Source organism: Thermobia domestica, chromosome 10 (assembly GCF_964235325.1).
Source record: "Thermobia domestica chromosome 10, izTheDome1.hap1.1, whole genome shotgun sequence".
In the NCBI taxonomy this organism is placed as follows: Eukaryota; Metazoa; Arthropoda; class Insecta; order Zygentoma; family Lepismatidae; genus Thermobia; species Thermobia domestica.
The window spans coordinates 96,308,493-96,430,388 of NC_137463.1; the positions used below are offsets into that span (position 1 = coordinate 96,308,493).

Here is a 121,896-nt window from a genome sequence, read left to right on the forward strand (position 1 = left end):
AAAAAAGCTTTCTTATTTAAAGGAAAACAATATTGTTTCCGTTACCTAGTGATAAAACTAAAATCTGCTACAAGTCTATTTCAGTTCGTTATAAACAATATTTTCAACCTGTCCACAAAATATTTCATCTCTTGTTATTTGGACAACCTTCTTTGTTTTTCTCCCTCTATAAAACAACACTTCAAGCATTTAAAATTTATTCTATATACGTTAAACAAGTTAAACTTTTCTTTAAATTTTCGTAAATGTAAATTCTTGTTTCCCAAACTGTTATTCCTAAAACATATCATATCTGGCCAAAAAGTTAAAGTCAACTCCAAGCTAAATAAAACTATTAAAAATTTTCCTGTGCCAAAAACTCGTAAGCAGTTACGTCAATTTTTGAATATAGCCAATTGGCGTCGCAAATTCATTAGCAATTACGCTAAATTAACCAAAGATTTAGTGCATCTTCTACGCAAGGAAGTAAAATTTCAGTTCGGCCCAAGGCAACTGAAAGCTTTTAAACTGTTAAAGCAAGAGTTAATTTCTCCTCCTACCTTAGCATTACCTAACATAAGTAAAACTTTTCACATCTTTTCAAATTCCTCTGCCATAGGTATTGGAAAATATATTGGTCAGTTCAAAGGTAACAAATTTAAAGTTATTTCTTATGCTAATAGGCGTATTAAGCCCACTAAAATGTCATTGTCTATTTTCCAAACAAAATTATTAGCAGTAGTATTTCTGTGTAAGAAATTCGCAAATTATATTCTTGGTAAAGAAACTGTTGTCCATACAAACAACAAGGCCATAACACATCTTAAAACTATACGTAATTTAAATGCTAAAACCACTAAATTGTTACTAAAACTTCAGGATTATAACTTGCAGTTTAAACACCTGTCTTCTGGTAAAAACTATATTGCTAACGTCATTTCACGTAATCCTCCTGAGGAGGATGAGTCTGGTAGTGCTATGTACATGGTAAATATTGTGTTTAAAAATTTAACTCAATCTTCTTTCTTACAGCTAATGTCTAAAGAACAACAAAATAATGCTTTTGTTAGTAAATGTTTAACTAAATTAAAAAAAAGTAATTCAAATTATTGTAAACATTTAAACTTAATGTATGTTAAGCAATCTAATGTTTGAAAATTAATTATTCCTAAAAGTTTAGTTCATGTAGTAATAAACAAAATTCATAAAAAAGCCCATTTTGGTTCCAAAAAATGTTACTTGCATTGTAGAAAACTTTTCTATTGGCCGAATATGAAGCGTAACATAGCTAAATTTATAAATAATTGTGAAATTTGTGCAACAACTAAATCATGTTCACAGGCCAAAATACATCAAATTTGTCATGTGGAGGCTGACCGCCCACATTATAAATTAAGTGTAAATCTTATAGGGCGTTTACCAAAGAGTAACTCTTATTCTTATATATTATCTGTCTTAAATGTCTATAGTAAATTTCTTGTATTGTATCCAGTAAAAAATGCTAATGCTAAAGAAATCACTTCCATTTTCACTAAAAAGTATTTTTACCATTATCCTATTCCCCAGGAACTCATTACGAACAGGAAAGCACAATTTATTTGTTGCCTGTGGCGTCGTTTCTGTCGCAAAAATGGTATTCAACATTTGTTGTTAAGCCCGTATAATCCAAAATCTAATCCTGTAAAAAGATATCATTCAAAAGTTTCTCGTTTGTTAAAAGTATTTATTAACAAAAACCATACTCAATAAAGTCAAAAATTATCAAAAATTCAGTCATTATTAAATAATTCTATATCTCTTACTACTAGTTACGCTCCTTCAAAGCTTTTTCTTAATTTCTCAACTCTAAATAATTTCAAGAAGAAATTAAATTGGCCTTCAAAGTTTGGTAAAGTAAACTATAAGTTTAAACATCAATCAGTATTGTTAAATACAAAAAAAAAGTCTCAAAAAAAATAATTCTAAAGTAAAAACTAAAGGTGTCAAAATTAAAATTGGTAATCTTGTTTTCATAAAAAATCAAAAGCATAGTTCTATAATAAATAAAACCATTATCAAGTTTTTCTTAAAGTATTTGGGTCCATTTTTGGTCATAAATGTAAAAAATAACGCAGTAAGTTTGGTTAATTTAAACAATGAATGAATTGGTACTTATAATTTAAATAATGTTAAGTTATTCAACTGTTCTCTAAAAAAGCGCCAGGAATTGTTGGTAAATACGTACTTATAAAAAAAAAACTATTTGGTCAAAGTTTTTTTTTTCTTCAACCAGGGCGAGGTTGTAACGCCCCATTGTAAATGATTCTACAATTGTATTACTAGTACAAGTTATTACTTACCTCTTGTAATCCTTTTGTATTTGGCAACCCTGCCGAAGCATCAGGTTCGCGGGTTCGCGCAAGGAATTCTGGGTACTAAAAGTTGAACACGAAGACATCATGGCATGATTAATTTGGTGCGCGTTAATAAACCATGTCAAATCTCTAATGTACAGCCACCATCGTTACGTTTAACAGGGTGTGTGCTTCACTTTATGCTACAAGAAACTCTTTCACAGGTTTTGGCAAGTGTGCCACTATTTAGCATAATATGAAATTCCAAATGTAGTTGGGATACACTTATTAGTCCAGGCTGCCACGTAAACCATCTTTGTAAAGGTGTATGTTTTAAGTTGGCTCTGTTCAGTTACTTCTGCATATTCAAATATCTAGTAAATAACATTCTCAGAGCGAACTGCTCATCATGTTTTCCAGTGAGCCATATTTTTACTTGCAGTCAAAAATGATGTATCTAATGTATAACTAAATTCCTCGCAGCGGAGCCCCCCCAACTCATTCGCAATGTCCGTAAAGCGTATCAAAAGTAAGTACTTTCCTCATCTGTCCTATTTAAAAATATCCGTGCCTTTACGTAATATGGAAGCATTAGGAACTCATGGTAAATTTGTCAGTAAAAATATAACATTCCGGAAGTGGAATCCAGAACATTGTCATTATTGTGAGTTATTTAAGTGGCAAGTACGGAAGCAGGTTTATCGCTTGTTCATGCTAATTTTGTTTGTGCTGTTTAGCCATTTAATCGTACGTAACCTGGTAACTTATGTGATCCAGTTCTCCCGAGTGACGATTTAAAAAGTCAAGAATTCAGTGTTCTCCCAAGAAGTTGGAATGAAACTTTGTACATAGGCTTACAGTTGGAAGTGTCTATCCATAAGAGTTAATATCTACACGTTTAAGTGTCATATATATACACTATTTGTGTCTCTTACAAAGCATTCAATTAATATGTTTTCAATACAATGTTATAATAGTGCTATTTATCAATCAAATCTCCATTAATAATTATAGTAAATACTTTATCTTCATTGTCTGTTAAACTGTCCAGTAAACGTCATGAATTTTCAGCATCAGGATCGGTGTGTTTATCTTGGCAACGGTGCCCCCCCATCTCTCGCCTGCCCAAACCGGGTTGTGTGCAAAACAAAAAATTCTTCTCATGTCCTATCTTCTAAACGTTATGGCTTAATAAAAGTTCTCCACAACAGTAATCAGTTATTCTGTCTCAGTTTCTGTGCATCGTATGCGTTTTAAATAGCAGTTAGTGTGTATTTCTTTTGTATCCAGTTAAAAATGTGTTCCGTTAATAGTGCAAGTGCATTTATAAAAGTTATAGCAGTCTCTGCTTGTTTATACTTATTAAAAGGGTAAGTACCCTGCGTTGTAAGTGCCCGCCTTCGTAGCAGGCTAAACATAATTCTGCTTTGTACAGAATTATCTTTTCTATTGCTAATTCATTGAAATCGTAATTGCATAGCACCCGTATGTAAATTTGCTGATGCCCGTTTTAAAAATGTAATTTCGACAATTGTCTGTTTGCACTTATCAATGCTAAAGTAAGCTATAAAAACACCACTACCTATATAATTGTCTAGTTAACTGCTGTGTATTAAGTTTATCACTGTCAAAAGCAGGAGTGTGCTTTCAGTATTTAAAAGACACCTGGCCGTCTAGCACAAGTTAATTCAATATGTTGTCCTTTTGTTTCTCCACTTAAAGCTAGTGTAACTTTTACTTTTGTCAACCTATATGGATCACGTTACCGTCGCTTCCTTGTAAGTTCTGTCCAAATACGCCACTACTTGACAATTACATGGTTTTGTTAGTCAAAGCATTACGTCTATATAATTATAATGTTCACTTATACTTAGCATCCTAATCAGCGCTGGCGTTCAGCAATGCATTGTTCGTTTTACTTATAATGTCTAATATTTACATTTGTCTAATTTGTCTACCCTTTTACTTACATACATGTCCTCAGTCATTTAAAACAAATCACTGGTCTTATGTTTACATACAATGTAGCAAAAACCTATCTAGCATGATGTTTCTTTAGGGTTCCTTACTGCTATAATAATTACTAATAAGTACATCATATTATACTTCTAAGTATTACATAATTAGTGTAAACCCAACTAGTCGTGGTAAGTAAATCTACGTTTGCTCAAGCCATTTATTCTATTATCTGTTGGTGTCATATTACTCGTTATGCAGTTTTATAAAAATATATATGTATATGTTCCAATATTTTGTTTTATATAAGTGTTAAATCCCATATCATTATTTTCAATTACAGTATAGCAATATAATGGGTGTGAATTTATTCAGTTAAGTAACTAAGCAAGTCACTAAGTATAACATTGCAGGGTTATCTCAAAAAGCAGTCACAATGGTAACTTCATTATAATTTTGGTGTAATAATTGGTAAGGTCCATTATTCTTAATCTGTAAATGTTTTTAAGTCAAATAAAATGTTGCAACACCCCACCATAAGTGTTGTGTTTTGCAAAATTAACTCTGCAGTCTTGTATTTCAGCTTTAACATTCTCATAAAATTCAAATAAGTAAAAAAATCACAGCACAAAAAAAGGGCTGTGTTCTGTGCACTCGTAAAGTGTACAGGAGGCAATCTCGCACAGGTTAAATTCGTTTGCCGTTGTACTAAAAGTTTTTTTTTCTTTCTTGTTTGTCTTTTATTAACGCATTAATTTAGCGCAATCTTCTACAGTATTAGCATCTGTTACTATTCCTTTCCTGTGTTCAAAATAAATCACAGGTGGCAACCCCTATCATATTCTTATCATCTCAGTGCTCCGGTACTGAGCAATCAAACTTAGCTGCAGCCTGCCAGGGATTGGGCCCTCTGGGGCGCTACACGCGTCGCGACGCCTGAAATTATCAAGTGGCGGTGTGGCAGAGTGTGGAGCATTCACGACTCTCGTGTAAAGGGTCCAGCGTTCGATTCCCGCTCGAGTCAACCTGTTTTTGCTTTTTACCAATAAAGTAGTCATTTATAACTACAAGTAAAATATTAATTCACTATATGTTCATATATTCTAAACGATAGGAATTTCCAAATCAGTTGTAAAACTTTTCAACGTTTTATGTGAACTAGATACAAAATATAACCTATTTCATAAATATATTGATATCACTAGCTGTATTACGGTTATCACAGTCGTTGTGTCCGAAGTTTCGTGTCTATATCTGTGGACAGTGTGCGAATTGCAAGGGGGTTGAGGGGGAAATCCGCTAGGGAATACTGGATGAATGCTATAGCCAAATGGGATTTCCGAATTATCCTCCTTGCAATTCGCACTCTGTCTACAGATATAGACACGAATCGTCAAGAAAATTTTTCATTTAACGACTTTACGAAACAGGTTATATTTGTATCTAGTTCACATGAAACATTGAAAAGTTTTACAACTGATTTAAAAATTCCTATTGTTTCATGCATTATAAACATATGGTGAATTAATATTTTACTTGTAGTTATAAATGACTACTTTATTGGTAAAAGGAAAAACAAGTTGACTCGAGCGGGAATCGAACTCGCGATTCTTTACGCGTGAATCGTGAATGCTCCACACTCGGCCACGTCGTCACTTTGGAATTTTAGGCGTCGTATCATGTATACGGCGAGTCGAAACTTTAAGACGCATTTTTAGGCTATTTCTGGTTATTCCGCTCTCCCAGTTTGTAATATTAACACTTTAAATATGCACTACTACCTCGCGAAAGTTCATTTAACAAAGTCTGCTTTTCCCTTGTAAGATATAGTCATCTCAGGTAAGTAAATAGAAACAAATGCCAAAAAAGAAAATAGAGACCCTAAAAGTAAAATGTAGACATATTCACCACTGTTCAGAGGATGCTATATACAATGCACTAAGCAGAGTGTGTCGGTGGGTCGTAGTGAGTCTGTAGGTTATGGTGGATCGCTAGTTTATGTTGAGTCAGGGTGGATGGTGGATTGCAGTGGGTCACATCCTGTTGTCCCACGACCCACTAACCGACTTACACATCTTGACCACATGTCTCACTTGGCACAAGATCCACTTCAATTCTGGTGAGAATTTTCCAATTCAGCATGGGAGAGACAATATAGGCTTTGTTAAATCCGAGACGAGACCCGACACGAGACGTGACATGTCCTTGTCTGGACTCATCGCGTTTTAAATGTCTCGAAAACATTCCATAGCCCTCTCTTGTTCGATTATCAATTCTAACTTCTAAACTTCGTTACATTTCGAAGTCGCATGGCTTCCAATTTTACTTCTATTATTATGAGGTTTACGAAAGAAAATTAGACAAAAAGAGACTAGATAACAATTTGTCTCGTTTCGGAAACACGAGATGACACTGGGATAGCCACGAGACGAGACACAGGCTTCGTTTCGCATCGCTTAAATTAGACAATTTAACATGAGGAGAAGAAAGAGGCAATCATGTTGTGTCTAGTGCATCATAATAATTTCTTTTCTAAAGTTCTGTTTTCATTTCATTATCAAATTATTTCTCGATGTCCGACATCGGATCATGTTTCATTGACCGTCACGGTTCCGGAACCTTAGGTGACAATGCTTGCAATTATCACTTCGATGTTTTATAGTTGTTTGTATTCCGCATCTCATTATGTAAGTGTCTATTTGTCAACTCGTTGATTTGAATAGAAGCACCTCACTCTCAGTTCCGGGAACATCTCTCTCTTTCCGCTTCAGAGGTGGTGATAGACAAAAGGGCAAAATTGCATAGAAATTTTACGGCATTTCTGGCAAGATGGTCTCTGCAATAGGCACATTTCTGAAGAAATTTGCCTATCGTAGAGACTCACATGTGCGAAATTCGGGAAAATTTGCAGTTTTTGAGATTACCACCCTCTGATACATACCCCAGATTAAATATACCTGCTTCCTCGTTTTCATTGTTTTACTTCTCTAATAAATTTCACCGAAATTTTAAACTCTTTTTCACTTAACGTATTAAACGGATAGTACGTTCTCTTTCACCACATCTCATGTGCTCTATGCATTATTTTTAAAAACCTAAGAAAAATATATACTCCTTGGAGCAATTCGAACCGCCGTCCTTTGGATTTGCCTTAACCACTACACCAAGATCGTTGCTTTGTAAACGTTTAGTTGTTGGAATATATGTTCGCATTTGTATTTTATGTTCCCACTTCGACAATTTCTACCTTCTTGTTCCCCGCTTTCTCTGTATTGATTTAACTCTCATATTCTAGATGGTTAGAACGCAGGAATGTAGTGGCTAAGACGCTAGATTGAAAATACAAAGGACGTAAGTTCGAATCCACAACAAGTAGAATGATTTTTTAATAATGCTTACAGCACGTGAGAGGTGGTAATAGAGAGCGTATTACCCGTTTGAGATGTTAAGTGAAAACTTGGTAAAAATTCCACTGACATTTACTAGAGAAGTGATACAATGAAAATGAGGAAGCAAGTATATCTAATCAAGGGTATGAATCAGAGGGCGGTAATCGATAAAACGAAATTTTTCCGAATTTCACACATGTGAGTCTCTACAATAGGCAAACTTCTTCAGAAATGTGCCTATTACAGAGACCATCATATTCCACCGATTGCGCTAGCCGAAGTTAGTTTAACAATAACAAATCCTGTAGTGTTTTTTCCTTAAAACGATAAATTAAAAAGTGCATACTACAGATGAACGAAGTGTTTTGGATGTCCTAGTAATTTCCTTGCCCTTTCTTAATTAACATGCGTAAATCGTCTCTATCATGATACAAGTGTTTGAGTCCACTTTCTTAAGGATTGCTCATTTAGTATGAGAAGTCACTCTTTGATTCTTCACGATTGCTTTGAAAATAAAATAACTTGAAAAGGATTTGAAAAAATGAAATGAAATCTTTAAGTTTTACGTCCCATGGTTATGCCGGTTAGGCTAAAGAAGACGGTGATGATGAGTGATGAATGAAATAGTGGAATGAAGAAAGTGAGAGGAAACTGGAGAACCCCGAGAAAACCCACGCACACGGTGTTTGTCCACCACAAAGTTCACTTGCCGGGGGCTGGAATCGAACCCCCCGAATCCGAATCGAATCCGAAAAAAAGGATTTGAAGCTATATTGATTAGCTGTATGACTCACAAGTCCAGCACTTCACCCCTGCATTATCTTCTCATTCAACATCATAAGCTAAATATTGCTAAGTTCAACCCTGATGTTTGGAAGGAACCGGTAATGTTCCTGTAATGATATTTCCACCAAAGTGCATGCCGAAGTTAATTTATTCGATGATCTGGAGAAATTTAGTGCCCATTAATAAACTAAATAACATACAATGGAGTAAAATTAACAGAAATGATATCGTATTATACAGTAATTTCGTGGTGCAAGTTCAATAGTATAATAATAATAATAATAATAATAATAATAATAATAATAATAATAATAATAATAATTTTCCATCGGTCCTGAGCGGAAAGTGAAAATTAAATCAATCACATGTGTAGTCAAAGTCAAGGTAAGGAGAAAAGCCTAAACTGAATAAGACATTGAAGCGGGTCACAAGCTGGGAATAAGAATAGTGCATGGTGTAAAGTAAATAAAGGACGACACCGACAGAGAAATCCAGAAACAGCAGGTAAACGGAGAAAAAGAGTAGAAATTATTGAAGTGGAAACATAAAATACAAATACGAATAGGGATGAGCACGAGTCGAGCCAAAATTTGACTCGACTCGAGTTCAATTCGAGTCGAGTCAAAGGTAATTTTCTTGAGTTGAGTTCCGAGCCTGTTTTCGAGTCGTGTTTGATAATGGCTCGCTCGCTCGTTCAGCTCGTTTTGAAATAATGGCCTGATTAGACTGGAAAGCGAAAGCCATGAGAAATGTAAACAGTAATGTGGAATACTTTTAGTATACTTAAGATATAGGTACATCGATGGTTTCATCTTAAAATTTTGGTAGAGGTACATTGGTCCACCCTTAAATTTTGGAAATTGTCCAATTTAAACTTCGATATAATAATATAGGACTTTAATATGTATTGCTTCTTATAAACTTCGGTGATCAATCTTGTTCCCTTTTACGGTTAAAAAATTGATAAAAATTAGTACGACCATGTGCTCGGTTATTGACCCCATTTGATAAAGTCTTATCCCTTATATGATTATATGGACGTGTACAGAGGTCTATTTTCTTTCTTAAGATATAGGTACATTGAAAATTTATGAGGGGTACATTGACTCACCCCTTAAAATTTGGAAATTGACCAATTTGGTAGACTAGTATAGTGCCTTAATAAAAACCATTATAAATCTCGTTCCCTTTCATGGGTAAAATATTGTCAAAAATGTAAATGAACCCTTTGATAAGGATGGATGTGTACAGGAGTCATTTCCTTTATATTTTATGTTCCCTTTTAAATTTTTTTGGGGTACATAGAACCATTCCTTAAATTTGGGAATTACCAAATAACAAAATTCGGTAAACGTTTTCTAGGACCCTTTGAAAAATGTTGGTGTCCCTCTTATGGCCAAATATTCAAATTTCGAAGGTAATTGACCTATTTCATCTTCTTTGATACGGCTTTATCATTGAATGAGTACAGGATTTATTACCTTTTTCATAAGACACAGGTGTAATTGTTTACCAATCTTAAATTTTGGGAGGGGTACATTTCTTATTGTTAAACCAATAATTGGTAGTTGTTCTTACAATTGGGTGGTATCTCATTCTTTGGGTAAATCATTGTCAAATATTAGTATGATCACGTGGTCAGTTATTGACCTATGATGGGATTAGGAGTCCAGGACATTGGTACACTGAAACTTTGTAGGATAATTTGAGAATTGTCAAAATGAAATTACGTCATTAGTTTTGATTATTCCCGCCTATGGACCAAATATAAACGTAAGCAATATGATGTACCACTTATTGACCTTGATGAGGTAGTTTACAGGGATTCATTTCCTTTGTTGTGGTACTTTTTGATTTTTTGTACACACTTCTAGAAAACAGTTGGTTTTGCTAAAGTAAACAATTGACGGACATTATTGACCTTATTGAACATATAATGATATGCTTAATTTTAAGACAGGGATATCAAGACAGATATTCTTTAAATTCGGGTATTGTAATAAACAGAATTTTTACACAAGACACGAAATTTGAAACAATACTTTGAACTTTAGTCAGCTCATAGTCTAAGATCATTGGTGGTGGTTGATTTGTCCTTGAGCTTTAGAAATCTGATAGCTAACCTTATTGAATCTCCTGACTCATAGTCTAAAGACAATACATGCTAACTGAAATTTAGTAACAAGGTGATGTAATCTGACACTGGCAAAGTTATTGTTGATGTAATTTGATTGTATGATCACTATCTTTCGTGCAATCTGATTGGTCGATCACTATCTTTCACGCAATCTGATTGGTTGATGATTTTCAATTCTTTGATGCATTTAGTTTTGTTTTGTTTAACATTTATCGATTACTGTTTAAAAATCTTGCTTTGAACATTTTCGTTCAACATTTTGCACTCACTGATAAATATGATCAAAACCGTTCATTTGTTAATCGGATAGTTAAAACCCGGATAAAGTTTGACGGTTAACCGTGAAACGTAAAATTATTTGTTTGAAATTTCGTTTGAAAATTTTTTTGAAATTTTTTTTTCGTTTCAAAATTTTGTTTGAAAATTTTTTTGAAATTTTTTCGTTTCCAAATTTTGTTTTAAAAATTTTTTCGAATTTTTTGTTAAAAATTTTTTGTTTGAAGTTTTTTGTTTGAAAATTTTTGTTTCGAAATTTTTGTTTGTAAACTTTTTGTTTGGAAAATTTTGGTTTCAAATTTTTAAGTTTGTGCACTCATTCATAAAGAACCGGAACTGTTTAGAACAAAAACATCTGACAAACTGGTCAATTTCCAAATTTTAAGGGGTGAGTCAGTGCACCCTCCTAAATTTTCAATGTGCCTATATCTTAAGAAAGAAAATATACCTTTGTACACTCCATATAATCATATAAGGTAATAAGACTTTATCAAATGGGGTCAATAACCGAGCACATGGTCGTACTAATTTTTATCAATTTTTTAACCGTAAAAGGAATAAGATGGATCACCGAAGTTTATAAGAAGCAATACATATTAAAGTCCTATATTATTATATCAAAGTTTAAATTGGACAATTTCCAGAATTTAATGGTTGGCCAATGTACCTCTACCAAAATTTTAAGATGGAACCATTGATGTACCTATATCTTAAGAAATAATATAGACCCTGTACATGCCCACATAATCACGTAAGGTAATAAACGTCATCAAAGGGGTCAATAACCTCCGAAATTTGACTTTTGGTAGTTCTTTACCCATGAAAAGGAACGAGGTAAACCGTCCAAATTTATAGTGGTACATATTGAGGTCCTGTACTATGATACGAAATGCTTATATTGAACAATTTCCAAAATTGAGGGGTAAGCCAAGGTACACCTCCCAAATTTTTTAAAGGTGTGCATCAATATACCCATGTCTTATGATAGGAAATTACTCCCTATACATGACCATATAATCATATAAGGTAATAGGACCTCATCAAAGGGGGATAATTTAAGTCAAAACCAACCACGTGGTACAACATATTGCTTGTGTTTATATTTTGGCATTTTTTTACCCATGAAAGGGAACGAGGTGGACCATCCGAATTTATTATGATACATATTGAGGTCCTGTAACATAATACCAAATGCTTAAATTGGAGAATTTCCAAAATTTAACGGGTGGGCCAAGGTACGTCTCCTATAAATTTAAAGGGGTGCATCAATATACCCATTTCTTATGATAGGAAATGAACCCGTGTATACTGCCATACAACCATACAAGATAATAGAGCCTCATCAAAGGGGATAAATTGGGCCAAAAACCAAACACGTGGTTGTATTAAAATTTTTCAATTTTGTACCCCTAAAAGGAAACGAGGTGGACCACCCAAATTTATAGTGATCTATATTAGGGTCCTATACTATAATATTAAATGTTTAGATTGAGCAATTTCCAAAATTTAAGGGGTGGGCCAAGGTACACCACCCCAAAATTTAAAGAATTGCATCAATATACCCATGTCTTATGATAGGGATGGACCAATATACATGACCATACAACGACATAAGGTAATAGGACCTCATCAAAGGGGATGAATTGGGCCTAAAGCCAAACACGTGGTTATACTAAAATTTGGCAATTTTGTACCCCTAAAAGGGAACGAGGTGGACCACCCAAATTTATAGTTATATATATCAGGGTCCTATACTATAATACCAAATGTTCAAAATGGGCAATTTCCAAAATGAAAGGGGTGGGCCTAGGTACCCCTCCCAAAAATTTAAAGGCGTGCACCAATGTACCCGTATCATATGATAGGGAATTGACCCCTATACATGACCATATAACCATATGAGGTAATAGAACCTCATCCAAGGGGATAAATTAGGTCAAAAACCAAACACGTGGTACAACGTATTGCTTACGTTTACATTTTGACAATTTTGTACCCCTAAAAAGGAACGAGGTGGACCATCCAGATTTATCGTGATACATATTAGTGTCCTATACTATGATACCAAATGTTTAAATCGGGCAATTTCCAAAATTTAGGCGGTGGGCCAATGTACCCCTCCCAAAAATTTAAAGGGATGCATCAATATACCCATGTCTTTGAAAGGAAATGGACCCCTGTATACGCCCATATAACTATATAAGGTAATTAAACCGCATCAAAGGGAATAAATTAGGTCAAAAACCCCGAAATTTGATTTTTTTTTGGTAATTTGTTACCCATGAAAGGGAACGAGGTGGACACCCAATACTAATAGAGGTACATACTATGGTCCTAGGCTACCATACCCAATTTTTAGATTTGGTAATTTCCAAAATTTTAGGGGGGTGGTCCTAAGTACCCCTGCCAAAATTTAGGGGGTGGGCCAAGGTACCCTACCAAAATTTAGAGGGGGTGGTCCTAAGTACCCCTAGGTCATTAACCTCGGGCCAAGGTCATTGACCTTTGACCTATGACGTCACAAAATTTTTGCTGACTTGGTTCGATATAGAGGAACCACTACTACTGATTTTCATCTGTTAATATTGATCCTAGATATTTGAAGCTATCCACTTCATCAAAAGTAATATTTAATATTTTAACGCATCTATAATTTGCCGTATTACGATCCCGATACACTTCCATGTATTTAGTTTTCTCTGCATTTACTTGTAAACCCATTTCCCTGCAAGCGTTTAATAAGACATCTGCATTTCTTTGTATTGTCCTCCTATCATCCCCTATTAAATTTACATTATCAGCATACGCCATCACCTGGTGAACAGCGTTGAACTGCAGGCCCTGGTTGCTATCTTTGATTTTTTCTATAGCGTATTCCAGGAAAAAGTTGAATAATAATGGCGACAGCGTATCTCCTTGTTCCAGGTAATTCTCGACGTGAAAGCTCATGGACAAAAATTTTCCTACGCGGACTTTACTTTGGGACTCATTCAAACATACCTTAATTAATCTAATTAGGCTTTTCGGTATTCCAAATTCTGTAAGGATGTTGTACAATGTTTCTCTCCTAATCGAGTCGTATACCTTTCTAAAACCAATAAATAGTTGATGTACCGGGGTATTGTATTTCCACTTCTTCTCAAGTATTTGGCGAATGGTAAATACTTGGTCGATGGTGGATCAATCCGCATTGATAATCTCCAATAATTTCATCTGCGTATAGGGTAAATCTTGCTAATAGAATGTTTGACAGGATGGTAATAGTTAAGAACAGCTACTTCTCATCTCCCGTGCACGAGGATACTTTTTACTGTTACACTACCTACAGAAATGATTTTATATCATGTAGAAGTGGTAATACAACACATAAGAAACGCAGATCACGGTGTATTCTCACTCCATGTTGGAGTGTGGATACAACATGATCTGGGTTTGTTGTGTGTTCTATTACCACTTGTACATGATATAGAATCATTTCTGTAGGTAGTGCAAAAGTAAGAAGTATACACGTGCACGGGACATGCGATATGTTTTCAAATCCCCTCACAGTTATACCCCCACACATAGTCATACACTAAGTACAAGGGCACATTATTATTCTTCCCATTCGATATAAAAACAGATATTCCTAGAAAAAACACCTTCAGTACAGGGGCAAATACGTCAATGTTGGCAGACCCATGTACAAGTTCCATTCGCCGACACCCGGATGTTTCAATAAATGTGCTCCGACAACAAAGACCCTTACCAAGGAACCCAGGAGCCGAGACAAAAATACGTGCCCTCTACGACTATTGGGACGATCTAAGCCATTGACACATGAGAAGAACCAAGGACTTTTTCTTCGATCTGACAAGTGGATGTGTCACAGTTTTCAACGGACTACCCAAGGAACGTCCACAAAACAACCAATTTAACAGTAAGTCCAAAGAAATATTCTTTCTCTTACCATTATTGCACGCACTTTGTTCTCTTCGCCTGTTCTAATATATTCGTTTTCACACTATTTGCATTGCGAGTTAGAGTCTCAGGACACATAAAAAAAGATCTAATAATATAAAGAACACAAAACACAATTGCACAACTCAGACACAATTGCACAAGTCACATACCAGGTGCAAACTTGGTCCGTCTCTATCTTTCTCTGCCTTGTTAACTCCGCGCAGACGCAGTTGCATGCACTCAGTGACGTGGCATCGAACATCTGAAAAGCACTACTCGTCAAAGTAAATAAACAAACTTCAAAACGCAACGAGAGCGGAATACAGACACGTCTTCTTTTGTTGTTCAATCACTCATTAACTAATTAGAGCTCAATGTATTACCTACTTCTTAACATGCTAGTTAGTCAATGAATAATTACTAAAAGTATGGCGTTTCTCGTTTTTTCGTAAACGGGAAGTGCTGCTGCTTAGCCATAAGCATTATTATTATTATTATTATTATTATTATTATTATTATTATTATTATTATTATTATTCGCCTACTTTTGAAAGGTGGCGAGGTAAAATTACTGCATCATGTTATTATCTCTGTAATTTTTCCTGGATTGTATATTTCGATTATTAGTAGGCACTTAATTGTCTCTAGGTCGTCGAATAAATGAATTTTGCTGTGCACTTTTGTCTAAATAACCTTAGAGGAAGAAGCCAGTTCATTCCAAAGATCAGGTCTGTAGTTAGTAATATTTGGGTTACAGTCTTAGATGGACTGGTAGTTTAGGGGAAACGCAATGAACTTACGAGTACTACAATTATTCAACATTGTTCAAATCCTGTTCATACCGAATTCGTCTTTTTACCAAGTCATCGTGAAGAATCGACTTTTTATACTAGATGAGCAATCCATAAGAATGTGGAAGCAAACACCTTTATCATGATAGAGACGATTTACGAATGTTGGTTGCGAAAGGGGAAGGAAATTAACAGAACATTCGAAACACTTCATTGACCTGCAGTATACACTTTTTGTGTTATCGTTCTCACAAACAAACACTACACCATTTATTAAACACCACTTAGGTTTGAGTAAAGCGATCGATGGAGTCGTGTGTGCTCTCCCCGCTGCTCTAGTGGTTAGCATGTATGTATGCCTTTGGTTAACGAGTTCCCGGGTTCGATTCCCGGTGGGAGAGCCTTTGGAATTTTAACTGTCCTCGACATTTCTGTGTTCATGTCCCTATCATTCTAGGTTGCTTGAAAAGCGAATAAACTAGTAAAAAGCAAGTAAAATTATGTAAAAAGTAGTAATAAGTAGTTAAGCAAGTTAATAAGGCACTTTCGGTAAATCAGTTAACTTAAAAAAAGAAAGAATATTGGAATAGAGGTATCGTCCAAGACTTCCAATTTGAAAATCGCGGTTCGATTCCCTGTCAGGTTTTATCAATTCTTTGCATAAATAATAGTTGCAAACAGATTAATTCAATTTTCCAATAAAGACACAGTAGTACATATTAACAAATGTACACATTTTTATTGGAAAGAGCATACTTTACACTACTTCTCCACATAATCATCAAGCAAATCGAGGCATTTGTCATACCACGTGACGAGTTTTTGTTTTCCAGCGTCATAGTCCTCCGCCGCCAGCGTATTGAGATACGTATTCACGCCTCGTTTAAGTTCTTCATTGCTGTCAAATCTTTTTTCCGCCAGAAAGTCTTTAAGCTTCGTAAAGAGATGAAAATACGAAGGGGCCAAGTCCGGGGTATACGGTGGATGGTCGAAGGCTTTCCACTTGAATTGCTGCAGAAGTTGTTGTGCTTTTGCAGCTGCATGGGGCCTGGCATTGTCATGAATGAGAATGACGCCTGTAGACAACAGACCTCGCCGTCGATTTTGTATTGTCCGCCGTAATTTCTTTAATGTTTCACAATACGCATTAGCGTTCATTGTGTCTCCACGGGCCATAAAATCAATGAGCAGTACAACTCGTCGATCCCATAATATGGTTGCCATGAGTTTCCTGGTGGACGGAACTGTCTTGAATTTTTTTGGTTTAGTTGGCGAATGAGCGTGATGCCACTCCATGGACTGTCGTTTACTCTCAGGTGATGCATAACAAACCCATGTTTCGTCCCCTGTAATTATGTGATTCAGGAAAGAGTCTCATTCATCGGAATAACGTCCCAGAAACGTCAATGCTGCAGCCATACGCTTGGTTTTGTGCTCATCTGTGAGCATGCGAGGGACCCACCTTGCACAGATTTTTGAATAATGCAGATGGTCTTTGACAATTTCATGAACAATTGTTCGGGACACATTAGGAAAATGTTCACAGAGTTAATCAATTGTGACGCGCCGATCGTTCCTCACGTTCGTCTACTGACCTCAGCAGTCCGTCTGTAATGACAGATCGTCTCCCTGAACGCTCCTTCTTGTGTACTCCCCCTCCCCAGCTTGAAGTTGCGACACCAGCGCCGAACAGACGACTCGTCCATCACATTGTCTCCATACATCTCCTTTAATTGGCGATGAATTTCACAAGGTCGAACGTTTCGTGCATTAAGAATTTAATCACAGCCCTCACTTCACAACTGGCGGAGTTCTCAATTCGTTTAATCATTATAGACAAGCACAGACATAACACAGGCACTGCTAGCTTCACGCAACCTCACACAGAGCAAGCAGACAAGCCACTGACGCGGTCTGACCTTGCCCAGTGGCTTCCTGAGTCGTCAGCGCTTCATGCGGCGCAAACGGGTACCACTTTCCGGATGGCCCTCGTACTTTACACTTTCGGGTACTGATTACCTCGAAACCGTGGTAACCAAAATTAGCCCCTGATAGGGAAGTTATATTTAAAAATAACAATCTCAGCAAAATGCAGAAGTTATTTAGTCTGAGAGAAAAAAGTAAAGAAATCTTCAATAGTTCTATTAGTCTTGTAGCTCTGTGTGTATGACAATAGTACTAATAGAAATAAGGACAATGAACTATGATTATTTTGTTGTACGTTCCATTTTAATATCAGGAATTTCATCTTTCGGTTTGCTTAGTTGTGAAAAATTATAGAGTATATTGCTATACTATGTGAAGTATGTGTCTTGTCGCTGAGAAACAGAACAATCAGAACCAGAAGTGAAAGTTAAATTGCAGTAATGGTTATCTAGTAATAGTTTTCTATTAAGGGGCAGTATAACTACTTTTATTTTAAGAATATTTTTTGGCTTCCATTTTTTCTCAGGTTCGCTCTTTCCACGTCAACCTTGGGTACGAAAATGGAAGAACATGTTTAGATTTGATTGTTGATTCCAGTATATTTAAAGCATCATTTCTCATATCTACGCCTGTGCGATATGTCGATATATGCCGTTATTGACATATATCAACATTCGATATCGCAAATATATCGGCATCGATATATCAACATCCTAAATTTTCGATATCGATATTCAAGGGGGGAGAGGCGAGGTAAAGGCCCCTAAGATTCAGATGGATGAAGAAATAGAACTTAATTTTTACAATATATCTTCTAACGACAATTTCTGTATTACCACAAACTGGAATGTAAATAAATCCACTTGCAAATTTGCAATATTATATACTGTAATTTCTTAGCCACCGAAATTTTTCTGTTTCGAAAAAAAACAAACTAAAAAGTACCTGCCAAATCAAGTGCTTCTAACTCTGAGCTAGAATTTACCATAAGAGAGTTGTTTTTGTTCCTCTTTCTGAGATTTCCATACCTTTGACCTTTGAGACCGCTTATTGACAAGAAGTGCACCCAGGATCGCTATAGGCAGAGTCAGAGATTTTGAAAAGGAAACGAGTTTTTAATAATAATAATAATAATAATGATAATAATAATAATAATAATAATAATAATAATAATAATAATTATTATTATTATTATTATTATTATTATTATTATTATTATTATTATTATTATTATTATTATTATTATTATTGTGACAATTCAGTTTACAACTAGGGTCCCATCTCTTTATCTTGCATGGGAGGCCCGCAACTCTGCTACGCCACTGGTATCTTTTATTCTGTGTTTGTCTCTCTTTCCGTTCCGTATGGATGTTTGTTTTTGTGTTCTTAGGCTTTTATATTGAACCTTTACACTATGTAACATTTTTTTACGATTTTTTTTGGGGGGGGGGAGAAAGAAGAGAAAATGCTTTCCTCTAATATCTATTTCTTTCCATTCATCTTGTCTGAACTGCTTACGTAAGATCATTTTGTAACTTTTTATGTCATCCATTGCTCTCACGATAATAAGATCGTCATCCTTAACAATTTATTTTATTCTCTTATTTCCAGTTTGCCACACTGATATATATGTAACAAAATTGAGGTTTGGACCATCGCCTTTCTAATTCTGAACAACCCGAACGCCAGTGTTTTCGGGTTGCCTACAATTGCAGGAAAGGGGGAATTACAGGTGGTAATGCACTTTTGGAGCCGTCCATATATATACAAGAAGTACCTCTTTAACAAAAACATTAAGGCGCCTGCAACACGTCCTACAGTGTATTCAGTAGTGAAATAATCAAAATAGCATGAATATTAACTGGAGTAAAAGGAAATATTAAGTTTTCACAAGAAAACGGCTGATACTTTCAATACAGCTTCAAATTCTAGACCACAATCTTGATCACATGCCACAGTTAACATACTTGGATCTACTATTGGACGCTCACCTTGAATGGTTGCTACAACTGGCATTCCTTTAGGATAAAATACAGGCTTAGATCCAAATACTTCATAGTGTTAGCAATAATAATAATTTGGGCACGGACATTGAACCTGTTTTAGCAATCTCCCAACAGTGTGTCACGGCGATAATACATGATAATTCTTCTTACTCCTAATAGTACTAGACTAAATACGTTCTTACTACCTCTCTAAGTTTTTACCTACCGAACTATTTTCAGTCAATCTCAATTGATACCGATCCACACCCTCTTTAAGGCAACAGGCATAATTTCCTTTTCGGTACAAGTATTTCATCTCACCAAACATTACCTCTTGCAGGGACTGGGCATTGCCGTTTCCATGATGATCCAAAAACTTGAATTTTTATACGGTTAAAACCAGAACAGAGCCTTGCCTTATCATAAGTAACTCCTTTGAATTTACCGAGCACATGTGTCAATAAACACATGTTGTACCTAGGGTCCTAATATGTCTGTTACACTATCCAATATCTCACCACATTACAATATGCGGAACTGGAAATTACGAACCGAACCCCGCATTGCGAATTATATATGACTCAAAATCACCCACAGGGGATGCTTGTTTACGCGTATGCCTCTCAACAGAAGAAGGACGAAGCAGCGTTTACAGGAGCTGGAATTTATTTATCTCTTCTCAATTTGTTATCCAACGACTACTAGAGCAACTGATGATCTTCCTATCAGTACCCTGGGGTATTCATACCAGCTTACGACACGCACCAGTCAGTAATTACCAATGTTCTGGTCAGGCATATTCTGTGACAGCCTTAGTGCATTACCGAGCCTACAAGATACTATTTTTTTAACAATTGACCTGGATTCACAGTAATATAAAACATCAACTTAAAACTCTTCGGGATGAAGGTCAACATGTTAACTTGTTACATCCCTTAATATTTTGAAATAACTGACAATACTGCCACAGACACCCCCGCCAAGTAGGAAATGAAACATAACAGGATAATAAGTATTTTTATCCCTACTGCCACAGTACAGGCGAATCTCCGGAAACAGCGTCAACGAGAGTGGTATTGCTATCAGAAGCAAACACGTCATAACAAAGGTAAATACTATTGGTCTCTTTATCTTCAACCTACGACTCGAAAATGGTTCATTCGAGCAAGTTGGACCTACAGGCATGTATGTTTACTTTTTTAATTATATGTCGGTACTGCACAAACACCGTATGTACCTATCCACAATGTTATCGACCTACACCACTTTGTCACTGTGGTGCAGAAGAGAGCCACTTATTTAATCTATTATACCAGTATCAGTTAAAGACCGCATACCGACCAATACTTTTCTCAATGATTCATCATTTTCAACATACCAGCTCCGTTGCAGTTCCTTTTCTCCTTGGGACCGCGGTGTCTCAGTGGTAGAACGTTCACCTCTGGTGCATGAGAACCTGGGTTTGATCCCAGCCCGCGCCAAGTGAGCTTTGTGGTGGACAAACACCGTGTGCATGGGTTTTCTGGGGTTCTCCCATTTCCTCCCACTTTCTTCATTCCACCATTTCATTCATTTCTCTTAATCACCGTCTCCTTTAGCCTAGCCGGCATATCCATGGGACGTAAAACTTAAAGATTTCATTTCATTTCTTTTCTCCTTCCCCAAAACGTCCGCACCCTCATAAACCATCTTCCGCAATATATCATAGTGAATAAAGTAAATCTGTAGATATGAAATGAAGGCCACACAGTATGTGCGTGTAGCCTCTTCCTCTCATTCCGTTTATGTTACTACTTTCATCTGATTCCTCTCTCATACGCTCGCCAATTATTACTGATCACCTAGACAGGGGCGTCGGAACTGGAGGGCAAGGGCGCAGCTGCCCCTTGAAATTTTCATAGAGGGCAAGATACTCGTTTTGTCCCTCCACGTATTATCTTACCTATGTCATTCACGCGTCTATTTTAAAAACAATAGTTCAAAATCAGTTTGCCCCCACAGCTAAATTATAATTCCGACGCCACTGCACCCAGACATAGAAACCATTAACACGTGGAGACTGTAATTTTAATTTTTAAAAATCCTACCTCTGGTGTGTGGGGTTCTTGATTTGATCTCCGGCCAAGTAAATTGGTGGTGGACAACATCGTGTCCGTGAGTTTTCTCGGGCTACTCCCGTTTTCCTCTCATATACTCCTTTCACCAATTCTTCCATTATCATTCTCTTGAATTGATCACCTGTCTCCCTTAGCCTAAAGGACATAATTGTGGGACGTTAAACTGAATTATTTCATTTCCTTTTCAAAAATCCTCCTTGTGAGGTTTACATAAAGTAGACATGTTTACCATTGTCTACCTATAGGCATGTATGTCGGGTGGTTTTGGCGTGAGCGCTTGACATCGGGGTCGGATAAAATTTCTCAAGTTCCAGTTTTGTGTATTTTATTTCGTTTAATACAAGTGTTGCTCTTTGGTTTGTTTTACTTGGTTTCGATTTTACTAGTGCATGGACATCCCTGGCATCGTTATTTTTATACAATGGTTTTAATCTATAACTAGATTCTACTATTGCATGGACATCCCTGGCATCGATGTTTTTCTTCAAAGGTTTATTTCAGGGGCGGATCTAGGGGAGAGATCGCGGCGATCTCCCCCCAGAAGAGGCAATTTTCTTATTATATATATATATATATATATAAATAGAACCCATCCCAAAGTTTTTGGAGTCCTTAAAAGTAACAGCATGACAACCTACCGCCCCCCCAGAAGTCGGTCCTGGATCCGCCCCTGGTTTATTTTATAACAATTTTCGATTTCCAAGGAGAATTCGGATTTCCACCAGCTCCATTTTGGTTACAATGTGCCATGACGAAGTTTTTACAAGTCCAAACACTTTAAATGTTTAATACAATTTACTCATTTTCTACTAATTTTCAGTGTAATAGGGAACACGGATCCTATGGCTGCCTCGTACTAAATATATTTAAATAATTGGATTTATTGTAAATTAATGGAAAGCAATTCTCATTGCATTATCTCCACTATATATTTTTAATATTTTAATATATATCAATAATGCGCTTTTATTAATTTATTATACACTTAATAAGCTTCATAACCACTAAACGGTTTTATTTTCTGGTTTTTTATTTATTTTAGAAGAAGAAGAAGTAGAAGAAAAAGAAGAAGTAGTTAGATTATTTTATTGAAAATTGTATTTCTCTGTTCTTTTGTTTATAAATGTAAGAAGGGCTTCAATTTTCAGTCAGTTGCAATTTCTTTGTGGAGTTTTGATGAATTCACTTAAATAATGAAGTAATTTAGGTTTCGTTTTTGTTTAAAGTTTACATGCCTCAGCAGGATGAATCTCGAGCTACTAGGTAAGCTAATATTGTTTGTTTATTTTGTTTGTTAATTATTAACATTAGGTATCGTGTTAGATAATTCATTGCTCATCTGCAGTAATTGTAATCGTGCATGTCAAGTTTTGGCACACCAGTCGGAGTAATTGTTGAAAAATTATACTACTTTCACTAATTTCTTTCTTATTTTGTCTAAAAGATTTGGGAAGGTTCTAAAACACAAGTCCCCTCATATAGGTTAGTAGCTAGGTTGGTTTCTTTGTGTACCGAATTTTAGTATTTAATTCACATAGTATTGCCGAATGAGCGTTAGCAAGTGAAGGGGGGTAGAGCCCCGTACGTTTTCTGTCTTTATTACAGCTCAGTGGGAAGGGAAACCTGTGTTCTAGAACCTTGCCAAAGGTTTACGATGGGCGACACAAAAAATATCTCACTTGCCATAAATAGGGTTCAAGGAGAGCCCCTGAAATAATTGTTCAAAAGTCATAATTGTTTTACAGATTTTTCTTTTATTGTTTCCCAAAATATTTGCGCTTGGTGACATGACAATACTCCATTTAGCGTAGATTAAGATCAAGGGAACCACCAAAAATAATTGTCAAAAAACTCAAAGTAATCTTTCCTAAATAAGTACTTAAAAGCACGAGTGCTAACCAACAGCGTCAGGACAGGACAAAGCTGGTGGGCCCGCGCGGGTGGCGTCCGTAGGACGCAGATTGTGCGTGGGTTTTCTCGCGTACAATCGTTCTCTCCCACATTCTTATTCCACCAATATTAGAATTATCACGCCTTAATTATCGTCTCTCTTAGCCTAAGGAGGACATGAACGTTGGACGTTAAGCTGAAAGATTTCATTTCATTTCGTAGGTAGCAGGTGCGTCATCGATGATAAGCAAACTCAAAAATGACTTTTCACGCGAAAAGCACTCTAAATTTCCCTGGCTGACTGCCGAAACGTTTGTGTACTTACCTTATACGTTCTCACTTCCTCTCTTGGTGAATGTCTTTCAACCAGCATGGTGGCGAGCGACCGGGAAAACCTGGGAAACTCAGGGAATCATGAAGTTCGAAATTCTGCTAAGAGTCAGGAAAATTTAGTCTAAAATCTAATGTTTTTGCAATGTAAAAGAAAAGCCTAAGAAGAGTCCTCCCTCTGTGTATCGCTAATGTATATTTAATAACGCTTCTACCAGGTAATCTACTTGATAGAACTAGAGATATGCTTATAATGCAAAGAGGGATGGGGAGCTAGAGGATTTTTCGATTTCTATCGAACTGTCCACCTGATAGATCCGGTTTTATCAATGTCATTTCGAATTCCACCGAGGTCCATGCTAATGAACGCTTTCGGAAACATCCTCCGTCACGTCGCGTAGCACCCTTCCGCTATTCTCACTCGATTATGCTGTTACTCTACGTATCCGAATTGCAACTGATATTCTTTTGTTTTTATTGCTGTTTCTGACAGCAGGGGGCAGGTGTGTCGCGGTCCGCGCCTAAAAGATTCCTCCATTTTACATGTTCGCTCAAATCATTACTTTTGAAGTACTTTCAAAACATTTTTAAAGGTACCGATAAAAATTCTCTCTCTATGGGCCAGTCCTACCACCTCTTGTTATCTCTCCACAACCTGATATAGTTACTCGATGCAACCACTGATCACAGTACTAGTGTGTAGCTGGTATGTAAAGTGAGAGTTACTGCCGCGAAATCTTTCTAACCTGTTAGGCGGATAAAGTTATCCACACATTGTAGGACTGGCCCTATAAATAGCCCATTCCTTAAGGATATTTGGAATCAAACCAGTAATTATATCTGTTAACTAGTCATCTTACTCCCACCATTTACTAATTACATTCGTTTTACATTGCTTCTCATTTTAAATAAAAACAATAATGAATATATCAAACCGTTCCTGCTCAATTATGTCACTCCAAACGTAATAATCTTCTGCCACCAACAGAAGTAAAGATAGAAATTGCCACTAAGAATGCAATTAGGAAAGTGCATGACACTGTCAAAGACATAGATATATTAAGGTTTGGAGAAAATTGCAGATCGGCCCTGATAAAATTTATTTCAAAAATGCTGGAAAGGTCCCCATTGAAGTATAAATTAACAAGAGCGATTTCCTCTTTCGACTCCACAGTTGTACTTAACATGAACATTGTTAAGAAAAGGATGGAGCTGTTATTAACTATTCTGTTGGAGTGCAACTGGATATCATGTTCCAAGGCAGACAGAAGTTTAAGGGAATATGAGAAACTTTGTCGTAGTGATAATGTGTTGAGAAAACAGAGAATATTCCAAGAATGAACGTTTGGATCAATTTTGGAGTAAGATTTGTGACTATAAATGAAAACGCTAATCTGCTTAAGGTATTGAAACTAGTTTTGACTTTATCGCATGGCAATGCCAATGTAGAGCGTGAATTTTTCTGTGAATGCGGAATGCATTGTTGAGAACATTAGGGAAGAACTTCTAGTTGCCAGGAGGTGTGTCTACGACACTATATCCTCTATTGGTGGTCTCAAGAACTTCCATGTTTAAAAGCGACTTATTCATTCTACTAGAAATGCAAATGATAGATATAAGGAGGCTCAGGAGAAGAAAGAAAAAGAACTTAGATGAATCAGCTTTGCGGACCCAGAAGAAAAGGCAAGCTGCTTTGGAAGTGAAGCAGTTAGAGGAGAAGAGGACGAAAATTTTGCAGCTAGCCCAAAGAGAAGCAGATCTTCTTAATGAGGAAATTGAGAAGTTGAAAAAGCAGTAAGCCAAAAGCAGAAAAACACGGGTACTTGTTACGTATGTGCAGAAACTTAAATTGCAAATAGTGTATTTGAAAGTACTAAATAGTGGGTGCGTGTATATATATATATTTAGTGTCTTTCTGTGAACATGTGAACAACTTCGTTCTTTTGAAGAACTTCTAGTTGCCATTTGAGGAATTTTAGTTCCCGTCATTTATAAATAGGTAGGTATGAGCTTTGAAAACCTTACTTATTTAGGTCGATATTTCAGTTACGTATATTCTTTAATTTTAGTTGCTAATAGTTTTATGAAAATAATGTTTAGTTATAGTTCCGTCGGTCAGGAAAATATTGACAAAGTCAGGGAATTTCAAAAATGCATATCGCTCGCCACCCTGACCAGTCTTTGGCTAATACGTTGTTGAGAATCTTGGTTATGATATGTTCTCCTTAGGCTACGGGCCCTTGTTTGAACATACATAGAGCTAGATATATGGAAGAAACTTTTTGTCTGTTGTATTTTTTAAGACTTTCCTCTATGGTTTGGCATCCCTTTGTTTCCAATACAGTTGCCTTTCCCAACATGTGGAAAAACTGCGTACTCTTTTAGTGTGACTTGGTACTAAAAGATAATATTATTTAATTCGATCATTCAATTTTGTGTGAACATTGCACTCTTAACATCAGAAATGTGCAATTTGTTTCACATTTGTTTTTCCACAATATTTGATGTTGTGTCCCGATCCTCTCCCTAACCAGCCAACAATCATTGCATTGTTTTCCGACGATGCTTGTGCTGGGTCAGGTTTGTGTCCAAATACGAGTTTGTGACGCCATACAATAATTTATAATGGGTGACACTGCACTGCAACGAGATTTGACGTATGTTCATATGTCAGTTTCTACTTGAATGCTGTCTATGTCATTCTGTCGCCTGCAGAAATTTGTTCCTCATGTCTTTTCAAGCAGAGTATTTTGTTTTACGTGCAGTTCTTCCAAAATGTAGTGTGCCAAAACTTGATCAGCACCTTTCAAATAACAAGAAATAAATAGGTGCAGGTGCAGAATAGACTGTCAAAGAAAAAAAAAAAAAAAAAAGTCATGGCAGGAGCACACAAGAGAACCCGTGCAGGGGTGCGTTCGTAGGGAATAGGCGTGTCAGCGACGTATGGTATATATGTACATAAATGAGGATAGTGCAAAAAACATTTTATATCGCATAAAATCATTTAGGTTAGAGCATTTGTAATGGTTTCACAGTAGTAACTGTACTTGAAATTATAAAATGCAGGTTTTCTGCACAATGCAAGAATAATATGTCAGTGGAAAATAGTACTTTAACAGTCGTATCGGTTTCTCATCCTCATTAGTAGGATGTACCGATACCACTTTCCACCGATACCGATACTTTTGGACACATTTCTTATATATTATCAAGACTTTTCAGAATAATGAAATGATCAACATTGTAATAGGGTATATTAGATATAAGGCCAAAATTTGACATACAAAGAAAAAAGCAGAATTTCATATTAGATTCCAAACAAAAAATATATTTCCTCTAAATTTAATCCAGCTCATATAAAATGAACTAAAAAGCAGCAAATACTTATATAGTGTAAATTTAATTCTAAGATTTAGTAATTGATTTAAGAGTGATAATGTACTTTGGTAGTTACATTGGATTTACTAGTTTCTATTATATACATATAATGGAAACGGATACTACCGGTACACATTTTTATTGTTTACAAGATTATGAGTGCTGAACCAGATGTTGCTGTGTATACCATAAAAAAATAAGAGTTATTTAAGCGAAGTCGAAAACGATAAATCTATTTAATAACCAGAATTAATTGTTTTTAACCAGTAAGTAGGAGAAAATAATGACAAAGTGAGCGTCTTATGGGTTTCTTCCATAGCATTTTCTTCTGAATCGAAACTTCTGTCTTGTTTGGAATTCAAATTACGGGTCTGCTATCCTGAACATGGGCGCCCGAAGGAGGAAAAGAGAGTGGGACCCCCCTGGCTCACAAAAATGTACACGTAATATAGCAGACCACGTATATTAAATAACAGACGTAATATAGCAACCATGAAATTGCCCCGCACCCTAGAAAATTTTCTTCGGGCTCCCATGATCCTGACTGAGGACCTTTGGCTTTTCTTCACCACTGTTTTGATATCGAGGGTCTAAAATTATCAGTTGAGTACGAGTAGTGCAAATCAAAAGTGTACACATGCATAAAGAAATCGATTGTATAATTGATAATAATTTAGATCAACTTTAAATCTAAAAGAAATCGATGAAATATAAGTGTCACTGTTAATATTAAACAAATTAAAAATACTTCGGTAAATGTCGGTGTCCATTTGCCGATACCGATACTCCCAAAAGTGGCCGATATCACCGATATCGATATATCGGTACATCCCTACTTATTAGAGTCGTTGATATTGTTTGACACTTGTAAACATAAAATACTGTTCTGCTTTCCTATGTTATGCATTATTGCTCCGACAGTGGAAATTAATATCCTAAACAATCCTCTTTCATTTACGCTCACCCATTTTGACCGTAAGATTACAAAATCGGACGGAATATTTTGCTCCAGTAGTAGATAATATGTAGATTCACAATAGCCCAGCATAAAAGTAGAAATTTTTGGGAAAGTTATTCCTTTACAGAGGAAGAGTAATATTTTAAGACATGCAGATCACGTGTAAAACCAGTGTTGGAAATTAGTATTTAAAAACATTTTTTTTTTCTAATTATCTCTTTCAAACACAGTGTAAATTGAGATGGAGTTGTTCCCGTTAGGTACAGGTGAAGTTGAGAAGACCATCACAGGTGTGTTTTTTTAAGGCTGAGTTTACATCAGCGTCTCCAGTTGGTCTCTTAGGAAAAATATTTGTCCCCGCGTAGCGTAGTCGCTGACACTCTTGTCTTGGGTGCGAGAGGTTCCGGGTTAGATTCCCAGTGGGGCTACCTGGTCGAATAGTGTAACACCTATTTCAGGCCAGCCACTCTGAGTAAAGTTCTTCCTGGGTTTTCCTTATTCACACCAGACCAATAGTGAGATGGTACCTAACATACAGGTCCTAAACTCCTTCCCCATTACTCTCTTCTATCCCTGGATAGTGTGCTCACTGAAAGGCATTATCCCTCATACATGACGGGCTTAAGGCCGTAAATGTTGGTAATGCTCGGAAAACTATAAGTAAATAGATCTTAAGAAAAAGACACTTCTTTCGGGGATATTTCTGTAGTTTGCATGATTTTGACGGAAGATTGCAAATGTAGTTCCATGACTTGTTGATATTTGGAGTTTACAGCTTTAGATTGTTAAATATAGTTAAATAATTAGAATATGGTGCAGATTGAGAGTTTCGACTCAAGAAGATATTAGTTCATATACCCTTTTAAACAAATAGACTGCTAGTACCTTCAACAATCGTATATTTTATAGGCTGTGTCGGAATCATCAGCACAGATTATCTTAAAGTAATCATAATCATTGTAATTTTATTTATTTATTTATTTATTTTATTTTTATTTTTATTTTATTTATTTATTTATTTATTTATTTATTTATTTATTTTTTTTTTGAGTTTAACATCCCATGATTATGTTTCGTATCTAAACGAGACGGTAACGATGAGTTAAATGATAATGGATAAATGACGAAAGTGAAAGGAGATGTGAAGATCTGAGAAAACCCACGCACACCATGTCCAGGAGCTCATCATCATCATCTTGTTTAGCCCCGGTTCATATTCATGGGACGTTAAACTCAACAAAATATATATTATTAGTCTAAAAAGCACGCATCACTCTGTGCAAGGTGGTCGCTACAAACAAGATTTGTATTTAACCCATTTCGAGTAAGGGTGCAGCTGATCAGCCCATGCTGCAGAAGTACATCCATACGGAGCAAGCGCGAAAGTTTCGTAAGTTTCTGACACTCAAGGTTAGACGAGAAACACACGTGTTGCAACAATTTACGCTTAATCCAGAAGTTGGGTATCGTTAACCGTATATATATCGATACATATATATATATATATATATATATATATATATATATATATATATATATATATATATATATATATAGTTATATATATATAGTTATATATTGACTTAAAGTGCACTTAGGGGTTATATATAACCTACGAAAATGTATATATATCATTGGAATAGAGATTCATGTTTCCGTTTGAAGATTTGGAATAGACTGAATTAGAATTGATGATTGTCACTGGAGTTTTATGTATAAAATATGAGTAGCCTACTTCGCCAGAATTTACGTTAGAACATGCCGTTAAAGAACGATCGAAATATAGACGAGAAGTTTAAGAATATAAATTGACTTCTATAGAAACACATAGGTTAGCATTTTTATTATAGAATCTATGAGGAGTTATATACGTTCAATTAGTCGAACAAAGTCGTATGAACCTTCGACTTTGAATGTTAGAAAATGAAGAAAGTACGCATTCTTCTAATCAAAGAAGATATATGAAAATTACTCAATCATAAATATCACTATTGATGCCTAACCTAAACTATATCATATCTAAACGCAAGTATGTTAACTTAAACACAGATATAATCCACCACACTTTGTTAAGAGTAACTCTAACAGTAGCCTTTATCCTATTATATGTCTTGGAAATCCTGATTGGATGATTATATTCATGGTATGATTTCGATAGCTAGTTAACTATTGAAGATCTTCGACTTCATAAATATATTTTTCTTATTTTATTTAACTTAGTCATTTTTTCCACAAAAAACACTAAAATCAGTAATAAATTCTTATAAATACAAATGGTAATTACATACAGTAATTCACCATTTAGCGGTGCCACTATGAAAATAATCTACAATGTTACTACTTACTCACGTTTCAACTGTTGAAAATGTTTCACTTCACTCCTCATTACTTCAGTTGTATTCTTCTGCCTCTTCGTCTTTAACCCGTGAACAAATTGCCTCAACCTACACAAACTTCCCTGTGTAAAATCTGAAAAGTTGTATTTTCTATATAATTTAAAGTCACAGAGCTTTTGCGTTTTCGAATGAAGATGTTTATAAGTAAATCCCAGTTCTTCAAGTTGCCTTTGTCTAAATTTAACGTTGGGTGTTTTGTTCTAATGCAATATGATTCGAACAAAGTATTTCTATCTGAGATGACATTTTCTTAATAGCTCGGACCCCCTTTAAGTTGCTTTTAGTTATACCTAGATGTTTTGGTAAGCTTGAAGCCACAGAATCGTGAACTTCTGCATCTCTTACATGTTCTAGATGGGGTTGCATTGAATAATTATTTCCCGTCGTCTACATTAATCTATACAGTACGATCTTTCAGTAACTGACATTTCCTTCCTGGCGTTTCATACGTAGTTCAGGCCCGAAACTAATGATGTACTAGCTTGGATCGAATAAAATGTCCTCTTTGACATCTAGTGAAACTTAATTCAGCAACACAACTGGGATGGACTAACGCCACAAACTGTACATACCCAACAAACAGTCTAGAGTGCCCAGATAAGGGACAGTGTGTTGCTGAACGAGGTCGTATAAAAGTGCATCGTGAAGAACACAGATTTTTTCTATATGAATTCAAACTGGGACATTGTGCACAGCAAGCCGCAACAAACGTTAACAGTGCATTTGGGTCAGGATTAGCGAATCAATTCAATATTCAGTGTTCATAGCATTCCAAAATGGATACCGACAAATATGTTTGGATTGGATTCTCAGAAAGCTGTGATGGTGGACCCTCGGAAATGTGTTCGTATCACTGCAGACGAGTTAGGCATATACCATACCGAAATCCTAAAAGCTACAATCATTGTGTTAATACTATTAGTTTATGGTTTATTGTGCAATATGTGTAATACGAGTTGTAAGATCAAGACACACAAGATGATATATCGCTTGACATATAGGGAGAATTTGCTTGGGATGTGCAGGGTTCACATTGACCATGAAAGTCAGCAATATTAAAACGAGGGAAATTCTTCAAAATATGCCGATAATTAGTAAAATTGGTATATTTCACGACAGAGCCAGGGATTTTGTTCTTTGTTCCTGCATTAATCAGTCTCTATAATGCCAACTGAATTATCAACAGTATGTTAGCTTGTACTTACTATTACTACTATTATCTTTCGTAGTAATAATTTCATGTAATGTTTAGAGTTGCAGTACAAGAAAGTAGTTCATTTCACTTGTAGCTAATTATCGCCAAGAGTTCTGCTTATACTAGAGATAGGTTTTCCATTTGCTTATTGTATTCAAATGCAGGGAGTTTGACTCATAATAAATACTTACAGTAAGAAGGTAAGGTTAGGCTGAATAAAAAAAAAGAATGTAAGACAGTTATGGGGATGGTATAATGCGATTAAGAGAATTGATTTTTTTTTTTTTTTTTTTAACCTAACATCAATGATAATGTTCACGGCGTCGCCGGTCAGGAAATATCTATTGAATCATAGGAATTTAGGAAAATCAACAGAATTTCAGTGTAAACCATGGTATTGTAGTGTATAGAACTTTAGGTAGAAATCCTTTGGTTACGAGATCTCGATAGGCACAGAAGAAGATGGGGCGATAATATAAGAATAGGTTTTCCACTAATAAACTTTATGTAAGCTATAGAATTACACAGACAGAGCACGGAGTATGTCATTTTACTCTTTTTACTAAGATTAAATTTACTCCGGAACTTTTATAGAAAACTGAGATAAACTCTCATTTTGTTGCATTGTCAGTATTATTACAACCGTCATTCCATTTATACTTCATGCTACTTTTTTTGTAAATATGTACATTAACGATTCATTATTTTAATCTTATATATATTTATTTTCTTTCAGAATCCTTTGGACAGAACTACCCCGAGGTGAGTATAGCATATTATATGTAATTAATATTTCAGCACCGTTTCATTAAGTCCATTTTTAGTAAATTTATATAAATTGTGTATAAATTGTATAAAGATTGTGTTTGTGTTTTGTAGATCAAAGTAGGGTTTGCACAAGTGAGCCCAGCCCGAATGAAACCGTTGAGATTTTTCGGGTTTGACCCACCTGAACAAACCCGCCTGGGTTTTTGAGCTTTTTGTTAGTATATTATTGGTACAACTAAGGTGATCACATTGAAAATGATTTTAATCAGATTCTGGACTTTACTTGGGCGAATTAGATGCTCTCACGTAAAGGTATACAACAATGTTCAACATAAGACCTTTATAAAGTTCTGAATGCACTGAATAAATAAAGAAAACTTACTTTAGCTTAATATAATTGTAGAACAAATTAATGAATGAATTTTGCTTATAGCCTATTGAAAGTAAAATATGCAATTTTGTATTTTAGAAAATACTTTATGTCAATAGTGTGCTCGGCGACCCCGAGGGACGTTATCCTTCATATATTTGACGGGTTTAAGGCCATAGATGCGGTACTATCAGTAAATATGTAAATATATTAGTGAAACTATTAGTATTATTTCTTAACTTTGATGGTAACACAAGTATTCTTCAGTAACATTTGGTTTTCGAGCAACAACAGTTTAGCTTTGTCATTTCAACTCTTCAATAAACATTCTGTAGAATTAACACCAGCAATAGCGTAAAAATTCTTGTCAAATTTAAGAAGTTTGATACACGGAGTTCCTAAGACTACGTAACACTTACTATTTCAAGTGCTAAATTCAAACTTCCGTACTAGGCGAAGTTTCAATGTACAGCAAAGAAAGCTGCATTTTCGGGAAAAACCCGTCGTGAAAGAAGTGCTCGGGAAATTCCCGTGATTGAACACACAAAGCATCGGAAGTGAATACTTCAACAATCATACTACAGTAGACTCACGAGTATCCGGCTCGCGGCTATCCGGCCTCCGTACTATCCATCTTTTTTAAGTGTACTACAGTGAAGATTTTAAAATGGGTGCTACACGAAAAAAAGTTGTAGTGACTATGGAGGAGAAATTACGCGGTATATAGCGTCTGGACTCTGGTGTAACAGCAAGAAATATAGCTTCGGAGCTAGGAGTTGGGAAAAGTACAGTGGGGAACTGAAAAAAAAAAAAAAAAAAAAAGTCAAGCAGAAATTAAAAAATGGTGTATTGCACAAGCTAGTGGAAGTGGAATAAAAGTAACAAGAACCCATGCTAAAAGGTAAGCGTAAGCATAGAATTCCGGCCTATCGGGCTTTTTTGTATCCGGCCTGCCCTTCCGCCATATTAAGCCGGATACTCAAAAGTGTGCTCTATTTGTTTGACGCTGGAAGATATTTAATTTCATTTAAGACACTTTGAAACATTTACTTTATAAAATATGATTTGAATTATATCTTTGTTAAATGTTCTAAATTAATTTTCGGAAAAGAACCATCTTACAACAAGTGCTCGGGATATTGCCTAATTGAACGCACAAAGTATCGGAAGTGAACTTTAACAATAAAACCGTTTAATTTACGCTAGAAAATATTTATTTCATATAAGACATTTTGAAACATTTATTTTATAAAACATGAATTATATCTTTGTTTTAAATTAATATATTTGGTGTTCATATTTGACGAACATCACTGAGACTCCTGGGATGACTCGATCTACATTTGTTCGTTTGTCTGCCTGTACTACACACACTACAGGGTACAACTTTCGGTCTTTTAAGTTTAAATTTTCAGAATACACAAGCACGAGACACACTATTTTTCCTGTATAGATTTTGGCGGCATACCAACTTTTTTTTTTTTTTTTTTTTTTTTTTTTTTAATAATAATAATTCAAAAAAGCATGTATCCACTCTACAAAGCGTAATTTTCGGTCTTTTAAGTTAAATTTTCCAAGTAGATGCACGAGATACTCTTAATTTGTTGTATAGATTTTCTGTGTGATCCAATGTAAAATTTCAAAATTGTGGCCATTTTTTCAAAACAGCAGTAAGTAGAAAATTGTTGCAAGTTGTGACAATGACAATCTTCAAATATAAATCACATTTTTGAAATTTAACCCCCCCCCAAAAAAAAAAAAAGCTGAAATATTTCGAAAAAAAAATAAGCCCGAAAATACCGTGTTGGCCCAGTTTTTTTTTTTTTTTAAAAAGAAAACTAGTTTTTTTTTCAAACCCCTAAGGAGCATTGCATTAATCATAGTTTTCGAATTTGAAACACAAAATATTAAATTTAAAGGTCATTAAATGTAATGTATATGGAGAGAATAAAACTTCTCAAATTTTTCAATATTAAAAATAATAATAATAATAAAATAAAAAATGGTTCAAAATTTCCGCAAGTTTTACAATACTAGTTACAATATTCATCATTTCTGTCTTAACAGGAACGTAAGTGCTTCAACTTTATTACAGATACGTGGAAAAATACAAGTTCATCTTTAAGAAAGTGAAATGGCTCTCCACCTTGTAACATATTTTTTCAAGAGGCCACATTTAACACAAATTTTTGGAAGTGATTATTGAACTTACTTATTTCTCGTTAAGGAAAGAGTTTTTACAGAAGGAAATTACCTACCTACATGTTACCTGTTTGGCAGCGCAGTTGAAGACATTGAAAGAGATGCCAGAGAGCGTCGAAACTGTTTGAGAACGTCTTGTTTCTCGTCTTTTTATCTCTTAAGTTATTCAATATGTAAACTATAGCGATGATTATCAAATACTGTACTACTAATTACATTGGCCATAGCTTTGTGGAATCATGAAATCTATCTATATTCAAGTTGGCAGTCCCAGAGAAGCTTGAATTATCAAACTGTGACGTCATAAATATGAGGCATTCCGGGTAGTAAGACGGACATTTCTTCATTTACCCAAAGTCTGTGGGGTAGCATCTACACTTGCATGTAGGTAGATTTTGTGAAGTTTGCCCCGCTTTCCCATATTATTCTGCCTAGATGCAAGTGTCATTGCTCCCACATATATTTTTGGGTAAATAAAAAAAAATACCCAGTGTTGCGCTCAACTCATATGCTGCAGACAGATTTCTTAGTAGTAATAATAATAATAATATGAAACTGCGGATTCTTAGTACTTCGAAGTACTAGCTGACAAGTAGTAGTGGTAGCCAAGGTAATAAAAAAGAGAAATAACAGGCATTTTGTTTTCTCCTTCCACTCCCATTGCATCCTTATCAAGTTAGTTTTTTCATATTCATACATACTTCAGAAGTAGATTAGCTGGTTTGACGTATGCATGTAAACGAAGTCAGATTAACTAATAATTTCACTCTGTTCTTGATTCATATAGTCTGTTGTAGTTCTGAATATGGCCAGATTTTTTTTTTTTAACTCCTAATCATATTCTCATGGACAAAAGATGTATCTTAATATAAATTTAGACCAAACATGCTAAATAAATATAAGTAACATGATAATAAATGATTACATGTTGACCTATAAAAGTTAGTTGACATAACTCATTTAATTTTGAGTAACCTGTTTTTGTTCTTTATCTTTTTTTCAATGTATATTAGGAATTTGATGGAGCATTGGACTGCATTTCACTTGCTGTCACATGTTCATTTAACAAACGAGGAACTTTGTTAGCAGTTGGATGTAACGATGGAAGGATTGTTATTTGGGATTTTCTTACACGCGGAATAGCAAAAATCATTAGTGCACACGTCCACCCAGTGTGTTCGTTAAGGTACGTAACGTTAAGCAGTTTCTTATTTTGTGGTCATCGTTAGAACACACAAATTTTCTTTATTATTGTATTACTGTGCAATCAGCAGATTTCGCTTATATATATATATTTATCCATTATGAAGACTGATTAATTCCAAAAAGCCTAAATCCATTGTTAAATATTAGAGTAAACTATATTAATATTATCGATATTACGCACGGAAAGGCTAAGATTTGAAATTAAATCTTTTTCTGTAACAACAAAACACGTCGACATATTTTAAACTAAACTCTCTAGTTGGTCATATTGTGCACGATTATCTTTGTAATGTGTGTTTAGCATATCGTCAGCAGTTCTATTATTTCTAGCTTTCTAGAACAGATTCCTTACCTCTTCATTCAAATACTATTTCTTCATTCATTCCGGTACTGTTAACAATAACCATGTTCATCTGAGTAGATCTCTACCAGAGATGGCCAAATCCGGATTTTTCGGATTTGGCCATCCGCGTCTTCGATGGTGTTTCTGGTTCGATTCCCTTTGAGGAAGCATTAAAATTTCAATAGATTGCAGTGGTTCGGATTCATCTTAATCTGTAGGTTTGCGCCTCATACATCGACCTCGGTGCTGGAAAGGAACGCTAGAGTTGAAAAAAAAAAAAAAAAAAAAAAAAAACCTGTTCGTTAGTCTTTATTTTGTTCTTGAAGTGTTTGGCGAAAATGCGAAAATGTAGATGCTCTTTAGTATCTTGATTGTTGAGATTATGTTCACACTGGTAAGTAATTTATATATGCATTAGTAACGAGTGCAACTCAGCATTTAAAATTGTATAATCAAGTTTAAAAATTGCTGTTAAAAATTTATTTCGAATGTTAATTTCATGTGTTTTGATGTTGATCATATATTGGATAGGAAGAACCCCAGAGTTTAATCTGTGCAGCTTTCCGCAACACGCGAAAGAATTCCATGGTCAGTTAAATTATTAGATGTTATCCAAGAGTACTTGTAGAATTTCACAAGAAAACAAGTAACAAATAGAATGAACTTGGTTTTACAGAATTTTAAAATGCTAATATATGCAACTTTAAAAGTGTATTGCGTTAATCTACTTGGTCAAAGATTGTGTATGAAAGTTTAAAGTTTCTCGATTGTCTTGCGAATTTTGAAGATGACTTAAGATGCCTGGTTCTTTAACTTTCCTTACTTATTTTTAACGATTATAATTGGTTATGAGGTTTGGAAATTTCCTCTTAAATTTTGTTTGAGCTGATTTTTCAACTACCTGCGTACTTGTGTTAGTTTTGTGTGGAATCAATGATAGTTAATGTAGACTGTTCTCTATAGAGGAAAGTAACACAAATTTATTTTGTAATCTCAATGTAGTTGGTCAAGAAATGGTTACAAACTCCTAAGTGCATCCACTGATAACAATGTATGTATTTGGGACATATTGTCTGGGGAGTGTGAGCAGAAATACAGGTTTCCTTCGCCTATTCTGAAGGTAAGTTTATTTTATTTTATTTATTTGATTTCAAGTCGACGTCCACCACGTAAAACTTTTCAAAAATGCATCTCCTATTGTGTAAAACATTCATTTACGAATGTACTGGTACATTAGAAATTTAGATTAATTAAAACACGGAAACCTTATTTTGAATCAACCAATGAATTTCTTTTCTTATTGCCATCCATCTATCGGAATGTTTATCTTACCGTCGAAGGGACGCTCATCGTTTTTAAAAATACATGGTTTTCTGAGCATAATTTATGTTTGTGTTTGAGTAAACTATGAACTGTGTATTTTCATTATAGTATGGGAAACTAATTTACACTAAAAGTGAAATTGCACTTTAAAAGATTGATATAACAACCATATTCCTTCATTTAGGTTCAGTTTCATCCACGAAATGACAAACTTTTTCTCGTATGTCCTATGAGACATTCTGCTGTGCTTGTTGATACGGATGGCCAACACAGAGTGGTACCTTTGGATGATGATGTAAGTTAATTGTTTATTTTACAGTATGAATAATAGTAAACAAACCATCATTCTGACTGTGTATATTTGTTATTGTTATTATTATTTATGGTAGTCGATATTGTCGCATTTTGGGAGCAAAGTGCGTATTTAAATATTAAGTTAAAATGTCTTGTTTACTTCTATCAAAAATTTTGTTCCATATAATATAGTAGTAATAATAGCAAAAATAATAGCAAATGCATAATTTATTGGCAAAAGAGTACTTCCGGAAACATTTGCATGCTAGATCTCCCAATTCTTAATAGCCAAAACTTACTTAACATTTTAGTAGTATTTATAGAACAGCACTTGAAGAAACAGAAATACATACTAACGGAGAAGTAATTTGGTTTCTATATTATTTGGTATTATATGGTATTTGGTTTCAACTTACTTGAGAGAAACTTAAGATTTTTTTTTTTATTTCTACAAGCAAATGTAGTGAGTAATCCTCTCATATCACTTGGATTGAAGACCTTTCGGTATATCCTACCTGCGGAAAATGCTTACCTTGCCTTCTTAGAGTATAACAGATGTTTGAACCTTTTGATTTTGGTTTGTATTGATGTACAAGACAAGGTATCAGCTTAATGTGAAAATTGAGTTCCCGCCAAATCAATAAGATACAATATGATTGAAGGGAAGAAATTGACGATTGTGCTGATAAGTAAGATAAGGAGATAAGTCACACTTTTACCTTTACTCTTGTAGTATGGCTCATCACCTTGCATTCTTAGCTCAGGAAGGTTCTACAACGTGTCAAGTCGGTTACTTTTTCAAGAGGTAGTCCATGGGAACTCTCTCCTGCCCCAGCACCATATCTCCGTTCTTGTGCTGAGTGTGGCTTACCAGTATCTTCGGAGCACTACCTTTTACTTGCCACGTATTTAGTTTTCCTACTTCTTGAGGGGGCTGGATATCCTGAAATCACTGCTTTATCCAGTTTTACTAATTTCGTTGAAAAGAAAATAAAACTCAACACAATCAGACAATTTTATTTTGAAGAAAATTTCACGCTGAATTTGGTTTTCACACGATTGCTACATTATCTTAGCAGAGCCAAAAGAATACATCGTTCGTATTACAGGCAGGAGGGAGAAAATCGCGAAAACATGTGTTCACCTATTAAGCTTTTGTTTATTTGTTTGTTTGCTAACGTAGCCAGTATTCAAGTATAGTATGTTTTGTTGTATTGCCACAATCACTAATTAATTTTCATTCTTTGTACTCGTGAAGAACTTACACAGGAAACACTAATTGGTAATTTCTGTTTCAGTCTGATTTGAACATCGTGGCTTCATTTGATAGAAGAGGCCAATATATCTACACAGGAAATGCCAAAGGTAAAGTGCTGGTGTTATCAACACCTGATTTGTCTGTGAAAGCGTCTTTCAAAGTAACTCAGGGAACGACAAGTGCGACAGCAGTGAAAAGTATTGAATTCGCTCGTCGAGGCGAGTAAGTATTATATAACCTTATACATTTTGCTTAATTCCCTTTTCCATTATTAATGAGTTCTAATACTAAAAGCAGGAACTTTAATTTACCACAAATTCAATCAGAAGAAGGAAGGTGAAAAGTATATTTGATATGCGATGATTAGAAATTTTAATTCTGTGATATAAATAACAAAATTATATTGAACTTATTTTTACGACCGATTTGAACTTATTTTTACATACCGAGTCTTCTATAGGTGCGAATTCAATAATACAGAAAGAGTGAAAAAGTGCATGACTGGACCGAGACTCGAATCCGGGATCTTCGGCGTACCATTGCGATAACGCTAATTACTACGCTACCCAGTCTGCTCCCCGAACAGCCATACACTCCCACTCTTCGGTGCTCTTCCACTCAGACCACGTGTTACTGATTGGTCACCACAACCTAGCTATTGTGCTTGAACAAATCTTAATTGTGTCTATGATAGTGCAACAGTTATCGGTATTCTGAACGTGGACACTGGATTTGTTCAAGCACAACAGCTAGGTTGTGGTGCAAGCCACGTGGTCTGAGTGGAAGAACACCGAAGAGTGGGAGAGAGTATGGCTGTTTGGGGAGCGGACTGGGTAGCGTAGCGGTTAACGTTATTGCTTGCCATGGTGCGCCGAAGATCCCGGATTCGAGTCTCGGTCCAGTCATGCACTTTTTCGAGTGTATTCCGCAATTTTAATAGTTTGATTTTACTGATTTCTTCTTCAAATCTATTGAAATATCTCTTACTTCGTGGAAATTAAATTTTGTTATATACACTATAGTTTTAATTATTAATTTATGATGAAGTTTAACTTAAGTAGTTTGTGTTACATGAGTTCAAATGAACTTATATTTTTTCTCTCTCTCTCTTTAATTATATCTTGAACCAAGTTTTTGTGTGCCTTTTTATTGCCAATACAAAATGTTTGAAATATTATAAAACAAGGTTCTTTCAGACAAAACATGTAAAAAAGAAAAAAGAATGTAACCGGAATGCAAGGGGGCACAAAAACTGCTGTAGGGATTGTATAGTGTGCTACCCTCTGCTAGCACCTTCTCTAAAAAGATACATAACAAAGGCTGGATTTGTTTATTTAGCAATTTGCAGTGAAATGACAGAAAAGAAAAACAGGCGGTTAGAATTTGCGATTCAGATTATCATAAAATAATATTCATTTGTTTCCTGCGTACTATAGAAGTAACAAGATTTCATGATACGCAGTTTCTGGTGTAATGTTGACATCTTTTCAGCTATAGAGAAATTTACTAGTAATCTAATAGATTTTTAAAAAATTACAAATAAAATTGCAGATATCAACGAAGAAACATTGTGATAGTGTTGCTAGCCCAACTGAAGTTATACAAGGGCTAAGCCACCATTGGAGGAGCATGTGAGATGACGAAATGATAATAAGACAAAGCTGTTCATTGGACGTCTCCCTCCTCCCCTCCCAATAGACAAAATCTTTCGTTCAATCATTGTGGAGTAGCACGCTTGAAAACATATTGAGTACAATCGAAGCGCGAGCCACGTAGGAAGTATATAATGTAATTGGATTTTTCCAGGCAGAAAGGCATAATACACTCGCAATGCTTCGTCGAATGAATAAGAATTACGGCGAGAACTTTATATATGATGGCTGTGTACACGACTGCTGCAGAGAGTTTAAAAAAATTGAGTTACCGATGTGCAGAGAATGCGCCCAAGAATGGAAAATTATGGCAGCAGGCGACCTTGCTGAACGCGTGAATGATGTGATTCGTGAAAGGCATTAACATTTCTGATCTGTCCACTGAGTTCCCTGAAGCTTCAAGATCAGCCCCTAGAGAAATCGAATTCCACTTGGCAGACTCTTCGATTGCACTCGATACGTTTTAAAAATCGTTACTCCACAGCGATTAAACGGCAGAGTCTGTCTATCGGTCTGTGTGTAGGAAGGGTGGGGGAATGAGCGACCTCCAGTAAACAGTTTTGTCTTGTCTACGTTCTGTTATCTCACGTAGTTCTCTTCTGAACCCTCGTATATTTTCAAATGGCACTACATCATGTTATTACATACTTCAAATCTATATGTTAAACAAAAACTTACAATATCGCATTTGTTATTCAGTGTTACAAATACGGAACGCTGCAATTTCACAGGCATCTGAATTATGGAGGCTATAATAATAATAATAATAATAATAATAATAATAATAATAATAATAATAATAATAATAATAATAATAATAATAATAATAATAATAATGCAAGTGAGACGGACGGAGTAATGCAGTTCCAAAGTACCTTAGTGCCCAATACTGTGATCACGATATGGCACATTTCGAATAAATAGGAACTAAGTTACAAGGGATTAAAAATGTGACTTTTTATAAGGGATTTCATTTTGAAGAAGTATATAGAGAAGTATCACATCCAATCACGTAGATCGTTTTTAATAGACATTAAGATTATAATACCGTTTGCAGCCATTTGATACCTCAAGCCGTTTCTGAGGTATGAACATACTGGTAAAGTTTGCGATACTGCTTAAAATTGCATATTTGAGGAAACTTTTTGAAACAGTTGTTACTTTCCTTTGCTTCGATAATTTTACAACAATAGTTTTTTTGTACTTGTAAATACAACAGATTCTCAGAATTAAATATAATTTTTCAAATGACCAATATTTACCATATCTCTGGAACGGTTTGAGATAGCAAATTGCTGTAAACGACATTATAATCTTTACATCTATTGAGGATCATGGGTGGACTTGGATGTGATATTTACCTTAAGCAGTTTTTTTCGAAAGAAAGCCTTTTGAAAAAATAGCTTGTAATTTCGTTCGTATTTATTCGAAATATATCATATCAAGATCATAGTATTTCACTCCTAAGGTACTTTTGGGTGTGCATTCTACCCCACCCCGTCCATTTCTCTCTCTCACTCTCGTTATTACTTGCAGAACTCTCCAAAATCTGTTTTATTTTTCGATGTTTGTGATACTGTAGCCTCTTTAGTATGTAATACTAAACAAAAAAATCTGGTATTATGAATTTTCGTATAGCATGTAAATTTAAAATATGTAATAACCTGACGTAGTGCCGTTTGAAGAAATATACATTTACGTTGGGTTGGTAACACTTAATTTGGTGGGTTTGCACAGTAGTTCAAATAATGTGCCTCTGTTGATATTTTCTTGATACGAAACTTCAGATTTTGTATGTATTAGTTTAGAAGTTTCAAGGGCGTATCAAAATAAGTGGTCCTATAAATAAATACATACATATACAATATAAATAAATAAATACAAACTGGTCATTCCATGTAAACTGTAACAGTTACTATATTTGCCATCACTACCATAGAATTGACGGATTCCTCAAGCAATGATAGGAATGGCGAAAGAAGCCTTTAGGAGAAAGAAAGGTCTATTTTGTGAGTCCTTGAATAAAGAGTAGAGAAAAATACTCATAAAATGCTTCGTGTGGAGTATTACTGTATGGGTTAGAAACACAGACATTACGCAAAAGTGATGAAAAACGACTGGAAGCTTTCGAAATGTGGGGCGTGGAGAAGATATTTGAAGTTAATTCTAAATATCTAGGATCAATATCATCAAACGAAGACTATATTCTCAAAAAATTAAATGTCGATTAAAATAATAATAATAATAATAATAAATCGTGGTATTATTTAGTTCAAAATCTCTTGTTGTCACGAATTCTGTCGATGAATTTGAAGCTTAAAATATATAAAACGATACTCATGCCTGTTGTTCTCTATGGTTGCGAAACACGGTTGCTTACTCTGAAGGAACAACACAGATTGAAAGTATTTGAGAACAAGATTCTGAGACGAATATTCGGATCCAAGAGGAACTGAAATGGAGAATGGCGGAAACTTCATAACTAGGAACTACATAACTTATACGGTTTACCAAACATTGTTAGGGGCATTAAATCTAGAAGGCTCAGATGGGCAGGTCATGTAGCCAGAATGGAATAAAGTAGGAACGCTTTCAAAGTCTTAACTGGAAGACGAATCGTAAAACGACCACTAGGAAGACCTAGGCGCAGATGGGAGGATAATATTGAGATGAATCTCGCAGAAATAGGAATACAAAGAAGAAACTGGATCCAGTTGGCTAAGGATAGAAATCAGTGGAGAGCTTTTGTGGTCGCGGCATTGAACCTTTGGGTTCATGGGCCATGGAGTTTGTTTGTTATCCGAACCACCGTAATTGTTAACATTTCAATGTTCTTCCACCGGGAATCGAAAATTACAATTATAAATTTGAATGTAGTTGGTAACAGCAACATACACCGCTTACAAGAAACATGACTTGTAGAAAGCTTTAAAATTATTTTACATATTAACTCCTCTTCGTAAGATGTACTTTTAATTTTTTCCTTTTGGTTACAGCTGTATATTTGCCAAAGATTCTCGATTGTAGTGTTATGCAATATAGCATATAGATATACAAGAAACGGGAAGTTTTCAGAATTTATCCGTGAAATAATTCAGTGAAACTGAGAACTCATTAAGGGGTATTGTATACTTTACTTTGTTTACAGCTGTTTCTTGATCAACACGGCAGACAGAGTCATTCGTGTTTATGACATGAAAGAAGTTTTAACTTGCGGAACAGATGGAGAGCCTGAACCTATCCAAAAGCTTCAGGATTTAGTTAACAAGTAAGTAAAAAATAATTTTCGCCTTTATTGTCTCTTTATGTGTTTTTTATGCATTACTAGCTGAACCTGCGCTCTCTACACAGCGCATCATTCACATATGAGCATGAATCTCCTTGTCATTCCTCACAACATCTGTACATGTCCCTTTACAGACACAAGTGAAAGACGTTCTGAAAAAAAATCGGCAAGGAATACCATAAAAGGGTGATATTTTCAATTATTTTTTCAATATCTCGCACAGTTTGCAAGATTTGAGTCTACTTCTGGTTGAAGTTTCCAATTCATGTGTGATCAGCGTTTTCTTTCTTCTTGTATGCAGTATGTAATAAGCAAATACATTACATACACAATTAATTATATCAGTGATATATGGTGTTCAGTGGGCAAAACACTCCAAACAATAAAGGTTCATCTTAGAATGGAGAAATGGTTATCCTTCGTTTTTCATTATCATTTGGGCATGAAACAAACGCCTGCGAGATATATAGTACTCCCGTACACAATTATGTGATGTTGGAATGTATAACTCGTGGGATATGATACTTTACTTTTTTAAAATTTCAACATTTCCAGTGTACCTCTAAAAAATGTAATAAATTAATAACGGACATGTCTTTTAAATATTCAATTAGAACTGGACAATCTAGTCAAAATTTTGAATCAACCAGTGAAAATGGCACGTCTCTAGTACTTGCGGTTTTCGAGATCTCATTGGCGAAAGAATTGGAGACAAACATATAAACCTAGCATTTTAATATTTAGATATCAATGATTGATCAGTTTTAAACAGAGTAGTGTTACATAAGTTTTTCAGACGCTATTTCAATGCGTATGAAGTCGATAAATGAATATTTTCGTCAAACACACACACACTTTGCTCGTACTATTATCAGTATCCCTCTTCTTATTTCATCTACGGCGTCATGTTTTCACTGCGTGAATACAAGGACAAACGCTCGCATTGATATCAAAATGTTCGGGAAATTTAGAGCAACGTTTCATTTTCAAATTTTGTGGTTGGCTGTGTGGTTTTGAGGAATTTATCGGTGAAATCTTTTGAAATATCAACAGTACCGATAATTGCACTTACACTCTCATTGTTCACATAATGTGTATTTTGGATGAGAAAATGTGAGAAAGATCCTTTTTTCACTGTAAGACTTACTGTAATCCTATAACAACGTCAGATTTACCGTAGGAGGAGGCTTCTCCTTCTAAAAAGCAAATATAACTTTGTGCATTATTTCAACGAGAAGAGACGACAAAAGTATTTTCTTCACAACATATTCGACCGAAAATCTGCTCGTAATCCATTGATAGTTCAAATTAGCTAATATCCCCAAATGTTGACGGTAATATTTTTCTTGTCTTCCATCCTTTTGCCAGAGAGTAAAGAGATAAACGTTTCCTAGCTCAGCCGCAACTCCAGAAGGGACGCGCTCACCTCTCAAGAGAAAATAGAATTATTTTTGTAGTTTTTCAGCAAGACGAGATGATGAATATTATTCTGTCAATATATTACACCATAATCTGCTTTCAGACTATTGTTACTACAAACTACCTAATACCTCAAGTGTTACATGTACATCGAGTAGTATTTTGCGTCTTCTCCAAACCTACTATCCTCTTGTGCAATAATCAGGGGTGTAGCCAAGGGGGGGCCCATCGGGGCCGGGCCCCCCAAATAGTTTCCTGCCCCCCCCCCCCAAATGACCAGCTTTTAAAACATCATAGTAAAATTATCTCGCTTCATTCATTTAAAAGTAACAAATTTTATTGACAATTAATAATTTATGGTAAAATAGTAAGCAGAAATATTGTTTTTTTCCATGCCGATCGAAAAATAGTATAGTATCTCTTCCTTATACCGATCGAAAAATAGGATACTTTTTTTTGTGACAGCAGATTACACAATTTACTGCGATTTATATGCTTTAACAAGTATATTTTTATATGCTTTAACAAGTGTTTTAAAAGACATAGAGGATGGAAAATTTGGTGAGAAACAATGCTTTTATTCAATTTGGATTTCATTCGCTCTCTCTTTTATTTGTACTCAGTGTAATAAAATAATTGTTTTTTTATTTTTATTTTTTTAGTCACGAATAATAAATATTTTTGTCAGGAAACCGTAAAGAAATTAAGTGAAATTTCAAAGAAAATCAATCTTGTGTAGATAGGTTCTGTATACAAGGTCTTAAATTTAAAGGTAACCAAGAAAAGTTTTGTTGCTTTTTCACCCACCACCTTCGAACATTGATATGTCACCTAACCTGGAAGATCAAAAATAGTCCCTATCAGCATCGACGACCTTCTGAAAACGTTCTGGAAGGCCATGGAATCCATCGCGGTAGAACTTGGTGGGCCGTGAAACGAAGAAAGTATCAGGTGCATTTTGGACTTTTACTAGAGATTTGAACTGGCGTCCTTAAGGTGATTGTTCAAAGAATGGAACAGGTGATAATCGAACGGTGCAATACCCGGGGAATATAGTGGTCGCAATATTGTTTCCCATCCAAGGCGGAAAATGGTGTCCTGAGTCATCCTAGCCACGTGGGACTTAGCGTTGTCCCGTAAACGAGGACCCATTTGCAATTCAGAAGCGATGGCTCCAGAGTTTTGAGTTTTTGTTGAGCTGCTGACACCACACAGTTGCATTGATACTCTGACCAGCTGGTAGCAGTTCCCGATGCACGATGCACCAAACACACAGAAGGACCTTATTCCGGTACAGTGCTGGTTTCGGCTGTTTTGAAATCGATTCATGGGATGCTAACCAATGATGACGGCGCCGTGGAGCTTCGTAGGACACACTTTTTATCACATGTCAACGCCCTGTCCAGAAATGGCTCCGAAACAGTAAATAAACACTGGCGACTGCCGCGTTTCCTTCTGGCCCGGAGTCAAAATAAGTGAGACCCATTGACCCAACTTGTAGTGCTTCACAAGTTGATGGATGTGCTGCCGAATGGTTTCTCCACACACTGAATTGTAGTCCCAGTTCCTCTTTGTACATGTGTTGGTTCCGGCACGTGATGTTTTCGGGTGTTTCGTCATCGTCCTTAAACTTGTTAAACCATCGCTGCAATGTTCGCGTCGTCACGACACCCTCACCAAAGGCCTGGCATATCTTCTGTCCCGCTACAGCGGCGTTTGACCTCTATTTGAACTCGTTCAGCATACATGCTCTTATGACGCTCTGTGGATGTCCCATGTTCCCTCTGTCTTTACGCAAGTTCACGGTGTGTCTGAATTGCCACAACCAGGTGGTATGTTGGATATACCCACACCAACAACTGACGTTCGCCTTATCTCCACGCGCATTCAACTCACGGTGTGAGGTCCAATTGAACACAGACTTCCAGGAAAAGGGACAGAACTTTCTTGGTTACCTTTATAGTTATGCACAAAAGTATAGCGTTTGGTCCCGGGCAGTCGTTCTTGATTAAGCATAATAAAAACTATCTTGAATATAACTTATGGATAATAATAATAATAATAATAATAATAATAATAATAATAAGCTAAAATAGTGTTTTTAGTTTTCCAGAAGAAAACCAAAATTTTCCTTTCTTTCAGGCCTCAAAAACACTAGCAGCAACATTTTTTTTGGCTTTGTACATTGTAGCTGGCCCCCCTCAAAAACGACGGGCCCCCCCTACACAGACCTGCTGGCTACACCCCTGGCAATAATATAGGGATATAAACCTTCCATGGTCCAGAAGGGTATGCGCGCCCCTCTCAGAGGTGAATATGACAATTTTTTTTCAATGATACGAAACAAGAGTACTTTCTCGTAATGCTTTATAGCTGCTAATATTTTGCGCCCCTCCGAACCTACCATTCTTTTGTGCATGAATTGAGAAATATAAATCGTCTGAGGCCGAAGGTTTAACTTACTAAATATATATAAGAATTATTCTAGATGATTTTTGTGATGATGCTCCCATTAACCCCGACATGAAAATTCATAAATTTTCCCAGAGCAACCACACATACATATTTAAGAAATAAAGCCAGTGACTTAAAATTGAATTACACAGGGAAGCTAAACTGAAATCCAATCAGCCAACTAGTAGTACATCTTCAGTCTATGTACCACGAACTTAAGCGTATTTCCATGTGGCTTGTATACAATATACAGCAGTTAATATTTCTTTTTGTGCCCCACAGTTGAAAATGATGTATAGGGCTTTCAAGTGGCATTTTATCTGAAAACGTAAATACATGTAATAGTTGCCAGTGAAATTAACCATATGGACTCTTATCATCATCTTCCGTTGTGATGTGGGTTTTCTTCGTTACTATCCGTTGTATGTCACTCAGCAAAAAATTTATCTCTTTCTCTGAGACCCTATTTGTAGCACGTTTTGTGATTGAGCATGTACCCAGTGGCCCCTTGTTTCATGAAATAGATGAGGACATCACGCATTTTTTTTTCTAATAAATCCATTCTCCCAAACATGTTTTACGTTTTCTTCATACTTGAATTGTGCGTGGAAAAGGATTATATACCCTTTCTACTGCCGTTGAGTTTTGGCATTACAGTATTTCACTGTTATACGAATTTCACTCCGAATTCTGCTAGAATAAGACAAAGACTAATACAAGTCAAAATTGCTCGCATTTATTACAATAAGCTTTCTGCAGTATTTTATCATGCGAATTTCCCAAACAAGAAAGTGCAGTGAAAGAAAGATCCCATATTTTATTTTTCTCTTTCAGAACAATGTGGAAAAAATGTTGCTTTTCTGGTGATGGTGAATATATTTGTGCTGGCTCAGCGAGACAGCACGCATTATATATTTGGGAAAAGAGTATAGGAAATCTAGTAAAAATTTTACATGGTACCAAGGGTGAACTTTTGCTGGATGTTGTGGTAAGTGGCAGTTTATTTCGGATTTTACTTTATTTAATATTAGAGAATTAGAGAATTATCATCCGTCTGTCATTTGAAAATGCATGAAGGGTTGAAAGGTCTTAGTGAGTTTCTGTCTCCAGTAACTAGAATGAGAAACGTGTTTTGCTCCTTATTTAAAGAAGGAACCAATTCGGATAGTAGGTTTTGTAGTGTTTTCTCAAATAAGAATAACTTTAAATTATATAGTTGAATGTCAACTAAACGAAAATAAAAAGTTTTATTCAATATTAACCAAAGAAAATTATTAAAAACAATAATGTAATTGCATAAAATAATTTCAAGAACTTTGAAATTTACTATCCGCAATAGTTTTTCATATGGGCTAATTTCCAAACAGTAGCATGAAATATGAAAGACTACTTGCCCAATTAATATTCAGCTTCAGTGTCCATGCAGGCAAAATACATACGAGTCGTCCTTTCTGTCTCGTAATCTTTCGTTTCCATATTCAAAATTCTTTAATTTTGTACAAATACTAAACTCATTTCAACTTCTTTCACTTTTAACAAACACTTAACATTTATTTTGTCTTTAAAATTCACATTTAAGCCAAAATAATTTAATTTCCACATGTTTCTTATGAAAAGATACTTCATTCAACCATATAGATGTAGTATACGGCTTACCTTATCCATACGAATGACGCATGAAAGCCAGGTGCTCAGCCACGAAGGTTCGTAGATGACACCACCTCCCAAGCCCCAATCATATGATAGAGGTTGCCTACTACACTGCTCCACAAAACTTAAGCAACCCGAGAGAACATGGTAAAAGTGACGTGTGGGGCCCATTCAACACTGGTTAGTGGCATGCACATACACAGAGAGACACAAGCAAAGCGAGCACCCACTCTATCGCATAAGCAGCATCGTTGCAAGCGCGGTGAACAACTTATGCCATGAGGCGTATACCACAGCCCAGTAGTGTCCGAGGCTCCAAGCATTGAGTTAGTGGTTCTTGTGTGGGGTACACACCTTGCAATGGCTGGTAGACGACATTTGAGTGACTTTGACCGTGGGCGAATAATTGGGCGGTTGGAATTGGGCCGGTCGCAATTGGAAGTGGCGCAGGACTTCAACGTGAACAAAAGTGTTATGTCGAGGCTGTGGAGTCGCTTCCAAAATGGAGGTGAAGTCAGTAGACGTCATGGAGGAGGCCGTCCGAAGAAGACGTCGGCCGTCGAGGACCGATTTCTCACAATTTCTGTCAAATGTAACCGTCAAGCTTCATGCCCTCAACTGACCAATGTGTTGTTTCAGGCTACAGGACAACGCGTGAGTCGTGAAACTGTTCTTCGGCGGCTCAATAGAGCAGGACTGTATGCAAGAAGGCCTGCGCTGTGTGTGCCATTGAAACTGGAGCACAAACGTGCGCGTTACACATAGTGTCAGAAACATGTTGCATGAGGAGAATACCAGTGGGCGCGTGTCATGTTCTCCAATGAGTCGAGATTCAGCCTGTCGTCAGATGCTGGTCGGACTTTAGTGTGGAGAGAGCCAGAAACACGCTATCATCCAAACTTCATTGCTAAACGGCCGTCCTATGGCGGTGGTTCCATTATGGTGTGGGGTGGAATTATGCTGAATGGGAAAACGGCCCTCCATATTGTGCAACATGGCACTTTGACAGCACAACGGTACCGGGATGAAATTCTCAATACACATGTGTGCAGTTTCCGCGGAGCATTTGGCCCAGACTTCTTGTTCATGGATGACAATGCCCACCCACACCGTGCACACCTTGTGTCCGAGTATCTGGCGAGCGAAGACATTACGCGTATTGCATGGCCTGCATATTCGCCGGACTTGAATCCCATCGAGCATGTGTGGGATGCTCTTGGGCGGCGAATAGAGCAGCGCAATCCACCAGCACGCACTCTCCCTGACCTGCAAAGAGCTCTCCTCGAGGAGTGGCGCCATCTGCCGCAAGACTTGATAAACACTCTGATTTGCAGCATGGAGGCCAGTTGTCGTGCCTGTATAGCTATTCGTGGTGGTCACACGCCATATTGACTGCCTATGCCCTCGCACAATCCAGCTTCACCTGTTGAGGTATCGTTGTGCTGAACGTTTTGGTCACCCTGTACATCCTAACTGTATTGTTCGTCTTCATGTGTGTTGCATTGTGCATCTGGACTGCCTGTTTGTTCATTATACTTGGTCCAGTGATCGTGCCGTTTTATTTTCTGCCACTTTCTTCGAGTTGCTTAAGTTTTGTGGAGCAGTGTACTTACATCTATTGCAGCCACTGTAAATTTTGCTACTGAATTTGGATTTTTTTTTCTAACAAATAAATTCTATCACAAATAGACGGAACTGATAAATCAAAGGGACGCTGGTACTTTGTAATAGCGTTTATACAGAGCAGAATAACCCAGTTATAAATTAGTCTTCATATATTCAGAATTCCCTTTACCAAGAACTGCATCGAGAATTTCTCAAGATACCTGATGTATTGCGTTATTTTTCTTCAGTGTAGTATGCAAATTTTGCGAAAGTATGCTTAATTAATGTTAAGTTTTCTTCTGTCTTCAGTTTTAATCAGGGTGGGTTGATTTAAATCACTTGATTTTTTAAATAAAAATCGTTGATTTAAATCGAATTCCGAAGTAAATTAATTTAAAGTGAAAATAAGTAAAATCCCGTTTCTGTTCTGTTATTTCGATTATGAAAGTTAATAATCATAATACAATGAGACTCAAATGTACAGTATAGTATGAAAACAAGTGTCATGCAAAGGATGATTAGGGAAAATCCCGTTTTGAACAGGTAACGGAGCAATCCTGCTTTATTCATTTCGTAACATTGGGTTTGGGTTTTAAAATCGTTAACTATTCCGACGGGGAAATCACCATCGACATTTAAGACGAAAATTCTTTTTTGTGCGTGTCTGTTTTTTCCCAGATAATAGGGCGTATTTAGAGGGGTCCTATCCCCCTCTCCATTTTTTTTTTTTTTTTTTTGTTTTGTTTTGTTAATTTTATAACTTTAAGCGAAATTTATGTATTTCATGCCGCAAGCTAGTTCTGAGTTTATAAATAGGCCTCTGCCAAATATCAGTAACTTTTGTGAAAAAAGTTATTTTGATAAACGTTGCGGTACTTTTTCCTTAATGCTCAACCTTTTAAATTATATCACCTATTTTTAGGTGATAGGGTAGAATCTTCATTATTCGATTAAAAAACTACCATTAAGGCTTTTTTCTTCAAGACTGGAGGCATTTTAGAACACGTTACATATGCTTTCACGCCTTTCTGCGTTGAAGCATAGTGTGTGATGACGTCATAAATTTAAAAAGACATTTTTTGTTATGCGTATTATTATTATTTGGCGGGTTACATTTTGCATTCAGAAGACTGAAATTTTGCACACTCATTCAGTGCACCCCTTAATAATTTTCAAATGTTTTCAGATCTGTGCGTGGAAACAGCGGGGTCCAGAGGCGCAAAAATGTTTAAAAAAGAAGGATATTTTTAACAAAAATAGCTGTTTTCGTGATTTTTCCTCATCAGATGGAGACATATGAATGGTACCTTTGAAAGGCAGTTCTATTCTGAAGAAAATGGTGTACATCCTATGCTCCTAGGATAAATAGGGATGTCTCAGGAAACTTACCTGAGATCCTGTTTATACGGAAATCTGGGGTATTTGGGGAATATTATTTTTCGCGGGCTTACTTTTGCACCTAAAAGATTGAAATTTTGCACATTTACTCAGTGCACCCCTCAGTATTTTTCAGATTTGTTTCAGATCTCTGCCTTAAAACAGGAGGAGGGGTCCACAGAGGTAAAAAAAAAAACAGAAAATTCCTTTTTTCGTGATTTCCCCGCTCCAAATACATCATGGATACATTTGAAGGGTACCTTTTGAAAATTTGTTTTATTGTGAAGAGAATAATGTACAAATCATGGTTCGAGGATAAATAGGGATGTTTGAGGAAACTTTTATATTACATCCGGGTCATCAGAGGCATTGTGGGAATGTTCTTAGCTCATTGTTAAATAGTTTCCTCATTCTTACTACTCAAGATAGAAGCTTGAAATTTTGTACACACATTTAGTACACCCCTTAGTATTTCCCAGTTGATTTTGAGATATGTGTGCGTTAACACAGGGGAATCCAGAGGGGATCAAAATTAAAAAAAAAAAAAGTGAAAATGCCGATTACTCTCAAAATTTCCCGCTTCAGGGACGTGATAGGCAAATGTGAATGTCACCGTTTCAAAAGCTGCTCTACTCTAAAGAGAGTGATGTATGTACCATGATCCTAAGATAAATAGGGATGATGCTGTAGCTGCTTGACTGAAAGTCTATAATTTACCTTTAAAAAGAGCCATAATTTAAAAGGGTTAAGAAACATTGTTTGGGATTGATATAGGTTAACGATTGGGAATAATTCAAAATTTAGCCCCAATACTTTCACTTAAATGGCATAATTAGCATTTAATACTAATTCCTAATGCATTTTCTTCAGTTCGCGACTTGTATTATACGAGGAGAAAGATTTGATTTAAATAAAAAAATCGATTTAAATAAAAAAAATCAACAAAAATGATTTTTTTAAAAAAAAAATCATGATTTTTTCCCACCCTGGTCTTAATTCATGAACACAGCATGGAAGTTTAGATTGAAGTGAAGCATACACTTTGTAAGCTCAGTAAAGAATAATTTTATTTACTTATTTATTAAGAGAAAAATGTATGTTTATATGAAATTTATATGTAATAATTATTAGAAGCATTAGTACATTTTTATATCAAAGCAGTTTGAAAATAAATTTCTGAGCGCGTTTTTTAATTTCTGTTCTATGATTAATTATAGTGGCACCCTGTCCGCCCCATTATTGCTTCCATTTCGAGCGGAGTGGTTTCCATTTGGGCCCAGAATCAAGTAGAAAATTGGTCCGCGTTCGCTCCAGATTTTAAGGAACTGGATGAGAATGTTGAGTACGAGGAACGTGAATCAGAGTTTGATTTGAGTGACGAAGATAAATCAGTCGAGTTGCATCCCGAAAAACAGGAAGAAGATCTTGAGGTGAGTTACGGAAGTGTTGCTGCTTTCTGGTATGTAAATCATTTGTATATCCTACTTCCTATCAATTTTAGGTTTGTTGTTTTAGAAGGATACGTTTACCATGATAAAAGGGTTAAAAAATAGAATACCACAAATGACAGATGCAATCTTAAAACAAATAGATATTTACACAATGGGTGTGACAAAGAAATGTAAGTGAAAGAATGCTCTTTGTCACTCATATAATTGTTTCTTATATTTTTGGTAGTAAGGTGTATGTAATACAAAAATGAGGATATGCCTTGATTAGGTAAACATTCTAGTTAATGTATTCACTGAAATATAGAAATTGATGCAAAAATTTAAACACTTCCTCTAATCTCATCCTTAGTTAAAGGATAACATACACAAGACATTATCAACTCTTCTTTTAAGTGTCAGTAACAATCATATTATATTTGGCAAAGAATATCTCGGCCTCAAACTCGAGATTAGCAACCATATTGAACGTAACGAGAGCTGACAGCAAAAGACCCGTAGTTAACTTTTAAATTATTTAACAGCGATATATTGTCAACTTCCTTATCCTCACTGTTGAGAACTTCAATAACCTTACTTTTAAATTCACGGTAAGCAACCAACAGATCATGAACATTTTCACCACAAAACACAGTCAACGGTTTAAACAACAGCTCAGTTTTGATGTCTACATCTTTATGAAGTGAAACAGTTTCTGGATCAACATTAGCGTCGTGCATGCTTTCGATAAAATGGAACGAGTTGTAAGTTAAATAATATTGGAAATGCGTTTTTAGTTATTATTAGCAATAATTAGCAAGAATTCCACTTTTTCGTTTTCATTCGCATTTATCGCAAGTAATGCCGAATTTCTCAAAATTCGCGATAATATAAACGTGATTTCTGGATCTGAAACGAAAAGTTTAAGGTTTCCTAAAACAAACTTTTTTTTTTTTTTTTTTTTTTTTTAAATATTTCACACATATTGCATTAGTGAAAAAGTTTCGTCTGTATTTATCATATTCTCTGTTCAACTATAAACTCATTTTTTTTCCCTTAAATTAAAACCTTACATTTGTATTTGTCTTCTTAATTCATTCAGTTTTGCGATTGTTTTATCAAGATAGATTAAAAAAAAAAACTTTGAAAGTATTATAGTTAAAAATCAAGATTGTCTTTGCCAGTATTTTATATCCTTTCAGAAATAAGTTAAACCTTAAGCTGACTTATACGGAACACCCCTATAAATTTGTGAGAATTTTTTTTTCTCATGCAGCGTTATATAAAGATTGTGTATGCTAAATGCTATTAAATTAGTTTGATTTTTAACTTGCCAAAATCTGATTGTCAAAGCAGTTTTCCAAACAGGGCGTGCATAGATGTGTTTTGTTCAATACTAAATCTGTTTCAGCAAGTTGTATAAATTTCCGCTCTCGATCCATTCCATGGTAAACGTTCACTCGAGGTTCTTGGGCAACCTTATATATTGGCTATAGAGTAGCTTATTTATCATATTGTACCTTACCTGACTTATTTAAAACCTTATTCTTCCCATACGACTTATAAATAGTGAAAAAATCCCAAACTGGACTGAAAACGGATTACGGTTGTGAAAACATGTTGCTCATAGAGTAATTATATAGTATAAAGGTTTCAGCTGCTCTTCCACTGAAACTGTGGAGACCGTGGCACCACCACTCAAGAAAGTTGGGTACTACGAACTATTAAAAACAAGAATGAATCAAATCATTCAGAGCGCCTGAGTCTGATAGAATTAGCCAATGATGCACTTAGCTACTGCCAGTAGCAGACGATACAGTTAGTTAACAACTCTAGCCGATAGTGTCGCAGAATCACTTACGTTGCAATGTGGGAAAAAGTTAATTCCCATTAGTTATATAGGAAGTAGTTTCTTAGGGTGATCAATGATGTTGCTCACGACTTTCAATATGCTCCTCGTAATTGACAGTTCTTTAAAATAACACCAGATAACATGTTCTATCAAATAGCATTGTTATTGAAAACTCTTTATATCATTCAGTGTCAAACGTTATGACATATCTGTTGTACGTATTAACAAATGAAAACAGTATTGCAGGACAGTATAGTTTAAATTGCGGGGTCGGAACCAATTCAAAATAGAAAAGCAAAGAAAAACACTTATGGGTTTTAAGTTAAACTACGTATGAAACAAATTTGATCTAAAGCATCTGCAATAAAACATAAAACAAAAATTAAAATTTAAAAGTTATGAAATTATTGCCACTCTCCCGGGCTTCTTAACGGGTTACCTAACTTATAAAACGTTTCAATAAAAATCACTTTTCACAATAATTGTTCAAGAATAGTACAAATAAAGTGAAGATAATAAATACAATAAATAACATGAACTGCAAGTTCTGTACATTCTTCCCAAAATATCATACGTGGACAAAATAAACTCACAATTAATGTTCAAAGGATCGTCCAGCACTTGCGATGCACATGCGAATGCGTACCTGGACATTGTTGACTGCTCGTAACACTTCATTTGGACTTAGTGCACAGCAGACATTACGGATCCTCTCCATCATGTCCTCTCTTGTAGTAGGACGCTCTTGGTAAACCAGCTGCTTGACACGTCCCCAAAAGAAAAAATCAAGCTGAGTCAGGTCCGGAGAACGGGCCAGGAAACCGGGCCTCCTCTTCCGATCTACCTGTTTGGAAATAAACGTTCAACAGTTTGTCTGGCAACTCTTGCCAAATGAGCAAGGCGACCGTCTTGTTGTAGCCACATCATTTCACGAGTTGCTAGTGGGACATCTTCCAAGAACTCACAAAGAGCATGTGACAGAAAATTAGCATAGTCTACCCCTGTCAAAGTATCTTCGAAGAAATAGGGACCGATTATTTGGCCTCCCACTACACCACACCAGACGTTAAGTATTCAGATATGTTGGTTGTCAACTTTACGTACCCAGTGAGGATTCACGCTCGATCAGTAGTGAGCGTTGTGTATGTTGACATCTCCATTACTCTTGAAGGTTGCCTCATCCGTCCACAGAATGTTCTGGTGAAAACAGGAGTTTCTAGCGTTCATCCACTGACGAACTCCAGACGGTTAAGGAAATCTTGTTCTCGGAGCTCCTGATGCAGGTGAACATGGTAAGGATACAACGAGTTATTATGCAGAATCCTTCAAACAATCATGTGGCTCATAGCAGCATACGTAGCTAATTGTCTTGTCGATATTTGGGGATCCATATATACTGCAGCAAGGATGGCGGGAGACCGATTATCCTGAACACGGCGTTTGATCTGTTGACGTTTGTTGTGATGAGGTTGAACATGCCCAGTCCTCTGCACACAAAGTGCCAAGCACCGAAATACTTTTCTCGACTGCCGAGCACGATCGGGAAACTGTTCACCATATAACTTAGCTGCGCGGCCTGGCGATAATTCTGCCGACATTCACCCAAAATCATTAACATATCAAAAGCTTCGATATTCGAAAACATTGTATTCTGTTTGTTGTTTGAAGTATCTACGTGCACTACGAGACGAGAAAAATGCCTGGGACGGGTGGTCTTGATAGTAGCAATTCAACAGCAAATAACACTCGTAGATGCCAAACCGTAGACTTTAGCGAAAATTGTTTCCTATAAAAGTTGTTTCTTTTTCAATAATACTTCCAAATAAATTGAAATTGATACCACTTTCTGTTTGAAATTTTGAAGTTGACACGCCGTGGAAATATTTCCGCTACGCCACTGGATATGGAAGTATCACCATTTGATTCTCCACTTACGATTTGGTCACTCAATTTTTTGTTTGAAGTATCTACGTGCACTACGAGCCGAGAAAAATGCCTGGGACGGGTGGTCTGATACACCCTGTATATATATACTTACATTCACAACTCATTTCATAGACTCCAGAATAGACAAACTCATTGTCTTTAGTGACCTTTTTAATACTTTTAGATTATTTTAAAAGAAATCTTAAAACAGTATTTGTTCGCTATCCTTTTTATATACCCATCTATCTTAAATCCGTATTTTTTACATATGCTTATCCTCGCTTTAGCAGAGAACTTTTTCCAGAAATTTAACGCTTGGTGTTGTGGCCCGCAAAATCTGGCGTACGGCAAAAGAGAAGAGGTCCACACATATCTGAGCGATATGTATACGGTTGCTTCTGTTTGCCTCCCAAATGGGAAACCTTGCTGTATACACAGAATTGACTTTATTACTGTTTACTTCAATCTACATCTCGCGTTTATATTCTTAAGTCAATAGAGACGATAATGATAAATCATGGTGAAATAGTTGGTGGAATACCTAAATGAATTAAAAAGAAAATTTGCGCTCTTTTATCCACCAGTAAGAATGAAAGCTCACATAGAGGAGGTGGAATCAAACTTAATTTCTGTACTGCAGAGTTTGGCAGTTATCTAATATTTCTATTGACTCTTCTGCTTCATTTTATTTGAAGGTGGACGTGACAACAATAGAGCCAGTTGCTGCTTTCTGTAGTTCAGACGAGGAGAATGAAGATGCAAATACTTTGCAATACCTCCCGATTTCTCCTGAAGTAGAAGAACCTGAAGAAGGCTGGGCTCCTGGCGTCATAGGCCCACCAAATGAACGAGGTGATCAGGGACCAGAGGAAGCTGCCGGCAAAAGAAACGCAGATCAGAAGGAAAACACATCTCCGAACCAGAAAAGAAAGAAATTTCGCTCATTTGACATTGAATTGGAAGGAGTACCAACTGATGGTAAGTACCATCATTATGTTGGTGTTGGATTGTATCGAAAGAAGTCTCGCCATATCCATGTCCCTCGTTCAAAGCGCATGACTGTCTTGCAACCTTTAGATCATCATGTGTCAAGAGAACCTGTTTTGACTTAATAGTTAACGTTTGTTTCTTTCGGTGTCTCTTAGAATCGAAAACCTACTAAAGTCTGCAAATAACAATAGGTGAGGATAAAGACTTGGGACATCAAACTATTCCTTTGGGTTCTTTCTTTCTTTTTTTTAGAAGTGCTTCCTTTCATGTATACTTTTCTTTTCTAAAAGAAAGTTTTTTATTGTAATTGCATGTGTAACAGTTCTGTTGGATGGTGTTTTGCTTATGTACGCTTTCTAAGTGTATGCATTTATTCCTGTTTTTTCAGTATTAGTACAAATATTGTGACTCAAATATGAGTCACAAATGCATGCAAACTAACTACGTATAGTATTAGACTGCCAAGATGGTTAAATTATTCCATTCTTAATAGTAAGTTGAAAGTACGTTAGTAACTAAAGAATATGCTAAAATCTCTACACCAGTTACTCTTGTGATATTGCTCCCAAATATGTTTCAAACATGGATTTGTTATTATTTTATGAGAGAACTGCTATATTTGTATCTTATACAAGAAAAACAGACTCAGTTAATGACTAGTGCTTATTCTACTTTATTATTACATTGTATAATGTAAAGTACATAGATCGCTGTTTCCAGTTTCTTGTAAAGTATGTTATTCTAATTTCCAGTGACACAATTGAATCCATAGTATCTTTGCTAATATTACATATGCTTGGATATATCGTAAATTTACTTTTTCCCAGAGAATTTTCTTTTAAAACTTGGTGAATTTAGAAGTAAATTTGGCATTCAGTACACTGTTCGTACTACGTAAATTCCAGTGACCTTATCTCAAGAAGATGCCTATTTTATGTTCCTTTTTTTTTTCAATGGATGTTGGTAAATTCGCACAAATGTAAGGTGTAGGCAGGAGGTTCATGTTTATGTTTCCATTGTTATTATTATGTTTTCTTTATTATTATGTGCCAAAGAATGTTTTCGTTTTATTAATAGTATTATTATTAGTAGTAGTACCAAGTTCTGTTGCACGTTTTTTTTTTAATTTTATTTATGAGAAAACTGTTACAACGTTGTCTTGAATTTATATATATATATCGTGAGAATGTAAGCTTAGTGAAATAAAAGAAAGAGCGAAGAAGATAGTACCTCAAGAATATATTTGATTATTATTAGTGTGAATTGCTGTAAATTTACCCTCATTATATAAATTTGAACTAATATATGTGCCGAAATATGCCTGTATTTAAAGTGAAGTTGCGAAAACGTGTTTTTGATGTACTTTTTAATTATTTTTCATTTATCTAATATATACAGGGTGGTTCAGTAATGTTGGACAGCCCTGAATAAATCGGAAACCAGAAGAGATATTAGCAAGAGTTTGGTGGATCCAGATACTTGTGGAAGGAGGACGTCTTTTGAGGTACCACACAATGTTACCAGGTCAACAGTGTTGCCAGCTCAGTACAAAGTTGTATTTTTTTAAATGGAACATATAGAAGTTTATGCCATCAAAAGAATTAGTACAAAATGTGAATACCAACAAGCGAAACCGCACCTGTCAGTGTTGCCAAATAACGAAGTTATAAAGCTTCAAAGATCAAGAAATTAAAGTGTCCGTAGAGCAAAACTAGCAAAAAGGCAAGAAAAATAATACTACGGAATGAAAAGGAGTAACCGAAAGAGTAAACCAAAGAACGCACAGCATCCAGTGAGTAACAGGGTTGCCACAGCAAAGGGGGAAAAAATTGAAAATTTTGCCGTTGCTATAGGAGGAAAAGTGCCCATATGACATAATGCTGGAAACACCATAGAAAGTTCATGTAAGATTCAGGAATCCTAATAGCGTTTGTTCGAAATCAATATCTCTAACCGTTTCCGAGATACACCAAAGGTGTTCGGAGTTTGCAACACTGCATAATAATTCCCTCGCCCTCCAAACTACAGGAACGAGTAATGAAAATGATACGCCCAACAAAATGTAAGAACTACACGGGTCTAATCGTCAAATCAATTATGCAGTGTTGCAAACCCCGCACACCTTTGGTGTATCTCGAAAACGGTTAGAGTTGAGTTGAGTTGATTTTGAGTTTAACGTCCCGTTCAGCAGCGAGGCTATATGAGACGTGGACCTACTGATTAACGTGGAATCCGAACCACATGAGCTCCCGCCGGGAATCGAACCCGGGTCTCTCACGCTAAAGGCGCGTACCGAAAACGGTTAGAGATATCGCTTTCGAACAAACGCTATTAGGATTCCTGAATCTTACATAGACTTTCTATGGTGTTTCCAGCATTATGTCATATGGGCACTTTTCCTCCTATAGCAACTGCAAAATTTTCAATTTTTTCCCCCTTTACTGTGGCAACCCTGTTACTCACTGGATGCTGTGCGTTCTTTGGTTTACTCTTTCGGTTACTCCTTTTCATTCCGTAGTATTATTTTTCTTGCCTTTTTGCTAGTTTTGCTCTACGGACACTTTAATTTCTTGATCTTTGAAGCTTTATAACTTCGTTATTTGGCAACACTGACAGGTGCGGTTTCGCTTGTTGGTATTCACATTTTGTACTAATTCTTTTGATGGCATAAACTTCTATATGTTCCATTTAAAAAAATACAACTTTGTACTGAGCTGGCAACACTGTTGACCTGGTAACATTGTGTGGTACCTCACAAGACGTCCCCCTTCCACAAGTATATGGATCCACCACACTCTTGCTAATATCTCTTCTGGTTTCCGATTTATTCAGGGCTGTCCAACATTACTGAACCACCCTGTATATATATATATATATATATATATATATATATATATATCGGTGTCCACATGTATTTTGACTTGTCTTCCTTTCTTACTTATGTACATTCTCTTGTTTCAAAGTTGGAAAAGGGTTTTACAAGGGAGAGTCGTAAGTCTTTTAATATTCCCACAACCCAAACAGGAGACACGTGTATATTCCGTAATCAACCGTAATTACAAGGTCAAGCTGGCCCAAATGGTAGTGTGACAAATGAACTATTTAACACGAAGGACTTCATGAGTGTCTTCAGTCAGTTTGTAGTGGTAGTGACGATTAGTGCTCAACAACGTGTGATACATGAACTGCTATTATATGAGCTTGAACTGTGGCAAACGCTACGGTAGCAACTCAAAATATTTGTCATGTGAATGGGGGAAATGCAGTAAACCATAACAAAGCAACTCGCTGATTCCAGAAATTTCGTTAGATTGTAAAAATGTCGAAGATATCTCAAGTTCTGGCATCCCAGGGTAACAAGATTCTGAGGTTATGTCTCACGCCATTGAGGAAAATCCATCCATTAGCACACGATGATTGTCAAACTAACTCGGAATATCCCAGCCCATAGTGCATCACTTTTCCACTTGGGAAAACTAGTAAGAGCTGCCGCATTGTGCCACATGAATTGACCCCAGCTTAGGCCCAGAGGAGAGTAGGGCGTGCCGACAACTGCTGCAAAATCCGTATAATTTGAGTTTTATAAGATGGAGTGTCACACGCGACGAAAAGTAGATGTTTTTCCGAACTCTAAATGTGCAAAAACAGTGGTTGAGGAAGAGCCAAGTTCCATAACTGGTCGACAAACAGGTTCGTTTCGAACGTAAAGTCATGCTCTATATGTGGTGGAACTACAAGGGGGTAATTGACATCGAGTTTTGTTCCTAACCGTCGTATTGAAATGATATCTTTTCCACTATTATGCCGGCTAGGCTAAAGGAGACGGTGATGATGAGAAATGAATAAAATGGTGGAGAAGAAAGTGGGAGGAAACGGGAGAACCCCGAGGAAACCCACGCACACGGAGTGTGTCCACCACAAAGTCACCTGACGCGAGCTGGGATCGAACCAGGGACCCCATGCACCAGAGGTGAACGCTCTACCACTGAGCCACCGCAGCCCCCTAACCGTCGTATTATTAATGCCAACCTTTATTCTGAACAGCGAATATATGCTGCACAAAGCCAAAAATATCCTGCAGTGGTGAACCGAAAGCGGGTTCTACTGCAACAAGAAAGCGCAAAACTATACTCGGCTTGAAAAACGTAACAAAAATTCAGAAACTTGATGGCATCAAGCTATTGGTACCCTGCATATCGTCCTGCCCTTGCTCCTTCGGATCATTACCTGTTTCGATCCATGGCACACTTCCTGAAGCCACGATGCTTCACCAACCAGGAGGAGGAGAGAAATCAATGACTGGCTTCTTGGCCTCTTAAGAACAAGAAATAGTATCGAGGAACTGACTGTAAGCAGTCCAGCACGAGGAGCCATACTTTGAATGTTAACCTGCTTTCATTATATTGTGATAAATGGGCCAATCCATTCGAAGTGGTCCAGATCATCTTCGAAAATTATAAAAATTGAAGTGTGATGAACTTTGTGTATGAGAAGGTCAGTAACGTCATTCACGTTGTCGTATGTACAAGTGTTCCTGAATGGCGGCCATCTTTGTTGTCGGCGTAGTGCCAATTTTTGCATTTGCAAGCGTTTACAAAAACTACAGTTGCTGAGGACGTACGAATCAGACGAACACCAAACAAAGACGAATGTTTACAGGAGAAACTGAGGTACACAGAAAATATAAATTTTTGCTTCTAAATAAATATGCAGGTTGCAAATCATGAAATCACGAGAAAAACTAGAGAAAATTACACTTTTAAAGCGGTTGTATTTTGGAATGGCATAAAGTGAGGGGTTCATGAGTTTTGGGCAAAATACTATTGCGTGTAAAGAGTCTGCAGAAATATCCACAGCTATGATACTACTGGCACAGTAGATTTGTGGGGGTCTGAAAGTTGAAGTTTGTAATTTTGATGCCATTTTTGGGGCGCAATATCTCAGAAGAGAAAGCGCTAAAAATTACTGCTTAGGCCACAAAGTAATTCTGTATGTGAATAAACTATTGGGAAAAAAAAAAAAAAAAAACGACATATCACATCGAGAAAAAAGTTAGGACATGGTAGAAACACAAAGAAAGCACGTGCGTGACGATGGTCGTAGCCCGGAAATAATTAAATGTTTTGATACATTTCATGCTAGATCACAAAAACTACGCATGGAGCAGCAATTAGGTCCGCTTTTGTTTGTCTTCAGTTGTGCAAAAGCTTGCGAGTGGCATTTGTTCCATCTTTCTAGCTCCATGGTCATTACCACGTCTATATGGTAAGGGGTTTGGCTCCCCCTTGCACCCACGACACCCATCGTCGAACTGGACCGCAGTATTAAGGCACTTAATGTATCAGCAAAGTATCATTTAAATGCAAACTCTGTTACGGAAGTTAATATGTTCACAAGGTTGCGTTATATAGGAGAGACTAGCCTTTGCCTAGCTGGGGCTCCTCCCCCAGGCCCCCGCCTTTTTCTCGCCCTACGGCCTCGAACCTCTAAAACCTACAATTCTACCAAATTTCAAGTTTCTTTTCGTATTTCAACTATCTAAAAGATAAGATTTTGTATCACAAGAAAACACCCATCTAAATAACATGGAAATTACTTCATCCCCCTTTAGACCCCTTAAAAACTAAAAATATTCACTTTTGACAATTTTCCTATTGGTTAGTCCCGGAAGTCTACAATCATGCCAAATTTCATCATTCTATTCCTGCCTGAAGTGCCTAAACATTTTGGGGTGTATAAGATGTCTCTTATAAATAACATATGGAAGATTTTTCAGTTCTCCATAAGACCTCTCCACGGTTGAAAATTTTTATTTCTGGTAATTTACTTAGGTAACGCTAATGGAAGCGTAGAAGCTTATTGGATTTCAAGTTTCTATTCCAGCTCCAAGTACCTAAAATATGAGATTGTAAGTCCAAAAATAGTCCCATTTAAATAACATGGAGAATTTCTTCATCCCCCCTTTAGACCCCCTAAAAATTAAAAATATTAACTTTTGGCAATTTTTCTGTGGGGTAGTATTTGAAAGCCACAATCATGCTAAATTTAAACTTTCCACGTCAACCAGAAGTACCCCTTTACTTTATATCAGTTCATGTAGATTTATATATAGTTAGGATAGAAGAAAAGCAACCTTGTGAACATATTAACTTCCGTAACTTGTAAGTGGATTTCAATGACACTTTGTTGATACATTAAGTGCCTTAATGCCGCGATCCACTTCAACGATGAGTGCCGTGGGTGCAAGGGGAAGCTAACCCCCTTACCATATAGACGTGGTAATGATCATGGGGCTAGAAAGATGGAACAAACGCCACTCGCAAGCTTTCGCACAACTGAAGACACAAAAGCGGGCCTAATTGGTGTACCATGCGTAGTTTTTGAGATCTAGCATGAAATATATCAAAACATTATTTTTTTTCGGGCTACGACCATCGTCACGTACGTGCTTTCTTCGTGTTTTTTTACCATCTCCTAACTTTGTTCTCCATGTGATATGTCATAATTTTTTTGCAATAGTTTATTCGCATACAGAATTACTTTGTGGCCTAAACGGCAATTTTTAGCACTTTGCCCTCCTGAGATATTACGCCCCAAAAATGGCATCAAAATTACGAACTTCAACTTTCAGACCCCCATAAATCTACGGTGCCAGTAGTATCATAGCTGTGGATATTTCTGCACTCTTTACACGCAATAGTATTCAGCACAAAACTTATGAACCCCTCACTTTATGCCATTCCAAAATACAGCCGCTTTAAAAGTGTAATTTTCTGTAGTTTTTCTCGTGATTTCATGGTTTGCAACCTGCATATTTATTTAGAAGCAAAAATTTATATTTTCTGTGTACCTCAGTTTCTCCTGTAAACATTCGTCTTTGTTTGGTGTTCGTCTGATTCGTACGTCCTCAGCAACTGTAGTTTTTGTAAACGCTTGCAAATGCAAAAATTGGCACTACGCCGACAACAAAGATGGCCGCCATTCAGAAACACTTGTACATACGACAAAGTGAATGATGTTATTGACCTTCTCATACACAAGGTTCATCAAACTCAATTTTTTATAATTTTCGAAGATGGTCGAGCAACCATTTTCACCGTCTTTGGACCACTTCAGGTGGATTGACCCACATACAGGTATATTGTGTATGAGAATATTGTAAGACTTATTACTCACTCTTGAAGAAAACAGTCTCACAATTGTTCCGTGTAACTAATCAATCTGAATATATTGTGGAAAGTGTGCTTCTCCTATCCAACTGTTGATAAATGCGAGAACTATTGATGAATGAACTTCAAAGCTCGCTCAATGCAGATGATTAACGGAAAAATAACTTTATCACAATTCCTCACATTGGCTACTGCTGAAAATAAAACTAACAAATGTGAATTGACAAACTACGATGAAATTACAATGCATAATTCTAGTTACTCTGTTAATTAGTTGTGCATCGCGCAGTAAAGTCACAGGAACCAGCAAAAGAAAGAAAAAATCTCATCCTGTTGAGATTCAAGGATATTTTAAGCAGTTCATTTAACCAGCTGCTCATAGTGATGACTGTGAAGAAAGGTGGTAAGTAGATGACTTAATTGAAGTCAAACTGCTTTTAGATTTTCAACAGTTAAATAAAATGGTTTTCGTAAGTTTCGCGTTATCACTTTATTGTTTCTTCGAAAGTAGTTTTCAACAGTAAATATTACGTAAGTTAGTTACTTTCCACGTACGATAGTGGAATCAAATTGGCATCCGTTCGTGAAATTCAAACTTATTTATTTCGAATGTTTTTAAAAGAAATACACATGCTAATTTCCTTCTTTGTTCTTTAGACTCCGTCGAAAAGCCATTCGAGGCTTGAAAACTACAAGTAGATATCTGTTGAGTGTCTCAGTAAATTTGTTATCTAAACAATGTAGAAATAAAAGCGTTTCATTGTACAACTGTGTAAGTCATATAAAATTCGCTACCTCATTTGTTTCAACTTGAATTAATACTTATGGTATCCTGATAACCACCAATTTTGTACGAAGAACATAGAGTGGGACATCTCTTTACATAGAAATTAATGTGACATAATCTTCGAAAAATCTCACGATAGATACTGGAAGGATGACAGAAGTTAAGTAAATGCGGTTCCATGCATATTGAAAGATCGAGTTCAAGATTAATAATTATATGAAATGAGTGAAAATTTTTAGGAGAAAATGAACTCATTCAACTCCTCGAGACGTTATTACTTTAAAAATAAAGAAATTCATATTTTTTCATTCAGTCACTGGAGTTAGGTTGTTAAATTTAATACACTTCTACAGGGTGTTTCAAAACCACCGACAACGTTTGGGAGGTGATTCCTGACACTAAGATAAGACGAAAAGTATACACCAACCTGGGTGCACAAATGCTTTCTTTCGGAGTTATAGGCTGCCGAAAACATGAAAAAAATTAAATTTAAAGGACCATAGCTCCAAAACTATGGAACCTACGGTAGTCGGGTCAAGACTTTACTTTGGAACTAGTATGTATCCTACCCAAATATCCAAGTTTCAGAATTCTGCGGTACTTCTTCAATAATTTTTATAGAGTTACTTGGTGAGTACTTCAAATTATATGCTTGTAGCCAAACTCCCTCTATAAAAATCGTTGCATGAGTACCTGAGGATTATGAAACGTGGATATTCTGCGGTACTTCTTCAATAATTTTTATAGAGTTACTTGGTGAGTACTTCAAATTATATGCTTGTAGCCAAACTCCCTCTATAAAAATCGTTGCATGAGTACCTTAGGATTCTGAAACGTGGATATTTGCATAGGGATATAACACCCTGTATATCCCGTGTGACAGCAAAATTGATAGCTTCCAGAATATCCCATAATTAATACCAGAAATTAATGAAAAACATTATCACTAAACATGAAGGAAACTTGTAAGGGCTACCACTTCATTAGACAAGGAAGGGAGGAAAAAGTAGGAAGAAAAGAGCAGTAACTGAGGAAGAAGTCCAGTCTGGCGCTGTATATCATGGATGCCAATATGGCTTCTCATTTGACGTTCGTTAGGTGTTGTTTTTTAATGTTTCTTTCCTAGCTACTTGTTTCCATTGTTCTACTTCGTTCTCTTTCTATTGTTTAGATCATAAACAACCTGAATGCCTTAAACAGAGAGACTACTTTCCAGCCGCGAATTGGTTGTCGAAATCGAATGTCTTCTTTTCTATACTCTCTTTACTCCATCGACAAGCTATGTTGAAACCATTGACACTCATCTCTCTCTTGTTCTTGTCTCTTTTCTCTCATTCTCCACTCTTCGTCGTATGAGCGTTAAAATTTAGAAGCTAAAAGCATTGTAAGTACCTTCTATGTTTCCGCACTGGTACTCCTTTGTATTCTAACGACATATATTTAGTTAGTGTCATTTTCAGGTCGCCAATGTATGTGTTCTACACACTTATATGAGTATTTTTGATTTTGATTTTCATACGTCCACAAGATTCTTTTACTCTACTCAGACACACTCATATATATATATATATATATATAGTGGACGTATGAAAATAAAAATAAAAACATACACACACAAGTGTATAGAACATACAGATGGTGATCGGAAAAATGGAAACACCTGTAGTTGGCAACCCGTCAGATGAATGGGTTGGCAGCGCCGGACCGCTGGTGGTGGTGTGTTAGGTCGGTCTCCATACTACGTCAGGCGCAGTGGAACAGCAGTGTCCAGTGGCTGCAGCAGACGGAGGTAGTGTAAAATGGGAGACCTCTCAGTTTTTCAAAGAGAGCAAATTGTTGGTGCGCGGTTATGTGGATTGAGTGTGACGGCAGTGGTTACTGTGTTAGGTGTGTCGCGTGGGACAGTGTCGAAGGTGATGACGGCCTACACAACACACGGGAAAACCACATCGGGGAAGCGGAACAGTGGGCGGAAGAAAATCATGAGTGACAGGTTACGCCGGGTATTAAAGCGCATTGTCACGCAGAACCGTCGTGCCACTGCGGAGCAAGTGACGGAGGAACTCAATCAGCACCTCCCCCACCCTGTTTCGACAATCACAGTCCGCCGCGAATTACATGACATGAACTTACGGGGTCGTGTTGCACGGGCCAAACCGCTTATCAGGGACCATAACGCTTTCGCACGCCGCAAATGGTGCCGCGACCATGCAACTTGGACCGTTGAGGACTGGAAACGTGTGATATGGACGGATTAGTCATCATTCACCCTATTTCCAACCACGGGCCGTGTTTATGTTTGGAGAACGCCCAAAGAAGCTTATGATCTGCAGTGTCTCCGCCCAACTGTGAAACATGGTGGTGGCTCGACGATGCTGTGGGCCGCCATATCATGGTTTTCATTGGGTCCTGTGGTCATACTTAGCGGACGAATCACTGCCAACGATTATGTCGCAATTTTAGGAGACCATTTGCATCCTATGGTCCGGATGTTGTTCCCGGACAATGACGCCATCTTCCAGGATGATAATGCACCCATTCACACAGCTGGCGTTGTTGCAGCGTAGTTTGAGGAACATCGGGTTGAAGTTCAACACCTCCCCTGGCCCGCCCAATCCCCAGATCTCAAGATAATTGAACATCTGTGGTCCGTCTTGGAAACACAACTCCGGCGACTATTTCCACCTCCATCCTCTTTCACAGAACTGACCGATGGCCTGCACGAGGAATGGTGTAAAATTCCACTTGCTACCATTCACGATCTCTATACCTCCATCCCACGTCGCATCAAGGCTGTTCTGAAGGCGGAAGGTGGCCCGACACTATATTAATTTGGTAAGTTGCAATTTCGTTCAGGTGTTTCCATTTTCCTGATTACCATCTGTACATACCGTAGTGACACTGAAAATGACACTTACCTATGGAGTCTTCAGTATTGTTAGCGATACATACAGAAAAGAAGGTGTGAATGAGAGAAAAGGATACTAGATAGAGATATTCCGTTGTATGTCATTTTTAAGTGTTATCCCAACATGAACAAAGATGGGATCCATTTTGAATTTAGGAGCTTAGGCGGCGATTTCGTTGGCCACATAAACTGCACCTAATCACTTTTTTCTTTTTTCTTTTTTAAACTTACCAACACACGGATAGTCATTGCTTTGTGGTGTACATCAGACTATCTTCTCTTTGAAACTTCGAGATAAATGTAGATAATTTTTACTTTTTCGATGTCTGTGCAGTGGGGACTTTCATTATGTTGATCATATAAGTGCAGTGGCAATATTGCAATTTCCATTAGTAAAGCAGAACCCAGAAGAAAAAAAACAATGTAGTTAATTGAACAGTTAATTCTTTATAGTGTTATACTTTGTCGTGCCATATAAAATGTCTGTGAATTCACATTTTTTTTTTTTTAAAGTGTAGAAGAGGAGGCAAAATTAAAATTTGGACACAACCTCCTAGAAATTACTAAGTAGTGTGAAATACACAGTTAATTTTTCGTAGGTGATGTTCACAACTGAAAAATATTCATGATCATGTTACGAGGCCTGTTCAATAAGTATCCAACCTTACATTAAAAAAAAAAAAAAAATGTAGAATGACAATGAGTATAACAAGTGGAGACATCATTCATGAGCATGCCTGCAATTGGAGTAATCGTAATGTCCTTTAATATGTAATATACAGTCGAAATATTGAATGCTATGACTGTGTTCGTTGTTATGTTGTGTAAGTGGTCTTTTTATAATAAGATGACAGTATGTGCGGAGTAACGATACTGCATCAAGTTTTGCTAGAAGCTTGATGACACGCAAGCTGAAACAAATTTAAAACATTTAGCAGATATTTGGAGATCATGCAATGAGGATTACGCAAATAACAGGATATAATAGATCCAAAGAAGGCTAAACATCAGCGAAGAGTAATGAGCATTTTGGAAGGCTGTCCATAAGCTGTGATACAAAGATTGTTGAGAGAGAGAGAGAGCATAGTTTTATTGTGGAAGATAATCTTCTAACTAGCTGATGTCGGTGATACCAGGAAAGGTTTCTTCGACCATTTTTAAATGAAAATTAGACATGCACAAAAGTCCTGGAAACTATAAACAATAATCCTGTTTCTCAATACTGTGATTAACGTGATGAAATCTGGATACGACTTAGCGACCAAAGCAACAGTCCTCACGATGAGGAAGAAAGTACGAGTGGTGTGGTGAAAAATAAATGATTTTTAAATGTTTATTATTATTATTATTATTATTATTATTATTATTATTATTATTATTATTATTATTATCGTGGAATTGTCCATCACGATTACACATCAGAAAGACAAACAGTTACGTACAATTACTGTTTTCACGTTTTTCGCGTATGTGATGCAGTTCGTCGAAAGAGGCTGTGGAGCATCACGCAACTTGCAGATGCATCTCGATAACCCGCCACTTCATTGCGTGCAAGTGATCCAAACTTTTCTGGCAAAGAACATTAATGTCGTCCCCTGGCCTTTTCCTTTTCGAACTTAGCTCGAAAATTAAAAAGCGAACTTAAGGCAGTCGCTTCGACATCAGAATGGATATTATACATAATGCGACGGTTAGGGTGACAACAGTTCGAAAGGAAGCATTTCTGACCTTCCAACAATAAAAGAATCACTAGATTTGACAGGTGGAAATTTCAGGGGTCTACTTCGGGGATGGTTACAAATTAAAACACTCCAGGATACTAACTTTTTTCTTTTGTTCTATGATTGGATACTTTTTGGACAGTCCTTGTACATTGTCCTAACACGACCGTGATTTATATTTCAGCTGTATCGTCAAACCTTTATCACTCAACTGATAGTACATAGTTCCAACGTTCTAGGATACTGCGTTTTAAATAAAACTTCTTTACGATTATTTTATTTATTTATTTGTTTTGAAAAGAAGTTTAAAAAAAAAAACATTTCACTTGGAATGCTATGTACGGCTTCATATTGTTGTGCCTGTCTTTCTTTTAAGGAAACTCAACTCAGAATGCGGGAAACACATAATTAATGTTCTTCTTGCGTAACTTGAATGATAACGGAAACCATTATTCCTTCCCTTCTTTCAGATTTTGTAATTATCCAGGTGTGCGGATACATTTCGTAACCAGCGTGACCATTACCGTCTGAAAAGTGATTAATGTTTGATTTTGTGTTTTTACAGAGGTGCATCCTCTTCTTAGCAACCGTCTAAAAGATAAGCAACAATCAGGAAATAAAAAAGGAGGCGGCCGCCCAAAGATCCACAACAAATCAGACGACAAGAGACCAAAGGATAAAGGAGGAAAAGGAAAATAATTACGTATCCACAATTTTTATTGCAGTACTTACAGATGAATTGATACTGTATTAAAGTTTTTAAAAGAAAAGATATAATTACTATGTGATAACCGCTTTTATGATCATTTTATTCTGTTTTTCCGTAACCATTTATTACTGAGTTTTATTAGTAGTAATTGGTGAGTATGTCTGAGAATGATATTGTCGTAAATGAATTTGTGTCATATCTGTATAAAAAGTAAATGAATAAGAAAAAATTGCGATGTGTCCACGCGTAAATAAAGATAAATTTTACAAATAAAATATTTTAACATTCATTTTAGCCCTGTTAAAACAGTTTTCTTTCAGGAAACAATTCGAATTTTTATATTCTGTAGTGATCTTCAGTGCTGTCACTAAAAATTTGAACATGGAGCAGCTGTTTGAGAAACTGACCTACTTTCAAGCAACTATTTGCAATAGGTTGTGTTACATTAAATTTCAAAGTGATGGAAGATAGCATGACACTCAAGAGTGATAAGTGTGTGGCTGGTCTGGTAAGAGTATTGCATAGGAATATATCGACACATTAAGTGGGAAACACGAGATCGACCGACGGCTCAATCGAATATTTTCACTCTCAAATAAACATCATATTATCATGATTATTTTGAGATCATTAAAAATATTTTGAGAATTATCCTAGTGAAGAGGGTAGTTTTACTAACTACCTTAATAACAGTAACCAACATGCTCGGCTAAATCAGCCAAACATAGATGGTTATTTTTACCAACTGCCTTAGTAACAGTAACCAACATGCTCAGTTAAATCAGCCAAGCATAGACGGTTATTTTTACCAACTACCTTGGCAACAGTAACCAACATACTCAGTTAAATCAGCCGAGTACGTGGGGTTATTTTTACATTTGCTCGGTTATTTTTACCCTGTACTACTTGGTTGATTACCCCTCGGTTGAATTAGCTAACTACTCGGTTAAATGCGCGACAGTTAACTAACCGAGTAGCACTCGGTTGCAGTAAACGAGCTCTGGGCATACTCTATATTGACAATCAACTTGGTTACTGGCAACCCAATTTTAGCTAATTTAACCCCCAAAATTTTCTTAGTGTAGTTGGGAGGGGAGCTAAGTTGAGTAAGCAAACTGTGATGTTAGTTTTTTTTTTTTTTTTTTTTTTTTTTTTAATACGAAATGTCATCGATAATGTTGGTGTCATAAGTTCCAAAAACTTAAATAAGTTATTAACGCAGGCTACTGGTGTTAGCATTAGTACTATAAAAATAATTTCTGGGAAAATTGATCTAAAAATCTAATCGGCACCAACTAAAAAGAAAATTATAAAACAAAAGCTTCAGTTCGACAAAATTGACGATTTCACTCATGATTTGTTGCGACGAACAGTTTTTGAATTTTATAAGGAATGCAAATCTGCCGCAACAGAAGCGCTAATTGAAGCAATGAGACTTAAGACAGCTGCCACCAAATACAAGTTTCCATACCAGCGTAATACAGTTTATCGCCTGCTACGAAGTATGGGTTTTAAATATAAATCCTCGGTGGAAAAATGTATCCGTAGTGAATCACCACATGTAATTGCATGGCGATACAGATACCTACATAGCAGCGGCGCAAATCTGTCTCCAGTATTGGGAAGGGGGAAAAGTATGACTTTTTTTTTTTTTTTTTGTTAAGCGATGCTCAAAATATTTGTGAAGTTGAAAAACAATCCTGTGGAGGATCAGGGAACAAAGTTGTCTTCAACATTTGGAGGCGGGAAGATTTGAGTCTTATTCTGGGGGAGGGACATCAATTTCTACTCACTTTCCTTTGTAGCAATCGGACACAAATCATCACACACCCCCAAAAAAAAATTCAAATCGGATTATTGGGTGGGACATCCCCCTCAGTTCCAAGATTGGAGGGGATATGTCCCCTTATTCCCCCCGGGATTTGCGCCAGTGCTGCATAGTATCAATAATGTTCGCGCTCAGGGTTATGCAGATGTGTACCTCGATGAAACGTGGTAACTTCTGTCGGATGAAGAACGGGACAGACGATTCGGACAATTGTGCTGTAACGAGTCCTGGGAATAAAAGTGATAGAATTGTTATTCTACATTGCGGTGGACATTCGGGTTTTATTGACGATGTGCTTCTAGTAACTCACAAAACAATTGCTGATGCTCCAGCAGATTATAATGGTAGCATGAATGCAGGTATCTGAGAATTGGTTTGAGGAGAAACTTCAAACGCCTTGAGACACCATCTGTAATTGTTATGGACAATGTCACTTATCACAGTCGTGTTCTCAAGCCAAAACCAGCCTCTTCCTGGTAGAAAAGCCAAATTCTTAATTACATGATTTTGCATAATATCCCCATTCCTAATCTTGTTCCTATAATTCCCGTTCTCCTTGATGTTATAGAAAAGTACACTTCTGTTACCGAAAGAAAAAAAGAAATACGTGGTGCACGAATTGGCTGCAAAATATGGGCATTTTGTGCTACGTTTACCACCCTACCATTGCGTCCTCAACCCCATCGAAATGATGTAGTCAGAACTGAAGGGTAGGGTTTCGTCTCAAAATTTAAGGAAACGCCCAGTGGGGAAAGTAATACAGGTTCTTAAGGAGTCCTGCATTCATGTGACGCCCGAAAAGTGGATAAATTATATCAAACATGTAAAAAAAAAAAAACTTTAAGTTTAACGTCCCACGGTTATGCCGGTTAGGCTAAAGGAGAATGTGATGATGGGTGAAATAGTGGAATGAAGAAAGTGGGAGGAAACGGGAGGACCCCGAGAAAACCCACGAGCACGGTGTGTGTTCACCACGAAGTCCACACGGCGCGAGCTGGGATCGAACCAGAGAGCCCAAGCACTGGAGGTGAACGCTCTACCACTGAGCCACCGCGCCCCCCATCAAACATGTATAAAGTATGTAACGACGCTACGAAAACTTTCAATCTATTTTTAATGAAACGATTGAAATCTGTGTAGTGGAGAGGGGGAGGGGACATGGTACGATTTTTACTTACCCGAGATTTAAGAACATATCGTCAGCTTGAGAAACATGATTTTTTTCCTACTTTAACTGTGATTCTTTACCTACAGTACATTTATGATGTACAATAATGTTTCTACTAATGTCCTACCTGGAGTAAATTACATTTTACGAAAGTTCTGCAATCTGTGCGAATCTTCCCCATGTGGGGGTAGATTGGTACTGGCTTGGAACAGATTGGTACCAGCAAAGTAAAATATCACACAGACTTTCTGATAATAGAGATAACATAATTTTTTGTTTTATTTTTCCATGAAATATTTTGAAATATAATATTCTATTGAACTTCCACAAACTCAAGTATTTTAACAATAGGTTTCAGGACCTACAGCAGCAAAAATGCAAAATAAAAATACGTTTCATAAAAAGAATTTCAAGATTTGTCAGAATATTTAGTAATTCAATAGATCTAGCTCAACATGTTATATAAAAATTAAAATAAAATAAAATAAAATAAAATAAGAAGTCCAATACTTGCTTGTGTTCTCATCAAAATTTAAAAGTCCCGCCAGCTATTTACAAAGATAAAAACGTACTATAAACAAGGTTCTGTCTCTATAGGGAAAAATAGAAGTAAATAATCCCAAGGGTTACCTACAGTTAACAAAATTTTGAAATTGTTCATACCTCAACTACTAAGCTGGAAAAGATGTTATAATTTTGGTTCGAGCGTCCCCTTGTCTCGAAAGGAGGCGGAGCTTGGTATTATAAAGGTTACCAAGAAAGTTCTGTCGCTTTTTAACCAACAACCTTCGAACTATCATGTCACATAAGACGTACCTGCAAGATCAAAAATAGTCCCATCAGCATCGACGACCTTCTGCCAACTCTCTGAAAGGTCATGGAATCCATTACGGTAGAACAGGTGGTAATCGGATGGCGCAATGTCCGAGGAGTATGGCGGATGCAGTAGTTTCTCATAAAAGACATAGAGTGGTGTCCCGGGCCATCCTAACCACGTGGACCTTGGCGTTGTCCTGTAACAGGATGACCCCTTTGCGATTCAGATGTGCTGGATTTAGAGTTTTGAGTTCTTGAATACAAACCAACTGCTTACAGTACACAGTTGCATTGATGCTCTGACAAACTGGTAGCAATTCCCGATGCACGGTGACACGAGTATTCCACCAAACACACAGGAGGACCTTCTTTTGGTGCAGTGTTTGTTTTGGCTGTTTTTGAACCGGCTCATGGGATGCCGGGGCCGTGGAGCTTCGTACAGGACCTATTTCTCATCATATGTCAACACCCTTCCAGAAATTTCTCCTTCCTCAGACAAGACAGCAAAGAAACACAGGTATCTGCTCGCGTTGCATTCTCGCTTGGATCCAATCATGTGGAAGCCATTGACCCAAGTTGATGGAGGTGTTGCCGAACGGTTTCTTCACTCACAGTGAATTGTAGTCTCAGTTCTTCACATGTCTGGCCACTGTTCGTCTTAATTGCTGCCTGATGATCTTCATTTTGTACATGTGTTGGCCTTCTGGCACGTGGTGCGTCTTCCAGTGTTTCGTCACCGTTTTTAGACTTGTTAAACCGCCGTTGCACTGTCCGCGTAGTCACGATACTCTCATAAAAGGCCTTGCATATCTTCTCCCTTGCTACAGCGGCGTTTGATCCCAGTTTGAACTCGTACACAATACTCGCACTTAGGGCTCACTGTGAAGGTCCCATGTTTACACTGTTCTTACGCAAGTTCACTGTGTAACTGAACTGACACAATCAGGTAGTATGTTGGGTATATCCACACCAACAACTGACCGCTTTATCTCCATTCGCATTCAACTCGCGGTGTGAGGGCCACTTGAACACAGACCTCCACAAAAAGCGAGAGACCTTTCTTGGTTACCTTTCTAATATTAAAGTTTCAAAAACTTCGCCGAAAAACTTTCAAATACGTTCCTGAAAGTCGAATAAATATGACGTTTACTACACTCTGGCTTTTAGCGTTCATGTACAAATATATATAACTTATATATATTTGAGGTTTTGTTACACATGTGCCTATTAAAATCACTCGCATATTATAACCTGGGGAAAAGAATCTTCACATTCTTTCTATAAATGCCCCTAAATGGTTAAACAATTTTCCAATCAAAAGTTTGTGTACCTATCGGCTATTCCTATAGTTCTGGAATGTCGGAAATAAAATAATAGGAAAGTTTTCCATATTACTTTGGTTAATTTATTTTTATGCTTTGATTACGGAAATCAAGCGATCACACATGAGATAGCATATATTATTGGTAACTTTTTCTACTTGATGTTAATAACAACGAAAACTGTGATATATGGGAAATGCAGAAAGAGTAGTCTACCCTCACAATTACACATGGAAGGGGTAGATTGGTACACACGAAAAAAAAAGTATTTGACAGTTGACAAATTTTCTTTCGCCAATAACTCGGGAACAAATGAATTCATTTGAATCTTTTTGTTGTTATTCATAGGATAGATATAATTTGATAACTTGCCAAAATCGGTACTGTAATAGGTTAATTTATTATTGAGTTATTAAAAAAAGGATTTTATCACATGAAAATGCACTATTTCGCACATTGGTCCGTACCAATCTACCCTTCATGGATGTGTACTAATGTGCTCCAACCGAACTTCAGGATCATTAATTCCTATAACTGAAAAATTACTCCACGCAGGACAATTGAATATAAATGAAATTATTTGTAAAGAATTACACTCTCATGCAACATACTTAAGTTTCAAAAATCCAGTGCTTATTACAAATATAAGCTTACAAAGACACTTTTACTCTAAGAAATCAAGTTCTTTTTCTGCACAGAAAAAAGAACGCTGCGTCTATCCATCAACAGTGCCTCACTATGTTCGTTTGTCACCAATGTTGCCACCACCACTGTTGTCCATTTACCTCTCACAGTGGAAAAATATTTACCTCGTACCTATGTGCCCCGTGTACCAGTATCCCCCCTCTCCCCTACAAGTAACAGATTCTTCAGAAGATGAGAGTGAAGAGGATAGCTCAAAAATAAGAAAGGTAAGAGTTTACTACATTTTGATCACATATATATTAATGTTGAAATAATAATAAATATTATTGTTAGTAGTAGTAAAAGTAGTAACAACAATAGTAGTAACAGTAAAATGGCTATTTCACACGCTTATCTTATTCGTGGTTCTGACGTTGATTTCCACAATTTTCGTTATTCACTTCCATTTTGAGGCAGGTAGAGGATCTTTTTTTTAAAAAAAAAAAAATAGTGAGACTGGTCTAGAGATCCAGAAATAAAGACGATGGGAGTCATATACTGACAACACCCACTAAATGTTGGTTGGCTGGCCATACACAATCATAGGCTGTATCTCCAGGAAGTTTAGTAATACTAATAGTAACTTCCAGCTACTAATACTAATAATAATAACAGTGGTACTCATCCCCCAAGTGCTTGGGCGCAATCATTCTCCAAATTTACCGTTACTTCCAAAATAATTAGTAGAGGATTGCCCCCCCTTCAGAAAAAGAAAAATAAGAATAAGAGTACACATTCTAATTTGTATCCTAAATAATAGGAGGCTATTTAGCGTGGCAGCTAGTGCCAAATTTCTATCTATACAAAATGAGTCTAGATTTGCATATGCCTCCGTCTACAATTTTGCTTTTTCAATTAAAAGAGAATGCATTCTTGGTCATGACAATTATTTTAGATGGTATTCATGCTAAGTACTCCTTTATAGGTAACATTCTTAAGGGCATCATTCAGGTATAATTAAAACTCGATTGTGCTATTTGCAATGAAATATTTGGTCTTTCAAAAAATAAAATAATAATCTTATGCGTGCAACCAGCACCTTAAATCCTCCTGTGGACACCCCTGAATAATAATAATAATTACAATAATAATGCTATGTTAAATCTATCACAAAAAAATATAACATTATGTCTTTATTTTCCTTTCTTTTTTCTTGTTTCTTCTTCTACCTGATGGTATCGGTCATCTGGCAACCACCAACTACCGTGCTAACAAGGGTTGGGTCACGGGTTGGGTTGCCCTTTTGGTAGTGGTATGAGAGAAGGCTCTCATGTTTTGGAATTTCCTATAGGTGTTGGCGACGTTTACGGCATGGGGTATTTATGTTTGAAATATTTTCTTGTGGCACATAAACATTATCTCTAAAGTACATTTTTCTCAGTTACTTTGTTTTCTTTTCGTATATCCCGAAATTCCAACATTCATGAAACACTTCAACATTACTGAGTAGCTACTAGAATAAATTTCAAAGGCCCTAGGCATTCAGAAAGAAATGTAATGGTCAATTGTCAATTACTAATTATGACGGAAGTTATAATACAAAGTGAATAATGAAAATTAACTACAGTAGATTGCAGGACTGGGTCTCATTAATTTATTATTGGCGGGGGGCCTATCGGGATTCTCCCGGTATCCCGGTGGGCCAATACAACCCTGGGCGGGAAGGGCCAATATACTTTGTTTTTGGAGAAGGAACTTTTCCGTAATGGTTTGCGTCAACGCAGCCTAAAATTTCGTTATAGTTTGCGATAAGACGTATCTGTTAAATTTGATTTTTGCTAATTTTGCATTGTGTTACGCTCCTCGATTTTTACCAAGACTAGTATTAAATTAGGCGGAAGAAATGGTATGTACGGTACCTTAGGTATTTCCTCTATTATCTACGCCACTACAATGATTGTTTTGTAACAATTTTCAAATAACTCATAGAACTTTCAAATTTGGGTAAAAAAAAGTACATAAACATTTTTCTGTTACAAATTTCATCGCTTTTGATACTTTTTAATGCTCGTTCCAGCGATATTAACTACAAGAAAGATAAGTGATGAAATTGTTAACCTCAACATTACACTGTGTAATTTATGTTCTATGGTGAGATATTCGATTCACAGCGTTGCCAGGTCTACAGATTTATCTGTAGATCTACAGATTTTTCGTAGCAATACGGAAAATAAGAATTTTTGGTATAATCTACAGATTTTCTTTTGGGTTCATGAGAACATCGTTCAGCTCAATACATGTGTTAAAATTCCAATGCTAAAATGAGGTACAAGCTGAAAGACAACTTTTTTTTTTTTTTTTTTAATGTCAATGAACTTTTATTGAGGTGTCGGTTGCAAGAAAAAAATGCCTGGACTTTGGGTTACAAAACTGTTTTCCGCTCTGCCTTTCTCTTTCCTTCCCTCTCTCGCTTTGTCACTACTGGCTCATCCTCAAGACATTCTCAGGTTTCTGGGCACCCTATCCTTGTTTTGTAGAATGAATTGTAAAAGAGAAAAGGCTCATTGATAGAAAAAAAAATCAACCGTACAAAGAGCCTTGCCGACATACGTATATGGTCTAGCATGTTGACCTTGGAGATTGGGGTTGGTTCGTGAAACGCAGAAGCTTATAAGTTACTGAAATGGCAAATAAGTCACACCATTGTTCATCGGCGAAAAATCTAGAAAAATATAGTCATTTTTCTCTCTTTTATTTTTCCGTGTTCCTTTTTAAGTACATTTGGTACCGGACCGGATGGACATTTACGACCCCTTCAACAGTCAATATCCAGTAACGCTATTTGAAAAAGATTTTCTCCAGTATATGAAAGAGGCGCCACAGACCTAACTCAAGAAACATCCCGACGAAAGGGGGATTTTTATAACAGCAAGTGTTTCTCTGTTTATTTGTGTCCTAGGTCTCTTAAAAAAAAAGAAAAAGAAAAAGAAAGAAATAATCCATTGTTTCTTTTATCTTGATTGTTGAATCTGCCGCTGTGGTAAAATTTTAACTTGCCGAACTTGACAAATAAAGCGAGTGAGGGATGAAAAAAAAAAAGTATATCCTAAACTTCCTCTATTTCCTTTCCCAGTAACTGGTATCTTTCGAATCAGAAATCATTTTCACTTTTAGTTTACATGTGACTTGTGTTACAGGATGCTGTGTTCATCTCAACGCTCCGTGTGTGTGTAATCGTGTGAAAGTGTTGTGCTGCGGGTTCGAATTTCTCAGCATGAGTTCTTCGGAAAGTATTGGTGAAAGTACAAGTACTACGCAACCATTAAGAAAGAAAGCACGATACAGCCAGAAATACAATGAGGGGTGGGAGAACGATCCATGTTTCAAAGGGTGGTTGAAACGAAGCAGCAAGGGGCCATTCTTTGCTTATTGCCGCGCATGTGATTGCCACTTATCATTAACGTCTGGAAAAGCGGATTTAAGAAAGCATGTTAATGTAAAAAAACACATTAAAAATTCAAATTCAATGGCTAAGCAGCGCACTATCTTCGAAATGACACCAAACGTATCAAAATCGAAAATAGACGATAATGTGAAATCTGCAGAGATACGTATTGCAAGTTTCATTTGTGAACACGATTTACCACTAAAAGCGGTGGAACATATCCCTAAACTTATACAGGCGGTATGTCCGGATTCTGAAATCGCGAAAAAGATAGAATGCGGTAGAACTAAAGCAACCGCAATTTTAAAAAATGTAACTGGGCATGAAAGCTTTAAGAACTTAATTGAGACTCTAAAGGAAAACAAATTTTCTCTGATTGTAGACGAATCTACAGATAAGGGATGTGTAAAACATTTGTGTATGGTGGCACGAGTAGCTGTGAATAGTGAAATTATAGATGCGTTTCTTGGTCTTCTCCCAGTTAAGGATGCAACAAGTGACGCTTTGTATGCGAGTATTGTGAGTTTTTTTGAACGATTTAACATACCCTACCGGGAAAATATGATAGGCTTTGCTGCTGACGGTGCCAATTCAATGCTAGGGGCAAATCATTCATTATCTACTTTGTTAAAACAGGATATCCCTCATCTGTTTATAATGAAGTGCATCTGTCACTCGTTTGCATTGTGTGCATCGTATGCGTGTCTCAAACTCCCGCGAGGCATTGAAGATCTTGCGAGAGATGTATATAATTTTTTTCAATGTAGCCCAAAACGTTTAGGGCAACTTGCAGAATTTCAGGCTTTCGTTAATGTAAAGCCACACAAATTGCTACATGTGAGTCAAACACGCTGGCTTTCCCTATCTGCAGTTGTTCATAGGCTTCTGGAGCAATATGAGGCATTGCGGTTATATTTTACGAATGCTGTTCTCAGTGAACGGCTTCTAGCATGTGAAAATATTTTGGCTAAGTTGAACGACCCTGTGACAAAATTATACTTACTCTTTTTAGAGTTCATCTTGCCGTTATTTAATAAGCTTAATTTACAAATGCAGTCAGAATCGCCACAAATACATGTACTCTACTCGGAGGTTGAATCGACACTAAAAACTATTCTAGATTGTTACATTCAGAATGATCATTTGTCGATTACGCCTCTGAAAGACATTCAATACAAAAATCCAAATAAATTCAAACCACTGGATGAAATATACTTGGGTGCAAAAGTGGAAATGACTATTTCAAAAAGTGACCAGATAAATCCGGCCCACATCAAAGATTTCAAATTAAGATGTTTGGAATTTCTGATTGAAAGTGCAAACCAAATTTACAGACGTTTTCCATTCAAAGACGATACAATGAAAAACCTTGCAGCACTTAACCCAACAGCTGTAAAAAACAAATCATTTGCCTCAATTGCATCTCTCGCGTCCGCCTTTCCCTCTCTCATAGATGAATGCCAATTACAGGAATTAGACACTGAGTGGCGAATATTAAGAAACACTAATCTTGATGTAATAACTGATGCATCTCCGAAGGACTTTTGGCTGTCAGTAGGAAATTTAGAAAAGGGAGATGGATCACAAATGTTTCCCAAACTTTCAAGTTTTATGATGCAACTTTTGTGCCTGCCACATTCGTCGGCTAGTGTAGAAAGGGTTTTCTCGCAAATTAATAGAATGAAGACGAAGCAAAGAAATCGGCTAGGTACAGACACTATGGTGGGATTGTTGCATTCTAAGAGACTTATGAAGAAATACTCGTGCTACGATTTCCCTATTTCGAAAACCTTGGTGCAGAAGGTAAATAACAAAATGTACAACGATGAATTATCCGACGATAATTAAAATGTCCCTTTTTCTTATTTGTATAAATTGTACAGCCTATATGCGTGTGTGTATATGTGTGTATATATATATATAGCTATATATTCGTATCCATATTGTATCGTTGTATGTCACGAACAGCCATATAAACTTAAATTCTCAAAAACTATATAAAAGGATTGATTTGTGTTAGTGAGTTTTGTGATGCTTTTCAATGCTACAAAAGGAACCTTTTCACTTGTTTCTATTGAACATTGTCTATTAAATAGGCCTACTGTGATGAAGAACTACTAGGAAACTGAGGTAAGTACAAAAATCATTACAGATATTCAGAAGTGCAGATAGTTTATATATACGGGCGTCTGGCGGGGGAGACGTGCCCCCCCCAATATTTTGAAGTAGAAAATATTCAATATTCTATTTTAATTTAGTTTATTTACTAACGACAATAACATATAAATAATAATAATTATATTTATTTGGAATTTAATATTCAGGCTGTGAAAGGATTATAACAGTTCTTGATATGTCTCAGGGGGTCCGTAAAGGTAAGCAGAAAGGTAACAAATGGAATTGAAGATAATAAATAGATTGGGCTAGGTACTACAATTTAAATCACTTTCTTTGATGCCCCCCCCCCTTCATTTTACATGCCAAAGACGCCAGTGTGCAGATATATATATACAGCAAATCCCATCCCCTCTCATGTGTTACTGATGGCAATAATTTACGTTTTTCCTTCTGAACCTTGCATATACAATTCGTCTGAACTCGAAGTCTTGCACGAAATTCGAATGTATCGTATAGGAATCATAGTGAACATCCTCCACAATTTTTTCTTCCCTTCTAGACTGAATATCAAAAAACCCTGAAAGACGCGTTTCATTATTTCAAGTGAAAGGTTCAAATGCCGAATTTCACATATCCAACTTTAAATAACTCCGAAACATGAGTATATTATTGTAATAATTGCTACTCTTATTCCTTCTTTCCACGTCGAATTAAAAAAAAAAAAAAAAACTTTTTTAGTGGTATCTTACGTCACAAATCCTATGGTGCATTTAATCTATCAAGCAGTCAGTCAGGACTATTTCTTATTATATATGCATATACAGGCGCGGATTCAAGGGGGGCTATAGGGGCTATAGTCCCCCTTGACGCAAGATGACCAGAACTTTTACTTTCAAAAACGGGACGCATACGGATCGGCGACCAGGGGGGGAGGGTATTTATCTGACTTCCACATTGCATTTTGGGACTCAGCAGTGTTTTCAATTTACAAAATATACAAGTAAGAATGATAACACACCGTTTCCAACTTAAGTACAACCCAACAATACTTTTAACTACTTGAACACTCAGAATTCCAACTCAATTTCCACTTGAAGCACGGAACACTCAATTCCCATTTGAACATTCAGAAGTTTCAGACACGGCTGAACCTTCCCAATGAGTGCTGGTACAGAAGAGTGTAGAATTTGCATTGACCATTTATATTTTGAATAATAATTACTTGACACCTGGGTCATTTTTGCTTAAAAACGGGACATTTAGGCATCCCGTTTGAGAATCAGATAAAAACGGATATTATATTATCATACATAAATTATTTATCAAAGTTGTATTACGTTTATCAATATTTTAGTTAGAAAAATGCTCACTACTGAAGAGGGGGCTAGGGGGGAGGCAAGTTTTTCAGTAGGGGTCAGGTCCCTTATAGCTTTGCCTCTACAGATTTTTCTCCAGATTTTTTTGTGTAAAATACGGATTTTTACAGATATTTTACACCACGTCTACAGATATTTTGCCTTCCTGACCTGGCAACGCTGTCGATTCATTAATTTTGTAACAGTGAAACTCGCATGCTCTTTGGCAACACTTCCGGCATGTCTCGGTGTTTGTACAAATGGAAGTAATGGACAGTGTGATGGATTAATTAGGCATTGTTTAAAGGGAAATTGTGATTGTTTTAGATTGCTGTAAAAACAGTTGTTTCCTTTAAATAACTTTTTTGTTATTTTATATTTCAATAGACATGGGTAATGTGATGGCTGCTAGTCCTACTCCTCCACCTCCAATGGGTCCTCCTCCACCAATTCCTACTGCTTCTGATACTGGAAAACAAGACTCTGGTTTTATATCAGGTGAACCAGAAAATCCAGGAGCCATGGAAGATTTACATAAAAAGTGCAAAGGTAATAACGTTTAGAAGATTTTTAAAAAAGGCAAAGCACGCATGCATTGTATAATGTACATATATAAAACGCTATCACGTGGAGTAGTTTACTACTGGTGTGCCGGTAAAATCTTATAAGAAATTGCTGTAAAGTGTGTGATAGCATAAGGAAACAAGTAGTTAATTGTGCTGGAAACTTCATATGAGTACTAACTATAGTATTTTTACAGAATACTATTTTTAATAATTCGGGTCCCGCAGTAATCTACAGACGCGCGTTCTATATAGCCTGGGTGCCGAAAGGGAAGCTAAACTCCAATTTAACTAACTGTGCCATAAAAACAAGTGCAAAAACTCATTAGCCTATGTTAGCGGTTACTATACGTTGCCTTTATATATATTCCGGTTTCTATTGCCAAGGTGGAGGTCTTATATAGAGTGCGTTCATTGGACGAGGCGCGTTAAAGACTATGGGTGTATGCGTTAAACAAGTGAAATGTGAAAACTGCATCAACGTGTGGTAGGGATTCTAAATCTAACTTCGTATTGGATGTTCATTATAATAAACCACGCTATGCTTACATGTGTTTACATGTTTGTCACATAGAAGAATAAACCTTAAATACTAATTGATGTATTATATTTGTAGATTTTCAAAAAATATTAGCTCTGTTCTTAAATTGGCCATTGTTTAACTTTGGGGGGGGGGGGGCAGTTTTTTAACAGACTTTTTTTTTGGATATTCACATTCGGTTAGATTAGGTTAGTAACATTTAGTTGAGACAGTATTGCCGAGCGAGCGTCAGCGAGTGAAGGCGGGTTAGAGCCCCGCAGGGCACAGTTTCTGTCTTGGTTAGTGTTGGCCCCCCATTACTAAACATTTACTATTAAATATCTTGCCCTAACATTTTGCGGGTGAAGCCTTTGAAGGCAGAAAAAATATCTAACACGGGAGGACCCCACAAGTTGTCGTTAAAATCTGATTGCCACATAACACATCTGATAGAGCATCATGAGAAATGAAAATGAGCAAAATTTAAGGTGCTATGGGCCAGAAGGATAGGAGATACTGGGCTTCGAAATTTGAATATCCAAAAATTATATCATAGAATTATGTACGTTTAAAGTAAATATCTTGAAAACTGTTATAGCAATGAAAACAGAAGTTACACAATATAATGAGAACAAAATGCCCTATCGAAAACCATAAACAGTGTTGCCATAGGTAAAACAGTGTTGCCAACTCAACATTAATATATTTTGTTTGAAAATAGCACTATATACAAGCGTGCACATATTTAAAATGCACTATTATCACTAAACATAACAGTGAAGTATAGTGGTACAGTGTTGCACACTGTTGGAGCTACGTGTGCTGAAAATGTACAATGGAGAAATCTAATATGTGGCAACAGATGATGATAAAGGTATCTGGGTCTCATATTATGAATTTTGTTCAAATGCATAACACGGATAGTATAACGTAGCAAAATGTTAGGAGTGTCACAAAATTTTGATGCATTTGAAAAACGAAATTGTGTGTTGGCATTTTTACGTCCTGTATCAGCTCCGAATCTATATAGAAGTGTAAAATGGGATCCGAATCACTATGAAAGAGAAAGATTACAATGAAATGTAAGGTGAAAAGTACCAGAAAAACATGTCCGTGCAGGAATGGAACCTGTGATGCCTAATATGTCAGTTGTCTATTTGGTCTAGGAATTAATTCGTGCGGTTTTTAATAAAAATTGAAGCTTTATTTCAAAAACAAAGTAAATGAATACGTTAACAAAAATATTGTCCATCGCTAGCCACTACTTTCTCCCATCTTTCAGGCAATTTTTCGGATTCCGTGTCGAAAGAATTCCTCATCTTTTGACGCAATCTAATCAAAGATCCATTTTTCGATATTTTCTGAAGAAGTGAACCGCTGTCCAATCAAATCGTTATTCATGCAATCGGTCAAGTAGTAGTCAGACGGAGCATTGTCTGGTGAATATCGCGGGTGGAGTAACACTTTCCATCCGACATTTTCCAAATAGGTTTTGACCGGTTTTGCGACATGTGGTCGAGCGTTATCATCTTGATAAATAAGTTTATTATGCCTGTTATTCCATTCTGGTCGTTTTCAGGCCAGAGCTTGCTTCAAACGCATTAATTGTTGTCGATAGCGGTGTCCATTAATAGTTTCACCAAGTTTCAGAAGTTCATAGTACACCACACGTTTCAAATCCCACCATATATACAGCATAACCTTTGCACAGTGAATATCTCGTTTCGGTTGTGAAGGACCTGGTTCATCTTGCTTCACCCAGGCCTTTTTTCGTTTAGGATTCTCGTAATGAATCCACTTCTCATCACCAGTTACAATTCGATGCAAAAATCCCTTCCTTTTCTGTCTTTGAAGCAGCAATTCGCAAACGGTTTTTCTTCTTTCAACGTCTTTCTTTTCAATTCATGTGAAACCCAATAAGACATCTTTTGAATCATTCCTATGGCTTTGAGACGTTTGGAAACTGTTGTTTGCTCAACTCCAAATGCTTCTGCAAGTTCGTCCTGCGTTTGACACGAATCCTGATCAAGCAATGCTCTCAATTCTTCATCTTCAAATTCTTTTGGCTGTCCAAATTGCTTTTGGTCTTCCAAGCTGAAATCACCACCTTTAAACCGTGCAAACCACTTCTGACACGTTCGCTCAGCTAGAGCATGGTCACCAAACGCTTCCACTAAAATATGATGACTTGCGGTAGCACTTTTCTTCATGTTAAAGCAATGAAGAATAACTCCCCGCAAAAACACTTTATCAGGCACAAAATGCGCCATTTTCAGTTGAAGAAAAAATGTTGTTGTTTCCGCTTCAAGCAACTGACATATACTAAACAAGATGCTCAATGACAGTAGTTTTCAACGCATGTTCGGATCAACGAAACTATGTGACAATAAGCTAGTTACGCCATCTTTTGTAAAACCGCACGAATTAATTCCTAGACCAAATAGCTTTTTAGACCACACGGCTATCCTGGCCGACTAAAAACGCAATGAGGAAGTAATAAAACAATTATATTTCCAATGTGAATATGGTAATATTACAGTGTACAGTGTCATAAAAATATGGTATGTAGGAAGGAAGTAAAAGAATGTGTCACTTAACACGAAAGACAGAAACCAAGAAAGCACTCTTCCAAATATTGATAAGATAATCAAGAACCTATTTACCAGGGTTGGCAAAAAACGTGTTTTTTTTTAAAAAAAAAAACGTTTTTTTGTGGTTTAAACCTGTTTTCTTTGGTTTAAACCAGTTTTTTTTTTTTTTTTTTTTTTGTTTAAATGATTTGTTCTGAGAGTATTTATATTAGTATTTGTTCTGAGTATTTGAAATCCAAAAAAAAAAAAAAAAAAAAAGTTTTAAACCAAGCTTTTTGGTTTAAATAGTTTGTTCTATGTATTTATATTACATATGGACAAAAATAAGTTTGTTTCGCCTTGGTGTTATTATGCAATAACGGTGTTATGTTAGATATACAATATATATTCAGAATTATATACATTATTAAAATAAGTATGAATAGTTTCAAAATACTGCAGACTGCAGAACTAATTTAGTCGTAGTTAGTTCACTACGACTTTAATTAGTCCAAGCTAGTTTAAGAAATGCGACTTAATTTGCATATCAGTAAGAAAAATGAATAAAGATACGAATTATTCGAGTCCACTTTGGCTCTGACCCACTTGTACATAAAAGGATACCAAAGATACTTCTGATTTCAATAAATGCCTCTCCTGGGGTTTATATGACAAAAAAAATTCGAAATTTCGATGATATCTTATCAAGAGTAAACATTATTAAAACGAATCAATATTTAGAATTTTTACTTTGATTGCAATTGCATAACAATAATAACTATAAAAAGATCACAAAAGGAACATTCATAACCTTATAAAAAGTTGCTTTCGTAGTATAATCTCTTTAAATAATGAATGGGAAATTTAAGTCTAAATATAATATACGGGAGTGAAACGTGATAACCACAAATGCGTGTTCCAAGCTTCAACGAACACTTATTGAAGACCTATAGTGACAATTTTAAGAGATTTGACTTACAAGGGAGTCTCTGTTTCTCTGACCATAAAAGTTGTCACTGCATTTAACAAAAATAGTGTTCGCCATATTGTGAATTTTCATGTTTTACTTCCGAACTCATATTCTATACTTTAAGGATTAAAGTCTAAAATTAAAAATTTAAATTCTGCTTTAGCAAATCACAAATCATCACTAGAGATTCGTAAGAAATCTAAATACACAGTCTGATAATAGTACACATTATTCTTATAAACCACAAGGAGGAAAACACTTAGAATTCCTCAGAGCCTTTAACATCGATAGGCACTTCTTTGTTGAACACTTTAAAAAGAAACACAAGCTTGGACGCTTTTTGAATGCCCAATCTATTTCTAATTTTAGAATGTACTAGCCCAAACGAAGAAAAAATTCTCTCCACACTTGCAGAAGAAGGTCGGGCTGTGAACAGCTGTTCAATTATTGGAAACACTTTGACATTAAATTTATCCAAGTCATTTCTCTGACTCTTCCACCAGTCATAACGCTGTCACCTCGTCAGTCACTTGTGGTTGGAAAAGTGTTTTTTGGAATGGAGATGATTTTGCGTGAAACTTTATTATTAATGGTAGTAATTGTGAGTCGGGGTATCTTTCATTAGCGAAATTCAGAGCAGATTGCTTTTCTTCTGTGGTAAGATCCAGGTCGGGAGCTTTTTCTTTAGGATCTAGCAGGTACGCCAGAAGATGAGCTGGAGTAATGGCCATGTCGTACCTCTCTTTCACTTTCTTCTTAGAAGCACCTTCCATGCTCTGTCTGACTTTGAGAGAGTACAATCATTTTTCTGCACCTTGTTTAGTGCATCTGAAATTGGTGTTAGAAGCTCCACAAGATCTTCAACATTCCTTTTCAGAAAAAGATTCAGTTTGATTCCCAGTAGGAAGACATGAAAATTTGAATTTATTATTACGGTGGTTCTTTCCATATATATATATATATATATATATATATATATATATATATATATATATATATATACAGGGTGTTAATGAACTATACCGACAAACTGTAAGAGTAATTCCTCACATCAATATAAAACAAAAAAGTTTGTGGATCTGTGGGGAAAAGTGCATAATTTCAGAACTAGGATGGACCATATCAGCGTAAAGGAAGTCATACATACGTAATCCAAAAATGCGTATTTCATCAATGAGTAATGGATATGTAGGGAATTTTCTACAGTGTATAATTCCCAAACGTGCTCTGAACAGAATTTTCAGATATTATATGTTCTGATTTCAAAGTGGGTCCAAAACAGTCAAAAAGTAACACTTGGCAACAATGGACACGGAATACTTCGGCGGGAAGTCAAAAGTCTTAGGAACCGCTAGCTCCACTATTCCTCGTGTTCAGAATAATACATGCTGCTATTTATTTAGTCACTTTTTTTTATGTATAAACGTGAAACCCGCACCCATTATTCCGAACACGAAGGACCGTGGTGCTGGCGGTCTCTAACACTTCCGACTTCTGCTGAAGCATTCAGTTTCCACCTTTTTTAAGACTTATTTTTTGCCTACCTTGGACCCACCTTAAAGTCAGAGCATATCTGAAAATTCTGTTGGGAATATGTCCGGGAATTATACCCTTTAGGGAATCTTCATACCCATTGCACTTTGATGAAATATGTATTTTCCGATTGTGTATGTATGACTTGCTGTACACTAATATGGACCGCCACTCCCAGTTTCTGAGATTCGAAATAACGCGTGTTGAAATTTAGCTTTTTCCACGATTTTGAAAACTAGCTCTGAAACTACGCACTTACCTCCCCCCCCCCCCAGGTCCAATGAACTTCTTATCTTACTTTGATGAGGAATCGCCTCTTAGTTTGTCGGTATAGGCCACTAACACTCTGTGTATATACACTGTGGTTCAAGGAAACAAGAAATTTTGAAAGTTGTGTTGGCAACAGTGGGCTTTTGGTAATACTAAATAACGTACGCCAGTCTATCAACGACACCCTGATTATGTTAGTTATCATGAATGATTGGAGTGATGCGCAATGTAATTTCGCGATCAAAGTGTTTTACAAGAACAGTGACAGTGTAGAGAATTCCGCCGTCATTTTAATTTAGGACGTCACGGGCACAATACAATCGTAGGAGCTACATCAGCGTCCATTGCACAGCAACAAAACTACTGTGTGGTTTGCTGTATCATCATACGGTGTGATGGGCTCTTATTCTTTTGAGGACGAGAATGGCCATGCGATTACAATCACATTGAATCGTCACATAGCCATGCTTGAAACCTTTGTTGTGCAACAACTACAGAGATTTCCACACATCATTGACACAGCCTAGTTTCAACAAGATGGATCAACGTCCCACACAGCACGAATATCGATAGCTCTATACGCCAATTGTTTGGGGAAGGTGTAATTTCGAAACATGGTGACATTCAATGGCTTCCTGGATCCCTTAATTTGTCAGCTTGTGATTTCTTTTTGAGTACTGGTATTCTAAAATGGCATTACTTTTACTATTAAATGAGATATATTTTTAAAACTTGTTTTCATGAAATTATTTAATTTTCAAAATTTCCTGTTTTTTGAAGCACCCTGTATATAATCGTACAAAGATGGAAAGCTGGTTTTGTCAAAGATTTCTATACTTTATCTGTCATAAGTCATTGCCTATTGCTTAAATAAGTAAAGCAAAATATGAAGGCTCAAGATACGTAAAATTAAGTTTATTTGAACTTCTGTAATTAATATATATATATATATATATATATATATATATATATATATATATATATATATATAAAATATGTTTTCTTAAATTTCAGACATATTTCCTGTAAATTTTGAAGGAGCCAAGTTAATGGTTAATAAGGGACTGAGTAATCATTTCCAAATCTCTCACACAATCAACATGAGCTCCGTTACTCCTTCAGGCTACAGGTTTGGAGCAACATACGTAGGGACAAAGCAGTTTTCCCCAAGTGAAGCATTCCCAGTTCTTCTTGGAGACATTGACCCAAGTGGCAATCTTAACGCTAACATCATTCATCAGTTCACAAATCACATCCGTTGTAAGTTTGCTGCACAGGTACGTATTAGATAATTTTATGTTAGCTTAGGATCCTATGTATGTGCTGAATTAACTTAATGCATTCAACAGCTATTCAGATCATAATAAATAGAATCAGAAATTAAACGTAAAATGCATTACTTTCGTGTTTTGACTATTTCAAACACATCAAAATATTTCAATTTTTCTGTTTCATTTCTTCCAATGTTGTTTAGGACACACTCGGCATCATCACAAATTGATTACATTATGCAGTGTTGGGCAATGTTCCTCACTACCACCACAAAAAATATCAACCGTAATAATTTAGTGCCTAAGAGTTTGTCCAGAACTCAAAGTATGGACTACTTTTTGTTTCTAAACGTATCAACAGTAAGTCTTTAGATTTGAATATTGGGAAGATAGGTTTTGTGAATGCAGAATTAGTGGTTATCTTTAAGATATTCACCTCTCTTTTCTTTGAAGTTGGATGTTTGAAATTATTTTCATCTTCGTTACTTGATTGTTCGGAAGGTGTATACTGTTTATCACTAACTTTTTGAATTTTAACTGTTAACTGTACATATTATACTAGCTTATAATTAATTTTTGTATTTTTGAAACGGGCACTTTTTGTGCCTTTACGAAAATGATACAGAAATACAAAAAAAAGTTCAGGCTTACAGTTTTCAAAGTTTACGTATATGTTTAGCAGAAACCCAAAACGAATTTTATATCTTTTTTTTGCAGAAATTATCTTGGTCACTTATCGTATATTTTATGCAGAAATTATCTAGGTCATTACTAACAAATTTTGTAACTGGCAGAAGAGATTGCTAAGTGAGATTGTTTTTTGTGTTTTCCTTTATTATTTATATATTTATTTATTACATAATTGCTATTGTTCAAAACCTTCCAGATAGCTAAAACGAGAACAATTAAATAGGGCTATTATTGTGCAGGATTTTATGATAGTAAACTAGAAGATACTAGTGAAAAAATTATAACGTATTTATAAGCCTGACAGAGGCAATGTTCTCTACTAAGGAGTATTGTTTTTCCTATTTGTTTGTTGTATTTACAGTATGTTCATTTCGTTGGTGTTTAATTGCAGATTCAAAACAACAAGTTTACAGCTGCTCAGTTTACAAGTGATTACAGAGGGAGAGATTACACAGCGTCGCTTACGTTTGGAAATACCGATATCATTAACGAATCTGGTACGTAAGTACGTGACGTGACTTTTTTAGTGTATAAACTCTAGTTTTATTACATTATCCAATGCCATTTTTTCTTATGGCTTGTAACACGTATAGCTCTATAAAATTTAGCTTTTTATATAACAGCGCAGCGTAAATCTTGATATTTGTACTGACTAGAAAAAGACAAGTGTAGCGGTGAGCAGGTAAGTATTCAGTGCAGTTTAAGTCTTCAGGCAACGTAGCAGCGAATAATAGTTTATTAGGATTAAGAGTTCTGCTGTACTTTGAGGTTATAAGTTAAGGCAAAGTAATACTTGATAGCGAAGCGAGATTTCACTTTCACACATGCGTTATATAACGGTTAGGATCCGGTTTTACATCTTACGGACGGCAACAGCCGTTATCTTCATTGTCATCACGATGTATGTAAGACACAAGTGTTATCGAAGACAGCCTTGAGGAAAATATTCATGAAAAAAGTTACATAACTTCACAAATATATAATCTCTTACCGAATATAGAAGGTATAATTGGATCGAGAGTCATTACTATGGACGGGACACGTTTTCCATAGCACCGTCTTGACCAAGGTAGCGTTTGAGCATTCTCTTCTTTACTCTAAACGTCATAGCTATTTTAATACTTTGATGCGCCCTTATCGACAGCAAATTGTAACTATTCGAATGACAATACACTTCAAACCCTTTTTATCACGTTGGCAGACAGTCTTGTGTACTAACCGCGAAGAAGAAGGTTTCCTGGCACGTTTTCGTATCGGACACCCCTCTAACATAGTTATTACGAGCTTTAGTCGCCCGTATTGTGAGGAGTGTATCGTTCGTCTTATTATTCGGCACATTCTTATAGAATCTTCTAAATACTTAATCTCTGAGAACGTCTAGGACTGCCCAGTACTTTTCACCGTGTATTGAGGATATTCTACCTTTCTGTTAGTCGTGTTTTTGTATGTCTTCGTGCTATTGACCTCATTAACTGTATCTGAGGCTTATTCCTTGCCTATTTTTCTTATAGCTTCGAGTTGTTTTATTTTTCCTATTTCGTCTGATATTCTCTTTATTGTTATAGTTTTATCCGATCTATTAGTTTAGCCCGTGTTTCTCATTTTATTCTCTACCTTGAAACGTTTCCCTGGTGTGGCGTTGCTCTTTTTGGGCTTTTCTTTCCTTTTTTTAACCTATATTCGTTTCTCGTAATTTTGACAGCCCTACGTTCACATTTGGCAATTTTTCATTTTTTTTTTTTTTTTTTTTTTTTTTTTAATTGCGGCTGACGTCTGTATCTCCCCCATGCTTACCAGTAAATGAACTTCGCATGAGATATGTAGGCCGAACATAAAATTGGACAATACTTCAAAAAAATAATGGCAGAGTCCAGATCAATTCAGGCAGTCAGAGAAAAAAAAAATTAACCATGATAGTGTCAGATATTACTAAAGCAGCGAATTCAGGTCAAAGTAAGAAATATATATTCCTCAAAAATTTTCATAATAGCAGTCTAGAACTGATGTCTTGTACATTTCACTGTCGTAGAAACGCTTCGATGCAAGCCACTTTTTCAGGTGAAGAAAATAAAAGAAATCGCTAAGGACAAGGTGGCAAGTTTCGGGTTGTAAGATGGATGATTGAATAGTTCCCGTCGGGCGGGCGTTGTTATTGATCAGAAGAATTTCAGAGCATAACATTCCTCTCTACCGATTTTGGATGACATGTCGTAAGCTTAATCAGTGTTTGGCAGTGCACATCTACTGTATTTGTTCGTCCTATTATCATGAATTACACACACCCTTTTGGTCCCAAAACATGGTTGCCATGTTTGTGTGAACTGTGTGTTTGTTCGAATTTTATTCTCTTTAGGAGAACCAGTGCCCCATTGTATTGAATGCTGCATCGACTCCCCATTGGCAAACGATATCCAGATTTCATTCCCCGTCACTATGTAAGAAAAGAGGTTATCCCCTTCCTCCTCCCAACAGGCCAAAATATCACGTGCATCTGTCACTTTTGTCGCTTTGTTAGCGTCTCTCCGCATTTTTGGGACCCATCTCGCACACAGTTTGTCAATCACAATTCAATGCACAGTTTTCGCAACACTTCTGGAAACTCTTCGGTGAGTTCAGTTATTATGAACCGGCGATTGGATCGCACTTCCTCGCTGACGCATTCCACCAGATCGTCCGTCTGAACACTAGACTTTCTGCTACGCTCATTGTTATGAACATTTCAACTCAATTCCTGAAACACACTGCACGAATGCCTGACCTTCCCATAACCCATTACTTTCGGGCCGTGAATGGCGCACAGTTCCCGATGGATGTCAGCTGCATTCTGTCCTGTTCAGAAATCTTATGTGACATCTCACTGGACATTTGGCGGGATTTTGTGTTACGGCCGCCATTTCATTTTACTGCTACTCGCACATACGGAACTCCACTTGAACGATTCTGTCTCTGTTGCAAGCACAACATACTAGATCTTATTCTTGCACATGCTTAACTCATTAAGGTTGTAAACCCCGCGTAAAAATTATCAGCCATTTTTGTGACATGCGCCTCGTATCTAGATGGTTCCAGAATATTCTGTAAGGTTCTGTTACATTCTGGAATAATGTGGCTAGTTCCACAATTGTTCCAGAAGACTTTTCGTAGTTCGGAAGGTTCTGTGTAAGTTAAATCCAGAATAATAATAATAATAAAAATAATAATAAAATCACCTGTTCCCACTTCATCCAACTTATCGTTTTTATTGGCCCGAAAGTGGTGTAAAATTTATCGAGTCGCAGAATGTTTTCGACCTATCCCCATCCTCCCTACATAATTGACCAAACTTCTGAAAATACTTAAAGAATTTTAGGTCAGCTGGAGGTCTCGTAGACTCATTCGCAACCTGTACGCAGGACAAAGAGTGAAGTTGCAATTGAATCAGCCCTGCACGGGCCGGGCGCGCCCCTTTGGCCCGACGGATTACCCGGTCCGGCCCTGCCCGTTTCAAGTAATATCAAACTGGATCGGGCCGAACCGTTAACATCAGTAACATAAAACATTCTGTAAAGAAAACGAACTGGTTCATTACAGGATTGTGAAGGGTTCTCACTACACCGTGTAACATATCTTCGTTGAACATCGTTGGTGCATCATGGCTAGAGGTGTACGTGCCGATAGTGTTGATGTTCTGTTTCCTTTCGGTCGGTGTTGGTTTTATTTAATGATATTGATTTTTTATAATCTACAAAGTAACGTTAAATATTAGTATTCACAAACAAAACATTATTCATTATAACGTCTAGGGTTATTCAGTTATTACATAGGTGAGATTTCGAATAGTTCATGGCAATACTGAGTAGAATTTTCATATCCATTAAAATTTGTAATGTTTGCAGAAACGTGTGAAAAATCTTGTAAAGTCTTCCCAATTTTTCTTTCAAGCACAGATTGTGCCCTGTTAAATAAAAATATTAAATCTTATTGCTTGTTAAAAATAATTTAGGTTATTACGAGGGTAATTCGGAAAGTAACCGCCGTTTGGCGCAACGCTGGTAATGGGCGGGTTGCTACCGTTGTTACATCACGCAATCTGTGGTTCAGTTACCTTCCATTTGTGCTAATAAGAGTATTATACTGTCTCACGTGTTCTTGTTGTAAGGTCAAAAAGTGCGCTGACACAGAAAATCCTACCAAATGCGAGGTACACACAGTGATAAGATTACTTTGGGCAAAAATTCTGTCAGCTGTTTTTTTTTTTTTTTTTTTTTTTTTTTTTTTTTTTTTTTTAATACGGCCCAAACATTATGAGTGAAAATGTTATGCATCAGTGAATCGAAATTTTCAAAGAAGGAAGAACAAACATTAACGTTTTGTGGTCGATTACGTAACCACTGCCTTAAAGCTCATTATAAAATCTATTTACATTAATAACTCGACGATACTGCATAGGGATGTTTTTCGATATGTCCTTTGGTTCAGAAAATATCACTACACGTCTACACTGTTTTGCCAACAGATGGCATAACCTGCTTTGAAAGTAACTGTTTTAGTGGTTACAAATGTAACCAGAATGCGATTAAGGATATGAGGCTGTTAATCTTTGCATCAGCTCCTGCAAGAAACCTTATATATAGGTAAGTTTTCCAATATTAATGTTATCTTTTTAGATATTATGTTACGAGAAAGTTCAGACAGGATTAATCACTTTGTGTTTTCCTGGATATACAGAAAATGACTGCCAAATATGCATATTTTATCCGGCGTAAACTGAAGTCAGTATTTTATGAATTTTATGGTGGATTTTTATTTGACATGAAGTACCTGTACACAAATAATAATCGATTTCATTGTGTGTTTTCGAAACATTAGGGTTCATGTGCACGAGATAATTTGAATACATCCTTATAATTTAACATCCTTATCCTATCAAAAACAACATCGCAAGAGTTTGAAGAAAGGATTATTTGCTAATATTAATATATTCATGTAATTTTCACTTTATCAAATCATGACATAATCTAACCTAATCTACGCTAGTATCGAAGTGTGGGAGATACCCATCGCTTACTTTTCAAGGTAAAACAAAGAAAATCATTCCCTTTACTGTTTGCTTCTTTCTTTCATGCTACTTTACAATGATTTCGGCTAGTTTCTGTTAGGTAAGTTAGCTTAGATCAGAAACAGCTTTATTTTTCCTTTCTCCCACGTAATTTTTTATAATTTTGGCTTGCGGTGACCCCCAGTTTCAAGATCCCTAGCCTACAGTTGGAGTGAAGAAGTACTCTCTTGAAAAAAAAAAAAGTTTTACTAACAGTATTTCCTTATTGTTTGATATCTTCCGCTAACAAACCTAAATTAACTTCTGCGAATGATTTCTTTACCTTTTTTACGCATTGTACTAATGTGGGCCAGTGTTCTTGCTAACCTATCATACCGAAATAAGCATTTATTATAGCGCATATTTCTTTCTGCTTGACAGAGAGGTATGTGTTCAGAAAGAAGAAGAAAAAATATCTGGAGAACGTATTGGATGAGACGGGTTCGTATTCGGATTATGGAGGTGATACAGATCCTGAAGACATGCCTCATGTCCCCTTCACACAAGAAGCTAATAGTGACATTTAGCCTAGAACGAGTTCTACTGACCCCATGGACGTCAATTCGGATTCAGATGACTCGTTTGCTGATCCCGATTATCAAGACTCCGATGAACAATTGTCAACTCTGATTAAAGTTGACAAGTGAAACGTTTTGGAAACGGCTGACTCAGTAATGTGATAAAGAAATATTGTTAATAAAAATATTATTCTATGCGTTAGAATCAACATCATTTATAATGTAACATCTTTGTAATAACTGAATCATAAAGATTATATATATATATATATATATATATATATATATATGATTTCTTTTTCTCCAAGGTACAACTGTTATTTTCATATCCTAAAATAAAAGTCATTTCCAGAAGTGATTCAAATATAAACCACAGAACAATTATGACTAATAAGGTGTGCTAAACGCACGGTGGTCGATTTTTTTTTGCCAAACAAAAAATGTAATGATGATGATGATATGATGATGATGATGATGAAGATTTTTGCGTATTTTTTCATGAAGCTAGGAATGATCAGTAAAGATGTAATGCGCACTAGAGCAAAAAAAAAAAAAAAAAGTTATGCGTTAACGGGACAGGACGTTTGGGCGCGGACGTTTCGGCGCTGCCGTTTGGGCGCAAAGCCGTTTAGGCGCCAGACGTTTGGGCGCGAGGTACATAGTTAAAATCACAATTTACGACATATAATGTGTGCTAGGCACTGAAAACTAAGCGCGAATCAAGATATGTACATTTCCTACATTTCTATCTTTATCTCACCTCATTTATCTGTATATTTTCTATCTCTATCTTATTTATTCATCTGAATTAAATAGTTTAATGCGTTTGTGGCATTTGTTGCCTAACTTCGTCATGGATTGATTTTTCGCTTGTTCACGATTCTTGTAGTTCTGATTTAATGTTGATCTTATTTTTGTATTATATAAGAAAGCTAGGAAATGAAGAAATCAGACGGTGTTAATAATTTTCTTAATGTTAATTAAAACATATTGATTTAATTTTTGTATTTTTTTAAAAAATTGATAATTACATACTTATGAATATTAAAATTTGTTTTCTTTCGTATTACGTTTGCCAAACTCTTCTTTTCCGTAAGTCCAATAAAGAACTACCAATAAAAGATTTCCGCGCACTCGAGTTGAGGGAAGTGGCCCCGCGTAGCGTAGTCGCTGACGCTCTCGCCTTCGGTGCGAGCGGTCCTGGATTCGATTCCCGGTAGGGGCACTCGGTCGAAAAAGTGTAACACGCTCTTTCAGGCCAACTACCCTGAATGGGGTTTTCCTCATTCACACCAGGCAAATGCCGGGGTGGTACCTAATTTATAGGTCCAGGCCGCTTCCTTCCTTCCCTTTCCCCGGATAGTGTGCTCCCTCAAACGTGACGGGTTAAATGGCCTTAGATGCCGAGAGCCCAGAAATCTAAAAATCCTAAGTCCTAATCGAGTTGAGGGAAAGATATTTCGCATACAGGGTGTCTAAGACATTGAGTTTAGGAACTGCAGTATGCCGTATTTCTGGTATCACTTTTTTATATTAACATTCCAATATAAAAATCAAAACTTAACACATTTTTTTGCCCCATTGTAAGCATTTAATCTGCATTAAAGAAAGTGGCGAAAGGAAAAAAAAGAGAACGATTTCAAAGTGGAAAATAATAGTTAACTGTACATATATAGGTCATTTAGCCACTAGAAATGTGTTTGACATTCATACTTATTGCGTAACTACAGTAGAAGGCCTGCTTTAAAATTTTTTAATGGAATAGGCTCACTATGTATGTAATGCAGTCAATCATATCTAGTCTGGTCTACTTACTTTTGGCTTGATAAGTTATCAAATAAAAAGCACACTTAACTTTGGTTGAAACTTAAATTTACAAAATTTAATTGTTAATTCAGTTTTCAGAATTTTGAAATTCCAGTATTTCTAGTATGTAAAACAAAACCCAGTATAATTCAAGGACTTCCACTACAGTAGACACCTTGTGATATATTGATTCCAACTTAGTACTCAGCGCCTAACATAATGACTTTTTAATTTAACTCGCGCCAAAACGTCTGGCGCCCAAATGGCTTCGCGCCCAAACGTCCAGTGCCCAAACGGCGGGGCCCAAAGGTCCGCGCCCAAACGGCGGCGCCCAAACGTCATGTACCGTGCGTTATAGGGTTTTAAGGATGTACCGAGGAGTCGTAGGCCTTCCGTAGTTAGTTATGATCTCGTCCTCCGGGCCTAGCTCCATTTTTTTGTCTTTTCACTCATATGAAAAAATATCTTAGGGCAATTCACTCACAACGAGGATCTTCAAAATACTGTTACCGGTTGATGGAATTCCCAGGTGGCCGGATTTTATGCAGATGGGGTTTGTAAGTTGGTGAAACACTGTGACAAGTGCTTGAATTTACATGGCGAATATGTTGTAAAAATGGAGGACAGTTGTTCTAGACAGATGTAAATGAAACTTTTTTTTCATCTATGCGTTTTTTTAACACCCAAACGAAGGTTACTTTCTGAATTACCCTCATGTATTAAGCAACACGTTTCTGAGATCTATATAGTAAATTATTGCTATGTTTAATATTGTATAATTGTTCTCTTCTCCGTAGGTGTTATCGTTGCACATTACCTGCAAAGGGTAGCAAAAAGACTTTCCTTAGGTGCAGAACTTGCATATCAATACGGAACAAATGTTCCTGGTGGAGAAATTGCCGTGCTTTCAGCTGCAGCGCGCTATTCAGGTAATATATTTAAATTTATGTTATATTGTAAGGACTGCAGGGTTGAATCTATTGAGTACAGTAAAATTATTATGTTAGTATCATTTGTGGGAAACCAGTAATTTCCCGTTGGTGACTAATTTCGAAGTCGTATCGAACTACTACGTCGGACCCCGGTTCGAAATATATCGCCGAAATTATTATTATTATTATTATTATTATTATTATTATTATTATTATACAGTAAAGGATACGCTGAGTCCTAAAAGGTCTGTTATGCTATTAGTTATTTATGAGAAAGCGCTTTAGCTTATTTAATTCGAGAAAACTCATTTAGGGCATCTGTAGATTTTGTTTCGGAGTGTGTTAATTGTATTTTGAAATGAATGTAATCATATTCATGAAATAGTGAAGCTTCATTTTTGGTGGAAGTACCTACATTCGAGTTTCGTTGCTAGCCATCATCATTCAACTTAAATCAACCAGTGAATGAAGAGTGTTTCTTTTTGTGATGATAAAAGCATAAGAACTCATAACGCATAAGCAGCACGTTATATAGTAGCGAGTTTTTCTTATTTTAGAAGAGAAAACCATTGCGTTGAGAAATTGATAGTGTTAGATACTAATATAAACTTACGTCTTATATTTTTGTGCCTTCTGTCCGTTGAAAAAATGAACTGAAAGTGCTGTATCCTGTTGAACAATATATGGATGGATCAGTGGAAGACATTTCTTCTTGAACGAAGCTTGAATATATTTTTCCAAAAGTATAAATTAATTCTCCTTTTTCCCGGCAACTGCTTCAGCTGGATTAAATTGTTCAACCAAGGGAATGAAAATGACTGTTCTCGCTGTCTAGCCTGGTCGAGTAGGCTGACAAAATTGATTCGCGATCTCAACAAAAAAGTTGTAACATAGTGCCAAAAGTTTTATTTCTTTCTTTCCTGATGCAGAGACCGGAGAAAGTCAATGTTCAAAATTAAAAAAAAAAAAAAAAGAAAAAAAAAAGTGGAATGTGAGGCACAAAGTATTCTGCTTAATATAACAGTGTACGTAGTAAACAAGTCACAGTTATGACAAATTTATATGCAGATATAGAACAATAGACAAATACAGAAATTTTATAGTGTATACTAAACGTTAGTACTATTTATCTGGAGAAAAGTCATTATAGATTTTATAATATCAGTAACAAAGAAATGACATTTCCCTTGCTTTCACTTCAAATAATTAATTTCGAATTCTGATTTAAATCAACAATTCATATTTAAAAAATAAATAAATAAATAAATGATTTAAATCACTCTGAAGATTAGCAAGATTTCAACTTTGTGCCTTTTCAGGGCTGACTATATGAAATATAATGTCGAGGCGCAGAATGGTTTTGATGAAATGGATTAAATGGACCGTTTTTGGTTCTAATGTGCGAGATATTAAGTTGCATCACCGGTGGGAAAAGTCAATGGATATGCAATAACTCGTTTAATATTAATGGTACAGTGAGTAACAGTACGGTGGTTGGGCAATTTTGGGGGCTAGGATGTGGTTCAGTAGGTCTTGATAGTGATAAAACTAATTAAGGGCGATTGGCAAATTCCATTTGAGCAAAACTATTTTCGACATTTTATATATGTATAAATTTGTCTCACCGAGAAAGATTTTGTCTTAGAGGTATTATTTCATGGATTTTCTGCATTAGTAATGCATGTAATATTGTGTAAAATAGTTTTACTTGAAAATTCAAGCTTTGGTTGCATTATTTCTTGAAACTTAACTGCTTTTCAATTAAACTAACGGCGACCAGCATAGACTTATTTTAACTTGAGAGAAACTTGTCGATAGTATATATAGTTTCCAATCTGGCAATCCTGAAATTAATCTGATCACGGTGTCCAAAAATTAAGGCAAATTTTCTTTAAAAAGAATAATAATTGGATTATCCTAATGTTCAAACGTACTTTTTTCCCTACATCTCTTTTAAGATTTGAAGAAAACCCAAGTCAGGTCCAACTGTTAGTCTAAATACTAGTTACTGCTGCCAGCTTGATCATTTCAACTACGTAAAACGTTCAAACTTCTTTGCTGTTCACTGTGTGTGGCAAATATCTCAAAGCTTCAGTGCGATTTTCTTTTTGTAATACTTATGTATACTTTTTTAAAAATTCAGGGTTAAACATTTTTATCGTGTTTTTTAACCAATGAGGTAAATTTCTTAGCTACTCAAATATAGGAAATAACCCCAGAATTCTATTTATCCCTTTAAATAAACTTCGATAGTTTCCGTTTTAACTTACTCACTTTTCTCTCTTTCTTTCTTTCTTCTAGGTTGCGACTCAATAATCAGTGGGACGCTTGGTGGGGCTGGTCTTCACATTTGTTACTACCAAAAGGCAAGTGAACAACTTCAAATCGGTGTTGAGCTAGAGACTAACTTCCGACTTCAGGAGTCCGTAGCTTCAATTGGATACCAAGTTGAGATCCCGAAAGCCAATTTATCTTTCAGAGGTAAGCAGTGATGTGATACTAATAGGAAAGGTCTAGTAGGGTACGTAAGGTGATGAATAAAATATTAACATTTTTTAGGGACAATTTAAATTGCGAATTCTGTCGAGAAATTTGAAGCTTAAAATATATAAAACGATAATCATGCTTGTTGTTCTGTATGGTTGCGAAACATGGTTACTTACTCTGAGGTTAGAACGCAGACTGAATATTTGAGAACAGGATCCTAAGACGAATATTCGGACCCGAGAGAAGCGGGAATAGTGAATGGCGTAAACTTCGTAAGGAGGAACTACATAATTTATATCGTTTACCAAACATTGTTAGTCATCAAATCTAGGAGGCTTAGGTGGGTAGGTCATGTAGCCAGAATGGAAGAAAGTAGGGACGCTTTCAATGTCTTAACTAAAAAACCAATCGGAAAACGACCATTACGCTTCTTTCACATTGAGGCGCCGCATGCGGCAGTTTGCCGCGTGAGAAGTGTAACCCTTTCATATTACGCGGCGTTTGGCCGCGAATGAAAAATATGCGAGCAGGGTTGCTGTGCACCTGAAGAAACAAAACCTTGTGACTCTTGTCGTGCAGTAGTGGTTGCAATGGACAGACGCAAAAAGTGTCTTCTACTCACCTTGGTAAGACACAGAAAGCAAACAACAAGAAAGAAAAAAAGAAAAGAAAGTGAGACACACACATGGGTTCACTTTTTTAAGAGAAGTGGTATCTTGAAGGAGGTTTTACTATACTGTTTCCATAATTGATAGACTTGAGCAAAATGGCGGCCTGGTTCTGGATATTTAAAATACCATCCCGATATTTGCCTGTTGTGACTGGGAAGACCAGGATAGATAAACTTTAATTTTTATTTAACTATCATATCCAAAGATAAGACACACAATAATCGATAGATCTTATCGAGCTGAACAAAATAGCATGATTGCGGATAAATTTTCATGCATAGTTTTATTTTTTTATTTTATTTTTTTTTTATTTATTTTTTTTTTTTTTTTTGTCGAGAAAATCTGTAATTTTTATGACGTTATATATGTCATTCGTTACCGATGTGATGCAGTTGATAATTTTTATGCTGTTGAATTATTTTGTTTTTGTATGTACTATATACAAAAATACGCTAAGTATCATATTGTATTTATTGTTTGATTTCTACTGACAGAAACACAATACTCTTAACAGTGGTACCCGGGTTCAATTCCCGGTGGGAGCTCATGTTCGGATTCCACGTTAATCAGTAGGTCCACGTCTCATATAGCCTCGCTGCTGAACGGGACGTTAAACTCAAAAATCAATCAATCTATCTTAACAGTGGTGTATATACTATTTGTATTTAGATCAGTATTTCTATTTTCTGCTCTAAGTTGGAGGAAAAGGGACACTGATAACAAACATCAAATCTAACACCAGAGAGTGTTTTCAGATAAATCTCCAGACTTAAGTATTTATATCAACTTTTACTGCACTAAAAATCTAAGTTTAAGTGTAATCTAACATAACTTCCTTGTGTTAATGTTAATTGACATATCCTGATGGGAATAAAGTAAACAAAGGTATTTACAGTTTGCACTCCTTGCACTTCTACTACTTTGAACTATATACAAACTTCTCTAATGGCTTTGTAGGAAAGTTTTCTGGATATTTTCACATTTGGTATTTTTGAGGATAAGTTGTAATCTCTGGATGCCGAACACAAGGTAGTCTGCTGAGGTATTATTTTTTTTTAAAAATGAATCAACACGGAATTGAATCACTACACACTAGATGCACAATTTCTATTCAGAAACAAGAAAGTGCAAACGCACTTAATTGCATGAACAATTATGCTATATACAACAATTAATAACATGATACCCCTTCACCTAGTTCTTTAATTATCAAATAAAAAAAAATATTTGTCTATCTGATCTAAAGTAAGTTAGTAAAAATTAACAAATAAGAATAAGCGAGAAATGATTTTACAACAATCCTGATTAAAATTGGTGTGGTGTGGAGGATGTAAATATATGTTATTTTGGTGTGAACTTCGTGTTTTTTTTTTTCTTTCTTTTCTTTTCTTCAAGCGATACAGTTCGTTTCCACCTCACACCTCTTCAGGGAAACGTAGAATTTCCTCAAGTGTCTCGTGTATCATATTATGTTTTGTTAACCTACAGAAATGTTAATATCTTATTAATCTATTAATTTATTACATTTCAGGTATGTTGGATTCCAATTGGACGGTGGGAGCTGTTCTAGAAAAGAAGCTACAGCCATTACCATTCACATTTGCTCTTAGTGGAATGATGAATCATACAAAAAATCAATTTCGGTTAGGTTGTGGACTAATTATTGGATAATATTGTACAAAGGAATAGTACGTAAAAGAGAACTAAAATGTGTTTGCATTTGATAGTCATGAACTTTTGCTGTTCCTGCATAACAAAATAGGTAAAGTGTTATTAGTGTGATCTGTTAAAATAAATATCGATGACTGGGAAGAGTACCTGCGTTTAGTTCACGAATGATTATGTGATATTTATCCTTTTAAAATACATGTGGAAAGAAATAACTTGATAAAATCTTTGCTCTCTTTATTTTTTGGTTCGTTTTTGGTCATTTCATTGCAGATTGAGTTTTGACTTTTTTAAAGTTAACTTCCATTAACGTATGCCTAGAACATATACGTGTGCGTATTCATTTGGATGTACGGTTACTCAGCCCTAGCATAACCTGTCAATGGTAGTCGAAATTAGAAGATGCATAAGAGTGTCGAAAGATATCGTTGTTAATCCATGTTAAAATGTATATTTTGTGGTCACATTGTGATTGTGCATATGTTAGCAAGAAACAAAAGTATTTTGGTAGAAATTTAAGAAAGTGGCGAAACACATTTTAGAGCTGTAGTAATAAAGACTGTAGTTTTAATATTAGGTCCGATTTTGTTTTTTAAAAAAGAAATATGAAAAGCCTTCCGTTAGTTTGGTCCAATAATGCTAGATTTTTTTCTTTCTTTCGTTTCTATATTGTATTTCATCACGTGAAGGCAGCTTAATTACACTGTATTATTTCTGTATAAGTGTTTTGAACCATGTCCTACACATGGGGGAATCACAGTAACCAAGGGAACACAAATGTGCACATTATATTGTAACATAATATAAATTGTTGGAAATTACAATATACTTTTCCCCTTTCATTTTCTTAGTGATTGAATATTTAAAATGCACGTAACTATTCGAGATCTCATTCTTTAGCCTTCTTAGACCTTTCTGTGGGAACTTGGAATAAGCAGATTTGTGTTAACTGTGAAAAAGTACTTGTAATTATCGATTGACAGTGATTATGATAGAACCAACTAGAAGCCGATATCGTTTCTATTCTGCGTACTTTATCATGAATTAAAAGGTCTTGTGATAGCAGAGTAATAATACAGTTATCGCTGGAACACGCTTCCAAATTAACCTGTACATTTGTTAATATATGGAATTACAATATACTTTTAAGTAATGAATTTTGAATCAACAATCCCATTTTTCTGGCCATTGTGTTTATGTATAATAAATATTCTTCATATAAGGTACAACCGGATGATTGTCTTTGCCAAGGCTGCATTTTCAGTTCTTTTTTAAAAATATATTTTAAAAAATAATCATAAAACCCAGTTTTCGTTTTTAAAAAAATGTAGATAACGTTTGGTAAGTAAGCTTCCAATAAAGGCTTGAAGCTATATAATTCACGTATTTGCTTGATATAAATCCTGTAGTTGCTTTTTATGTTTTCCAATGTTGAAAAGTGGATTGAAGAAAATATAGTTTCCCAATACATTCCGACTGTATATGTAGCAAAGGAATGAGAACAAGGAAAACACATTTGAAAAACTACCTGTGGTATTTGCTTAAGAATCAGACAAAATGAATGTAGAAATAATTAGAACATAGGACATAGAAAGTGACAGTTCTTCTGTTTTCCCGTCATTAAAAAAGAACTTTGTTGAAATAATTTCGTAGAGATGATGTAGAAGATACAAAGATCATTGCCAATTGATAGGTGATGTCAGAGAGGGTAAATTCGTACGTCAAACGAAGAGCTTTGATGGTGATTATGATAACAGTTTATGGTGAAATTCGTTGGTTAACGAAGTGTGGAACGAGAGCAATGGGACTGAATTTTTAAATGTTTATTCCCAAATACAGGAACATAGTAGCATCCAGGATAATGAAGTTGAAAGGTATGTACCTCTGTAACCTCCAGTGCAAATATAAGGTGGTTATTCTGAGTAGCGATTTTGCGATATTTTGTGTCAGCGTGTTTAGTTAATTCTACGTCACAATAATGGAACGCCCAAATCACAGTATAGGTTTACAATCAAATTTTGAGTAACATTTTGGTGAAAACTTATTGCAGATTATCAAGAAATCGACTTCAGCACACGGAGGTAGTCATCTAGCGACAGATAGCGTAAGGTCTTTTATGTATGGCAGGGCGAATAGTTCTGTACAAGAAACAGAGACTTACGGTGTAAAAATACTTACATACTAAAAGAGTAGAAACGTTCATACAGTGAAATTGAGCAGATGGATAATGCATATATGCAGTATTACACAGGTGGATCATACTATTAAACAAAATGATTTTTAAAAATTTTGTGTGAAAATATAAATTCTATAAGTACAATGACGTTGCACTCAACACATACTTAGCAACACAGTGATACTAAAACGTACTGGGGGTAAAGATCACTATTCAGTTCGAGAGCTTTCATCAACCAGTCTTAAAAGCAATACCAGCTGGCTTGTCTTATTAGAAGAAGAAAAAGAAAAGCTGGATTCACGAGAAAATTTGGAGAAGATTTGTTGGTATTGGATTATGTGCACATGCGCGTAGATAATTTATTATACAACTGGTTGTGCTAAGGTGATGTGCCTACATCAGAAACTGTTTCTAGCCCTGTGCAAACATATCCGGCAAGAGGTGATTCTAAAAGTTCCAAACAGTATTATCTCTTTCTTTCTCTTGATGTGGCATTATTTTTACTTCAATACTTCATCAGATACACGCACAAATTCATTTTGAAACCTTGACTTGCGAAGCCAACCATACAGTAATTACAGACATCAGTCGTCTTTTGTTCTTCATAGATTGTTGAGTCCCTGCAATACAGATTTCTGGACTGTCGGGACACTTTCTGACAGTAGCAATGACTAATAAACGCGGGATTTTTTTTTAATCACACACAAATTGTATCTTTGCCACACTACATGAAGTTGAATTTTCCAGATTTTACTACTCAGATTATTACGTATATTTCAAATCTACGTGTTAAACGAATCTACACGTTACAACAAATTCGATATCTCGAACCATTCAGAAGATTTAAAAAGTATGAATATTTATTGCTTAAGATGGCGCTTTGTAGGAAAATTTTAAAGTGATTGTTGCTTTTTTTTTGTCCTGTTGCTTTTTTTGTACAGGAATTTTTGGTAGTTATAAGTACAAGTTTTCCCAATTACGTAATTTTAAGAATGGCTCTGTGGTAGAGCGTTGAGCTCTAGTCCGTAGGATACCTGGTTCTATCCCAGTTCGCACTAAGTAAACTTTGTGGTGGACAAACTGTGTGCATAAGTGTACTCTGGGTTCAGCTGTTTCCTTCCATTTACTTTATTGATCCATCCATCTCATCGTCATCACCAGCTGCTGTAACCTAGATGCACAATCGTGGAAACGTTAAACTAAAAAAGAAAATAATTTTAAGCAGTGTTGCAGGCTTCATCAATGTTTTATCACGTAATGCTAATCAGATTTCAGGATGCAGGGAAAGCAAAATCCATATAGATATAGGGTTCCGAATTAATAGGGCTAATATTAAAACCAGAAATAAGTTGAACTTGTTCTTGATATGCTGATTCCTCATGAAAACCGTTTCTCGCTATCTCATACTTTTTTGTTATATGGTAATCATCATTGAAACTGAAAATGATAAATTCCATTAACCTTCCAGTAGAAAAATATTATAGTAATCATTGGACGCTGAATCTATCTATCTATCTATCTATATATATCTATATCTATATATATATATATATATATATATATATGATACCGTTTTTTTTCTATAAGTATCAACATTGAAACTGAATTATGTAGATTCCTGCTACGTATATAGGAAGTGAATGGAGGGGTATTTGTCAGGGAGAGATTCGATTCTTGGAGCTATGAATCCGTACATAAATCAGTTTTTCACTATCTGTTAATATTTTTGTTGTGCTATATTACGACACCACCCTGTGATACCCTTAGGGAATGTAGCATCCTAACAGAGTTGTCAATTACCGGCTGAATATCGGTGATGCTATATCTGTAGCTATACTCACAACCTGATTGAATTTAGTAACATGCTTCAGTTTTGATAACTTAATGTGAACTAGAGTTGTATGTTGTGTATATGTATTATCAGAGAGAGATTGGAGGCAGAATGGCGTGTTAGATGCAAAATCAACATTGACCTGTGCACACTTGAATAACATTGACCTCGACACACACTGGTGCTTTTACAACGTAACCATAAAATTTTGTATGGTAGAAAAGTTTGGCTGACGTAAACTTTGGGCGTAGAATCCATGCGTAAAAGCGGCTCAACTGAAAGTTTTCAAATAGCAGATCTCACGGATTTTTCCTTCTGTATGGACTTACTGTTGTCAAAAGAGAAAACCTGTTTTTGAGTTGTTCCTTGCGAATCATTGAACATTTCTTGGATTTGTCAACTTTCAGAGACATTGAAATCCATACTTCCTAATCAGAATTTGAACGTTGAAGAATTCCTTTGTGACTATATGGTTAGCGTACGCATCTTCGGTGTGAGAGACCCTTTTTCGATTCCCGGAGGGAGCTCCTATGGTTTGAAACCCACATGAAGCTGTAGGTCCTCGTCTCATATAGCCTGTGATGCTCCAGTAAAATTCATTTGGCAATACAGTTTAACTTAATTATTTTTCAATTTTTATGCTCGCTGTTATTTCTTCATTATTAAATTTACATGAATTATGTTGACAGTTTAATATTTTAACGTTTAATTTTGCAATCGTTTGCAAATTAATTTCGAATCTGTATCATGGAGTTACATGTAGACATGTAATTGTTAATTATTCTGAGTTGGGGAAAATACTTCAAAATCTACACCTGACAAAACAAGAAAAAGAAAGGAATAAAATTAGAAGATCGGTATAAAATATATATATGAAAAGTTTTTGAAAGGAGCTACTAATTATTTACACCAGAAAATCAAGAAGTCTTATATTTGTAAGTAATTCTGTGTCTGTAAAAGCTGAAGGCCGAGAGGTAATTTATGCCAGTTTTTCATCTGCCTGATTACGAAAGGGAAATGAATCGTCAGTTTTGTTCATTCGTGGTTTCCTACCCCGATTATCGCCGAGCCACTGCCAAATCAACAAAAGTGTTGAAAATTTAGTTATTCGTAATTTCATATCAAAATCTCCAGTATTTAAACTATGTACGGTAGGTCATTTCTAGTTTGCTGTGCATGACGTAGATCAATACTCAACATATGCTATATTTCTTCCTCGGCAGAAACGTATACAGAACAAATTTACTATTAACAAAGTAGATACAACTTTGGTACAGGTTAATTATGCTTCATCCTGTTGTTGATGTGCATGTGGTAATGGAATAATTTAAATATAGCCAATTAATCCAATCGATATCTATGTTCTTAGCGTAGTGTATTACATATTCCTTACTTTACTGTCTTTCACACTGCTCGTATGGTCAACTTAAGGTATCTGAAATTAAAATAAAAGATATGCAGAAAAATAATTTTACAGAAGAAATGATTTCACGCTATATTATGAAGCTATTGTAATAATATTAATAAAATACATATGATTATAATATTAAAGTACACATATTTTGAGTTAATATTAAGGGAAAATAAAGAACCGTGTAGGCTTTACGACGCATCGACGACACTTGAAGACTCGAAGATCCATCTCGACGACTCACCTGTAAAAGAAAAAAAAATAATAAGTAAACTAAGTTACTTACAAGAAACAGGAAACAAGCAAAGTATTTGGTCAATAATAATAATAATAATTATGGATATTAGGCAGCGCATTAGCTTAACGGGGATATAACAGGTTACTTACCGTGGAAGACTTCGAATTTACTGGATGAATAATGATAACCTGCGACCGCGAAACTTGTCGCTCAAGCTGTTGTGTAACTAAAGTGTTATCATTCACGGGACATTTATACACGGCTGTTTATGTGTTAGAATGTTATTTACGTATTAACTTAACATCTCAAACGACGCTTCTTGTATGTTTTTTTTTATGTATAACAATCTAATATATGTAGTGCCTCATTTTGAGTCTGTAATGTATCATTCAGTGAGAATTTAGCTATGTTATCTTCGGTATAACTAAGTACGTTACGGGAGAACTTCGCCCGGTTGTTGTGGATTTCGTCATATCTCTAGTTGTTTACCGATTACCCTCCTATTTCCGTAGCATGCTACGGTGGCGGCCATTGTGTCTGGGCTAATTTGGTTCAGTCTCTTGGACTTCTTTATAGGAGATGTCGGGAGCTGTGATTTCATAACTATGTATATTTGCATGTCTATCCATCAATCGACTGCCTAACACTGCTCATCCAGCGTCCACTATAGAAGGAATTAGATCCAATTAACAACCGGGGATGATGATGACACGGGAAGATGGTCGACGACGATAAAGGTTGATAATTCACATCCGTTAAGAACAGTAGAGCCCTTCGATTTCAAGTGCTTCCTGCTGACACTGCTATCGATGTGTTTTTCCTGTACCTACCTCGAAAAGTTGTTATGGCCGACATCCTTCAATAGTTGGATGCGGACAGGTTTGCCACATTGACTTATTTCACGGGCTTGTCTGTTCACTGCTCTTTTAGCCATTCTAAGTAGCCTAAGGTCTTCACTCCCCAAGACCAAACGACTGAATGACAAATTGGCAACACAGCCGAGGTCATTCACTTCTTACCCCCAAACAAAGGGAAGGTTTTCTCCGTAAAAGGGGTGTGAGAATGAGGCCGAAGTATGTTTCACATATTTTCCGAGGGTACACTTGAGCAGTGTGACCATCGCTAGTACTATCATACTAGATCTAGTACCTTTTATAATATTTTAGTGTTCTAGTACGTTTACCCAAACAAATTTAGTACTTTTTTCTCTTCATTTCTCTTGGCGCGGGAGACCCGGGTTCGATTCCCGGCGGGAGCTCATGTGGTTCGGATTCCACGTTAATCAGTAGGTCCACGTCTCATATAGCCTCGCTGCTGAACGGGACGTAAAACTCAAAAAAAAAAAAAAATCATCTTCATTTCTCATAAATACATTTGGGAGAGAAAAAGGGATCCATGAAAAGTTGGCCATGTACGAAAATTTAACTGTTCCTGGTAACTTTTTTTTTTCAATAGTGGTATTTACAAGAGCGAAAGCGGGACATAGGTTTCGTCCGGTCGCCTCCTCCAACTATAATAATAATAATAAATGTCCGTAGTAAACAATATTACATATTTGGTAATCCGTTTAAACAATAGGCTATTAAGGAATTTTAAAACAATTCGATTTTCTCAATAAGCCCATTTTATGATATTTCTTATTTTCTCCCGACATCCTCTATATTTGTCATACTTGTGTCACTTTAGTAGTTTTACAGCGAGTTCCAATACGAGAATTAAGCAGAGATTCCGCCAGGATTTTTAGTTTGAGGGTGTAATGTCAAAATTGGAAGGTGTAAGTGACTTGCCTGGTTTTGTCGAATTTTAACTAAAAAATTTAAAGCATGAGGTTCTTTCAAGAATGTGAGGGGTCACTCCCCCACCCACAGAGGAGAAGCTGCCGGAAACCTACTAACGAGATATTAATATCGTAAAATTTCATAAATAGGTTGAAACAGGAACAGATAAAATTTTAGTACTTTTTCTCCAATCTAGTACTTTTTTTCTCCAGATCTAGTATGAAGTATTTTTGGTAGGTGATCACACTGCACTTGACATAGAAAGACTCTAACACAAATGCTACATTAACAGATGACTAGCTGTTCCGCATCACGAAATAAAAAGATGTAGAAAAAACGTAGAGATAGGTAGAGCCTTGACAAGCGGGAAATGGACGCTGAAATCTATCCAATTATGGTGCCTTTTGACTAATCTAAGGTCTAAATTAAATATGTGGACATTAAACATGTTTTTGTGTCACATAGGTAAAAGCCTCATAAAGATGAAGTCACACATTTCGTACCTTTAGACATAGGCGGAGCTATGGCGGCATTGCCCCTAACTTTCTGACAAAAATTAAATATACCCCCTATAATATCCTTTAATTCTCATTTGTATTTACCGTGCCTCCCAGCAGACAAAAGGTTTGTGCCCCCAGGAGACAATTTCTAACTCCGTTCATGCTATTAGAGTTGCCCGTGTTGTGATATTAAAGAAAGAAATGTAAAACAGTCTTGGGACGTAACGTAACGCAAGTAACGCGTTACTTTTTAAGTAGCGTTTCCTAGTAACGCGTTACATTTTTTCCAAAGTAACTGTAACGGTAACGCGTTACAAATTTTTAAGTAACGTACCTAGTTTGCGTTACTTTTTTCGCGTTACATTTCGGATGAGTAACTACAATATATGTATATTTTTTTTTCGGAAACAAATGTTTCTTTCCTGTAAGTGAATTTCTCAGAATGGAGCATGAACGATGTAGGTGACCGACAGTCAGTCACCGGCACACAAAGAAACAGATAAGATCATAGTGCAGCTTGTTGTTCTTGGAAAATGTGGACAGCCTCAGTCAAATCACGTGTACTGATTGCAAGCACCTGGAACATTTTTTCGTAGATTTTGACAGCTCCAAATCAATACATTCAGTGAGTGAATTAAGAGTCCAATTGTACCAGTAGTCTACAAAGGCGCAAATCTGTCTTCAACATTGGGGGGGACGGGTAAGATGGTCCCGTATATATATATATATATATATATATATATATATATATATATATATATATATATATATATATATATATATATATATATATATATATATATAAGCGATGTTCAAAATATTTATTAAGTTGAAAAACAATGCTGTGAAGGATCAGGGGAGCAGAATTGTCTTCAGTGACGAATTTAGGAGGCTATCGGGCTCATTCTCCCCTCGAAATAATTTGTTAGTTTTACGCATTCCACGTACAACAATAATCCTTCTTACCATTTCTAAGAATGTCATTGACTTTCCATTTTCTTATGCTTTTTGTTCAGAAATAATACTGTATTTGTCAAATTTCATTCCATGTAAGAACCGCGTCCTTAATTGTTCTTTCTGTCATCCTTTCTATTTTTCTGTTTCTTTTTCTTGACGTTACTACTTTCATTTCGCCTATCATACTTTATCGACCGTTGTCAGTTGTTATTCAAGTCGGCCGTCATCAGTAACACCAAAACAAAATGGAGTTGATAAGCGAAACTAGTGTTCCACACCAACATGCGCGGATATCAACATGACAGGACTTTAGTTATTATAACAAAGGAACAATTATATCGTTTAGTTATTTTTAAAAGAAGGAAATGTTTGAATTAAAGAAAATCAAAACGGGGGAATAATTAGCCCGGGAAATTAGGACGGCCAAGAGGATGCTTTCTTTTTCTTGTATGAATAGAATTAAGGGTTAGATTCACTTTTAAATTTTTGTGTCATATCATATAGGATTTATCGATCTGTAATTCTTGCCATTATAACTTCAATTTATGCATAAATTAAAATATATTTAATTCTCAAACTCAGGTGGGCAATTGCCCACTTCCTTAATTGTATTGGGCATAGCCCTCAAAAGAAAATCCTAAATACGCCATTGGTTGTCTTCAACATTGGAAGGTGGGCAGATTTGAGGCTTATTCTAGATAAGGGAGATGAAACTCATATTACGGTAGATGAATCTGATCAACTGTTGTAGAGTATATTATATATTAGGTGATGTAGATGAAGTAGTAGTACATATCAGTATTACAAATCACTGCCGTGAAAACATTCTGAAATCTGAATACATGCATATTTATAATTTGTATGTTTCTAATTAGGCATCCACAAAGATCCACGTTAAAATTGTTTTATAGTAATATAATAATATAAATGACGACTTCCCCAAAACTATGAAGAAAGAATATCAATTATGTGTGACGCAACAATACTCTTTGAGCAAAATGATTATAATCTCAATAACATTACAGGAATCGTTTCAGAAATCTGACGCATGTCATACTCTTTACTTAACAGATGTAACCTTAAGATTAGAGAGAAAAATATTCCAGCAATTGAATTCTTTTCTTTGCTTACGAAACATCCTCTCACAAAAGAAAAATTGGGACACGCGGAAATACGTAGGAACAAACCATGGTTAGAACTAGCAGAGAAGAGAAAACAGGCAAAATTACGTTGGCTACAAAATCCGAATGAAATAACTACACAAAATTTCGTAGACATCAGGCGAGGAACTTCCAAAACTTTTAGAACAAAGAAACGCGATATTTTGAAAGCTAAAATTTAGGAACGAAGATAATAGTAAAAATAAAAACATTCGGGACATGTATAAAGGGGTCAACGAATTTAAGAAAGGCTATCAACCTCGTTCTTATATATGAAAGAAAGCTGATGGAACAGTTCTCACTGATACAGATAGCATTTTAAATAGATGGAAAGATTTCTTTGACAATTTGCTTAACACGCAGCCAAAAACTAATGTGCGTGGAGAAAGGAAGATACACACGGCAGAATCATATATTCCAGAACCCAATCGAATAGAAGTAAAACTCGCTATAAAGAAATTAAAGAAACACAAATCTCGGGTGCAAACGAAATTCCGGCTGAGTTAATTTTAGCTGGAGGCAAAAAATTGTGGAACAAGATACACAAACTCATTCTCCTTATCTACAACAAGGAAGAATTGCCACAAGAGTGGGAAGAATCAATCATTGTTCCAATTCACAAGAAAGGCGACAAAACTGACTGTAATAATTATCGAGGCATCTCTCTTCTGTTAACATCCTATAAAATCCTTTCAAACATTCTATTAGCAAGAATGAGCCCATACGCAGATGAAATGTTTGGAGATTATCAGTGTGGATTTAGACGAAATCGATCAACTATCGACCAAATATTTACCATTCGCCAAATACTCGAAAATAAGCGGGAATACAGTAGTCCGGTACATCAACTATTTATTGATTTTAGAAAGGCTTATAACTCGGTTAGGAGAGAAACATTGTACAACGTTCTTACAGAATTTGGAATACCGAAAAAGCTAATTAGATTAATTAAGGCATGTTTAAATGAATCCCAAAGTAAAGTCAGGGTAGGAAAAGTTTTGGCCACGAGCTTTCACGTTCAGAATGGCCTGAAACAAGAAGATGCGTTGTCGTCATTATTATTCAACTTTGTCCTGGAATACGCTATAAGGAAGATGAAGGATAGCAACCAGGGCCTAGAGCTGAACGGTGTTCACCAGGTTATGCGTACGCTGATTATGTAAGTTTAGTAGGGGTTGATATGAGAAAAATAGAAAGAAATGCAAAGGTCTTATTAGACACGCTTGCATGGACATGAGTTTAGAAGTAAATGCAGAGAAAACTAAATACATGGAAGTGCGTCTGGACCGTAATACGGCAAATTATGTATGTGTTAAAATATTAAATAATACTTTTGATAAAGTGGATACTTTCAAACATCTAGGATCAATATTAACAGACGAAAATCATATTCACGAAGAAATTAAATGTCGACTAAAAACAGGGAATTCGTGTTATTATTCAGTTCAAAACCTCTTGTCGTCGCGAATTCTGTCGAGGGATTTGAAGCTTAAAATGTATAAAACGATAATCATACGCTTACTGAGTACAGAGCATAGACTGAAAGTATTTGAGAACAAGATCCCGAGAGAAATATTCGGACCAAGAGGAACGGGAATGGGGAATGGTGGAAACTTCATAACGACGAACTACGTAAATTATATGGCTTACCAAACATTGTTAAGGTCTTCAAGTCTAGGAGGCTTAGGTGGGCAGGACATGTAGCCAGGATGGAAGAAAGTAGGAATGCTTTCAAAGTGTTAGCGGTAAGACCAATCGGAAAACGACTATTAAGAAGACCTAGGCGCAGATGGGAAGACAATATTAAGATGAATCTCGCAGAGATAGGAATACAAAGTAGAAACTGGATCCAGTTGGCTAAGAATAGAAGTCAGTGGAGAGCTTTTGTGAACGCGGCATTGAACCTCCGAGTTCCATAGGCTATAGAGTTTGTTAGCTTACGAAGCATGAGTAGATGCCTAGGCTGATACTACAAATAGATTAAATGCGCATTTACTGAAAAGATGGGTTCTACTGACATTGGATAGTCTATATACTCTTCGTGTGCTAGGGCCTAGGGGAGAGGATGAGATAAGATTTCATATGAGGTTACGTCACGCACAGTCGCACGCCTTCATTTTCATTATAAATGGAAAAGCCAAGAGAAACAAATTTCATCTAACTTTCCTTTGTGGCAGTCGGACACAACTCATCACAGTTATCTGCAAAATGCACTTTTCAAATCGGCACTTTTCAAATCGGATTATTGGGAGAGCCTCTAGTTCCAATGTTGGGGGGGACATGTCTCCCCATTTCCCCGGAATTTGTGCCCGTACCTACAGCTGAGACAACTTTCCAGCATGAGGAGAGGGGCATATCCTCCTCTGGCATTTATTGCAATTTGTGCCCAAATAGCGGAAGTGGAATTAATACATATTGATGAGACTACTAAACTCACTACAGCACGAAGTTCAGTTTGAAATACTACAGAATACGATTCTTTTTTAAAAAAAATGGAAAAGCCAAGAGAAATCAATTTCATCTTACATTCCTTTGGGGCAGTCGGACACAAATCCGAAAAAGCGCTTTTTAAATCAGATTATTGGGGGGGACAGTCCCCCCCAGGTCCAACATTGGGGGGGACATGTCCCCCTCGTCCCCCCGGGATTTGCGCCAGTGGTAGTCTATTTTACTTTGATTGTTGTTTTTATAAAGATGGAAAACGAAAATATTTTGTCGTTCGAACATTTGAAAGAATACTTTTCTTAAAAGCTGAAGATGATATGGACAGGATTTAAAAGTAAAGTGGTGCCCCGGTGGGAAATATTTATCAACAACTAGGGTGCCATAATTAACGATATACAGTAAGGGGTTAATACGAATAAACTGTGTTCTGATGAGCAGGCTACTTCATTACTAGAAAATAGTTTGTTGATGGTATGTAATATTCAGTGGCGTATTTAGGGGGGTGGCTTCCGGGCTTAAGCCCCCCCCCCGAAATCTTATTTAGTATAGTAAAGTAAATGAAATATCTTGCAGAATTTTCACATTTCCAGGCAAAGCCCCCCCCCGAAAGTTAGCAAAGCCCCTCCCGAAACAAAATCGTAAATACGCCACTGGTAATATTGGAGATCTTTAAAATCAGTTTGCGTATCTTAAGTTGGAACAACTAGCTTTAAAAAGCATGTATCTATTTTAAAGTTACTGGCAAATTTTGATTCACCGCCAGTTCGTGTTCTCATTTTATTAGTTGTAGTGTAATGTTTTTCTACATTATGTATTTTTAATTTTACATATCAACATTATTATTATTATATAATTAGTTTAGCAGAATAATAATAAGCAACCATTATTTCTAACACCTCAACCAGGCCCGTGCTGGAATACTAAGGAGGGCGGTGGACAAGTCTACCAAAAGGCCGCCCATAGAAAGGTGAATACGTATATATATATACAGTAGAGCGTCGATTATCCGAACGTCGGTCAACCGAACGACCGCTTAACCGAACTGTGTACTCGCTCGCACCTGTTACTCTCCCACCCTACCGTCCATTCATCCCCCTCACTCCCAAACCAAGTTTCCCACAGTAGTCGCCGCACTGAGCCACCGCTGGCGAAACATTGCTTCTAATGGGGCCTTCATAAGTAGTACTTTTGCATATAATGGGGCAAAAGTAAGCTGCATTAAAAGATTTCCTCCTCGTAATACGTAATTCCGTGGAAGATTATAATTTCGAGCACAGAAGGAATGGAACTCGACGAAATACAAGCTGTTGCGCGTGTTGCACAATGATACAAAGAAATACGATCTACCGATTTATTGTTTCGTACAAAGTAGGATAACTGTGAAAAACTCAGAAGTATCTTCTACAGTATTTGTGCAATGCAGTATGTGTACACGAGACAGCTGTGAAGAATAACAGTTCACTTTCTGATATTGTCAATTGTTGGCCGCTTTGCAAAGATGACATCGGCGAAGCAAATTTTTCCGCGCCGTCAAACACACTTGAAATTTCGGGGATGATTTTCGCAGCTATATTAACTCGAGCAACAAGTTCTTCGGCTGTCGTGGTTGGTGTTGCATACAAAAGGCGTTTCATAGCCCCCGAAATAAGAAATCAAGGGGCGTGCGGTAGGGTGAACGAGGTGGTCATAACACAGGTCAATCTCTCAAAATCCAACTATCTGGGAATGTTTCATGTAGCTAGGTCTGCATATTCCTGTCAAAATGTGTAGGTTCACTGTCATGCTGGGATCACATCTGCTGTCTTAAGTTCAAGGGCACATGTTCTAACCATTTTGGGAGAACATTACTTAAAAATAAGAGATACGTACTCCTAAACAGGTAGGCCAGTAATAAATAAGGTCCTACCACAAAATTATCCACCATACCGCACCGCGCGCTCACACTAAATCTCTCTACTGATCGTTCACTAGAGTTGCATGTGGATTTTTACGCCCTACACATAGCTACTGCTACTTTCAGAACGGTCTCTGATCATTCCCAGTACGCTGTCTTCAAATTCAACTAACCACATAGTGCGATTTCCTCCGATTTCAAGTACGGGAAATTGAAGAGACCCTATCTCCTGAAGGCGAATATGGAAGCGTGGAAAAACAGGACAGTTACTCTCTTTTGAGGGCGACGGTCACGGTATAAACGCCTCGCCTCTGGGCTATTTCTCCTTGCATCTCCATAAATGAGGTGTATACCTGACTGCTCGTGGACAGGGTAATCTACCATTGCGCATTCACGTACAGATTAATATAATCAATTTTACTTAAACACCAACGTCTACAGTTTTACACGACCATGGATCCTGGACACAACACTCTACCGTTGTAAGCAACACTTTCTATCCTGTTATACAGCAATTCCACACGTAATACCAAAGCATCGGACGCTGTATATTACTCACAAGTTGTGTCAGATGCCCACTACAACACGGTCACGCTAATTTATGCCTTCCACATCAAAACTGCTATACAGCCTTCTGCGAGCCACTCGCAAGTGGCACACAGGTGACGATAATTCCGTAACTGCTGCTACGTCTAAGCAAAAGTGCCACATTTTCTTTCCTCCGTGTAGGTATTTCATCCAGATCCAAAGTACATGGAAAACTTCGAAAAAGATCTTCCACCATTTATTGTACCGTGTCATGCGAAAAAGAACTAAGCGCCACT

General features: G+C 36.2%; 3 protein-coding genes across 3 annotated transcripts; all 3 read left to right on the top strand.

The window, feature by feature from the left end:
- The first annotated feature begins 22,678 nt into the window (after positions 1–22,678).
- On the top strand, positions 22,679–72,735 carry Rbbp5 (retinoblastoma binding protein 5). The gene is made up of 11 exons (XM_081728293.1): positions 22,679–22,880; positions 32,501–32,526; positions 36,118–36,290; positions 37,656–37,773; positions 38,161–38,271; positions 39,569–39,750; positions 44,329–44,448; positions 49,174–49,327; positions 54,189–54,401; positions 58,872–59,154; positions 72,317–72,735. The coding sequence occupies exons 1-11, from the start codon at positions 22,862–22,864 to the stop codon at positions 72,448–72,450; spliced, it is 1,533 nt and encodes a 510-aa protein (XP_081584419.1). The 5' UTR covers positions 22,679–22,861; the 3' UTR covers positions 72,451–72,735.
- Positions 72,736–81,771: 9,036 nt separating this feature from the next.
- LOC145661558 (zinc finger protein 862-like) lies at positions 81,772–83,511 on the top strand. Its single transcript, XM_081726876.1, has one exon. The coding sequence runs from the start codon at positions 81,772–81,774 to the stop codon at positions 83,509–83,511; it is 1,740 nt and encodes a 579-aa protein (XP_081583002.1).
- Positions 83,512–85,335: 1,824 nt separating this feature from the next.
- Tom40 (Translocase of outer membrane 40) lies at positions 85,336–108,060 on the top strand. The gene is made up of 6 exons (XM_081728294.1): positions 85,336–85,685; positions 92,577–92,839; positions 93,915–94,020; positions 101,722–101,853; positions 104,158–104,337; positions 106,546–108,060. The coding sequence occupies exons 1-6, from the start codon at positions 85,526–85,528 to the stop codon at positions 106,683–106,685; spliced, it is 981 nt and encodes a 326-aa protein (XP_081584420.1). The 5' UTR covers positions 85,336–85,525; the 3' UTR covers positions 106,686–108,060.
- Positions 108,061–121,896: the final 13,836 nt, after the last annotated feature.

What these genes read in the sequence shown, in the direction of transcription:
- LOC145661558 (XM_081726876.1), top strand. Translation starts at nt 81,772, where the DNA reads ATGACACCAAACGTATCAAAATCGAAAATAGACGATAATGTGAAATCT.
- Tom40 (XM_081728294.1), top strand. Translation starts at nt 85,526, where the DNA reads ATGGGTAATGTGATGGCTGCTAGTCCTACTCCTCCACCTCCAATGGGT. An exon ending in TTTACATAAAAAGTGCAAAG is followed by an intron (nt 85,686 to 92,576) that starts GTAATAACGTTT and finishes CTTAAATTTCAG; the next exon opens with ACATATTTCCTGTAAATTTT. An exon ending in GTTGTAAGTTTGCTGCACAG is followed by an intron (nt 92,840 to 93,914) that starts GTACGTATTAGA and finishes GTTTAATTGCAG; the next exon opens with ATTCAAAACAACAAGTTTAC.
- Rbbp5 (XM_081728293.1), top strand. An exon ending in CACCCAGTGTGTTCGTTAAG is followed by an intron (nt 36,291 to 37,655) that starts GTACGTAACGTT and finishes ATCTCAATGTAG; the next exon opens with TTGGTCAAGAAATGGTTACA. An exon ending in GGAAGGAGTACCAACTGATG is followed by an intron (nt 59,155 to 72,316) that starts GTAAGTACCATC and finishes GTGTTTTTACAG; the next exon opens with AGGTGCATCCTCTTCTTAGC.